At 46.9% G+C, this 144,179-nt stretch overlaps 7 protein-coding genes across 13 annotated transcripts; 3 read left to right on the forward strand and 4 right to left on the reverse strand.

Annotated features, from left to right (window-relative positions):
- Positions 1–212: 212 nt before the first annotated feature.
- On the forward strand, positions 213–11,932 carry LOC122372218 (extensin-like). The gene is made up of 2 exons (XM_043349139.1): positions 213–395; positions 9,962–11,932. Exons 1-2 carry the CDS (start codon positions 375–377, stop codon positions 11,042–11,044), a joined length of 1,104 nt encoding a protein of 367 aa, XP_043205074.1. The 5' UTR covers positions 213–374; the 3' UTR covers positions 11,045–11,932.
- Positions 11,933–13,651: 1,719 nt separating this feature from the next.
- On the reverse strand, positions 13,652–29,758 carry LOC122372212 (trimeric intracellular cation channel type 1B.1-like). 2 transcript variants are annotated; one of them, XM_043349126.1, is made up of 7 exons: positions 29,421–29,758; positions 18,166–18,322; positions 17,739–17,826; positions 17,247–17,431; positions 16,527–16,647; positions 15,739–15,952; positions 13,652–14,980 (listed from the first exon to the last, which is right to left on the reverse strand). In XM_043349126.1, the coding sequence occupies exons 1-6, from the start codon at positions 29,539–29,541 to the stop codon at positions 15,773–15,775; spliced, it is 852 nt and encodes a 283-aa protein (XP_043205061.1). In that variant the 5' UTR covers positions 29,542–29,758; the 3' UTR covers positions 13,652–14,980; positions 15,739–15,772. The 2 variants fall into 2 exon arrangements, with proteins under 2 accessions (XP_043205061.1, XP_043205062.1); XM_043349127.1 differs by having other exon boundaries at positions 13,652–14,962; positions 29,421–29,741.
- A 278-nt stretch (positions 29,759–30,036) lies between these two features.
- Positions 30,037–34,714, forward strand: LOC122372214 (mitochondrial potassium channel-like). Of its 5 annotated transcripts, none has more exons than XM_043349134.1 (5): positions 30,037–30,275; positions 32,061–32,321; positions 32,592–32,738; positions 32,921–33,271; positions 33,632–34,714. In XM_043349134.1, the coding sequence occupies exons 2-5, from the start codon at positions 32,124–32,126 to the stop codon at positions 33,968–33,970; spliced, it is 1,035 nt and encodes a 344-aa protein (XP_043205069.1). In that variant the 5' UTR covers positions 30,037–30,275; positions 32,061–32,123; the 3' UTR covers positions 33,971–34,714. The 5 variants fall into 5 exon arrangements, with proteins under 5 accessions (XP_043205069.1, XP_043205067.1, XP_043205065.1 ...); XM_043349132.1 differs by having other exon boundaries at positions 30,051–30,230; XM_043349130.1 differs by having other exon boundaries at positions 30,052–30,280.
- Positions 34,715–37,849: 3,135 nt separating this feature from the next.
- On the reverse strand, positions 37,850–39,580 carry LOC122372216 (band 7 protein AGAP004871-like). Its single transcript, XM_043349135.1, has one exon. The coding sequence runs from the start codon at positions 39,434–39,436 to the stop codon at positions 38,516–38,518; it is 921 nt and encodes a 306-aa protein (XP_043205070.1). The 5' UTR covers positions 39,437–39,580; the 3' UTR covers positions 37,850–38,515.
- Positions 39,581–43,084: 3,504 nt separating this feature from the next.
- LOC122372213 (putative ammonium transporter 3) lies at positions 43,085–80,828 on the reverse strand. Of its 2 annotated transcripts, none has more exons than XM_043349128.1 (11): positions 68,696–68,925; positions 63,969–64,106; positions 60,079–60,266; positions 59,070–59,158; positions 51,591–51,748; positions 50,506–50,647; positions 49,733–49,908; positions 46,440–46,667; positions 46,025–46,300; positions 44,857–44,979; positions 43,085–44,298 (listed from the first exon to the last, which is right to left on the reverse strand). In XM_043349128.1, the coding sequence occupies exons 1-11, from the start codon at positions 68,736–68,738 to the stop codon at positions 44,177–44,179; spliced, it is 1,683 nt and encodes a 560-aa protein (XP_043205063.1). In that variant the 5' UTR covers positions 68,739–68,925; the 3' UTR covers positions 43,085–44,176. The 2 variants fall into 2 exon arrangements, with proteins under 2 accessions (XP_043205063.1, XP_043205064.1); XM_043349129.1 differs by lacking the exon at positions 68,696–68,925 and adding an exon at positions 80,702–80,828 and having other exon boundaries at positions 43,086–44,298.
- On the forward strand, positions 68,781–102,745 carry LOC122372217. Its single transcript, XM_043349136.1, has 4 exons — positions 68,781–68,930; positions 100,115–100,284; positions 101,082–101,195; positions 102,067–102,745. Exons 1-4 carry the CDS (start codon positions 68,781–68,783, stop codon positions 102,305–102,307), a joined length of 675 nt encoding a protein of 224 aa, XP_043205071.1. The 3' UTR covers positions 102,308–102,745.
- Positions 102,746–116,016: 13,271 nt separating this feature from the next.
- On the reverse strand, positions 116,017–123,981 carry LOC122372219. Its single transcript, XM_043349140.1, has 2 exons — positions 122,800–123,981; positions 116,017–116,139 (listed from the first exon to the last, which is right to left on the reverse strand). The coding sequence occupies exons 1-2, from the start codon at positions 123,979–123,981 to the stop codon at positions 116,017–116,019; spliced, it is 1,305 nt and encodes a 434-aa protein (XP_043205075.1).
- Positions 123,982–144,179: the final 20,198 nt, after the last annotated feature.

Here is a 144,179-nt window from a genome sequence, read left to right on the forward strand (position 1 = left end):
ATCAACAACAACAACAAGCCGTCACCCCAGCTCTCCGGAACCACGGCCGCTGGCGGTGCGCCCACTGACGCGTCCTGCAGGTGCAGCGGCAGGACCAGGTGGCCGCCCTGTCCTCCGCCGAGGCTCTCACGCCCCGACCCGCCGCGGATGCCCCGCCACGCTCCACTGACTTCACCAGAGAAAGTCACTACAGGTGAGTGGGGTAGGTGTCGGAGAGGGCCCGGCGCACCACAGAGCAGTCAGTGGTGCCGGCGACTGGGGAGGAGTCAGACTGACAGGTCACGGGTTGGCGCGCGAGGTGCGATACTCACGAACTAGAGCGTCCCGCCTCGCTCCCGCACAGCACACGGCCGACCCCGAGGCGCGCAGCGGGCATGCCGTCCATGCTTCTCACGGTGAGAATACCACGCAAAACCATATATAACTATATCTCTATATACAGATATACGGTTATATCTCTGCATACGAAATACAATACCTCATAAAAAGGTGGTTATCCTCAAATGCTATTCTGTAACTATATTCCATTACACGAAAATTGTATGCCCAATACATACAATTTTCGTGTAATGGAGAGGCGCGTGTCCTACAAGGAAAAGTTATTTCGCTGCTCGCCTTATAAGGTAGTTGAAATCATTATTGACTCCTTATCACATAGCTACTGCCGGTCTATGACAATGTCACTGTAACTGTAATTTTGAGGAAAGTTGTCGATAACGGTGCTGATCAGAGCATACATATGTGAGGATTTTCCTTCTTCCTATTGGGTGCTATATTCTGATGTGAATTATGGCCTATGATGTAATTATTTTCATATTGGTGGCACCTTGCGTCTACAATTACCTTAGTGCACGTGAGTTGTTAGGCGGATAAACAATTAAACACACACTGCAGCAGACACATCTGCAGATCCAGAGAGGTGGTCAACAGGTCAGATGACTTCTCAAGCTCCGCTGAGCTATTGAGCCATATGCGCCTTCGGGGGGGGGGGCAGATTCTGCCCCCCCGCCTGTCTAACTTCCTAACGGATGGTCATAGAAAGACGGGGAAAACAGTAATGGAAAACTCTCAACAAGACATCTATATTATGATTTATAAGTTGTCCGTGCGACTGTCATGCCTTATGTGTCTTATTGCGCCTGAAAGGCGCCGCGTATCGGCGTGAAATTTGGCATGCCAAATCTGTGGGCGTGGGCGGCCTTTGTATTAAAATTTGGGCGTGATCGGACCAGGGGTGCGCCGTCAGCACGCGCTCGCGTGCGCCATAGGGTTAACACGGGAAACGGTCAAATCGAAGATCGGGCGAAAACCGGCCTGCGGCGCCCACTTCCCGGGCCCAAAACTCGGCGACAGATTGCCGTAGCGAGGTGGGGTTGCCACCACTGTATAGAGGAGAGATGGGCCTAGCGTATTGACATGGTTTCATAGCATAGCACGCGCCACGTGCAAGACAGCACCCCCGGTTGTGAAAAAATGACCGATTTCGTGCATTGTGACGGGAAAATCGATGCCGCTGGAAAACGGCTTGACGGAATTAAATCGGTGTTGTATCATTTTGCAGACAAATGTATGTGTAATCAGAGAATAGCAAACAAAAACTGATGATCCGTACCATTTCCTAAATAATGAAAAATTAATTCGAAAATTTGATTCGCGCGGAGCGCGACGTCCTTTACAACACCAAAACGTACTGAAAACGCTGATCAATCGCTATGAAACCTACATATTCGGAAAGAGCATTCTTTTCTGACCAATATCCACCCAAAATATTATCGAAAAGTCAATAAACTTTTGTGAAAATGACTCAAACAGACGACCGTGTTTCGTTAACGTTACGGGTATTTTTCGACGAAATCGGTGGCTTTGGCAGGCAGGCATTCAACCACTGACAACAAACGGTACCGGAAGGCACCTCTCGCCAGGGAAATTCGCCAGTAAATAAAATAAATTTATTCTTGCAATAACTCAGCCGCTACCGGGCCGATTGTGCTGAATTTTGGGACTGTCAACGGGCACATATCGAACGACAAATTACCATATGTAGGGTGCTAAATGCTAATGCACGTGCACACCTGGAAAGGAGCAGTTTCCTATCTCAAGAACGGCTGGGCCAATTTCTCTCAAACTTGGTACACACTACAGAAACTGTAAAATCACTTAAATACCATACAGTTATCGCCCAAACATGGCCATCTAGTAGGTATATAATTTTGGATCAAAATGTGATCCAATCGTAATAATCAGTTACGATTGGTATACAATTGTACACTATCTTGGTAGTGCTGTCAGTATCAGATCATTGGGAGATCCAAGGCAAGCACCAACAAAAAACTGTATGAAAATAAGAATAAAATGTGAAAAGAGTTTCCAGCGAGTAGGGTCAACAGAGATTGACTCGCGGACGACTCACTCCCTTTTTTTGCTATAAACGATTAAGTACCTATCTAAATGCTCGTTGTTCTCTTTTTTTGATACGAGACAGATCGTACATATACTTAGAAGGCACATGTAACGACGTAGTACTACCTGAGACCATTATCGGTGCGGGTACCAGTCAGCGGTCGGTCCTTTCCGCGATGGGTTTCGTGTCGGACGTCACGGCCAGTAGCTCCGGGTCGGTACCTGTCGCCTGCCAGTGCCGAGGCCACCGGTCCGGCAGCAGCGAGGTCGCGCGCCGCGCCGCCCGTGGCTGCTCCCTATACCCCTGCACTGCGCCAGGCGGGTACAACTGACAACGTGCAACGAGCACTAACCAGAACACAGTAGCTTGGACCCAGCAAAAAGCTGGCTGCACATGTTTGCAAGGTTTGGGTAGCGTTTTGTGAAGAGAACTGAGAAGTAATCAGCCCGAGGCCCCTTCATAGATGCCTAAAGGCTCATTGACGGTCTCGTTGCATTTTAATCGCAAGTGTTCTAATGGGTAGTTTCTATATGTTCTCCACGTTATCATGCATTATGCATGCCTATACATACGAGGTGCTATCAAAAAGTTCCAGGACTCTGCTGTTTTCGTTCGAACGGGGTGACGGGTGGCTAACTGCACATAGGGATATGGACTAGCATTCATTGGGACGTGTCGGTGCAAGTTTCGAAGCGCTATGATTATTCAGTCGTGTGCAACGCGTATTTGAGTGACACCCTCCGGACGCCGTCCTGCGATGGAGACGATGGACCTGAAAATCGAGCAGAGATCGAACATCAAATTTTGTGTGAAGCTTGGAAAAACAGCGGCTGAGACAAAAATCCAACTTTCGTCACCTGTGATCAGCCTTGACATCATGTGGATCTTCCTGAACACGTTGAAGCAGATCTTCACAAACCTCAACACGTTCCTGCCTCTGATCCGCAGTCAAAAGCCTTCGGACGAATTTGGCGACGATGCGTCGCATGTTCAGATAAGAGGTCAAGATGATCTGAGAGGATCAAAATAAGATTCTGGCGATGTCAGCCACCTCTTCGATAGTTATCCGACGATTCTGACGCACAATTCGTTTGATTTCTTCAACATTTTCAGACGTTACAGATGTTGAGGGTCGTCCTTGTCTGTCATCGTCCTCCAGTGAGGTTCTGCCATTTCTAAACATTGCATGCCACTCATAGCACCTTGTTTTGCTTAGGGCATCGTCACCGTACATCTGTCTTCACAAAATAAGTGCCTCAGCCGCTGTTCTTTCCAAGTTTCACACAAAATTCGATGTTCGATCTCTGCTCGATTTTCAGGTCCATCGTCTCCATCGCAGGACGGCGTCCGGAGGTTGTCACTCAAACACGCGTTGCACAGGACTGAATAATCGTAGCGCTTCGAAACTTGCACCGACACGTCCCAATGAATGCTAGTCCATATCCCTATGTGCAGGTAGCCACCCGTCACCCCGTTCGAACGAAAACAGCAGAGTCCTGGAACTTTTTGATAGCACCTCGTATAATATCTATCAAACATGGAATCATATGTGGTAATTCACATATTTTGACTGATTCATAGGTTATTGTTACCTAGCTTTTGCCTTACATGGCGATAGGCTGACTGCCTTAACCCGCGCCCCACTGGGGGGGGGGGGCTATTCATAGCCCCCCCTCCCGTTTTTCTGCAATAAGGTAAGGTGCCTAATTAGCGACCCCCTTAATTTGAACCGTCATTGCTCACGCTCTGTGGGTGCCACTGTATTACTGGCTTGATTTTCGGATAGACCGTTCATTTTTCTATTAAAATATAGCCATTTTCTGCCCCAATATTCACTAACTTATTTGTAGTGAGCATTTTGGCAAACCATTGCAAAAACGCTAATAGGGAACTCTTCCCGATTAGCGACCGGGGAGGGTCGCTAATAAGTCTATGGGTTTCCCCATATTAAAAATGGCAAAAAATGCGACGCCTGAAAAGATGAAATATGATTTCAAAAAGGTAACCCATACGCAAAGCACTCAATCACTCGAACAGGAACGTTTATCCAACACATTTACGGAAGTAAAAACTGATCACGTGATGCACCGAAAGGCGAAAAGAAGGCGGAAACCCAAATTTTGCGGGCTATCTCGTATGATATTCGAGGTCCGCGCTGAATTCGGCACCCCTGCAGTCGGTGACGACATTTGGCATCCCCTGCCACACATTGCAAGCCTCAGCAACACCTCATGTTCATTTCTCTCTTTTCCCCTTTCTTTCCCTTCTTGAGCTATTTGCGACCATGTCAGGCGCAAATAGGAAATATGAGCTGCGACACATTTTTAGCCGCCATGCTGTGCACAGTTGAGCGATTCACTATCGGAAAACGGCAATCAATTGAAGAAGGAACTTCGATTCAGAATAAAAAAGGTGCATCATCCTAATGTGCATCGCTTTTCATCAGAGAGGGCCCAAACACACACGTTTTGGATAAGAAACTCGTCATTTTTATTTAAACTCACCTGAAACGTCCCACCAGAAACATCGACGACCGGAAAATAATTTAATTTGATAACCAAGGTATGGCTGACCTTTTGACGATATTTTTACCCCGTTTTCTCCTGCCAGTTTTTCTGTAGGGAGGTAGGTCGCAAATCGGAAAGGGTCGCTAATTAGGCACCTTACCCTAACTTCTAAACCGCTTGACGTATCGCCGCCAAACCTTCAATACCTTCGGCTGCATCAATGTAACACCTTGTGTAAAAATTTGAACCTCGTATCTGTCATAGATCGGCCGTAAATGACGTCAGAGTGACGTCATTTACGGCCGATTTCGACGCAAAACATTGAACCACGGGAATCGCTCCCAAGAGCTCAGTTTTTGAGCTAGATCCAATTTCTTTGCATGAGAGGACTCAGAATGGACTGGGCTATGAAACTGCCACCTCAAATTTTCAAAAAATTTAAAATTTCGAAAATTATATATACTAAAATTTAAAATTTGCATTTTTATCTTTTTGAACATATTTGGTGGAGTGTTGTGCTGAGCATTGTTTGATGATTGTGACCCTGAAGAAGTCCCATGGACGAAATATAGGTATTTTTCAAAGAATTTTGCATTTCATTTACCATTTGGAACTTAATATGAGCAAAGGCTATTATATCTCAATGATAACTATTTTTATCTTTTTTTTTAAAAACACTTTTTGACTTTTCGAAAAAACGGAATATGTATGATAGAACACATGCTTATGACTTACTCTAGCAAGTTTCAGCAAGATATCTTCAAAAATGGCCAAGTTATACGCATCACCTATAGCAAAAATTTCACAATTTCAAATTTTTCAAATCATTTTTTTTTCTGTACGAATTTGACATTGTACACCAATATAAATAGCACCATCGTGTTCCTGAGCTCAAACTGCATCCGATAGACATGTTTTCTGTTGAAAAATTTCAACTCTGAAATTTGACCTTTTTTGACCTGAAAGTGACCTGACCTCAGCTATATTCAGATGAAAATGACCTCAAATGACACATGCGACACCGAATTCGAAATCTATGGCCTAAATGGACCATAAAACATATGTCACGTGACCGACTTAGATTTCCGTGACCTATGATGACCTGACCCTAACCTGAAAATCAAAGTACAAATTTCGTACCCTCAGGATATCTAAAGCATCTTTTTACGAGTGTGTAAACCAAAAATCAGCTTGATCTGACTTGTAAGACGGCAGCCAGAGCCAAAAAGTGAATAAGCCAAATATCGATAATGTTTACTTTGACCTGACCTGTGACGTCATCGTTGACCTCGAGGTCAATGAAATTAGGTTTCGCTCGACAGTTTTTCCGGGACTATCAGATGCCGTTTGAATTTTGACGATCGGCCCAGTAGTTTCGGAGTTAGGAGGGGAGGGGGCTATGAATAGCCCCCCCCCCCCCCCCCAGTGGGGCGTGTTATACACAGAACCCCAGTGGGGCGCGGGTTAAGAACGAAGAGCACCCCAACAGGAGCCTCCAACTCCTCTGGGATGTTAAGGCTTAAGCAGGCACACAGGAAGCCCAGACTTAAATGGTGCCTCTACTGCAAATGATTGCATAAAATCCAGCATGCCATGTTTACGTGATAGCGGAAATACCTACTACTCCCTTTTACTTTCTGAAGTTTATGTGATGCTAGCCACACGAAGTAATTACATGCGTTTTGTGAAGGGTTGTGTAATGTGTAAGTTGAAAAAAAGTTTCACTGCTTATCTGGCAGTGTACATTCGCCATTCGTCAGTTCATAGCCCCTACTTTCCCGTGTGCCCGCCTTCATAACGAGCCCGTTCGGTTTCACCGCTGCTGGGGCGGGGCGGGCCGGGGCGGGCCGCGACCCCTCCCTGTCGGCCCGTCTCGCTCCAGTGGGCTCCAGAGGCCCCGAGCCGGCGACGGGACCAACCCGGGCACCTGCAGGTGTAACTCCAGCGACTGTAACTCATCGAACACTGCCTCACGGTGCACCAAACGAGCTCTGATGAGACAGACGTGAGCCTCTGAACAGCGAGAGCGACACTGAGAGAAACGCGACAGGAAGGATTGAGACATGCTGGATTGCCAACAGTCGAAAAGATTGACGTAATGAAATATATGAATGGTCAACGTTTTGGGAAGCATACCTGTGCATCATAGAGTGTATTTATATACAAACGAGAGTTCAATAAGGCTGTTTTTACGAGCAGCCATTATGAACATTTATTTCAAATACCTATAACTTCCGGGTATAGAGTGTCAAATTTCCACACATTTCCTACAGTTTTCCGAGTGAGAATAAACGATCGAATCTGTCTGCTTAAGACGTTTAAACGACTTTGATGTTATAACCAATCGACTGAATTTGTAACTTTACCGTCTTGGGAACTCATATAAACTACATAGCTAAACACTTGACTTTTTTAATTTGTAGGGCAGTGCGCAATTTTTTTAATAAGCAGAAACCACATATTTCTAACCAAATATAAGGAAAAGGAAAATTAGTTAATGATTGGATAGTGTCTTACTGTTGCGTTCATTGTTCAATACCTATGTCCTTTGCATGACCTGTTTCATCATAAACATTAAAAACGAACCTTATGTAGACAGGCGCCTCTATACAGCCGGCGATATTGTTCATGCAATTTCGTGTGGACGTATGGGAGTCTATGTAAGTAAGCCACGAATTGACTTCGTGGTTTTGCATGTCATTGCTATACAATTGAACGTCAAAATCAAAATAAGAAATAGAAAGACGGCATAAAACGACTCGAGCGTCACTTCAAATTCCAAAACACCTGCAAAACACAAAGCTGACGCTATTTCCTTTGCATATTTAGAAGTAAGTTCTAGGTACCTGTACCTGGTTGTCATTTCTCAGAAAATGAAATGTTTATGTTATGAAAATACCAAGCGCTTTTAAAGGATGGTACTGCGGCGCGGACCATTGCTTAAGTGCCCACCCCTCGCCGTTTCACCGCTGATTGGGTTGGACCTTCACAAAAATAGGAGCGAGCGCCCGCCATGTTTCCCATCTATTACGCGCCAGGGACGTGAGGGTACATGACGCACGTCCGTCTCACTTAAAAAAAAAAACAGCAACCTATTCTGCTCGATCACCCTTGCCAGAAGGGTGCGCTCCGGCCTTTCAACATTACGAAAAGTGGGGACATTTGCGCTAGCGCTGTCAGCACCGTGAGCATTCTAAACAACAAATGCAGTAATCCCACCAATCAGTGTAAGTAAGTCAATACTTGCCGCTCATTGGCTGATAAGCCAGTGACGATTTTAGGGGCCAGAGCGTTAGAGGTAACCAACGGCAGCACGGGCTGTTCAGTTTAGGACTTGATTTTGATATTATTTAGGCAAGTCTGATAAAAACTCGGATCGTTTATGAAAGCTGCAATTCATTTTTGTACTGGTCCGACAAGTCTTTGTTTTTTTTTGCAATAATTCGTTGAAAAATGAGTTATTATATGCGTACCTGAGTTTGCTTGGCCCCCAGAGTCACGGTTACTAAATTCATTTTTGTCCCCACTTTATCGTCGGGAGAGTTCTATCTGGTTTACATAGCCTTGATCCTTGCTGAAACGATGCTGCGCCACAGGTCATTCACGTTGCTTTGGGGACTCGTTTTTTACGATATATACCAGTTCAGGAAGCCCATGGGTCTCGGCTAAGGTCTAGACTAGAACGTCTCTCAGCTCACTATCGCAATGATGTTCCGGGCAATCCCCAAAAAGTCTGGGTGACACCAGCTCCCTCGGCCGAGAGAGACTATCTGTCAGGTCTTACGTAATCAACTCTCCTGGTATTATGGTTCAAAATTCCAAAGAAAGTAAAGTTTAATAGTTGCATTATAAAGTTCATCTTAGCACGCGAAATCTTATCTTATGTGTCCAGCGGTATGAAATGTGCGTAAGTTCAAAGTGACGGTTAACTTAGCTCATACCTATTGCATCATTCGGATGTTCGCATGCATTGCGCTCGTTGATGCATCGATATCCAAATTGATGGCTGTGCTGATATTACATCAGATTCTAATCACCCTAGTGAAACATCTCATCAGAAGTTAACCCGGCAGTTGCTGGGGTATTTCGCCACCCACCGTTTGCTGGGGGGGGGGGGGGCGTTAAACGCCCCCAGCCGATAACTCGAGAACCAATAGGCGCAGCGAAACGCACGAGGCGGCAAACGAAAGAGCGCGACGAGACGCTTCAGATGAGTACTTTAAAGTTGAATTTTGAGGTCACAGGTCGGGTCAAGGTCAGGTCAAACACCTGAAATCGGGCTTTCAGTAGCATGGACTTCAGGACTTCGCAATGGGCGCCTCTCGCCATAAACTCTGTCAAAACGGTGCACAATCCATCTTATAAGGCCTACAAGAGTGTCAGCTCCATGCAAGGGTCAGTCAAGCATAGGTCAGGGTCAAGGTCAGGTCAACCGGGCAGGCACATATCCCCGAAAATAAAAACTGATATTCGCAGCCTGTGACACATGTTTTATGGGTAATTTGGGGCGTAGAACACGATGGTGACATTCATTTTATCATATGTGTACGTGTTTGGCTAAAAAAGTTCAATTTAAGAAATTCATGTATCATGGTCCTGAAGTAGTCACGAGATATTGCCAAGATTCAGTTCAAGATTTTGGAAAATGCGGAACGATAATCAATAATCGAAGATAGCCATTTGATTCTTCATGGTATTGGCAGTCTAATGGCGTTTACGGCATGTCGATATGTCTATTCTGTGATTTTATATGATTTTTTTGAACATATGCCGTTTTTGGTCGAAAACTCAGAAATCATGACGTCACTAAAACCTCGATATCTCAAAAATTTTCCGACCGATTTTTTTGAAACTTTAACACAATAAACTTCAATCAATTCCCTACAGGTACCCAAAATTTGGCGCGCCTGCGGCGCGCCGTTTTTATGCTATGGCCCGGCGAAAAAAGTGGGGGCGTTTAACGCCCCCCCAGCAACTCGCGGGTTAAGGTGAATGCAGTTGTGTGATGCAATGCGTCAATATACCAACACCATGTCCTTCCTTGTTTCACCAGGTGGTTGTGATGGCGGCGGTGGCCGTCGCCGCCCTCTCCGCTGGTGAGCCGGTCGGTCCCGCCACCCGCGGGTCCCGGGTGACCCCGCGCCGGGCCCGGCTGCTCAGACCGGCGGCGGCGCTGCGCCGGCAGGATGTGGCCGACCTGGACGGCCTGGTGGAGAAGAGCCACCTGTTCACGGCCGACCCGGAGGCGGCCAGCGCCGGCCGGCTGTACCGCCAGCTCGCGCGCTACCCGTCCGAGCCCGACACCCAGACACAGACGGAGGCCGAGCTGACCACCGACGAGCTGCTCATCGACGACGGCGACTTCGGCCGGCGGCTGGAGCCCGACGAGCAGAGCCCCGTCCTGCCGGCGTACCCGCCGTACTCCCACGGGCCGCTGGCCGTACCCGTGGAGCCGTACCGCAGCCCAGAGTACGGCCCCGTGTCCGGAGAGGCGCGTCAGAGCGCGGCGGCCGAGGATGTCACGAGCACTACCGCGGCACCGGCCGAGAGGCCTGCTGCCGTCACTGAGACCGCTGAGCCGACTGAGGTGCCGCTGCAGGGGGCCGAACCGCCCCCCGCCCCCCGGGAGGAGGTCACTGACCGACCCCAGCCGGCCGGCTACACTCAGCGGGGACCGGCACCCCGGCGGCCCTACCTACCCCGTCCCCGCGCCCCGGCCCGCCCGGTCACAGCGCACCGGCCGCCGCTCAAGGTGGCCGCTCCATCCCTCTACAAACCGGGAGCCGTGGTAGCCGCTAAACCACCGACCAGCTTTTACGAGGAGCGCCTGAACGAGGTGTCCTCATTTCCCCTGTGGACCCCGTATGCACCACTATGGGCGCCATACCCGACGCGCCCTCACCCCCCGACGTTCGAATCAGGACACCACGAAGCCCAGCATCGGCCCGCCTCGCCCGAATACCGGCATTACTCCGGACTGCGCCAAGCGAAAAAGGCGAGCGGGTTCGAGCGCCCGCGCCCCAGCCCGCACCGCTACTCCCCCGTCAGAGCTGACGTCTCCTTCGGGGCGCGCACCGGCGACCACGGGGCCTTCGAGTGGTTCTCCGACCACCCGGTCGGCACATCGTATCACTGAATGGATTGTCTGAGGAATGCTGCCTTCTGTTTAAGAAAGGCCTTTTGTCCACCGCATCACTCAGTGGACAGCTGTTTGCGGTATCTATGAGCGAGCGCTGCCGCCCTTTGGCGTCGAGAACGGCGAATGGCCGAAGTCTGAGACCGACAGTTTGAAGTTTATCTAAACGATCAGCTGTAAACATCCTAATCGAGTATAGGAGCCGGCCAGAACATTTGAAAGGCTGCAAATGTTGATATGACGCGTCTAACATTTTAGAGTAACATAAAATGTTCTCAACATGCCACGAGTTTATGCCCATATAGGTAAGCACAGGTTCAGGATAAGAGCATATCCTCCAGCCCTTTCAAGCCTTCTACTCCCTACGAAACGAATCATTGTTACCTATAAGCTGAAAAATATGCGCTTTTTGTTAAAGATAGCATGTAGTGTAGGTACTTGATAAACAAGGATAACTTAACTAGTGTATAGCGGTACGTCTTGGCCATAAAGTGGGCATGCTTCAGTGTGAACATGTGCAAAGCCAGGGGACATCAGGTAACCACAAGAGCGACATAGTCGTTATGCTATGAAGCGGTGCTGGTTGATCAACATATCAATATCGCTGAGGTGAAACTGAGACGCGGAACGTGCCTATCATGTTGGCACATGGGCGTTACGAGACATGCATATTGGATCATTTTGTATTCAGTTCCAAGACGAGGATAAGGGAAGCAGGTATGAATGGTCGTAAGTTCGTAACCAATGTATAGTTCGTACATGTCGATTGTCGATTGATTTTAAAAGGAGCAATCAAGTTCTGTACAACATTCCCGCTGTAGCAATTACCGTGTCTCACCAGCTGGTACTTTGCACTCATTTGTTCTCCAATATACGTTATATAAAGCTGAATATGATGTCTGAATTGAGCGAAATGCCCTGTGCAGCGCGAATCGCCCGCCAGCGGCCTGGGTGCTGCTACCTCAGCAATCCATCGGCCGAGGACCACATATCGCTGCATCGCCTGACCGCCGGCGATTTTTACCGGGCGGGGTATGGCGAATCGCAAACACACGCGATACTCGCTCAGAATTTCCCCAGAACGACTGGCGCGATGCCCGACACTGTAGATAGCGGAAAACGACTTGTAAACCGACAGCGCCCCAGCGCGTCCCCCCATTCCTCATTTCACACACTCCTGGGCAGATGGGGCTCATGGGACTTCACCTGTGTCAACAACAACTCCCGGAGCTGAATGACGCAATTAACGGCCGCTCCACGTGCAGTACGGCGCCACATTTGAGCAGTGTGCGCCGTTGTTGGCACAGACGACTGGCAGAGCGGACCGGGCTGAGATTAGTAAAATTACCTTACAGCAGACGGCGCGCCGCGGCAAACTAACATCGCACCAGGGTCGACGGCGACACCAGAGAAAGTGCGATACCGCGCCGCCCTCAGCTGCGTCAGAGACATGGTTATAGCAGGATGGAAATTTGGGCTAATCAAACAGTGGAGGATGCGTAGCTGGCATACATGGCACGGCGTCAGCCTAGATACCCGCCGGTTTACACTTTCACCATGGAAACTTCTATTGGGCCTGGTGGAGTCTATTGGATTGGTTTGCATACGGGTCTTTGAGCGCCATGTTGCGATCACATTTCACCACGAAAATAGTTCAGCTTGTCAAGGATTACTCCTGGTGAAAAGTACTACAACCTTAAGCCGGATACCTTCAGATTCGGCTATCTGCCGCGCATCTATCGACCAGTTCGATTTTTCAACCGACGCAAGGAATCGTTACAAAACACAGCACTGGCTTCTTGGAAAAGGCTACACGGTGGTTACCATGCAAAGGACAATACAGGTACACCATCCGTGACCAATGACATCCGTGATCATATTTATCCAACGGTGCATTCGTGCAGCTATTTAAAAGGTGGGAAGCGCTACCTCTGCTTAGATAGGAGCATCGCTCAAGAGTCAAGAGCGTTTAAAATAGCAGTATACTTGTCGTCTGCACACGTATGTACAAAAGTCAGTACCACACGATATTCTATTGTTTGGATCTTGCATGATTAAGACTGAAATCGGCACGGTTATTATTACTCCGGAGCTGTCTACTCTTTAGTACTTTCTCATTCAGAAAAAGCAGCGCTTTACTGACATATGTAACGTGGTACAATTATGCCTGGAAAATAAGGCGAATTTTAAACTTCCAGTACAGTTAACAAGCAAAACCGTTTCCGAACGCAATGGCATTGGCGGCAGCCACGTGTCAGACGGAAAAACGCCGATAAAATATTTTATATAAAGCTCCATTCGTAATTTTCAAACTGTTACTGAGATCCACGGTTCCGATTTCAAAGCTACACTTTAGGCGGGTAGGGGCAGATAGTATGATCTGGTGAACCGACATCAGTAACCTGGCTGAAGGCGAGGTTTATATGCTGCACTTGGGTGATAATAGGCTGTGACACAATGCCACAGGTCAACCGAGATCGCAGTTCTCGCGGGTCAGAACTCACAGTCGCTTGCAATCACTAATTCCCGACGCGTCCATCCCTTCCACCCATAATTAATGTCCGCATTGTCTCTGTTTGTGTCCAGAGACTCCAACACACACAAGGGTGACCCGTCAGAGCATCTATTGCACTCAGGCGCACAGAACGATGGCGACATCTACACCGTTCCTGAGCGGGGCGGGACGAAACAGAGGACGCCACAAGGCTGAGTCAGAGCGACGGGACGGGGCCGTGCTCCTCTTGTCTTTCAGTACAAACGATCGGGTTGCATACACGAAGCAGACAAAACACACGGGGAGCCTGAACACCACACAGATAATCTCGGACCGAGTCAGCCAGAATCAAACACGCGAGGATGGCAAGGCGACGGCCAAGCTCGTTCGAAGCTCTTGATCGTTACATCGTCACGTCAAATTGGATCACCCAATGTTCATAAAACACCACAAATCACAGGAGCCGTAAAATCACACCTTCATGCCATAAAACTTAACAATGCGGAGGGGTGGGACAGATTATCAGTCTAAAAATGATCACCAAAGTCGGCGTGGGGGAGCGGGAGGGACTAAGCGCGAGGGATGGCAAGGGCGGCGGCTAGGACGCATGGAGAAGGGGCTGGTGTAAAAAGACCAAAAGCAAATTACGCAACAACGAAAACATGTCATACATCGAAACAGGGCATTGTTAAAAACGCATTTACCTGGCATTCTTATGCCAGACTTGTCGACTGGTAAAAGCCCATGCAGTTGCATTTGCGACATATGAATGTTTTCGTCATTGCGTAAAGTGTCTTCGTTGACTGCTTGCGATTTGGGTTCCCACACCAATGGCTGCTGTTCTGCAGTATTACTGAGAAAAACAGCCGGAGGGAGAGAGAAGGATGGGAACCGGTCGGACGGGGCGCGGTGTCAGGACAGCTGCCAGTCGATGGTTCGGACAATCAGCTGAGACTCGAGCCAGCGGCCGGCCGAGCGTCGACACCGTCGGCCACGAGTCCACCCATCCGACCGGCCGAGTTACCGCCAGCCACCAGCACACACACCGGTCGGAGTCCAGCCATCCGACCGGCCGAGTTACCGCCAGCCACCAGCACACACACCGGTCGGAGTCCACCCATCCGACCGGCCGAGTTACCGCCAGCCACCAGCACACACACCGGTCGAAGTCCACCCATCCGACCGGCCGAGTTACCGCCAGCCACCAGCACACACACCGGTCGGAGTCCAGCCATCCGACCGGCCGAGTTACCGCCAGCCACCAGCACACACACCGGTCGGAGTCCAGCCATCCGACCGGCCGAGTTACCGCCAGCCACCAGCACACACACCGGTCGGAGTCCAGCCAGCGAGCCGGGAGTCCGGGTGGATTCCGCCGTACGTGTTCTGATCGTTCTCAGAGCGACAGAGATTGTAACTAGAAGCTGAAACCAACAGAACACCTGAAACAACAGAGCCGCCGCTATGGCCTCAAGAACGAGATGACTGCTGGCCCCGACCAGAAAGAAACAATATTGAGTGGTTATAGATTAGATTAAAAGAAGCTTAAGCCAAGCCGTCATACAGATAGAATTGAATATGGGATAATTCATCCTGTCGTAAGTATGTACCTAACTAAATCGCTACACAAGCATCTCGACAAGTGATGCCTTGCAACTGAATGGTATGTGAGCCAAGCCCACTCATATCGGCTCAGTCGACCAACATCGAAGCTATCTATGAATGCCACTTGCTCAATGGCGAACTGTTCAGAAGTCTCGGTCGTTATCAGCTAGTTTCTGGGCAGACGATATTCTATCGACAGGCGCAGCACTGTGCACTGTGCAGCAGCCATCTTTGATCAAATCGGAAATTCCGATGACACCGCACTACGGAACCGTATCAGTGGTAAGCGGCACAAGGTGCTATAAATGGTACACGGTACAACCCAAACCGTGGCACCACTGCACTGTGAGCGCAGCGGGACGCTGCACTGTCTCGAACCGATACGGATCCATGGCGATTGTTAGCGCAAGACTCTCCATGACAGCCCCAAGACACCCCATACCCCACACATAACTCCCAGTAGCTCTCCCAAGCATCCCCTATCCCCAGCCAACCCATATCCAAATCCATTTCCAGCCCCCTCCCCAGTCGGCACCGGCCCGCTCGCCGCAGCGCCACCCGTCGGCTGTGGGCTGTGCAGTACGTAGGTACTCACCGCTGTCGAGTGCGGCCGGCGGCTCTCAGCCGGCTCAGTCCTTCTTTTTGGCGGCCTCCGGCTTGGCGTCGGCTCGCGCCTGGTCGCCGGCGGGTGCCTTTCCTCCGGAGACGGCGCGCTGCAGGGAGTCCCAGACGCCGCCCAGGAACACGGCGCAGAAGAGGTTCTCGAACGGCACGAACGGATCGTGGATGCCCAGCAGCATCGAGGACAGCTGGCGGCACAGGAGGGGGCGGGTCAGTGGCGCATGGGGGGACACTGGGAACGTGAGTGGTCGGTCACCGGTCAGATCGCGGTGCGGGTCATTATGTCATCAATCAGAGTGTAGGCCATTAGGCGATTGATCAGGCCACACTATAGGTCATCAGGTCATTGAGCTGACAATGTGACGAGTCGTCAAACCCTCAAGTCAGGCCACAGGCGGGCGAACCAGTTACCGATAAGGCCGTGCAATATATGAACGAAATCACGTTCGATTGGAACAGACATATCACATGCAACGGCAGCGCAGTGGGGCAGTCACTCCGCCTGAGCATACGCCCTCGGGGCGGCATTTTCAGATATAATAGATATTTTGGAACATTGTGATCAGGTATGCAGGCGATTTTAAATTGACGCAAAGCAAACACCAATACGTGACACGGTCGCTTAGATGCAGGATAGAGATTCTGACGGATGATACCCATCTCCGCTGCTCCAACTAGAAGATACACATTTTGATGGATACAAATACTCGTAAGACCATGGTGCAGTCAATGATGAATGTCCGTGTCGCCCCCCATACAGACCTTGAAGTAGACGAAGAAGATGGTGATTCCGAAGTAGACCAGCGCATGCGGGGCAGAGATGATGTCCGTCTTCTTATCAAGCACGAAGATAATGGCCGCCGCAATCGAGGCTTTGGTCGGGCTGTAAGGCGAGAACAAATATTTGATATCTCACACAGTCAGTCGGAATAAATCCAGCGGCGCACCCCACGTATCGGTATCGCGGTATCGCGGGCGCACTCCCACGGCGGAGCTGCTCATAGCTGAGTTACATGGGACTCGGGACCGCGCGCCGGCCGGGTGGGGCGGACGTAGACCCAGGACCTGAATCGCGGCTGGGTGGGGCGGGCACAACAGACCCAGACCAGGCCCACCACACCAGTGAAAGCGACCAACACTGGAGAGTGGACCAGTGGAGCAAACCCAAACCCAGATCGGCTGGGTGAGGCAGGCATGGCCCAGACTCGCCACTCGTCTGCAGTTTAACAAACCCAGACGGGCTGGGTAGCGCGGACACAGACCTGCCGTCCGCGGCGAACTACCGATACGACCAACACTGACGATAAACACTACCGTCAGAGAGCAGCACAGACCAACTTTGTATATGGCTGCAACTGGCACCGACCGTAAGGTTGCAGACTACCTAAAGGCCACAGGCACCAAACCGTTAGCGGGCGGCCACATGTCGGTCAATGGGCGATCAATGCAAGTTTACCAGAAGGCCAACGATCCGATACTCACAAGCTGGGTCCCATGATGTCGATGGCAGTGGGGGTCCAAACGCCGCGGAACAGGCGCTCCATGATCTTGACGAAGCCGCTGCCGTTGCCCTTGACGGTGCCGACCAGCACCATAATGAGGTAGCCCGTGGGGAACAGCTTGGCCGCGTGGGTGACGCCGTCGTGCACCTTCTTACACCGGTACACCTGTCAAAGGGGGCGGATGTAATATCCTTGGGGTGGGGGTGGGGTGACACTGGTGCCCATAAGGCCTTTGGTGCTCCTGCTTAGAGGAGGAGGTAGGCAATACTGCACACCTGTACATACATCTGTTATCGGGGGAAAGGAAGTAAAACGATTGGGTTGTGTGTACAGTGGAAAGAGATGTGGCAACTGGTTTGGCCAATACAATAGCGTTGAAGGAGCGTCACATAGTGATGAACCACCGTTGCTGATTGACGCATATTTTTCACTAGCAATTCATTCGCAACCGCTTCTCTCATCTCGTTCTCACCTCTTTCATAGCGGAGAGAACGACCTTGAAAGGCAGAAACTTGACGACCTTGTAACCGATGTCAAACGGAGAATAAAATATCACGTACCTGAAACAGAAACGCAAAAACATTACCGATTCTCTGAGCCATGCTTGACCGACGGTTAAGCTTTATTTAGATGCATTTATCCATGGCGATGTGGTGGTACGCAATCTGTGAAGTCTAGATGAGTACCAGTTGCCATTGCCAGCTCGTCTTATGTAACTGTGCCAAAATCACTATCGGGTCGCGACACCACCAGAGCTATTGGTTCCGCCTCGCCCCAGCAACAACCGACGCGGCGTCCCGGCCAGTAGACACCCCCAGAGTTACGAGCCCCGCGCCACCCCGCCCGCGGGTCAGCCGACGATGCACCCCGCCCCGCCCCGTCCGCCCCACCGCACTGACCAGACGGCCGTGGCTAGCAGCAGCTGGTTGTTGTTCTTCACGGCGCCCAGCACCGGCTCGCCCAGCAGGAAGTTGGCCAGCAGACCGCCGGCGAATATGGAGAACATGGAGGAGAACCAGGTGGCCAGCGGGTGTTTCCGCGAGAACGCCAGCGCCCCTGTGGGTCGAACAGAGATGATACTGAGCTGAGGTCACGGCTCGTACTACACGGGAGGAGCTGCAGGGACAGGCACCAGGCCTCCGCCTATGAATACCTGCCGTAAATTAATCAGTTGCATGATGCATCAATAGTGGATTGGTTTCGTCTCACGACTTCATCAGCGCGAAAGAATGTGATAAATGTTACGTTTTGCAAGTGCTAATGAACTATAGAGGCATCTTTAGCTTAGTGATCATGGACAGCACATTTGTGAATTAGCAAGATGAAACACTTTAACACTCGGCGATCCGGAAAGCGGTATCCGACAACCCAACACATTTTTCCCAAAATCGGATTTACTTCAAACACGTTACTCAGTAGTTTAACCCGCGCCGGGCGGAGGGGTTTTTGAACACCCCCTGCGGTTTTTCGCAGATACCTCAAATTCGGCGGCGCTCCCGCCGCCGTTTTTGGCATAACTGCTCATGCATCTTTCCCGCACATGTTGTGGAAATTTCAGACCAGGTCACTCAAGGTCAGGTCACCTAGAACTCACTCCAGAACGTTAGAATCCTTATTATAGCTGCACCGACCGACGGCCTAGACATTTTGAAAACGGCCTAGTCAGTTTTCAAACGGTCTGGCGAAGTGCAACAGACTCTGAAGATCACTTAATTAATGGATCCAGGTCGGTCGATGACCAGTACGTATCCATGAACGCTTGCGCATTGTGCTAAATGAATCGTCTACGTCGAACATTTTCTTACCGTGCAGCTGCTCGGCCCGGCAATTTTCCCGACAATATTACTAACCAGTATAACGCCTTTCGGGGCGACTAACGGAGCGAGCGAGAGGGTGGGCCTTGCACGTGCGAAATTGCGAGGGGGTACCTCCAACTGACTTGTGCACGGCACCCTACTAACCGGTCCCTAACGATGTGCCAAATTTGAGCACAATCGGCCCAGCCGTTCTCGAGATCTGGAAGCGGCACCCTGCACGTGCGCACGTGCAAAATGGGTCCCAACTGACTTGTGCACGGCACCCTACTAACTGGTCCCTAACCGTGTACCAAATTTGAGCGCTATCGGTCCAGCCGTTCTCGAGATCTGGAAACGACCCCTGCACGTGCGCACGTGCAGCAGCACCCCAACTCTGGCATATGAATATGCAGTGCCTAGTGGGTGCCTACCTACATGCCAACTTTCAGCACAATCGGCCAAGTAGTTACCGAGATATTGCAACAATTACAAAACTGACACCTCTTCGTTTTGCACGTGGCACGTGCATAAGGGGTCACCCACATGCATCGGGAATAGTCCAATACTTGGTAGAAGGAATGAAGCTACCCTACAAAAATTACCGCGTGTAAATCGGTCAAGTGGTTGCTGAGATATAAGCCTCGCAAAAGCGTCCGCACGGCCGGCCGGCCGGCCGGCCGCTCATACTCAGAAATTTCCGTTATTCTACGTAAGACTCCGCTCGCTTCGCTCGCTCCGTAATAATACAAGTTTTCGAGCCGCCTGTTTACGGCCATCCAGTTGATGGAGCCTGGTGAAGCCACTACTGGTGAAGCCTGGTGAAGCGTATCACTACACTGTGCAAGACTCACTGATTATTTTGCGGAACAGCATAAAACGCAGGAGCGCAGAATGGACATTAGAGTTGACATTAGAGTCCTCACCGCGCCCGGTCGACCGCCGGCGCGGTGGCGTACGCCGGCAATACTTGACCATTGCGGTGGAAGGCCAAACTTTGAAGTCAGTGAAGTCAGTGGCCGGGTCGACCAGGCGCTATACGGGCCGGACTCAGTTCTGCTAATCTATTCCTGACCAAGCTTTCATGGTGCCATGTAATGTCATGATACGGTCGTGCTTCAACAAACTTAACATTGTCCAGCTAACTTCATGCAGACCAGATTGTTTTCAAAGTGCCTAGACCGTTTGCGAACGGCCTGGTGTCTCAAAAGTTGTCATACGGCCTAGACGGTTTCCAAACGGCCTGAAAGTTCAGGCGGTTTGCATACAGCCTGGAATTTCAGCCCGTATTCAAAGTTCAAACGGCCTGACTTTTCAGTCCGTTTGCATACTGACTGGGCTGAGCATACTGATTTAGGCCGTTTGCAAACGGCCTGAATCGGACCAGGCCGTTTGCAAACGGACTGAGTTTTCATACAGCCTGTAACATATACAAAATGTAGATATATCTCGGAATTTCGATATCGGTGACCTAAAGTCAGGTTAATTTTGCGACCTTTCCGTTAGGTATAAGTCAATGGGAGAAAATTGAAAGGCGCTTTTTTGGACGAACGTCATTCCAAACACTCTCAAACATCGTGTCACCGGTAAATTGGACAAGCTGAATCGAAAAATGGCACCCGTGACCCCTCCTTATGTCTCTGAGGTCATCAGGTCATGGAAGGTCCCCAGGAGTTTTTTTTTTACAATAACTTTTGATAGAGACGTACTAGAGCGATGAAAACACCTCAGATGTGTTCCGCTCGACGATACGGATCGACTGATATGCATAGGTGGGCAAGTCCGTTAAATCGCTAATCCTTTAATTAACGGAACTAAATTTTGGGTTAACGATTAACGGACTCGCTAATTTTTTCCACGTGTAACGGACCGTTTTAGTTCCGTTACTCTTCGACTCCGTAATCGTTAAAATTTAGTCCGTTAATCCATTAATCGTTACTTTTATTTCGAAGCAAAAAGTTTACTGTAAAGTTACTGGTGTGCATGAAACCTTCATGCGGCGAAGTTTTTCCTTTCTGGATCTGGCAGCATTTTATTTATTTCAGTTGTGGCCAAATACCAACTATTACACCACTGAACTCTATAATGTGGAATGCGCATCGGCCGCCAAATGGTGTCCAACGGTGCCGCCATGTTGCGCAGACCAGAGGCCTGTTTCACTAAAAACTTGCGATTACAAGTGTTTGAACTTTACAATTCATAAGTATTTTTGCAAACTATGTAAAATCGGGTTTCACTAAACTTCATCACCAGCGGCACCTCCGATAAAAAAAATTGGTAAATAAACTTGTAAACAATAAAATTGTTTTTAATCAAGAACTTTAACATGTTATGGATATTGCTTCTTTTTATCAAACTATGTCTAGTTTTCATGTCAGAAATTGCAGGAATAAATTAAAAATAATGATGCTGTTTCTGAGTGGTATAAATGATAGTTCACAATATCTTATTATTGAAACAAAATAACACGTAAAACATTTGACAGCAGAAGACTGTTGAATGCAATTATGGCGCGCGAATGACAAAACATGACGATATTTATTTATTGCTCGTAGCTGGTTCGTAGGGAATGTGCTAAGTGAAAAAGAGCATATAATGACTCAGCATATCATATTTGTTTTAAATAATTGATTGCTTTGCATCATTGCACAAAAAGTATCAAAATTCCGAACGTCAGGACCACTGGAATTTCAGGTTTGTAATTACGATGTTTTCTTTCAAGTTTCTGGTCTTCGTGAAACAGAAAGTTTGCGATTCCCGTGTTTTCTAGCAAACTTTTTCTTGTAAAAAAGTTTGCAAATTTTAAACTCAAAATTCATGCCCGAAGGTTTCGTGAAATCCAAATTTCAAATGTTGGTAATTATTTCTTGTAAACTCAAGTTTTTTCTTTGTAATTACACACTTTATTTGTTAGTGAAACAGGCCTCAGAAAGCGGCCGCCGCCTGTGCTGGGGAATAGGGAATTCGGGACCTCGATTTACGTTTGCGGTCGCTGCATCCGTTACGCTCAAGCTATGTGGACACGCAACCCGGCATCTTACGCAGAATTGAGTGGAGAACAAGATGAAATCCTAAAAAATCATCAGATATAAGGAACTAATACGTTAAACCCTTATAAGTCAATGGGGAAATATGAAAATTGCTATTTTGGCGCCGAGAATGATCTGAAACTATCTCAAGCATATAAAATCATGATTTCATGCACTCTTTGCAAGGTTCTATGCTTCATATTTGCATTGTTGCCCTTGCGTGACGTCATTTGTGACGTCACAAGGGTCACAAGTTTTCTTCAATAACTCCCGATCAAATTGAGCTAGCGAGTCGGGAAAGCCACCAATGGACTCAGGAAGACTTGCCCAATCGAATGATATGCGACATGACCTCTTTCGACCAACTTCGTGACCCGGGGGTGCTGACCTGACCTTGACCTGAGGTCAACACCCTAAGTTGACCTGACCCGAGCAAAAAGTATATCACTCGATGCGCCTGAGCTAGCTGAACACGATGATGCCAAAATCGCGGCTCTACGGCCATTTTTGGCGAAGTTATTTACCAAAAACCGAACCCGTGCCTTAGATCACTTGACCTGACCTCAGAGGTCACCGGTTGACCTGAGACCCTTACAGCGGGTTCCTACCAGTCACTCTGCATTATACTTTGCCGCATACTACCACTTTACCGCTTAATTCTAGTTTAATTAGCGGTGCATTAGCGAGGTGGGTTCAATCAACCCCCTCGGCCGGGGCAAATGTAGGTCCGGCGAGTGAATTTGAGGAATTCTGAAGATAAGATCGTGTTCCCCACTCAATTCTGCGTAAGATGCCGGGTTCCGTATCTACGTAACTTGAGCGTAACGGATACGGCGGCCGCGAACGTAAATCGAGGTCCCGAATTCCCTATTCCTCAACACAGGAGGCAGCCGGTTTCTGGTCTGCGCAATATGGCCGCCACCGTTAGACACTACGGCCAATAGGGTTGAAGCGGCAGTGCTCCCTTGTGTATTACACCGACCTTGATAATAGTGCAGGCATTACAAAAGCGAAGAACACGTGCGCGGTTTGCATTGCTATTACGTGACCGCGCTACGACAAGTGAGTGGCGCCTAGCCGTTAGCGTAGGTTGGTCGAGTTGTCCTCAGAAAAATGCACAAGCATTTTCATATTATTATGATATTACCGTGTAAAATGTTAACGATTAACGGACTAAAGTAACTTCCGTTACTTATGTTGTGAATTAACGGATTATCGTTTAACAGAACTAACTTTTTAGTTAACGGATTAACGATTAACGAAACTAACTTTTTGATTAACGATGCCCACCTATGCTGATATGCAACTGACCTTTCCCGGTCAGGTCATGACCTTGACCTGGTGTAAAATTTTCAAAGTGATCTTTCAAGGTTAAAGTATAGTTCATTCGACGCGTCTCGACGAGAGGAACACGATGCTGGCAAAATAAATGACGTCACTTCCTTGAGTCAAAAGTTATACAGAAAACGTTTTGAATAAAAACGGTTATTTTTGGAGTTTTTGCTCTCTGGAGGCTAAACCGTTGACCTGAGGTCAAATCTGAGGACATGCTGGCGAAAAACGTTAAAAGAGCTATCGAATGCGCTTTTCTGCGGCGCTATAGCTCTATCGGTTCCCGAGTTAGTAGTTGGAAGTTTCTAAAGTTGTTGAAATGGACAAAATTTGACCTTTGATGACCTCTAGCCAGTGGCGGATCCAGGGGGGGCAGCATTTGCCCCCCCAAACGGCATAATTTTAACATTACGCCTATGGACGATGCATGGAAAGAATCGATAAATTGTTATGGTTTGCCCCCCCCCCCCCAAAAAAAAACTGAGCTGGATCCGCCTCTGCCTCTGGCGACCTGACCTTTGACCTGACCTATAAATAACCGAAGTACTTGGGTCATTATTTTTGACGCTCTTTTGAATACCGCTTACCTCGTGTCGCTACGTCAACGTGGCTCGGGAGCCGAGTTAGGGGGGGGGGGGTCAGACACCCCCGGCCCGGCGCTGAAGTCGCAGAGCACCGGCCCGGCGCGGGTTAAAGAAAGTTTTTTTGTAGAGGCTACTCAAAGCAAACTAGGCTACTCATAGCAAAAAATGAACCACATAAACCAAAGCAAGCTGATTGAACATAGCAACTTTTGCTTCGTATGGCATGCATCGACGCCGCACTAATAGCAAAAATAACACCGTGATAACGAAGCTCGTAATTTTTGTATATGAGCTGTGATTGCTGTGTGTGATAAGGGCCACTTGGACGAGCCGGTCTAGGTGGCGAGGACACAGGAATGGTAGACAAGGTTGGTCACGTCAAACACAATGGCGAGGAGAGACAATTGTATCTACACGAGGACAACGTTCGGTAGTGGGCCTACTTTCCTTGCAAAATCCTTGTTTGGTATTGGCCATCGTCATTAATATGCGTCATAGTGGATCACATCGAACCGTGGAGGCCAAAAATAGCATCATAGGTATCAAAACCGATGTCCTACTGCCTTTTCCTCACAACACAAATTAGAGGGACTATCCCACCTTTAACATGGGGTTTGAGTTGAGATAGACAAGTTTGCGGCGAGGTTCAGAAACCACTATCTATCTAGGTTGCAACCCCCGCAGCTTCTTGGTGTTGAAAAAATTCGTTCCCTTCATTTGAAAATGGGCCTTGTGCAAGGCCCTATCTTCAACATGGAGCGACCGTTAGTGTGACGTCACTCGTTTAGTCATTCTGATTTAAAGGGACTATCCCACCTTTAACATGGGGTTTGAGTTGAGATAGCCAAGTTTGCGGCGAGGTTCAGAAACCACTATCTATCTAGGTTGCAACCCCCGCGGCCTCTTGGTGTTGAAGAAATTCGTTCCCTTCATTTGAAAATGGGCCTTGTGCAAGGCCCTATCTTCAACATGGAGCGACCGTTAGTGTGACGTCACCTCGTTTAGTCATTCTGATTTAAATGGGTTTGTTCGTTGAAAAATCGCTTAAAACTTGGTCTGAACTTTGTTGTGGTGCCTACGCCCTACAGAGTAAAAAGAATCAGCTTTATGACAGTAATGTGGCCTGGGGAAGGAGGTAATTTTGGGCTGTGACGTCACATATTTGAAAGTTTGTGTTTGGAATATGGGAAGCCTAAGATGTTTAATGAAAAATAAATGCCAGAACCATGTTCCTGGTCATCCAATCTATAAAGTTGGGCACAATTTAACTGGTTTTAACAACATTTTAGAAGGTGGGATAGTCCCTTTAAATGGGTTTGTTCGTTGAAAAATCGCTTAAAACTTGGTCTGAACTTTGTTGTGGTGCCTACAGAGTAAAAAGAATCAGCTTTATGACAGTAATGTGGCCTGGGGAAGGAGGTTATTTTGGGCTGTGACGTCACATATTTGAAAGTTTGTGTTTGGAATATGGGAAGCCTAAGATGTTTAATGAAAAATAAATGCCAGAACCGTGTTCCTGGTCATCCAATCTATAAAGTCGGGCACAATTTAACTGGTTTTAACAACATTTTAGAAGGTGGGATAGTCCCTTTAACGCATGGTTTTGTTATTCTAGACCCCAAAAGGCTACTGGTCGATTTTCACAATTTCAACGGCATCACTTGACATATTTGTGGAGCTAAAAGCTTTATCAGTGACCTATGAATCACCGCTGGTGTTACAGGTCAGACAAAAAAAAAATATTTGATGCGACTTGCGAGTCACACAGCGAAAAGCGTTACAGTTACGAGGTCAGGCTACAAAGTTATTGTCACAAAAAGCACTGCGTCAAGGTAAGGACTATAAAGGTCGTGATTCGTGAATATGTCACCGTAGGTAAATTGTGAAACCTTACTTTCAAGATTGACCATTTACGGCATTAAGAGATAAGCCAAAAAGACACAATTCTTGCAGTCATGCGCCGTTGTTTCAATCAGACGGCCCGAAGTTAAGCACGCCATCAGCCAATAAACGCACTAAAGGAGTCTCAGATTTTAAATTCAGACAGTGACAGGCAATTGCTTCAGAAATCAGAACTTGAAACATTTTGAAATGTCATTATTCGTATGGATGATTAATGATAAGGTACTAATCAATGCTACGAAAAAAAACCTGCGGCATTTGTCATTGCCTTATATAGTGCAAACGGTACATAACTTCTAGAGTTTTTCTTTACGAATAAATAGTCAGAATTTTGACATGTTATTGTGTACCTGAGCGCCATTGCAGTTTGTGCGGATTGACAGGGACAGTCGAATTAGGAACATAGCCTAGACCCGAACCCGTGGGAGCATCTCCTGGTGTCCGAGACGACGAAGCTGATCGATTAAAAAAAAACAGAGCAAACGGCACGACCAGACCCCTGTTGGCAGGTCAAACCTGACCGGTCACCGTGGCTCGTCCAGCGTGGCGTAATTCCGCGACATGGGTCTCGTTTCATAAAGCGAGTCCGTAACTGCATGTGAAGCGATAAATTTATTTCCCCTTCTCTCTTCTGTTCTTGCTTGCAAGATAAATAATTTCAACGATTGAAACTAACGTCATTGCTTCACATGCACTTGCAATACAAGACCAAAAACCGCCGTAAGTTACGGACTCGCTTTATGAAACGAGGTCATGGTCACGACTGCGTAAGTGCGTCTGTGAAATGGCCCCAGCGAACCGTGATTTCAGTCACGAAGTCGTGTCGCAAACGGACCACGGCAGTCGGCTGCCCGGATAGATTGAGTCAAACCAAGTGAAACCATTACCCCGGGCACCGCACCGCCCTACGTGCTGCACCAGCCAACTATAGCATTTACTCGTAGATGGGTGGGAGCTCTCAGCCGAAACAAGTGATAAAAACGAAACTCTTGAGCGTACTTACCTATGTGTGCATGCATGAATATATGTAATGATGTAAGATAACCTAAGTAGTTTGTATGCGGTCATCAGAGCAATCGGTTCCAATGAACTCAAGCCACGCATAGAATTGTGAATAGGTATACAGTGGAAATGCAGCAGGTGGGTCTCCTTGAGCCATATGGTATATGAACATAATTTTACGCCATTTCGTACCGCATAAAAATACCGAAACCTTAGGATTGACGCAAAAACGTCACGTCGCTGAAACATGAAAGCTACGACGTTCCAGCACAAACAAACGGTTTCAAGAAACAACAAGCAAAATAGGGTCTGTCGACATGTTCTGAACGTTTGGTAAGCGTGTTCGAGGAATGCTAGACGTTTAGACGTCTCAAAAGGTCAGAAAATATCGATTCTCCAAATTACGGCAACCAACAGCAAACAGTAGGGCATCTGGGAAAGGTCGGCGCCCTGGATCCATCGGGGAACGGCCAGATGGGCGCGGCTCCCGCCAGCCGGGGGTTTGGCCGGGCTCAGGGGCGGCGGTGTCGGCCCGGCGCCCGTGCAGCGTCCGAACGGCCACCGACCGTCCGCTGCCGTCGGCTATATTTGCCACCGCCGCCGCCGGCGGTATTCTTGGCTCGGCCCGGCCGTATACCGGTGCCGGTGCCGACGCGACGGCCGCGACGGGGGCGACGCCAGCCGACCGCAGGGAAGCGGGAAGCGCGGCCCGCCCCCACACTGAGAGCGGGTCACCCTCACCAGCGCCGGCCGACATTGACATCGGACGTCAGCGCACCGCAAACGGCCGACGGTCACTCGATACTGGATAGTGGATCAATGTGATACGATAACCTCCACGGCCTACCCAATCACCAACCGACAATAACCAACAACGTCCCAAAATAACGCGACAGTCCCCGACACCTGAAACAGGCCTATTGACTGCAGATTGTTTGATCATACGGTCCATTCGAGTAAAATTGTTTACTTTGTACATTTATTAAATAACAAGTAAAAACGTATTCATCCAGTTCGGATCGTAGGGCGCCGCCGCCGGCTGTCACCTGTCAAGCCCCGAGCCGCATGAACGACTGTACCGACGACGTGCCACGTGTCGAGACTCGGGAGTCAGGAGAGGGCAAGGGAGAGAGAAAGGGGTATATAGTGACGATCTGACGCCGGAGCAGGGCCGCCGACTTCTCCACAGGACACTCGACCGGCCCCGGTGGTCGGGCTGGATTCACCTGTGTATCTACCTAGTACCTTTATATATCATTCACCGTATCAGTAGCTAGGGACCGTTCCGTGCTTCTATCCTCAGGATACTGAAATCCTTCTCCTCCACGCCGCAACCCCCCTCCGGACTGGACAGGCAACTTTATCTCAAGCGGGCTGCTCCCTTGGAGCGGCACCGCTGCTCCTGAGGGAGCGCACCCCGTCCCGTAGCCGGGTGCAGTAAGTGCCTTGGGGCTGGGTGGCCTGTCCTCTGGACGGGCTCAGCCCCGGCGACTCACTAGGGTGCCTGCCCAGACCAATGTCTCCCCCTAATTCCTATCATCCTTCCGGCTCTGCAATGGTCTTGTCAGACCGAAAGGGCCTAACCCAACAAAACAAACAAACAAACAAAGTAGCTAGGGATTTGTCCATGGTCGGATATGAGGGGACCAGGTTCGGCCGACTACCCATGGCGAATCGTGACCCGGGTTGGGATGAGACCCCATACAGGTACAGTGGAGGCATGGGAAACAGGCGGTTACTGGGTCAGAAGGGACACATCGAATGGGATAGGCTTCATGCTTCAGAGTCACGCTTTTTGACAATGTAATGGGAAAAGCGCTTTTCGTACTTCCAGTCGAGCCTTCTCGGTAGCCAGCCAAAAACATGTTCCCGGAATAGCGCACTAGGGCCACTTTTCGGGTCTCCAAATCACACGACACATAGGTACTTACAGTCCATAGCAGAAGTAATGTGCGGCTTCAGTCATAGGTATGTTCTGCTTCTGAAGCTTGGGAATGATTAGCCAGACTTTGAACATGTAGCTTACATGTATCTTGCAGTTTGAACTTTATCTATTGATGTGTTCTTTCGATCACTCCGCATTAAAAAATCGACAGTCAAAGCCATCCGTTGAGGTCAAGATTGGTAAAACCGCACATTACTTTAGCGGTGGGCTCTACAAACACCTTTTCAGCCAGGGGACTTTTCAGGATCGTTTCGGGATAGTCGCACACCGTCAGGTCAGGGGCTCAGCCTCACAACTTCAGCTATCAGCAGAATTCACAAATCGGACGAGAGGAGAGCCCTATTTTATATTTATGAAAGCATGCATCAGTGGTACCTTTAGTCTTCTCTTGGCTTGCTTCCTCAGCACCCCAGGCTGAGGCTGAGGAAAACCCAACTCAAAGGCTGTAACCGGCAGACCGGCGGGCGGCGGCGGCCACCGTGACCGTGATTGAAGACTGATCCAAACCTAGTTGTCCTCAGCCCTGACACCCTGCCCTGACGTGGCATCGACTGTCAATCGACTCACCTGATCCAATGTCTTCCCTGACATAGAAGCAGGTGATTGCACAGTGTGCAATGTCGAAATACGGGAACGGGTTAAGCTTGGTAACTTGATTCGCAAGATCTAGGAACGCCTCTGGATCCATCTTCAGAGGGATGAGATGTGTGATTGCAAATCAAAAGAGTAACGCAGAAAACGGTCCCAGCGAAGTAAAACACTCTTATGGCAAATGGTAAGCTTGGAAAGGAAACGCCAGTGCGGCCTGAGCGCAAACACACACACACAACACCATACACACTCAACCACCACGACGACCCGACGACGACTGCGAATTTCCAAGGCCACACAACAGTACCAAACGCAAAGGACGCAAAGTAGGGTAGACGAACTACATGGAAGATTCCATTCACAAGGTATTTTCTTACGACTTAATGTAATGTTGTTAGCTTACTTTTTCAATTTTTTTGTTTATTTTTTTGCAATCAATACTTAGGAAAATACACAAGGCATAAAGAAGTTTATTTTTGATTACTACTTTTGTTTGTAACAAATATTCAAATTATCTTGTTTAAACGTCATCAAAATTGAATAAAACAAAGCACCGAGATCAGAGATATTTTTAGCCAAAAATGACGCACCTGAGACGTACCGTTTTCGTGCCATTTTTCCACTGAACTCTCATTTTTCCTTTGCATTTGCATTATGCATTATTCCAAGTCTTTATAGCTCTCATTATTCGCTAATTTACGGTGTACGTGCCCTAACCCAAAACAACAACAGCTATTTGCGTTGTAGATATTTTCTCCATGAAATGCAAGAATTTTGTTTTGCCAGGTGTGGTTGCTTGCTTTGAACAAAGATTCCAAGACACAAGATCTTGTAAGGTCTAGTATTCTTATTCTGATTCAGCTAAGATGTGCTGGAAAGACATAAGACTAAGGCAACACATTGACATTATTGATGTTATAATGGCATTGTGATTGTGCTGCAAAATATTTCATTTTCAGGCGAGAGAAAAATAAGATGCATACAGTCACTCCTCATCCTGTCATCAGAGCTTAAATCTGCCATCTTTTACCTCATCACACCATTATCAGGATTCAGGGCTGTCTAATATATGTTTATTTTTAATTGTCAAAAGGTCTGTTTCAGTTGTTGCTTCAACCACTCCAACTTCCTCTTATCTTAGCCGGTCCCATAGCTCAGTTGGTTAGAGCGTTGGACTCCGCGTGGTGAGAGCACGCGTTCCCGTTTATGACTATCCGGGTTCGAAGCGTGACGGGCGCTTGACATTTATGGGCCTCCTGACAGGTATGGTTGCGGTTGGTGGCAGGCCGTACTTAGCCAGGCGAAGTCAGCGAGGGGACCGGCCGTGCACGGCTTTGTGCGCACGTTAAACTTTGGACTCTAAATTCTGCCATAGAATCGGAATTGCGCGATTGCAGGGTAGAGGGCAGGGTGATCGCAACAAGCTTTGCTTGGTGGTGGCTCTGTCCTTGTGAATCCTTCCCATCATAAGGTTTGGACTAAATTAAAAAAAAATCTTCTAAGTTCTAACCACCTCTTGTTTAAAAATTGTTCCAATCACTCATCAAAACTCCTCTTCCTCTAAGCTCATCCTTATTTCACATCTCGCCATCACTTATCTCTTCCTCCCACCTTTCTCATTGTAATTCCTGAATGAAAGTTAATTTTTGGATGAAGCTCTGGTGTAGACATTATTGGTGCATGTAAACCTATGAGTTTATTTATAAGTACCTATTGGGTTGGGCAGCATGTAAATAATTGTAGCCATTGAGAAGATTGAAGTATTTTAAAATAGGTATTTCTAGCATGTATGCAAGGTTTTTTTAAAGCTAAGCTTGTCTCAAAATTATGATTGGTGCACCATGAATCATCAACTGTTACAACTGGCAAACAGCTGATTTCTTCACAGAAATGTTTTCATGGCTGCTCTTAAACAGCTTTCCTTGAAGCTCATCTAATGTCAATGGATATTTTTTAGGTTAACCATGGGAACAGACTCAAAGGCTAATTTTATCAACAGCAAAATTGCTGGCTGGGGACCTTTGTCTGAGGTGAAAAGTCACCCCTGAATTCCATGAGACATTCCACAAATAACCACTGATGTAAAATAGTAACAGCCAGCCCAACTCATATGCTTCTACATAATTCATTGATTATTTTTTCTGGTTCATGAAACCTCTTTGAAACTGAAACCTCTTTGAAGCTTTAGAAAATAGAAATGTGACAGCCTGAATTTTATCGGTTGTTAAAACTTGCCACAGGAAATAATCGAGCAAAATTTAATTAGCCTTTCAGGTCAATGTCTTCATCAGAGTTGTGCTTGTGCAATGAGCATGAGATGTACTTAAATATTCAGGTAATCGTTTTTACTTGGGTCTATTTTTTAATTAAAGCCATTTGGCATGAAAGGGAAAATTAAATACCTTAAAAATGTACCTTATTTAGGTCAGCTTGGGGTCATCAGAGAGGTCACTTAGCAGTCATAGAGGTCATATGGGAGGTCATAGAGGTCATGTGGTGTTATAAGTGTTCAACATGTCATTACACAATGCACATTTTATTCGCTAACCAGGTAGGTTCTTTTGGACATTGTAATAAGGGGTGCCATTCCTATTGTTCTTGTATTCTCATTTTCAGACTAAGTTGTGTGGAATGGCAAGAAGTTGAACATAATTTCAAAGAAGATATTTTCAGTAGAAGATGATTACAAGCACCCTCGCAAGATATGCATGCAGCAATCTTCAGAAGGGGGTTACGTTATGCAAAGCACATTCCAGGCTGAGCTCAAGCTCAGTCCATGTGGAAGGCCTCAAGGACAAATTTGGGTCACTAATGAAGTCATACGAACAGTACATTGGAATCGCAGAAGTAACTGCTGCTCAGAATAGAGTCATTGAGGTATGTGCTATTCCAAAGCTTTAAAAGGAGAACTTGAGCAAAAGTTTTTACTATAAAGTGCATTTGAAAGAAATAATGTTGTAGGTAAAAGAAGCATTTAATTGACTGAAAGGCTTCATTTTTGTAGAGTTATTATGTATTTTGAGTTAACCAGTTGATGTGTTGATGGTTGTCACCTTGTCACGTTTCATATGCGACTCTATTTTGCTCAATGAACTCAGGGTTATCACTTTTTTGTGCATAATATCATAATCATTTTATATATTTCAGGCAGAAGAATTGTTTCTCAGGGCTCAGGCACAGAGAAGAGAGCACCAGATTCACATGAATCACATTCAAGCAAAACTCAAAGATCTACATGCTGAAATAGCTAAAACAAGCAGAGGAGAGGATCGATATTTGGCCCTTGTCACTGAGGTTTGTTGTAACAACTGTCATTCAGTTTGTTCAATATGAAGTTAAGTACCAGATGCTAAGAAACTACCTATGGATTATTTCCTTTATCACATTGTCTCATGATGAACTGCAAACAATTCAAAGGAGTGAAATATGCAACCGTGGTATGTATTAGATCGCTCAACTTGTGACTCTGGTTGCAGGAGCACCGGGTTCTCCGCGAGGAGAGCCGTCTGAGCAGCGAGTACAAGCTGCTGGAGAAGGCTGAACAGGAGCTGTTCTCGGCCCTCTCCAACGCAGTGCGCACCTCCCACGAGAAGGAGCGCGCGCAGGCCGAGAAAACCAAATACTGGTCCATCATCGGATCGGCAATCGGCGCCTTTATCGGCATCGTCGGCACGTCCATTAACAACTGGCTGCGCATGCGCGAACTGCGCAGCATAGCTTCCTCGTCGGCCGAGGTGCCCGTCAAACTGCAGGAGGATGTGGCTGTGCTGACCTCGTCGGTGGAACACCAGCAGAACGAGGTCAAAAAGGCGATGCATTCCATCGAGGTAAGCGGCTGATCGTGAATTACATTGGGATAGACTTTGACGATGCTCGTTCTGAACGCGCTTCCTGTTCAGAGCGTTACAATTATTTTATGACGTGATTCTCAAACATGTTATTCGTAAACATCTGTTTTGTTTGTCGTCATTGCCCTGATGTGGCTGTCACTCTCTCGATGTTCTGAATGCTGTTCTCGCTGCGGTTCAGAGTCGTTGTTACCCTCCCCGCCGCCCCCTGGCTCCCTCTGACCGTCCGTCCCCGCCGCCCCTGGCTCCCGCTGACCGTCCCTCCCCGCCGCCCCCTGGCTCCTGCTGACCGTCCGTCCCCGCCGCCCCTGGCTCCCGCTGACCGTCCCTCCCCGCCAGGCGCTGTTCAGCTCTCTGCCGCTGTCGGCCATCAGTCACGGCGCGGACGGCAGCGCCGGCAGGCTGCCGCTGCAGCTCGGCGAGCGGTTCGCCGCCGAGGTGTCTGCCCAGCTGGAGCGGCTGGAGCAGCAGCAGGCCGGCCTGCGGCGCGAGCTGACCGCCGGCTGGCAGCAGGCGGCCGCCGGCGGCGCCGACTCCGAGTCGGTCCAGCTGCTGCTCATGGAGCACGAGCGGCGCGTCGAGCGGCGGCTCATGCACGCCTCGGCCGCGCTGGCCACCGTCGGCGTGGTGTGTGGCGCCGCGCTGGCCGTGGCCGTCTCGCGCGCCTTCGGAGGTTAGTGTGACGACTCAGGGTGATGTGGCCCCTGCGGCGTCTGACCAGGGCTGAAAGGTGACTGTTCGACTGATCAGGGTGGGCAGGTGGTGAACATGACTGATCTCTCATAAGTCATCTCAGCCTGTAGACACCCCTGTTATTGGTTGGGCAATTAAGTCAGTGTCGATTCCTGTGGCTTGGTTGAGCGCAGGTTTTAGTCCGATCACGCTTACAAGCTCCAGGAATTAGGAGTGGCATTGAACGCCACATATGTAATGCTAATGTGACTGTGTCCATGAGGGTCAGGTATATTTGCTTCTGGTGTTGTGAGATGTGCAGAATTGGCGTTCGCTCAGCTGTGATTTTGTTGTACTGATTTCCAGTGTCCTCAGCTATCACTGACGCACCAGTTGACAAATGAGAATCAGTATTTGGTCTCAAAGAGTCATTGCGATCCATTGTTGAGGCAGGCGGGGTAATGAAAACGGTACTGTTTTCGGGAATGGTCATGTTTCTCTCGTTTTATGAAGTTATACGCTGCCTTTATCCCTCATAGCTTCTTGAAGTATGGCAGTGGCTTGCAATGCAAGTCAAGTAGAGAGTGCGGTGGTATACAGGTGATGCATTCTACAAATATGCATATGTCAAGCAGTGGTTCTTAAACACCGTTTATTTTTTGTTTGTGGTCTTAACCCATTTGTCTGACTAAAACAGGCTCCCTTCATCTGTCAAGGCCCTGACGACAATACATGACTTGCTATACATCATATGAAAGTCAGTTGCTTTGCTCATGATACTTCTCGGTATCTGAGCTAAAGAAGCATGCAGAGATAGATAATTTTCATCCCATTATTTTCGGGACAGAACACCCCGCAGGTCCTAGTCACCAGTCTCCTGTCATTGTGTGGTCCGTGTGGAGCCTGGCGTGGGCAGACATACAGATGTCGCTGTGGCGCCTTCAGGTGCCAGAACGTGTAGGTGGCGTACCCTCAAAATCACCTGATGACTCTTCCATTTCACGAGGTCATCGGTACCGTCGCAGTTTTGTTACATAAGGAATTCGAGGAAAGATTGCGCTGGATAAGGGTTTGTTAGCAGCACAATCAAAGTTTGAAACTCGAACCTATTTAGGTCACACAGAAACAACCCGAGGCGTACGGATTGGTGGCAGTGACCACTTCGTACAAGCTGCGTTTGAAGGTACAATGTTTGAAATATGTTTGGTGATGATCTCGGTCGTAGGATAATTAAAACCGCAGCCATTTGTGGATGCAAAACTAGTTAATTTGGCCAGTTGTCTAAACGTGTAATGACCTGATCTTGAAATTTCTACACGAAATGCAAAAACGATGCGCGGTAACCGATCCATGTCACGGATTACCATAAACATGGAAAGCAACATCAGTAGGCGTTACCTCCCCACTCTCCTCTACCAGGCCGGCAAAGATGAACCAGCACAAAAGTACAGACGCTCGTCATTGATGTGGACTTTTATTTGTTTAAAACAACACAGGACCATATGTCTTCGCTGAGCAACATCAGGTCACGTTATTCAACATATAGGACCGTGCAATGTACCTACATTGTAGACATACCTACACACAGGGCATATTTTAACATACTGACTGCGTCCCATTTTGGGACGCAGCCCCCTGCCTTTGGGACGTAGCCCTCGCGAAATTTGGACCACTGCGTCCCACACTGAAATGCCACGGTTTCAGCCGAAAAGTGCGAGCAAAAATAAGTAACATGACTCGGTCTTTTACTGTGTAAAAGATGTTGGCTTTCCGATCGCTTTGTGCCCTGATTTACTATGTACCTAAGCACATACATGCCCTCTCCAGTCCTTGTGCCCTGCCCTACCCTTGGTCATACACCTTATTATGTTCTTCCCTACTATACCCCTAGGATATGTGCCCTGCCCAGTGCCCTGTCCTTAGGTCTTGTACCTTGCCCTGCCCTTTCTTCAGGCCCTGTGCCCTGCTCTGCATTCAGGCCCTGTGCCCCGCTCTGCCCTGCCCTCAAACACGATACTTTATATATTCTGCCTGGAAATTTGATGCGCTGCCTTCCCGTCTTTTGGCCCCGTGCCCTGCCCTACCCTAGTTTGGGGCCCCTGCCCTTCTCTGCCCTCAAGCCTTGTGACACGTCCTGCCATCAGACCCCGTGCCGCTGCCTTGTCTTCAGGTACTGTGCCCTGCCCTGCCATCAGGCCTTGTGCCTTCCCATGTCCTCATGCCCCGGCCCCGCGCCCTTCCTCAAGCCTGATGCCTTGCCTTGCCTCAGGCCCTGTCCTGTCATATTCTGCTTCCAGGCCTCATGTGCATTGCCCTGCCCTTAGACCCTGTGCCCTATTCTGCCATTAAGCCTTATGCGTTGTATCGCCCTCAGGCCCGTGCCCTGCCTCGCCCTAAGTTGCTGTGCTCTGCCCTGTCGTCAGGCCTTGTGCCGTCCCATGCCATCAGACCCTGTGTCCTACTCTGCCCTCAAGCCCTGTATTCTGCATTGCCCTAAGGTCTCGTGTCCCATGCCCGCTCTCAGGCGCTGTGCCCTGCCCTGCTATCAGACCCTGTGGTGTCTCCCGCCCTCAGGTCCCGTGCCATTTCCCGTCCTCATGCCCCGTGCCCTTACCTGTCCTCAGAACCCGTGCTGGCCCGAAGGTATGACAAGACGTGGGCGGTGTTTTGGGCCTTGTGCCATACCTGCGTCTTATGTCTTGCTCTTCCTTTAGGTACTATTCTTGCCCTGCTTTAAGATCCTGCGTGTTGCCCTGCCATCAGGTGTGTTGATCATCAGGTGTTCTAAGGCCCTGTGTCTTGCACTACTCTCCGGCCTTGTGTAATGATAGCCTCAGACCCGCGCCTTGCCTTGCCCTCGGACCCTGCATCCTACCCAGCCCTCAAGTATCCGTCTTATCTTAGCTTCATGGCCTGTGCCTGCCCTGTCCTTAGGGCTCAGACTCTGTGTCCTGCCCTTCCCTAAAGTCCTGTTTAGAGATGTCAAGTTGGAGCCCGCAGGCCCGGAGCCTGGCCCAAAATCCGGCCCTACAGGGCTTTTGCATGCACAGTGGATTGTATCATTGTTTTGAGGTACCTCATCGAAACGCATCGACTGATATGCGACATGATTTATCTTGGTCACGAAATGACCTGTGAGGTCAAGTTCTGACCTTGATATTTCGAGGTAAAAATGAGAAAAGAACGATCGTGCAAACGAAAATTCTCTACCTTTTTTAGTTCAAAAGCTTTTCATGAAACCTATATTGACAAAAATTGTAATTTTACCCGTTTTTGGCTATGGAGCCTTAACCGTTGATCTGAACTCAATTCTGACGAAATATTGACGAAAGAGCTGTTCAAGATATATCGATTGCTTTTCTACTATCGATTGCGCCCTCCTAGCTATCATAGTTTTTAAGATACCGGCACGTTTTCCGAAAAAAATATCGCATCATTGCGAAGTTTGACATTTGATGGCATACGGTCAGATCATGGGGCCGTCATGGCGGTCTGGCCATAGGAGAATATAGAGGGGGTCACAGGGCCATGCTCCCCCCCCCCCCAAAGCGCCCGGAAATGGCACAAAATCGACACATTTCTGGGCATAATAATTAAACAAAGGAACTTCCATTGGGAAAAGTTTGGGTTATATTACATGATAGGCAGTAAGGAAGCGAAATCCGAAGCATCCAAAGCATCCGTTCATCCAAAGCATTAATCTATGATGGATTTTTTATGTAGCTTTAAAATCCGATGATTTCTTGTCACAACTTATAGGTGGGTACTGTTTGACCTTACGTCATCTAATTATTTCTAACACATAGTATCTTCAATGCAAATTGGCAATGTTTCACACGTCAACCTCTATTTTGAATCGATTGATAAGGGTGAAAAACGCATGAAGAGACGTATGTATCACATTTTAATCATGTGCATATTCATTTTTATTCTCTAAGCATAGGTACAATTTGGTGCGTCAAGGAAGGTCAAACACGCCCAACGCCGTTCAGGAAAACGAGTGACTAACAATAATGTAAATGTCATATAAATCGCCGGTCCGCCCTTTGAATGCGGATAAAGAACGCACTACGACTGGGCGAATTTCGAGACTGGCCAAAAGCAATCACAGCCCGCTTCCAATATCCCGTTTGCAGTGCCCCTCCACCAGCACAGTACACAATGTATCTGTACATTATCTTACTTGCATTATATACTATTTCGCTTGCAATGTGCCCTTTCCGATCAAAGCGTGTGCCCTATGCCACCTTTGGGACGCAGTGAAAAATCCTTAAAATATGCCCTGCCTACACAGCACATTGTTACTGATGTAAGCGATTCGCATAATCGAGATTGACATTATCTTCAAGAAACAGAGGAATTAGAGGCAGTATTCAAGTGTGACTATCACACATACCGTCACAAACAGTGTTGCCGAGTCCGGATAGACGCTTCAGCAGCTAACCGCGCCATGGCAGAGCCGTGGTGGCGAGGAAGCACAGTGACATCCCCGGCTCCTACCCAGCCGTCAACATTTGTGGACTGTACTCTCCATCTACCTCTCGAAGCCAACTAGCTGGAGCGGTTCAGCATCGGGCCAATGATGTCCATCGGTAGCGGGAACACGATCGTCGAGTTCTTCTCGGCAGAGATGGTGTTGAGCGTCTGCAGGTAGCGCAGCTGGAGCGCGCACGGGCTGTCGGCCATCACGTCTGCAGCCTCCTTCAGCGCGCGCGACGCCCGGTTCTCTCCCTCGGCGGCGATCACCTTGGCCTTGGCCTCGCGGGCCGCCTCGGCCTCGGCGGCCATGGCGCGCTGCAGCTGCATCGGCAGGCGCACGTCCTTGATCTCGACCCGCTCCACCTTGACGCCCCACGGGTCGGTGGCCTCGTCCAGGGTCTCCTGCATGTGGGTGGACACCTCCTCGCGCTGAGACAGGATCTCCGCCAGGGTGCGCGTGCCCAGAGCATTCCTCAGCGTGGTGGCGGCCAGCAGCCGCGTGTTGCGCGCGAAGTCCTCGACATTGGCGACGGCCACGGCCGGGCTCGAGACGCGGTAGTAGACGACGGCGTCGACAGCGACCGTGACCGAGTCCTTGGTGAGAATCTCCTGCGGCGGCACGTCAAACGAGACGCTGCGCAGGTCCACCTTCATGTACGTGTCGATGCAGGGCAGCACGAAGAACCAGCCGGGCCCGACGGCGCCGCCGCCGCCGCGCAGCCGGCCCAGACGGAAGATGACTGCCCGCTCGTACTCGGTGACGATCTTGATGCAGGTCCAGATGGTGATGGGTGAAGTGATGATGAAGAGGAGATAGGAGAGCGCGATCAGCAGAACTGAGAAACAGTCGAGCGAGGCCTCGCTGCTCTCTGCCCCGATCACGACATCGTAGCGCTGCTGCTGCTGCTGCTGTGGCCGCCGGGTCGAGTCGTGCGAGGAGCCCATCCCGCCCTCCAGCATCGGGTTGTCGTACTCGGCTCCCTTGGCGGCCATGGCTGCGCACTGCCGCGTCACCACTGCGACTGATGGCCGGCGTCCGCAGCGCGCCTTTATCTTCCGTCCGCTATCGGGCCGACCGGGTCACCGCCCACCCCCGCCTCCTCGGGCGGCACCGACCGATCGGAGGGACACCCACGCAGCGGTGCGAGGCCAGTGACGGTGTGTGCGCACTCATGGCTCGCATGTGACGCCGTCCCCACTATCCGCTCAAGTGGGCCCGTTCGCTGAAGTGCTGCCGCCCTCGATACTCGTGTAGACTGTTTAAGCTTAGAACGCCGGCACGGCCTTCTGTAGATCATGAGTTACTTACTAGCTGATTTTTTTTCTTAGAACGTCAGTTAGGAAAATTTGCCTTCAGTGACCTCAAGTAACTTGACTTTTGAGCTCACCTTAAATAAGCCAAGTACTTTCTTCGTTAATGATGATCTTTCGAACGCCGCTCACCGTTTGTCGCTACGTCACCCAGGGGCCGAGCTAGGAGGCGGAGGGCGTGAAGCCGTGAAGCGCCCCCTCTCGTCTCGATGTTGCAATGTTGCAGCTGGTGTTACGCTCAGACCACCCTGGCGCCCGCTAGCTAAACATAAATGTAAAATTCTGGTATCCACCGGCGTTTACCAATCCACTTTCCGTAAAATGAACTCCCACTGTCTCGCATAATGATATTGGGGCTTATTGAAAGCAAAAGATGACGGCACATATTCCCTCTCGCTGGGAGAAGAGCAACGCAAAAGCACTATGGACGATTCCGTAAACACTGTTACAGGGGCTTCTAAAGTACGAATGTCACCTAAGTCGTCACGCGTCTCCAATGCCATGGTTTCCACTGCGCCCTCAGGAAGTGATTTGTAAATATGTGCACGGGAAAATAGTTCGGCCGTTGGCCTTCAGAACGATATGAGTGCCGTTATAACGCTGAGCTCAAACAATCAACTCAGCGATTGCGGCTGGCTCGTACCGTGCCGCTGTGGCTTGGTGGCCTGTCCACGGGATGGTGCCCGATGTTTCCCGTCCCGTCTCCCTTTGTCCGTCTCCCACCGCCGTTGCAGCTAGGACTTCTTTCCTGAACTCTCATCGGTTCTCCGTACACAACCTCGCGGCCGCCTTCCGTCCTCCGCAAGTCCCGTCTTTATTCATTCCGGGTCAGTAGCGGCGGAACACCTTCAATCAAAGGGGGGCACTACCATAGGTGGAGAATTGTGACCAGCTGGGGGTGCTCGGGCGCAGCAAATCCGCCGCCGCCTAGCGGTGACCTTGACCCGCGCCGCCCGGCCGCGGCTCCAAAGCCAAGCCGGCGTGGCCGGCGTGGAATTGGGAGAGCTCGAGCACCCCCAGTCCAGCACAATTCTCCACCCGTGGGCACTACCGACTTTTGGTCCCATTCTTTCCATGCAACGCCCATAGGCTAATGTTAAAATGCCAAAATCAAAGGGGGGCACGATGCCCCGGTGCCCTCCCTGTTCCGCCGCCTATGTTCCGGGTGCGTAATGAGTTAACAGATGATCAAAAGCATGCCTCGTCAGTCACGTAACTTTGAACGAACTCTCGTCCCTGATATCTCTGAACATCCCTGAACTCTCATCGCCTATAATTGCGAGTGCAGCAGAGCTTGGAGCAGACAAGATTGTGTTCCCTGAGATGAGACGCCTTGCTGATAATAGTTGTAGCCGTGAAGTGGGTATGTGTGTACTGTGTAGTGTGCACTTTCCATTAGTCACATGAAGTCGGCACAAGTCTAACGATAAGACCGTTATCGGTACCGTCAGAGCTTTACCTCCGTCACAAATATAGGACGTCATCAGTTGTGTACCTACGTCAAGCGACGGACGCATGCAATTTTAAGTGTCGACGGGCCTTGGCTTGGCTTGGCGTCCCGAAAACTCTTCTTGGCCCAAAATGTGCACGCGTGACGTGTCTCTGCGACGCATCCACGCATCTCTGCGAGGTAGCGTGAAGCGTAAAGCGAGTCGGTGTATATGCTTTTAGAGTGCATAAATGTATACTTACCTAGCGCTAAAGTTATCGCTTAACCCGCGCCCCGTAGGGGGGGGGGGGGGGCAAAACGCGCCCCTGTCCTTTTCCCTCGATATCTCCTAAACGGCTGCACATATCGCCACCAAACTTTCAGGACCCCTCCGGGCATCAATTTTACACATTGTGACCAAAAAATTACCATAGGCTATGATAGGTTGGCCACAAATGACGTCAGAATGACGTCATGTTCTGCCATTTTAAAAGAGCTTCGCGAGAAGAGCTGTCAGGCCTACAGCTTTGACAATACAAAAAAAGATCAAGACACAAAAGGTGTAGAATTGACAGGATTACAAAACTGCCATCTCGGATTTTTGAAAATTTTGAATTTTGTCCCCCAAAAATCAAAAAAGTAATTTTTTGGATATATTAGCAAAAAATCCAAAAAGTTTTTGAGTTTCAAAAAACCGGAATATATATGATATGATAGTAGGTACCTACCGTCTTCTATTTACATACCAAATTTCAGATTGATATCTTTTTTTTGGCCAAGTTATAGCGAAAAAAAAAAACTGTTGAAAAATGATGACGTCAAATTTTCAAACTCAATTTTTGGCAATTCTAGACCTCGTAGCGCAAAACAAAGAACACCATTAGACTCCCCGTGACGAGCTGCATCGAATCGATACCCATTTTATACAAAAATATCAACTTTATTTGACCTAATTTGACCTGACCTTGAGCTGACCTTCACCAGAACGTAACCTAAGCTGGCCCCAAAGGCTGCCTGACCCACATAATCGCATTTGTCATGTAAAATGGACGCGGAACATGCATCACACGACAATTTCTTATTGTGACTCCCAGTGACCTGATCTCTGTGACCTGACCTGGTATCACTTCAGTGACCTCAGCTAGCAAAGTATGTGTTTTTGGCGAACAATGTACCATCGATTATTTTCAATAACTTACCAATTTACTCGATGTCACAACACATTCCTTGAAATGCCTGTGGACGGTGAAAATCCGACCTTTGACCAGACCTGTGACGTCATCGGTTTGACCTAGGTCAATGAAATTTGGTCACAAGGTAGTTCCCCGCTGGGGCTATCGAACGCTGTTTGAATTTCGAAAATCGGCCGGTAAATTTCCGAGATCTTAGGGGGGGGGGCCAAAACGCCCCCCCCCCCCTACGGGTGGTACGGTCCGCCAATAGCCCTACGGGGCGCGGGTTAATGTGGGACGCCCTTAAATTAAATTACAGAAAGAATAGCAAGCACACAGCTGCAGTACCTACAATTTGCACAACCTTACCAAAGAGCTGTTGGTTGTTGTCATGCACAAGCAAACAGTCCGCGCAAGTATTCGCACGTGCAGTGGAACCTAACTGCGGCCCATATGTCATTGAGTCACTGGGTGAGTGGCCGTCGAGAGCACTACATATTTCAGCCCAATCGGTCCAGTAACTGCCGAGTTATTTTATTGTAGTGAAACAAATTAGACAAAACTTATTTTGTTCATTGTGCAATGGAGATTTGACATGCCTATCACGTAACGTGGCGGTCACCCAGAGGCCAGAGGCCAAGATACCCACATCATAAGTACATCCTTAAAAATAATGAATAATAAAAAATAAAATGTAGCTATGTAAGCGGTAGGACTGGGAGTTTCATTGTCCAGCATAAGAGACCGCTAGTAAATTGGACACGATATTCAAACTGGGGTTAGGTAGGTACTTAATGGCTTTATTTATCGAAAATCAAAATAAAGCAAATATCATACGACATGTCACTTGTTAGCCAACTCCTTGAATGCATCTCATCATATCAAAACCAATAAATTATTGAAAGATCTTCACTGAAAAAAAAAAAAATAGTGGCCGATATGTCGACAGTGTGTATCGTGTTGTCGTCACCTTCATCATTTGTCCAATGACGGGTTGACGACACTGAGTACACACTGACAGCAATATGGTGTGAGTGTGACGGTATGTACAATGAAGGAAATGCAGTAAACAGCCTGCATACCACACCTGCACAGCGCACATTATACAATCCATACTCAGTCCTATCTATTGCAACTCATGTAATAGGTACGCAGTACGCACCTAAACATGCAAATATAATCTTGCAACATCTAAACCTAAGGTGACTCCTTAAGTCTAAAGGTGCAACTCCAGCTCAATGCTTCTGGACTTCTGAGACAGACCTGGATCCGACGTGCCATTACAGACATTGTTGATTCACAACCAGATGACAAACGGGCAATAAATGATAACAATTGTCTAGCTTGAGATACGGGCTGTTGAACTTGAGGTCATTCACCAACGAAGCTGATCGCCTGTTACGTTACATAATGTTTCGCCATTGTGCGCACAATTGTACGGTTCATATATTCTCAGTCCCTATAAATGAAACAAATTACAGGGAATGGAAAAGAGAGAGAGAGAGAGAGAGAGAGAGAGAGAGAGAGAGAGAGAGAGAGAGAGGGAGAGAGAGGGAAAGAGAGAGAGAGAGAGACAGACAGACAGACAGACAGACAGACAGACAGACAGACAGACAGACAGACAGACAGACAGACAGACAGACAGACAGACAGACAGACAGACAGACAGACAGACAGACAGACAGACAGACAAGACAGACAAGGAGACAGGGAGAGAGACAGAGAGTCAGACTGACAGAGACACACGGACAATGGACATGTTAAAAGCGTTGGATCACCACATTTATTACATTCCACATTTGATTGCAGCTGTCTTTAAAACTATGGTTGCATGCCATCCAAGTGTTCGTCAAAGTTGATCCAAGCGACTGCACTGCTCTTCTTAGGCCGCTCTTTCGAAGCTTTCGGCGATGTTTCGTTGATCAGCTCCTTCGTTGGCAAACCTGTGAGAGCAGGAAGCGTTTTTACGTTTTTAGAACACGCATTTGAAATAGCAGACGTACAGGTCTCGCGGGTTTTAGCGGTAGGTTTTGCACCTAGAAAATTTAGTGTACTTCAGGCTATATCTTCGTCGTCTTAAGCTTTGAAGATGCGATCGACTTGTTGGGTAACAAGCCGGCCATGATCGTGTAAAATGGCTTCATCGTAGATCGATTAGTTTCTGAGATATAACCGGAAATGTAAAAGTGGAAAACCTACCGCTTAATCTCGCGAGACCTGTACATACGTAAATTCGGATAATAATCCGAAGTTTTCATTGTGAAGAAGTGATAAAGGGTTAAAGATAGAAGTCATCCAGGGCATGAATCTATGATAATTTCATTTATTTTTATGGACTATTTTATTTGAACAGTTTTGTTATTTAAAAATAATAGCCGGCCAAATAGTTGGTACCCACCGTCTAAGTCATCTATGCTAACCAATGACCAGCATGTAGCATGTGATGAGAATATTCGGGTGATGTAAACTGAAAACTCTGTCTCTCACGCTCGGTCTCTCACCTGCCGAACTGTCTCGAGCTCCGTACGCGCTGCGGGGTGCCGGCGTAATGGGCGTCACCTCAACCACCGACCGCTGGCTCTGCGACAGCCGCTGGCGCAGCTTCTTCAGCATTGACATGTGACCTGTCACACGGTGACCCACCACAGGTCAGGCGATGGAAACTAAACCACGGAACACAACTAACATGGTGCTGCCAGGAACGATAGCCCCGACACCCTTCGTACGCTGGCAGATTCAGGCATCACAACGCATATATTTAGGTAGATATTTTCGCAAGATTTATTGTTATGAGTGCGTAGATTAGATCATTAGTGAAATGCTTTATCTCCTCATTTACGACGTTCCATAAACGGTTAATGGGCTCTTGGAGTACGCTATCGGCATTCCCAATGAGCTCTGACGCGCTGTCGATCTGGCGATAAACTCTGTGAAACCCCGGGGAAATAAGGCGTCTACGAGTCCCACCGTTCATCACCGGCATCGATTCCATGAGGGTCAAACGACATTGATTTGTAAAAATATCGCCCAGAGGACTCCACGCTCCCGTTACGTGATACTAATGGGCCGTTCGTATGGCGGGTCGCATCGATCACAGAAATCACTCGCCAGTTACGTCGGCACTTGGATGACTGAAGTATTTTATGGTCAGTCGTATCCAAGCCACATTAGGCTCGTCTAATTCGATATTCGAATGAGCATGAATCTTACGGGTATGCGTAAGTATGTATGTACGTCGTGGTCAATAGAAAACTGAGACATCGCTGCTGCCCATAGTGGGGATAATGCGTGTCCGAACTATGATACCGTGCTATTGGGGGCAATGCATCAAAAATGGCGATGGCACTGGAGACGTCTACCCCTTATTATTTACGTTATCGACTGGATCGCCGACTGCACCATATTCGGATTCGGAACAAGACAGTCGTGGAAATGCTTCACTCAGGATATCGCCAGCATGCTCAACACCAGGGATCTAAATCGCATTCGCTTGGGATTCTAGACAACTGTTTGATCCAGCCCCTAAGAAGTTATCAAAGAATGGTTAACTTGTCTGGGAATCAGCTAGTCGTCTGTGGAAGCCTCTTGCGATCAGCCACCGGTATATCTGTGGGTCACCTATCGATATATATCCGGGTCAGCCTCTGCTATTTTTGCGGTTGAACCTACCGAGGTTGGAGCCGACCTCTGGCGGCAGCTCGGTGACCAGCTTGGGGTCGATCTGCGAGTGGCGGCGCAGCGCCGACACGGTGCGCGACAGGCCCAGGCCCTGGTGCCGGATACCGTGCTCCACCAGATCGGCGCCCAGCAGCTCCTCGTGCGCGCTCATCCGGATCGGCTTCACCTTGTTGATGAGGAAGAGCAGGATGAACGTGACGACCGCCGACCAGATGATGATGCAGACGCAGCATAGTGTCTGGACACCGAGCAGGTGCCACCCACCGCCTGCAAACAGCAGCGGTAGACTTAGTGGCAGAGAGATCAGAGAAAGGAGACTTTTGGCAATTGAAACACACGTCTCATGGACTTCTGTTTGATAAAAGAATCTTAACTGCAGAGGAAATCCCGTCCGCGTCGCCCGCACCTTTGAAGAGTCCGGCGCGTCCGTTGGTGATCTTCTCGAGGCTGTCGGCGTCGACGAACAGGCCGATTGCGAGCACTCCCCAGAGGCCGCCGACGCCGTGCACCGAGACGGCGCCCACCGGGTCGTCAATCTTCAGCCGGTCCACCAGCGGCATAGTGACGACGGCCAGCATGCCGCCCACGATGCCGACCACCACCGCCTCCCAGGTGTGGTACAGCGCGCAGCCCGCTGCCGGACGGGGACCGAGGGCGGTGTGAGAGCGAACAGGGGGAAATGTGGCTGCTAAAATGATCATCATAGTTCAACAGGACACTTTTTTTTCAATCAATCAATCACATGTATTTGAACATCCAGACGCATGTATGAATTAGTACAAAAGCACTTACGTGCTTAAGTCGAGGTACATCATTCACCCTGGTCCATGAGAACTTACAACAAACACCCCACATCACATATCACTTTTCCGTGGCTTTCCTACCTTTAACAAATCATATTTCTTTACAGTATCTCATATTTAAGACTCAAAGCGCTTGGTTTCCCTGATATACTTTTGTACCGAAGCAGCCACAGCCACACACAGGCTACTGTTTTTTCCAGGACCATGAAGTATAATAGTTAATTTATCTTTTGAGTTAAGCGTATGGTAATTATTTATTAAATGTCTTAACGATGCTTCAAGCTCTTCCCTTTTTTGTGCGTACTGCGGACAAGACAAGAAATAATGGTGTACTGATTCTGTGAGGGAATTGCATTTGCAATATGGTGAATCTACCAAAGATGAATTTATTTGAAACAAATGAGAGTTTAAGCTGGACATACCAAGCCTGAGGCGAGTGTGCAAAATGTTATCCCCCTTAGTTCCCAAGCTATAACACGCGCACTGCAGGGGGGGGTTGTTTTCAACCCCCCCCCCCTGTGGTTTTTCGCAAATCGCGAGAAAACGGCGGCGCGTAGCGCCGCCAAATTTTGCATACCTGTTCTCCCAACTTTTGCACACCTTGAGTAAAAATTTTGACCCCAGGTGACCTATGGTCAGGTCACCAGGTCAGGTCAAGTGACCCTACCTCGAAACGTAAATTTCGAAGTTTGCAATCCCACCAAGCCCACAGTTGTTGAGATATGATCTTGAAACCCACAGGAAATAGTAAAGTCATCACGAGCTACAACTTGTTTATCTCGGAATTTTTATATCGATGACCTAAGGTCAGGTCATTTTTGCGACCGGCCCATTATAAGTCAATGGGAGAAATTTCAACTTACTCTGAATGCCATCCTATGACTTCAATACGCTCAGGATCATAGTATTACAGGTCCCTGTTGGTGATTTCACCGAAACATATCACTTATGACCTTTGGAAGGTGATCTCCAGGTCATCTTAGGTCACCTGACGTCACCAGCGGTTTTTCTTCAATAACTTGAGATTGAATAGAGATAGAGACTCCGTTCGACGTTTATCGTGTTTTTCTCGTCAATGCGGATCGAATGATATGCAACATGACCTATTTCGGTCAGGTCATGACCTTGACCTGAGGTCAAATTTTCAACTTGACCTTTCGAGGTCATATTATATATCATTCGATGCGCCTTGACGAGCTAAGAACGATGGCGTTCGAATCGATCCTCTGTCTTGTGTGCAAGACAAGTTATTCAAGAAAAACTACCGCGAAATTCCTGTTGTGAAAATCGTAACATTTTGTCTTCGGTGACCTCTGGTGACCTCGTTTTTGACCTGACCCAAAAATGATCTTTGTATTTCTTGTAGATCTCATCTCAACCTATCCAACGCCGTTTACCGCTTGTCGCTACGTTGCGCCGTTTTCGAGATCTCAGGGGGGGTTGTTTTCAACCCCCCCCCCCCCCTGCAGTTCGTGTTCGGCTCAGACCCGCTGCAGTGCGCGTGATAATAAAACAAAGGTTTCGCTACCCCATACATCTTCTCTAAGGTTTGTTTAAATTCAATAGCATTTCTGATTGATTTGGTTTGTTCTGATAGTCGATTCCATCTTTTAATGGTCGAAGGAAAAAATGAGTTTTTGAAGGAAGATAAGCGATTGAATGGTGCACTTATGCTTCGAGAGTTCCTGAGGTCACGCTGAGTTTGTTCGTATCTTGTGCCGGGGATAACGTCTAATAGATAGCGGGGCGCATGGTGCTTGATTTTGTGAAATAGTTTAAGCGTGCTTATTTCTCTTCTTGTATGCAATGTTGTAAGTCCTAATTCTACTAGCAGTGATTTTGTTGGTGTCCTTCGAAAAGCTCCGGTTATGAGCCTTGCTGCTCTGTTTTGAACCCTTTCTAAGTTTAAAGAGTCTCTAAAGGTAAGGGAGTCATGAAAGACTGCATCTCCATAATCAAGTAGGGGTCGTACATATGTTAAATAGATTTGTTTTAGAACGCGTCGAGGAATAAATTTCGCCACGGGGTACAATGGAGCTAGTGCAGCATTTGCTCTTCTTACTATCTCTTTTGTATGCAGATGAAATTTGAGGTCAGTGGTTATATTTAAGCCAAGGTGTTTGTGATTAGCTACTGTGGGGATCGGACTACGTCCAAAGGTAAGGGAGGGTGGGCTAAGTGTGCGTTTATTAGTGAATGTTTGCTGTGTAGTTTTTGACGAGTTAAATGTGATTGCCCATTTCTCTCCAAAGTGTTCTATTTTTGCAATGTCTTGTTGAATTGATCGTTCTGCTTCTGACGAGCCGTGTAAATGAGACTTCAACAAAATGGTGTCATCAGCAAAGAAGAGTAGCTCATTTTCGGTTACACCATCTAGGTCATTAAGATACACTAATGCCAGAAGTGGTCCTAAAACCGATCCTTGAGGGCATCCTGCGTTAATTGTTTGCGTTCTCGACATGCAATTATCCACACGCACACTATGCGTCCTGTTGTGCAGGTATGATCTTAACCAGCTTAATAGCTTTCCGTTCATTCCACAATGTACCTTACATTTTGCTAATAGCCCTTCATGCCAAATGGTATCAAAATATCGGGATATATCTAGGTAAATGATTGTAAAATCACGTTCGTTGTCTAGAGAAGAGTACAGCTTGTGAATCAAGTAAACAAGCTGAGTGTATGTCCCGTGATAATGTCGGTATCCACTTTGCCTTTCTGTTAAGAGACTGTTGCTTAGAAGATGTTCATATAGTCTATTATATACAAGTTTCTCGAATATTTTTGACATGCCTGCAAAATTGATGTCGCCGTGTGGATTCGAACCATCTACCTCCATATCACCATTCCGTTACTCTAACCACTGCGCCGCGGCTGATCTGCGCGTTCAACTGACCTGTGACGGCCACCAGGCCTCCGAGCACGCTGTTGATGAGGTCGCCGATCATCAGCTTCTTGGTGGTGATGAGGCTGAAGGCACAGCCAAACAGACCGCCGCCCAGTGAAGCGTTGATGGTGGTGACGGCAGAGCGGGCGGCGTACTTCCACTTGTGGCCGCGCACGCCGAACGTGCTGACGAAGGACGGGAAATGAGATAGCAGAACAGATATAAAGACAGACGGTGAGCAGGACAGACGGACACACGTACAGTCCCAAAAGGACAGACAGACAGACAGACAGACGAATAAACGGACAGAAAAACAGACGGACAGAGGCTCATGGAACGTCCAGCAAGACAGATGTCAGTCAGACGGACAACACATGGCCACACAAGAAAGCCCATCAAGACAAAACCTAAGTTCAATGACTACACGGCGCTCCTAGAATAACGTCAAAGTTATGCAACAGCATTATAACCAGTCTACTAAACAATATTCTCTTTAAGACTGCCTCCGTAAGGCTTGCACTACCGACTTGCGAGAAACGGGCAAATATTTAACCGGCCTGGTCCAGGGAAATTCGGCCGTGGCGAGGCGTGAAATTACTTTCGCGACGTCATTAAAGCTTAACAGATTCTGGTCAGATGTGGTCGCGGCAATGCGGCGAATGCAGCGCAGTTTGCTTAGCGGCTTTGTGTGACAGCTGGAGGGGAGCGCTAAATGGAGCTGCAGTGCCGCCCCCGGCAGACGGGCGGCGGCTCCCACCGGCCAGCCCCAGCGAGTCCGTTACCTGCCGCAGTTGAAGCCCAGCCAACCCCACCAGAGCATGAACATGCCGAGCATGGCGTTGGTTGGGCTGCCCATAGGGAACGGCTCGTGCCCGTGGTCGTATCGGCCCAGCCGCGGACCCACCATGATGCATGCCACCAGACCTGCGGGAGGAGTCGGGGCCGGGTCACACAGGGCACACAGGGTCACACAAGGGCACTGGGGTGACGTAATACAGACTGGATGCGACGGTTCACGAAGACGAGGAGCGTCGGCATAACAGGAACTAGTGGCGCCGACGTAGCGGTAACTGCAGAAACTGACAACAGGAACTGGGGATGGCATCACCCAGGAATTGGAAGTGTCACGTCTCAGGGAAACTGGAAAATCCGTCATATACCAGTCATACATAGCTGGAAGAGGTAGATGTGTGAATTACAGCAGTGTCAAATGTTTGTCATACATAAGGTGCTTCTGCTAAATACTATTGTAATTGGTGCATGCAAACTGCATTTGCATACATCATAAAAACAAGCGTGCAACATTTCATCATCAGGATTCAAGAACTATCATCAACAAGTAGTATCATCGAAAAATGCCTATCATTCCAAACATCATAAAAGCCTTTTGGATCGTTCTTCCATCATTATTTCAATCTTTTTGTCATAAATAAATTTAGCTCGAATGTTTGAATTGACGGATTGACAGAGCCGGAGCCCACGCTAAGCAGAGCTTGTTGCGCAGACCCCGACCCCTTCCGTCCGATCACGCAATCGGGTAACGGGAGAATATATAACTAGATACCAAAGTTTAGCGTGCCCTTCAAAGCCGGACACGGCCTGTCCCACTCTACTGACTTCAACTGGCTGCAGCTGCTCTCACCCTCCCACAGACCGCAGACAATCCCCGTCAGGAGTCTCAAATATCGAGCGCCGGAACGACTCGAACCCGGGCTCTCACCACCGGGAGTCCAACGCTCTACCAACTGAGCTACGGGACAGGCTTATTAATTCAATCTTATGTAGGCAGTATCAACTCTGCGGATCTCACTCCAAAACCTAATCTCGGATCCGCCGCGTCGTTGTGTCTGGGATGGCGGGCCCTCACCTGAGACGCCGCCCACCAGGTGCACCCCGGCCGAGCCGGCGATGTCGATGGCGCCCATCTTGTAGAGGAAGCCGTGCTCTCCCCACAGCCAGCCGGCCGGGATGCAGTACACCACCGTGTTGATGAACGAGAACATGCAGTAGGCCATGAAATTGAACCTGCCGCAGCCGTTATAGGTACGGTTAGGCAACTATAACGCCTAACATATTCAGAGATATTATAATATTCAGAGATATTAGCCGTTTTTACGACGGGCTATCCGGCGAATGTATACCTGATTTGACCAAATAGTCTGCACCAAATTTCTTTTACAGCAAATATCTTCATTTTATGATTTTTTTTTCAGTGTTTTAATCGATGATGCTCTCTGATAATATGACAAGGCAGGCATATAAGCAATTAATTAGTGCAACCCTAGCTGATAGCTGCTAAGAGACACACTGAACCTGATTTGACCAAATCTGCACCTAGTCTGTTCCAGATGTGCACCAAATGTGTACCAGATGGCCGTCGTGAAAACGGCTAATGACATTCGTTACTATTGTTTATTTTTTTTTAAACATCCACGGGCATGGGCACCCATTGATGGACGTAGTCCAATATACCTACATATTACACACATACATGCACGCATACACACACATACACGGATGGAACATATCAAGCAGACCTAGATTCGTTAGAAGTATGAGGAAATGCTACAGTTCACATCTCCCCGTTCTATCTAAGGTGCACATGGCTGCCTCGAGCGGACATACGCTGCTAATCGTTTCTTATACTGTAGCTGGCTATGTTGCCACACATCGACGTCACGGTTTGCGTCCAGAAACATATTGCTGAGCATTGGTATGCGATTGAACAGGCTCTTTTTGACGGTGTTTACCCTAGCGTAAGACACGTGAAAAGTGCTCCAGCTGCGAAGCAGCCGAGTGGTATAGCATTCGTTATAACATTCGTAAGTATTCGTTTAATCTTCTATTCATATTCCACCATATTTACTAGTTATTTAGTAGATGGTGTTAAGATGTCCTTTTAAAAATTATAATTCGGAGTAACAGCTGTAGCAATAAGCTTCGTTAAATCATCTGGGATAATTTACGCCACTATAATTATCTTTGACCTCAACAAGACACAGTACCGTCATATATATCTACACCTATGTATTTTTTTTACGCATAAATGCCATTTCCAGAGAAACTACATAAGTAATTGAAGCATGTGTAAATAAGCGGACTTTGAAACACACATACTAATGTAAATATCTTCCTTTTGAGACTTTTACGGGTTTTTATGTGTGGGCCCGATGAGAATGTTTCGTGTAGGTTGGGATTTTAGGCTTACGTACTCTACTTTTCTTCCGATTGTGCATGCGTGATACTTAAGTAACTGTGTTTTAACTTAACAGAAATAACCACGGCGAATTTAATCACAGAATATTCTGAGGCGCACCGAATGCCGCTACCACTCCTGACCCTGTCCAATAACGAAATAAAATGCGTCTCAATGTCCCTACACACTTATCACATTAGAATCGCTTGTTTCCCGACCTAAAGTGCTCACTTTTCTGAATTGCCAACACTTGTCACAACTAACGACTCTGCCATGTAGTAAGAATTGGGAGCACTTTTGCTAAAATATGCGTGCTCTGTCAATAGGGGAAGGTGGGGTAAGACGGCCCAGCGGGGCAAGACGGACCACCAGCCCTCCCGGCTGAACCGCTGCTGGTATCTACTGCTTTATGCACTCACTATGTTTGTTTTCCTTCGTAACAATGGCCACCTTGAGCTCATGCTGCTAGGATGCATAGCTTTTGAGTTATTGAGAAAAATGTTGTTTTTCGTCAAACCGATCTAATATAAGAGGTCTACGGGTGATTCAATTACGGCGCCTTTCTGGCATGATTAGTTTCTATTTTGCACTTAACTGTGTAGAACAAAGTTATAAACTTAGTTATAGTCAGGGGCGTCGCCACGGATTTTTGAGTGGGGGGGTCGGGTTTCCGGTCTTCGTCTTGAAACCCATTTTAGTGATGGGGTGTTTTTAGCGTTTTTAGCCACACTCCCGGTTTTTTCGTGTGCCCGGAGAAAAACCTCGGCGCCGCGCCGCGAAAGCAGCGGTATATCTTATTGTACATCATTTTTGCATCGTGCATAAAAATCAAGCAGAGGTCACCTGAGGTCAGGTCACAATGTCATGTCAAGTTCAGTTTTAATGCCTCTTAAAACTGCAATCTTGTCATTCCTATAGATTATCTCCTGACTCGTATAAGTCTGAAATTTGGTGTAATGAATGGGATTATAAGTGCCAACAGTTCATGAATCTGGGATTTTACATCTGAGAAGCGAAGTCAGGTCAAATAGGTATGTGACCTCACCAATCATGATAAGATATGGGAAAAAGCACGATGCCCTCTGCTTTGAAAGAATATGCTTAAAAACGCTAGATACTTTTGTAGCCATGGCACCTTGTTCATTTTAGTGATAAGGTGCAGCTAATGACCAGTGGTGACTGAAATGGTCAGTCATTAGGTCATCAAAAAAGGTCTCTATAACACATTTTCGACAACAACTTTTGATGGAGACGTTGTAGAGCGATGACAGCACCTGGAGTGTGTTCAGCTCAGTAACACAGATCGATCCATATGCAGCAGGTTCTTTTCCGGTCAGGTCATGACCTTTACCTGATGTTAAGTTTTCTATTCAAGTTTTTAAGTTCAAATTGTAAGCCATGCGACGTGTTTCGACGAAATAAAGACGATGGTGATAACATGAATATCATGCACATTCACTGAATCATAGGTTGTTACAGAACAAATGTTTCGGCAAAATCCGTCAGTTTAGCTGTTTGGACTCTATGGTACACAAGCCATAGACCCGAAGTCATATCTGAGGCGAAGTTGGCGAAAGAGCTTTAAAAAGCTATCGAATACGCTTTCTGTGTTGCTGTAGCTCTTATTCGTATTTTGCGGGTCGCTAAGGTAAAACGTTTACCAACGTAACGCATAAGGCATGCTTTCGGCCCCTGATCGAGGTAGAGTTTCGCGGAAGAGCGAAAATGCTGCCCGTGATGAGAGAAAGCCGATGATGCCCAATTTCAAGGTCTTGGCCGGGTCATCTTAGGTCAACGCCCAAAAGTAGGAAAAATCTGGCCGCCTGCTAGAACTTAGTGAGCCGTAGCTGTTATCGGGGTCCCGAGTACGAGTTCGATGTTAGTCTTGAACAAAGATGATGACTCCATGCATTTTGGGTAGATCGGGTCGGGTCAGGTCAGGTCGACCATCAGGCTTCCAGCCGGCCATCTAGAGTGGGTGACTGACAACCACCAACGATAGCTTCGTAACATGTTACATAACCATCATTTATCAAAACTACTTCAAACGGTTCAAACGGGCGCTCAACTCGAAATCAGCCCCAAAAACCACACTTGTATGTGGAAGCAAATAAAACTCAAAAAAGTTAACCAAGGTCATCCATATTCGAATCATGGGGCCAATTTTGTTTTTAGAATAGGTGTAAAATTCATTAACTCGAGGTCACTGGAAGTTTCGTTGCAATATACCTACTCCTTTTTGCGCGTCTTATTAGGAAAGCCCCAGAGGGATCCACCATCTGACCCCATTTCCCCTATGCAGGCAGGTCCGAGGGTAGCACGGCTGAGGCTAGCCAGGTAGGGGAGATCCGTGTAAGACGCCCAGGGTCGGTAAGAGGCAGGGTATGGTAAGAGGCCCCATCGCTTTTTTTTACCAAACCAATAATGTTATTTATTTTTTAATGTTCTTGTAAAGCAGAAGCCCTCTTGAAACAACAACTCACGAAACCTGAGGTATCAGGTGCGTCGCAGCGACTTTTGGTAAGCCTGTTTCTGTTTTTGCCCCTTTACTTGCCAGATATATGCATCTTTATCACCCTTATATATCTGAAAAAACAATGGCTATCAAATGCAATCTTATCTCATCGAAATTTGTCACATGTTAGCTTCAGAATAGACCATGTTCTGGTGCGCTGCAAATGTCTCATAAACCATAAAGATTGTGACGTTAAAACACTGCATTTTTTTAAGAGGCCCTCCCTTCGAGGATGATAAAACGCCCCCCCCCCATTAAAAACGCCCCCGATGCTAAAATGCCTGCACCTGCGGCAGGCGTGGCATTCTTTTTTCAAGGAGTTTGTTTTTGTTTCTTTTTTCTGTTTCTTTTCTTAGAGGTAATAGGTACAATTTTCGTTGGTCATCAGCGTTTGGTTGTGCTAGTTTTCGCATTGTTCGAGCGCTTTGGAAGTGTTATTGGTTTCGGTAACACCGTATGTGCTTAGCTTTTCGAAATAAAAGGCCTTGCAGCTGTGTTCGCAAAGCGTCTTTTACAAGTCGACTTGACTTGTAAAACACCCGAGGGGGGGGCGTCTTACCATACCCATAGTGTAAGAGGCCCTTTTGCAACTTTTTCCAAAATGTTAAAGTTTACGGTTTGTGTACCCCCTAGATTCATTTTGAATGCAAATATGTATGGGAAAATGATGCATGCTCACAGCGCATGCACACGTTAGCTCTTAAATATTATCAGTTGTCTAAAAATAGCAACTGAGCTTAAGGGGGGGGGGGCCTCCTGCACCACTCTCTCCTACATACCTCGTAGCTACTGATACGTCATCCGACGAATCGACTGCAACCATTATTTTGACAATCAGACTAACGCTTGGGTCAGTTTTGACGCGCTCGCTCATTTGAGGGATTAAAAGGGACTAAAATCATATTGTCATACTGATGTTCTAGCCCACAGCTTATTGACCTATAAGCAATAGGGACTAGGGAGCTCTTGAAGCGATTCTGAATCTGACGTTGTATTTGTTGATGTTGCTGACGCCAACTTCCCTGACATGATAGCTAAAAAAGCATACTCAGCATCGCCAAAAGTGGGGGGGTCGACCCCCCGGTTCTGACGAGTGGGGGGTCGCGACCCCCCTGACCCCCCCGTCGGCGACGCCCCTGGTTATAGTCACACTTTAGGAAAGGCAAGGTTTTGCAATGTTGGGCTATTTGACATATACGTCATGATAATGACAGAATTTAGATTTGGGGCAAGACGGACCACTGTGTTCCATCTTACCCTGTGGTGGTCCATTATACCCTGCATATGGAAAGTTCTTTCCCAAAACATTGACACAAGCTTAAAGGTAGTGTGCCAGCTTTCTTGGACCGTATGGAGTTAATGGCCCAGATAAGGAGAACCGGATTTTTAGAACTTATCCATACCTTCAAAACTCATGGAAACGTCTTAAATTCTTCAAATTTTGAGTACCCCAGTGCGAAATTCGCCCCGACGGGTTGTCGGTCGTACCCCAACCACATTTCACACCACTATGAACAATAAATGCACACACTGAAATCGCTATTACCGATATGCTCATCCAATCAAGTTTCGATAAACCCGTTCATCATCAGCTCCTGCGGTTTCGAACACGCCTGTTAGTTGGCTTCTGATGCTCGTCGAGGTCGGAATTTCCAAATACGCGTGGTGCGTCGGGCCGCGCGCTCTGACTTCGGCCAAGAAAAATGCGTCAGCTGATCATTGTCATTTCTGCCACTTGCGTGTGGTGAAATGGGGTCATAACTTATAAGACGGCTTTTTCATATCAATTATTTTACATAAAATCATATTTCAAACCATAAATAATGTTCGACAGCCAAATAAAAGAAACAATACCAATACGGGCTTACAGTTTAAGGCTCGACATTGTGTTGTCTACGATTAGACAGCTGATAACTCATTCCCGTACGTCGTATGGTCGTAACACTATAATGACCTTTGCTTATTGTCACAAGTGCGCCGCATTCGCGATTGTTGCCCGACGCCTGTTTGCATGTGAGCCCACTACAGTTGTTATACATATCTAAAAACCGATAAACTTTTAGGCGAAAAAGGCACTATTCCAGGCCCATTTTTGATTTTTTTTTGCGATATTAGGTAAAAACAGAAGCTTCTTATCCTAGGAAAAATAAAATGGGAAATCTTTCAAAGGTGGCACACTACCTTTAAGTAAGCAAATTTTTCAGGAAGGAGTCTTTGTTGCATGTGAGCCATGCATGCAAGTGTTCAGTTAGCATGCATTCATGCCAAACGACAATCAACACACATGTTCCCAGCTTTTAGCTGCACTTCCAACACACATGAGTAAAGAATAAAGGCTCATTTTGTTATTTTACCATTCTGGTTACTTTTTCTTACAAGAGTACAGAGCAGAAGTGTAACACACATGAACGGATAGCAGGCACTGCTGGGTGGTCCGTCTTACCCCACGTTTTTTCTTGTTTGAGTTTTTGACATGTCCCTCTTTAAGAGCATCCACCACCTAGATGTCTTTAATTTGAAATTTAGTCTTTACACATATCAACAGAGGAAGGATTGAGCATTCCGAAGATTATAAATAATATGAATTACGAGAGCAGTGTAGCAAGATATGCGGCCTCAAACCTTAGCTGGTCCGTCTTACCCCACCTTCCCCTACTAGACGCCAAAATGTAATGTGATAGCCGTAGGCCACACAGCTCACTACCTGTTGACAGGGATTGGTGCACTGTACCAAACCGTTCGCTAAAAATAAACCATCCACACAGTTCTCTTTCACATGCCGGACAGACGAGAAAATAAGGTCTTGAAACTAAGGTCTCTTTTTTTTTTGCTCGAGTTTTACAGAAGAAACCGTCAGTATCTGCTGTTTCTCAGAGAGGGTTAACAGCATTAGAAATATCAAAAACCGTTGTACGAGTTTTACATCAGAAACCATCAATATCAGCTGTTTTTAGATAGGGTTAACAGCAGTAAAGATATCAAAACCCGTTTTAGGTGAGGGTTAGCACTTAGCAGTAAGCACAGTAGTCTGATGTCCGTCAAAGACAATGTTAATTCAATGGTTATATTGATATAACATGAAAATCAACTTTTGTTATTCAGGCTGATTACGGAGCGAGCGAAGCGAGCGTAGTCTTTCCTTAGATTCGGAAATTTCTGAGTATGAGCGGCAGGCCGGGGCCGGCCGGCCGTGGTCACGCTTTTGCGAGGCTTATATCTCAGCAACCACTTGACCGATTTACACGCGGTAATTTTTGTAGGGTAGCTTCATTCCTTCTACCAAGTATTGGACTATTCCTGATGCATGTGGGTGACCCCTTATGCACGTGCCACGTGCAAAACGAAGAGGTGTCCGTTTTGTAATTGTTGCAATATCTCGGTAACTACTTGGCCGATTGCGCTGAAAGTTGGCATGTAGGTAGGCACCCACTAGGCACTGCATATCAGCAGTACCCTCTCGCAATTTCGCACGTGCAAGGCTCACCCTCTCGCTCGCTCCGTTAGTCGCCCCAAAAGGCGTTATAGGTACTGGTTAAATAATTCAGACTTTACACGGTAAAAGTTAAGCGTACCGTGACTGAGTTACAAATGGTGCGGGGATGGACATCGCTGTATTTTGTGATTTAGGCACGAACCTCTCCGCGATGGCACCGGAAACGATGGTCGTCGCTGTCGTAGCAAAAGACAGTTGGAAAATGTATGTCGCGAACAGTGGTCCCATGTCCTGCAACATAGGACATGAGGTAAAAGGTTGACAAAGCTATTGCTAACAATATTCCACAAACCTCAGATGAGGTCAGCAAATGCTTTGTGGCTTGTAAGCTAAAAAGCTTGTGGATATTCGATTGATAGCAGCATAGGCGGCGGAACGGAGAGGGCGCCGGGGCACCGTGCCCCCTTTGATTTCGACATTTTAAAGGGACTATCCCACCTTCTAAAATGTTGTTAAAACCAGTTAAATTGTGCCCGACTTTATAGATTGGATGACCAGGAACACGGTTCTGGCATTTATTTTTCATTAAACATCTTAGGCTTCCCATATTCCAAACACAAACTTTCAAATATGTGACGTCACAGCCCAAAATTACCTCCTTCCCCAGGCCACATTACTGTCATAAAGCTGATTCTTTTTACTCTGTAGGCACCACAACAAAGTTCAGACCAAGTTTTAAGCGATTTTTCAACGAACAAACCCATTTAAATCAGATTGACTAAACGAGGTGACGTCACACTAACGGTCGCTCCATGTTGAAGATAGGGCCTTGTACAAGGCCCATTTTCAAATGAAGGGAACGAATTTCTTCAACACCAAGAGGCTGCGGGGGTTGCAACCTAGATAGATAGTGGTTTCTGAACCTCGCCGCAAACTTGGCTATCTCAACTCAAACCCCATGTTAAAGGTGGGATAGTCCCTTTAACATTAGCCCCATGGGCGTTGCATGGGAAGAATGGGACCAAAAGTCTGCAGTGCCCCCCCCCCCCTAATTGAAGGTGTTCCGCCGCCACTGGATAGCAGACGAATGCACACAATGAACTGGAAGAATTAGGGGATGTATGCCGTGAATGTTCGTTGAGTGTGTGTAACATTTGAGAAGTCCACTAAAATCCGAAGCAGCGACAGAAAGAATAAATAACACTACTAACTTGTTCCGGAGCTGAGACGGCGAAGTCGCCGGCGGCGAAGAAGATGTTGGAGTAGGCGGTGCCGAAGCTGAGCCCGTAGCCGAACACCCAGTAGGAGAGGCCGCCCAGGATCACGTCCACCGCGTTCTTCACCATGATGTTTACCTCGTTCTTGAGCGAGACGCAGCCGGACTCGAGCAGGCCAAACCCTGCACGGGGTAGGCGCAGTGGGTCAGTCCAGCAGCCGAGCTTTGCGCGACCGGCCTGAGCTATGTTGTATCCGTGCGGTTTATGAATGTATTGAACGGCGCTGAGTGCCAGGACATAATAAAAAACAGCCGAAGAGCTTCGAACACAGTCATGCGATAGCCGTATGAATTGCAAGCCTGTTGAATTGAAAGGAACCAGCACGATCCACGATACCAATAGTCGACACGAATGCCGGAAATTAAAGGTTAACCCGCGCCCGGCTGGGGGTCCTGGATTTCCACGCCCTGCTGGGGGGGGGGGGAGGTGTTTGAACACCCCCCCCCTTGTAACTCGGCTCCTGGGCCACGTAGCGATACGCGGAAGGCGGCGTTCGAAAGAGCGTCAAAAATAATGACGAAATCACTTCGGTCAATTTTTTGGTCAGGTCAAAGGTCAGGTCACCAGAGGTCATTGAAGGCAAAATTTCGCCGATTTCCAGGTCGAATGTCGAAAATTTCCAAGAAGCCAACGCATAACTCGAGAACCAATAGAGCTACAGCGCCGCGGAAAAGCGCATTCGATAGCCCTATTAAAGCCCTTTCTGAGTAATTCTCTCAGATTTGACCTAACGTCAACGGTTTTGCCTGCAGGGGGCAAAAATTGCAAAAATAGCCGATTTTTTCGGAAACAGTTTTTCTGCAATAACTTTTGACCCAAGCCTTGTACGAGCTTACTTGTACCGGCATTGTGTTCCTCTCGTCAAGACGCATCGAAAGAACTATAACTTGACCTTGAAAGGTCAACTTGAAAATTTGACCTGAGGTCAAGGTCATGACCTGACCGGAAAGGGTCATGTTGCATATCAGTCGATCCGTATCGTCGAGCTGAACACATCTAAGGCGTTTTCATCGCTCTAGCATGCCTCTATCAAAAGTTATTTGCGAAAAACCGTTAGATACCATTCGTGACCTAAGATGACCTCAGGGCATAAACAAGGGTCACGGACACCATTTTCATGTTCAGTGTGTCTAAACCACTTGTAATTCGGTGTTTGGGAGTGATTATAATGTCTTTTGTCCAAAAGAGGCGCATTTCAATTTTATCCCATTGACTTATACCCAGCCAGCAATTCACTTGGGCTGAACTGTGGCAAACGTCGGGCAGCTTAGGCTTAGCTTGGGTTTGCCCACTTTGATCAAAACCAATGTATTTTTTACTAGGGCTGAGCTTGGGCATGCCGCAGCTATGCCCACGTGCGGATAGCAGTAGCTCAGCCCGACATCTGCCCACGCATCCAAAACAGGCTTAACTTGGGCGGAGCGCGGGCTGATCAAGCTGGCTGTGTCCTTCGGCTAACTGGAGTAAAGCCGGAGCTTAGCCATACTTGTTCGGCTGTTCGCGCATGCGCAGTTCTGCGCCAATCATGTGCAGCGTTTGTGACAGTCTGCGCGCTGTGCGACGAAACGACACACCGGTGTTGGGGCATTTGGTGGTTGATGTTTGGGCGCGTGTGACAGCGCGAAGAAGGGATAGTGCTCATTACTCTTATCAAGTGAACTGGCATGGAGTTTGGTAGGTAATTGTATTGAATGGTGCGCTTGATCGTATGTAAACGTCATTATTTTGACTGAGTTTCACGCCATCAAACATGAAGCTGAATAGCTGTTCAGCCTGGCGACTTATACCCTCGCTCAGAAAAGCCGCATTCCGTGCCTTTATGTATATCTTTGTGAAATACCAGCACTTTTGAACCAGGAAAATGAAATACAAAGCACAAATATTTATCTACTTATCACCGAGCGCGCTCATTCTCTGTCCGCGTTGAAAAATTCGAATGAACATTTTATACGGATCAATGAGAAGTGCTGTTACAGTATTAATGCAACAATAAGTTATTTTTCAAGCAAACATGCAATGTAAATTAAACCAATTGATCTCTTTTTCAGGTACGTACCATTAGAGCAAATTGTTCCAAAAAATGGAATAGTTATACAAACCAGGACCGGGTGGACGCCGCTGTCGCCCTCGCCAAGTGGTTTAGCGGAAACTGCCTGCTTATAATTAATTAGGTATACCTACATATACGGAAACTGCGCCGAAAGCTGGCCGACCACCTACTGCAGATGTGTGTGTGTGTGTGGAGGAGCCAGACGCCTCCAAAGCTCCCATTCACCAGAGTGAAGTTCTTTATAAACGATTGTTTGCTAATTGCTTTATGTCTTATGAGCGATTACTTGCTGTCCTATACTTTATGCTTTCGGTTAAGTGTTCAACCAAATATTATGAACGCCGAACGGGGAGGAAGGCTAGCGGGTCTTGTGATTGATTTATAGTTTTGATGGCGCTTTTTCATGACTCATGCCATATTATTGCTGCAGTTTGCAGTCCACTGTTTCATGTATTTGTGTTTCATTTGACGTGTCTGTAGTCGTTTGAAATAAACATTCAATCAAAGTCAACCACTACTTTCCTTTCGCAATGCTCGATGACCGGTTAACAGAGCATATGAGTGACCGTAGCAATTTTAAATATGCATTAAAACCACACAACCTGCTGAAAGTGCATTGGCTGCTCCTTGCTACTTGATCCAGTGTGAAGCAAAAGCAAGATGAAGTCAAGTCGAGACTTGAGAAAACAGGAGCCGTCACTCGAGCCGAACCCGAGCAAAGCCACAGCAGTTTGCAATGTATAAACCCCATTCACTTCTATGGCTTAAGTCGGGATAGACAGGGCACACAGAGTGGGCTTGCCGGAGTTCAGCCCGCTCGGGCCCAGAGTAATTTCCATTATGTAAATGGATTCACTGCTCGGGCTTAAATCGGGCTAACGCCAATCGTCGCTCAACTAGGGCTAAACTACGGCTGCCCGGAGCTCGCAGAGTGGGCATACCTCCGGCAGAGCATGGGCTTTAGTCGGCGTTTCTGTGTCATACGCCGACTTTAGCCCAAGCCCTAGCCGACTTTAGCCCGACTAAAAATCTCGGGCAATCCGCACTTGAGCCTGCTTGGGCCCGGAGCAAAATTGCTGGCTGGGTAATGGGGAGGTTGCAAAATTGACCTGACCTTAGGTCATCGATATCAAAATTCTGAGATATACATTTTGTACATGCTATTGCTCTTAGCAATCGCTGAAAGTTTCAAAGCGATCGGTCACTCGATGTAGCTATGACAGACATTGAAACTTTTTATGAGGTGAGGTCACTTCAAGTGACCTGGTGACCTGACCTTGAATGACCTTGGTCTGAAATTTTCACAACATGTGTAGAATTGATGTACGATAAGGTGTACCAAAAACGGCGGCGCTCCGCGCCGCCGTTTTTGAGATATTCGCGAAAAACCACAAGGGGGGGGTGTTCAAACACCCCCCCCCCCCAGCAGGGCGCGGGTAATAGACAATTCTGTCGCAGCCCTTGTATCGGTTCGTTCCGTCAGCACCAGGGGATGGCGACAGAATTGCACTGAACGCAGACTGACACCAGGCTGCGCGAGCCGGTCTCATCACCCGTTGTCGCCTCAAGATATGGTGCACTGCAGACATAATTGCAACGAAATCGGTTTTCATAACATGCTTGTACCGCAACGTCATTACCTCAGGCACGCCACGTATGCATAAGTATCAGTGCTTGAACAACGCAATGTGGCACACGTAATCTAAGCACGTACACTGCAACTGCATACACGTATGTAAAATGTGGGTATTCAGGACTCAGATCCGTCGCCCACCTGACTGCATGGTGAAGATGATGAAGGAGGCCGTCATGATCCAGGTGGCGTCGTCCCAGCTCATGTCGGCCCGATCCTCCGGTAGAGGCGCCGCCGTGCTGTTGGTCATGTTGTCCATGTCGTAGCCCGTTACCACCTCTGCAAAAACCGCAATAATAACCACCATAAGCTTCTGATGGTTATCGAATTTATCGCGTGCCGACCCCGTGTTATGAAGCAGGGCACTTAAGAGTCGTTTTGAAGCATCTGTATAAGTATGTTTTTTTTTTCTCGAATGAAAACTAGTCAGTGTATTTATTTAGGCCCTACAAAAGGCTCAATGAAAGAGATGCCAAAATATGAAAATTATCAGCTAGCAAATATAACTAAGCGCATATAAATTGAATTGAATTAACATAGATAAAACTTGTCGTAATCTAAAACGACGCAGTTGAAGTCAACCTTATATATCATAATGGCACTTTTATCGAGTTCTTGAATTACTATCACACGAGGCTGTCTGTACATTATTCAAACGATTTCTTTTGACAGACGAAAAAACATAGGGATAACATCAGGCTAGTTACGAATATGCAAATAAATGATCTCACTCTTTGAACTTGATCATATTTTTAGCTTTGCCGTGAATCGTAAATATTTTAAAGTTGATAGTGTCTTTTCCCTATGATAGTTCAAGAAAGTTGTTTTTGTATTTACTTTTTTGCTCTATTGGCTGGCGCCTGGCGCCTGCTTGCTCTCGGCATTTTAATCAAGCGTGTCTACTGTCGTCTCTGCATAAATCTACATATTCGCTAGCATCTGTGGATATTTAGAAATGCTCACACGGAAAAAAAAACATTTAAGAAAACTTTCAAATTAACCCGCGCCTCTCTGGGGTCTGCGTATAACGCACCTTACTGGGGGGAGGGGGGGGGGGGGCTCTTCATAGCCCCCTCCTAACTCCGAAACTACTGGGCCGATCGTCAAAATTCAAACGGCGTCTGATAGTCCCGGAAAAAACTGTCGAACGAAACCTAATTTCATTGACCTCGAGTTCACCGATGACGTCACAGGTCAGCTCAAAGAAAAATTATTAGCATTTTGGCTTGTTCACATTTTGGGGTCTGGCCGCCGTCTTACAAGTCAGATCAGGCTCATTTTTGGTTTACACACTCGTGAACAGATGCTTTAGATACCCTGAGGGTACCAAACTTGTACTTTGATTTTCATGTCAGGGTCAGGTCATCACAGGTCACGGAAATATTATATCATGCGTCGGTCACGTGACACATGTTTTATCGTCCATTTAGGCCATTATATCGAATTCGTTTGTGTCATCCGAGGTCATTTTGAGTCGAATTTAGCTTAGGTCAGTTCACTTTCAGGCAAAAAAGGTCAAATTTTGAAACTAAATTTTTCAAAAAAAGGTGTCTATTGGATGCAGTTTGAGCTCAGGAACACGATTGTGCTATTTATATTGGTGTCCGATGTCAAATACGTACTAAAAATTGATTTGAAAAATTAATAATTGTGATTTTTTGCAATAATGCGTATAACTTTGCCATTTTTGAAGATATTTAGCTAAAACTTGCTAGAGTAAGTCATAAGCATGCGTTCTATCACATGTATCCTGGTTGTTTTCGAAAAGTCAAAAACTTTTTGAAAAAATATAAAAATATAAATTTTGAATTTTATTATATTTTTTTTTTCAAAATTTTCAAAAAATTTGAAAATCCGAGACAATAGTTTGATAGCGCAGTCTCTTCTGAGCCCTCTCATGCCAAACAATTGGGTCTAGCTTAAAAACTGAGCTCTTGGGAGCGATTGCAGTGGTTCAATGTTTTGCGTCGAAATCGGCCGAACATGACGTCACTCTGACGTCATTTCCAGCTGACCTATGGTAGCTACGAAGTTCATATTTTGACACAAGGTGTCAAATTAATGCAGCCGAAGGTACTGAAAGTTTGGCGTCGATACATCAAGCGGTTTGGAAGTTATTGCAGAAAAACGGGAGGGGGGCTATGAATAGCCCCCCCAGTGGGGCGCGGGTTAAGTGATCTCGAAAATACTTCATATTCTGAAATACTTATTTGAATTCTTTCTTCGAGGCTTTCTTGTAACATCTTTATATGCACTCGTAGTAGATGTACTCGTAGTAGACCTACCAACAATGCTTTTCGATTTTTAACGAGAGATTCGTGAGACTGTTAGAAAATTCAACCAAAACCTCGAGAAAAATCGAAGTGACCGGCACCAAGCGCTTTTCCCGGCAGTGAGATCAGCCGAAACCTTATGCTCATTTTGCGCCTTCATCAGAATATGAGAACAAGTTGTCGACACACGAAAAAACTGATACGATAAGTCGATGATACCCAATTTTAAGGTCCTAGGTTATTGGCTGACCTTCCAGGTCAGGTCAATGACCCAAAAGTCGGGAAAATCGGGACCCGTTAGAAAGCCGTAAAGTGTGGCTGCTATGGGGTTTTTCGGGGCGCTGATCACGAAAATCGTGTTAGTTTTGATCACAGATGATGTCTTTAAGCATTTAGACCAGGTCGGGTCAGGTCAGGTCAACCAGTAGGGGTCGTGACGGGTATTCGTAGTACGTGTCAACCGCCTCTGACAGCTTCGTAACATGTTACAAAGGCACCAAAACTACTTCGTTAACCCGCGCCCGGCTGGGGGTCCTGGATTTCCACGCCCTGCTGGGGGGGGGGGGTGTTTGAACACCCCCCCCCCCTTCTAACTCGGCTCCTGGGCCACGTAGCGATACGCGGAAGGCGGCGTTCGAAAGAGCGTCAAAAATAATGAGGAAATCACTTCGGTCAATTTTTTGGTCAGGTCAAAGGTCAGGTCACCAGAGGTCATTGAAGGCAAAATTTCGCCGATTTCCAGGTCGAATGTCGACAATTTCCAAGAAGCCAACGCATAACTCGGGAACCAATAGAGCTACAGCGCCGCGGAAAAGCGCATTCGATAGCCCTATTAACGCCCTTTCTGAGTAATTTTCTCAGATTTGACCTAACTTCAACGGTTTTGCCTGCAGGGGGCAAAAACTGCAAAAATAACCGATTTTTTCGGAAACAGTTTTTCTGCAATAACTTTTGACCCAAGCCTTGTACGAGCTTACTTTTACCGGCATCGTGTTCCTCTCGTCAAGACGCATCGAATGAACTATAACTTGACCTTGAAAGGTCAACTTGAAAATTTGACCTCAGGTCAAGGTCATGACCTGACCGGAAAGGGTCATGTTGCATATCAGTCGATCCGTATCGTCGAGCTGAACACATCTAAGGCATTTTCATCGCTCTAGCATGCCTCTATCAAAAGTTATTTGCGAAAAACTGTTAGATACCATTCGTGACCTAAGATGACCTCAGGGCATAAACAGGGGTCACGGACACCATTTTCGTGTTCAGTGTGTCTAAACCACTTGTAATTCAGTGTTTGGGAGTGTTTATAATGTCTTTCGTCCAAAAGAGGCGCATTTCAATATTCTCCCATTGACTTATAATGGGGAGGTCGCAAAATTGACCTGACCTTAGGTCATCGATATCAAAATTCTGAGATATACATTTTATACATGCTATTGCTCTTAGCAATCGCTGAAAGTTTCAAAGCGATCGGTCACTCGGTGTAGCTATGACAGACATTGAAACTTTTTATGAGGTGAGGTCACTTCAAGTGACCTGGTGACCTGACCTTGAATGACCTTGGTCTGAAATTTTCACAACATGTGTAGAATTGATGTATGATAAGGTGTACCAAAAACGGCGGCGCTCCGCGCCGCCGTTTTTGAGATATTCGCGAAAAACCACAAGGGGGGGTGTTCAAACACCCCCCCCCCAGCAGGGCGCGGGTTAATGTTCAAATGGTTTCTAAATTCGAATTCAGCTTCAAAAACTAGCCTAGCAACACGTGAAACTCGAAAAAGTGAACCGAGGTCACCAAAGGTCAATGACCTGACCTGAACTTCAGGTGACCTTGACACCTACCCTATTGTATGGGAGCAACACCAAATCACATGTTTGAACGTTTGAAACCACGAAAAACTTGCACACGCGCGGCTAATGCGAACCGACATACGCCGAATCGCGATTCCAGCCAAACATGGCCTAGAGAAATAGGTCACAGGTCAAAGGTCACTTGGGTCAGGGTCATGAAATTCTCAGAATAGGTGTAAAATTGATCAACTCGAGGGTACGTACTGAAAGTTTTGTCGCGATCAGCCGCTTATTGCGCGAGTTATTCGCGAAAAACCATGGGGGGGGGTTCATTCGACCCCCCTAAACATGCAAGGGCCTGTCATACAGGAAAATCACAGAGGTAGGGTTCATGGGGACTGGTATGGTTAGGCCCGATCACATATCTTATTAGGTCTGATGACATACTGTCTTAGAACCTTGAGTCTGAAAGTTACGATAACGATGAAAATACCAGTAGGTACCTACGGCTGCTTATGTATGTGCTGATGTAACATAAAATGGCTTACTATGTATCAAGTGTTCACATCATGCTCCGTATTGAATATCTGATACAAATTATTAAAAGCACCACCAATCATTTCTTAATTAGCTTGCAATATACATTAAAGTTACACGCTCTGCGTCTCTATCCTATCTCTGGAAACTCAACTAACTGAGCAGACGAGATCTTTTACAGGTACATAGGTGCAAATTTATACAATTGACTTTCAGCTTCACAGCATTCATCATGGCCGTCTTTAGCTGTGGTCAACTCGGACATACCTGCTGTGAGCGAAGGGCGAGGATGAAAGCTCGTTCGGGGCATGACGACCACCCGCTGCTCTGAACTGAGGTGTCCGATCGACTGATGACACCTCCAGGGGGCTATTTAGCCCTGCCTGGCCTCCCCAGGGCCAGCCGGCGCTCCCTGACCGCCCGACCCGACCGCTCGCGGTACCGCGCGCTGCCGACGCGGCCTACACCTGCTGCGCGTCTCCGCGGTCATCCCAGCCACCGGGTGAGTCGGCAGCGCGCCACACCGGTCAATATGTGCACATTGCCGCGCAGGGGTCCGGGGACAGGGCAGGGTGGGAGGCCTGAGCGTGACTGAGAGCCCAAACGCAGCTGCAGGCTGATGGTCTTTAGCTATATTTATCATCGAGCCCACCCTTCTCGGAGCTTGTCAAAATAGAAACGAAGAGCTGGATGGATGACTTTGTTAAACGGAAGGAAGCAAACAATAAAAAAGAAATAGTATGCGCAGCGCAACGCTAAACAGTTTTACAGCTGCCGGCTCAACTAACCACAAAGCGCAATCACCAAGAGTAACGAGGAAACGAGGTATTCACTAATAGATCAAGACACGAACCACTGAGGAGTAAAGCCACTCCCACCGACAGCTCTCTGCGTGATCGCCAGTCGCTTTGTTGGACACGCAAGCAATGTCCTTGCAATTCTCATTTATTTATTTATTTTATTGTTTTTAGATGTACTTACATATTACAATGCTACTTCTGAACGTACATTTAGCCTCGCATTCCTGATTCCGATGCATCGAAAATGATCAGTACCTCTTTGCAGATATCATTCAACCCGTGCGCCACTGGTCTTATGGATTTCGATTTTCGACGCCCTGCCTGTTGCGAAGAGGCTGAACACTACCGTTTTAACTCGGTTCATGGGCCACGTATTACCTCGCTTCACAGACCCGTTTGACGCTAAGGCCCAAACGGTAGGCAGAGTTAGAAATGACGTCCAAAGCCATGAGAAGATTGAACTATGAATTTTTATGCCAAGGGTCAGGTCGCAAGAGGCAAACAAAGGACAAGCTTCGCCTATTTCGACAAATCGACGCATAAATCTAGGACGAATAAAGCTAAGGTCAAGCTCCACGGGAGACTTAACCCGCGCCCCGCTGGGCTATTCAGCCATACGCCATACAGCCATACATACCATACATACAGCCACACAGGGGGCAGATTCTGCCCCTCCCCTGTCTAACTTCCGAACCGATGGTCGTAGAAAGACGGGGAAAACGGCAATCGAAAGCTCTAAACAAGGCGGATCTAAAGAGTCCAAATTTTTTGCTTAAGTAGGTCAGAGGTCAGGTCAAGGTCAGGTCAAGGGTACAAAATGCAAGTTTCTACAGTATCGGCCTTGCACCGTAGTTGCCGAAGAATGGACTGAGACTGATTGCCCAAAACGTGTTATTAGACTACCAAGACAATATTCGTTGCACACAATGTCATTCAAAGGTCAAGGTCAGGTCAGGTCACCAAAAACAAAATATAGAAAAGGGCATGTGCGACACATGTTTTATGGGTCATTTTACTCATATAATTCAATAGGCACACTCAATAAGTGATATGAACCACCTCTGGATGAATTTAAGGTCGAGGTCAGGTCAAGGTCAGGTCAAGTGAGGTCAAATTTTGAAGTTTGTTGTTAAGGCCTAAAAAGGTGTTTATCTGATGCAGTTTTTCACGGCAAATCGAATGGTGCTATTTCTGTTTCCGTACGAGGTCTATAACTACAAAAAATCATTTTTCAAAAATTTTGTGTGTCGTGACGTCATAAAATTTTGAATAACTCCCACATTTTTGAACCGATTCTTCTAAAAATTGGTATGTAGGTGCAGATAGACCACGTCTCTGACATATGTACCGTTTTTTTCGATACACTCAAAATTTTGGATTTTATAATTATTTTCCCCAAAAAGTTAGTTTTTTTAAAGAAAAAAATTGGCCTTAATCCAAAATTTTCAAAAACCGAGATTGCCATTTGATAGACAAAGTGAATCACGTATAACTTTTTTTTGTTACGTCTTGATCCCTATAAAAATGAAGATGTTAGCGGCGTTTGAAATTTTGCCGTTTTTGAGGCGAAAATGGCGAACACGACGTCACTAAAACATCAATTTCTCAACAATTTTCCGACGGATTTCGCTCAAATTTTCAGGGAACGTGTCAAATTGATGTATAATAAGGTACTAAAAGTTGTGACGTCGTTGGCGTAACGCGTTTAGAAGTAATTGGCGAAAAACGGGAGGGGGGCAGATTCTGCCCCCCCCCCCCCAGCGGGGCGCGGGTTAACCCTCGCTCATATAGGGCGGGGGGTCGAACGGACTTCCCTCGTTTTTTTTTCAGATAACTCGCGCAAAAGCGACCGATCGCGACGAAACTTTCAGTACCCTCGAGCTCATCAATTCCACAATTACCCTGGCTGTTTTATGACCCTGAAGCTTTGACCTGTGACCTGTTTCTCGAGGCCATGTCAGGCCGGAATCGCGAAACGGTGTATGTCAGTGCACACTATCCGTGCGATTCCAGTCTTTTTGTGGTTGTAAATGTTTCAACATGTGAATGCTGTTTGTCCTATATGCATGATGCTGGGTGTCAAGCTCACGCGCAAGCCAGGTCAGTACCTATCATTGACGCTAGGTGACCTTTTCCAGTTTTGCATGCTTAACCCTCGCCCGCACATGGGGGGGGGGGGGGGTTGCCACCCCTCCCCCCAGGTAGTCTTTCTGCTCTGCACTCGACATTTTTAGAGCTAGAAGGCTGATTTTTCGTATAGCTGCTCCTCTATCCTTTCTTGATGTCCACTTAAACTTTCAAGTTTCTGTGAGTTTTGGTTTCGGAGATATGGCCTTGTTTTCAGGTCATGTCATGACCCAAATGGCCAATTCTCAACATCTTGCGTTTGCTATGGGCCTTGTGAGCTTTTAACGCCCTGATTTCGGCCTTTTTTTGCCAGTCTTACCTAGCTCCCACCTATCATGGGACATGTTGTTCGACGATGTACAGGTGTCAAGGTCAGGGTCAAGGTCAAACTAGGTCATCTAAGATAATTGCGTTTAAGGCAAGCTGAATTTACTTTTTGTGAATTTTTTTTCATGATTGCATTTTTGGTAAAAGCTTCTCAGATCATGATTTCATGTAATATGGACACATAAACAATCGGTGCACACATCAGTATACACACAGACACACACAGACATACAAACACATATAATTGACCTTGACCTAACTTGACCTGAAATGACCTCAGCAGCAAAAACCTGGTCGGGTAGTGTGACAAAGAGGTTCTAGCTGGCCTGGCACCAGAAAACGGCATCGTCATCGGTATATGATAAGCAGCGCACTTCATATCCAACGGTGACCCAAAACAGCAACATGTTTTAGTTTGACCTGACCTGGAAGGTCAATGACTGACCTGAGAAGGTAAAACTGGGTATCGTTGGATTCATCTCTTCCCAAAGAATCTTTTTGGTTCTTACCCCTAAGCTCTATCTCCAACAGGAACGAAATGGCGCGGGGGGGGGGGTGGCAACCACCACCCCCATGTGCGTTCTAGGATGGAAAAATGGCATGTGCGGGCGAGGGTTAATTCTAGAGTAGTTTTGGAGGTGATTTCGAACTTAGCACCCATTTGAACAGTTGAAAGGTAGTTTTGGTGTCCATGTAACATGTTAGAAAGCACTCAGTGGTGATTGGTTGACACCCATGATGGATAGCCGGCAGGAAGCCTACTGGTTGAGCTGACCTGATCTGACCCAAGCTACCCGAAATGCATGAACACATCATCTGTGATCAAAACTAACATGAAATTCGTAATAGGAAAAATGCGGTTAAAACCCTATTAGTGGCAGGCTCCTGGCTACCCCTATTAGTGGCAGGGGGGGGGGGGCTGTTTACGACCCCCTCCCCTTGATATCTCGAGATCTAAAGGGCCGATTTTCAAAATTCAAACGGCATTCGATTTCGCTCAACGTGGTCTACATTTCTAAAAAATAAAAATTAAAAAATGTCAATAGGGGGTAGAGGGGGGTAAAAACGGGCAAATTGCAGATACATTTTATAAGACTGTTTATCACGGCCAGGTTTCTGAACCAATCTTAACGCAACTTTTGCCGATCGATAGAGAATGAACCAGGAATTCACATGGATCCTAAAAATATGCATTTTCAAAAATCATAGGCGGATACAGATCATTGAGATTGGGGGTACACAAAAAGTATAGTAAATTAGGTTTTTGTTGGTACTGTTTCTAAAAAGGGTGGTAATGGTCTTGTTATGTTACAATTTTCTTATGAGAGAACGACTACAATTGTATTGGTCATGCATAGGCGGTGTCAGGGCACCTATGTTGGGAGGTAAAACATAACCCCCCCCCCCTTTTTGGACGCCTGGATCCGCCTATTATAGCAAAAACGTGTCAAAAGAGGATGCACAATAACTTTGTATATGTTATCACATGATACCTTTCATTCACTGTTCGTAAAACTGGTGCATACAGTTATAATACATCAGCATCGTGATCTTCGCCCAAATGACTCGCTTCACGAATACGACCCCCCAATTCCCAGTGCTCTGGAGCCGCCCCTGGTAAAGTTATGAACTTGAAATTTTGAGGGACTGTGCCCAATTTAGTTTTAGGAAAAGTCAGAAAATTTCAGCATCGTAGCTTCAGCGGTTTCGGAGATATTCCCGAAAAACCTGAGGGGTGGATAAAAACAACCCCCCTGCCACTAATAGGGTTAAAACCCCAAAATCTCGCTTTACGAACTTCTAGCAGGTCCCGATTTTCAGATTTTAGGGTCATTGACCTAACCTGGAAGGTCAACCAATGACATGGAACATTAAAATTTAAATGGCTGAGTTGGTCCTACGGATCCCTAACCCTCTATACGTTAGACGCTGTAAAAGGCGAATGTAGGCGAGGGTTGTAAGGAAACGGATTAGCGTGATCATTTAATCTTGATATTATATCTTTTACATTACCAATGGACACGGGTCTTCATGGAGGATGCATGGAGATCTCAGCAATGATAACAAAATTGGTAACTTATTCATGGCGGCCATCATGAGCTATGACTGACGTGTCTGAGCGCTGTGACCTGCACCTGTTCTCAGATGGCCGGCGAGTCCCGAGAATCCCCCATTAGAGAAACGCCGCTGTGACAGCGCCGTCCAGTATTTACCTTTAGAGCTCTCGGTGACTGAGGCCTATCACCGTCAGTTGTGGAGACGCTAATGGAACTGGTCATTACTTATCAAATAACTGAGTCATCATCGAGTGAAGAGGTACAAATTTCTACCAATGCTAATAAATGTTTATGAAAGATGCCATGAAAGACATTCCCGCTTAGGCTTTTCTTTCCATCTATCCTGAATTACTTTCCTTCATATTTCAAAACATGGTTTTCAAAGCACATAACCTCACTACATAGTTCATACATGTTGTTCTGTGTATTGAGCTAGAGGTGAAACATTTAGGGACAACATGCAACTCTCCGAACGGCATGCATGCAAAATGCAAATACCTCAGGTCAGGGAAGGTTTAACATCCAACAGTTCTGTGTGCCGCACGTATACCTCCCAAATGCAGGCTAAACAAGTTACGTTTTACATCATCTGCGGGATGGACGGAGGCGGTGGTCCTGGGGCTCGGAGGGAAAATGATTTTTTTTTTAATTTTGCATCCCGGTTGGCTATGCCAGACGGTCGTTGGTTTCAGGTGAAGATAGTCAGCCGGCTCAGTGGAAAACGATGGGTGGGACATGGTCATTGGTCGGTGTCCCGAAAAGCTAGCTTTCATGAATTATCCGGCTCCCGCCTCGCGAAATATGTATTCCGGCTCCGGTTACGAATAATTGCTCAGCACCGGCAGCCCTAAACAAATCTGCTGTTTCACGCTAAACAGCTCTGCCTCCAGAAGCCCTCATACATCTTACAATTCAGCCCGAACTACGAGGAAAGGAAGAAACTACGACATGTTGGCGAAGAAGATAATTTCCGTCAATAGAGCCCACATATAACCCATATTTAGCCCGCAGATTCATCTCAACTGCGAGACTTCCCGGATGAGCGTGAAACTCGCACGACACAGATCTCTTGGGGTAAGAAATATGTGCCCTCAACCATTCGGCGGCACTCTCATCAGTTTGAACCAGAGGGTTAACAAACGACGGGACTTGCGCAGCAGATTGTGGCTCACTCAGCAGAGTCAGAGTGCTGAGCATGACACTAAACGACTTTCACACCATCATTTTAAACCATTAAAGGGACCCTCCCACCTTCAAAAAAGTTAATGAATTGGCATGAAAGTGATGTCGCTCGGTTCAGAAAGAGCAAAAACGAATACCTACCAAATTTCATCGAAAAATATTCACCGGTTTTCAAGATATTAGACTTTTACTTTTGTTTACTTTTTGGGATCTCCGCTGTTCCTAGCGACTTTATTTGAAAGTGCGGCATTTGTTGCGCGCAAAGCAGCGCATATTTACGTCTGGACAACGAGTTGCGTTGGAGAGTCCGGAAATAGTGGCGATTTCAGGACCGCAAGAATGGACCGTCATTGGAATGATTCTTTTTGAAACCGTGCACTGTTTTCGGCCGGAATTTATTAGTTACTACAAAATATTTTGTAATTACGTTTCCACCAAGAATGAATGCCATCAGGGCTAATTTTTTACTACTTTTGCATTTTGTCAAGAAGCATATAGTGCTGTTATATTGCAGTTTTTGCGCGTTTGTTACAAAATATGAAGCGAATAAGCGTCAGTGTTATTCATCAGTGCCAAACTTGAGGGGGAGATATGCTAATTGCTTTTGCCCATCCACTAGAAGTTATGATTAAATATTTTGCTTTGTGTATTCCAAAAGGAGAGGGAACTATTTTATTTGTGCCTTCATGTCAGAATTGAAGGTGGATCATTAAATTTTCAAGGCAGCTTACAAACAAGCATTTGGTCTTTCTCGTATATAAGCAGTGGCTAAGAAGAAAAGGTCGATCAATCCTGAAGTTCAGTCATCGTACCTCAACTTGGCAGCAAGATCCCCAAGGACAGAGGTTATATTGTAAACCTGTCCTGTAAATCAAAGCATTTTTGTGCCTGCAAAGGCTTAAGCTATTTGTGGTGTGTTCGGAGTGAGGCTATATGGCCGTTTTTGTTGTATGTTTATGTGGAGATTGAATATAACTGTGACCCTTTGCTTGTTTGTATACTTACTATGGTCAAACAGGGAACAGCACATTCACATAACATACTCACCTAGCACCTAACCCATAGCTGTACCCTGCAAGATCTGTACTTGTTCATGTCTCGAGCATTAACAAAGCACTAAAGTAGCTAAGTAATCATTTCCCACATTTTCTGAGCATCTTACATGACATACAGCAGTGCAGAGCAGAGAGCAGAGCAGCTTCAGAGAAGAAACACTTTAAATGCACAGACTCACACCAGCCACCCAATGAGCCAGTTCCTCAGTTGACGGTTTCCCTGGATGCAGCTTGGCAAGGTGAGCTAACTATAGGCAAGCTGAAGGTTAGCAGGTAAGATTGAGTTAGGGTGAGTACCTACCTTTAACTGGGTGCTACTGCTATGCAGGTCTTGGGTAGGCTGCAAATATGTGTGACGATTGAGGTTAGGTCAGCTGTCAGGTCAGGTTATTCAGCTATGCCTAATGCTCAGGTCACATTTTTATGGACACTTTGCAAATTAAAAAAACTAGCATAACCTAATCTAAGCTAACCCGATTAAACCTACACAACTGCCGACTATAGGAACTAAGCACCTACCTACTTGTGCCTACATCTCATACCATGTCAAAACTCAAAGTAGAGTTCCTTGGTGGAAGATTACCCTCAGTACTTTTTATCCCAGCCCTGTGAAGAAAACTAATGCTTCTAAGCTCTGAGTCACTGCCGGCCATCCACAGGAAGAAACGCTGAGACTGAGAGCTTTGCCATTGTATATTGGACCAACAATCATGAATCACTATCATGAATGACTATGAACACATCATATGATCACATCGTTGCATGGATTGTCACATAGACAATTTTATAACAATCCTTTTTTCAAGAAATACAGTAATGATTAACATCAAAATCAACATAAAGTGGATTTAGTGATCCAAGCTTTCTCCTCCAGTTGCAGTAGCAATGGAATGATTGCATGTTTCATTTGCCAGACACTGAGTACCTGTCCCTGATGCACATTACAATCTGCATAGCATCTAAGCATAGTAAAGCTGCCAAAGTCCATTCATTCTAGATTTTTAACTTGATAGTTAGCACTAATTTATCTTGCTGTTGTAAGTTATCATTCAATATTCATACCAATACATCAATATGCGCTCATCAATCAACATTTTCTAGAATGATCCTGCTCAGCGTGCTCTTCAGTATTGCTCCAAGATCTGCAATATTATAGCTTGTTTTCGGCCAATAAGCTCTTTTAATTTTAATTTTTTGCTGTTATATGAGCCCGATCAACTTGCTTTTATCAACCAAAATTTCATAACTTCAAGTTCAACTTGATTGATATTGCTCAGGAGTCAGGACCTCTGTCAGCCTCCTGGATACTTCGGATTGTTTTCAGTCACATGCTTCTTAAATATGATATAAGTCAATATAAGGGATTCAAAACATCCAACAAAACGACGTACAAGAGTACGGAAACCACCAGATAAACTTAAAAAGCGCCTTGGAACAGAGCTAAGTGGTGCTCCATTTGTTTGTTTACAGTGATTGTAGTGCTGATATATTTTAAGGACTCTGAAGGTCGGCTTATAAAAAATGAAACGTTTTTACAAAAATTGTAAGGCAAGTAATATTTATCTGAAAGAACTAAAATATTCAAAAGCCAAACACTATGAAATACATGAATCGGAACGAAAAAGTAACCCAAAAATCCAACCTAATCACCGGCTCCTAAAACTGCAACAAAATCAACACTTTTCCCCGCAACTCGTTGTCCAGACGTAAATATGCCAAAGCAGCATATACCACCGCGTGCTACAAAACGTTTTAGTCAAACATTTAACGGACGTTCGAAAGCCTGATGACGTCATCAGATTCCCGTAATGGTTAAGAGATAGGGACCACGCTGGTCCCACCCTGCAAGTAAAGGGAAGAAATTTCTTGAACACCATAAAGCTGCGGGGGTTGCGACCAGGATAAATGGTGGTTTCTGAGCCTGGCCGCAAACTTGGCTATCTCAACTCAAAACTAATGTTAAGGTGGGAGGGTCCCTTTAAAGGGACCCTCCCACCTTCAAAAAAGTTAATGAATTGGCATGAAAGTGATGTCGCTCGGTTCAGAAAGAGCGAAAACGAGTGTCTACCAAATTTCACCGAAAAATATTCACCGGTTTTCGAGATATTATACTTTTACTTTTGTTTACTTTTTGGGATCTCCCCTGTTTCTAGCGACTTTATTTAGAAGCAATAATTTGGCAGCCTTGAAGTGCGGCAGACGTTGCGCGCAAAGCAGCGTATACCACCACGTGTTAACGATGGTTTAAGTCTAAGATTTAAAAATCATTAGATCTCCGCTGACGTCACAAATTCTAAGGGGGCATTCCAATGCATTAGCCCCTTAGAATCCAAAAACTACAAGTTTGAAATTCCATATCTCCGAATTAAAGCATTTTTTGATGTTGTGACTGTGAGTGCCCAAACCGGTATTTGCAGGCCATGGCCACCAATTTGGCTATCTCAACTCAAAACTAATGTTAAGGTGGGATGGTCACTTTAAGATCAAGCGTTGACCTGAGGTCATTTAGGTCACTTCGGAAAATTTATACAACAACTTTTGGATGTACGGGTAGGAATAATTGTGATGTAAAACATGCACAACTTTGATTGCCTATGTATGCATAGACTATATTTATTACCAATACAAAATCGAGATCAATAAAAAAAATGCGGGCTGAAGGCCATGAAAGAGCAGCTAATGAAGGTTACACTTGAAAATATCTAAGGCTGCCCCGGTCTCCCCTACTCTTGCAGCATTTTATTGGTCAAATAGCGTTCTAAAGTTGCCCTATATTCATCGTCTGCTGCGTGCATATATAGTAGGTATACATTAGTGATTTCACTTACAGAAAATCGGAATACCGATACCAAACCAAATATCAACCAAAAACGTGAGGAAATACCGAAACCGAACCGACCTAGGAACATGAGGCAAATACCAAATTTATACCAATTTATCAGCCTCTTATATATAAGTGAGGGTTCATAATACCAACAAAATACCAAATATAGGATGATTGAAATACCAAATGCCAAGTTGTATCGGTTTGGTATCGATATACCAAAATGTTGGTATCCGACCCTCGCCCCGTTGGGGGGGGGGCATGTTGGCCCCCCCTGTGGTTTTTACTGAATAGCAAGAAAACGGCGGCGCGTAGCGCCGCCAAATTTTTAGTACCTTCCCGGGCATCAATTTGACACCTTAACACCAAATTTCAAGTCTTAGGTCACCTTAGGTCAGGAGTTATTGAGGTCAAATTGAGGTCATGTTCGAGCAAAAATGAGCAAAAAACATGCAATCTTGAAACGCTCACCAAATCTACAGTTATCAAGTAATTTCAAAGTTATTTATATGGTCTAGTAGACAAAAAGCGGCGCTACAAAACTGCTATCTCGGATTTTCAAAATTTTGGGTTTTTGACACAAAAAAAATAAAAAAAATGGATTTTTTTTAAAGAAAAACTAAAAAAAAATCAAAAAAATTTCCGAATTTCGAAAAAAAACCGGAATATATGTGATAGTACCTGTGCTCTTCTATATGCATACCAAATTTCAGATCGATATCTCGTTTTTTGGCCAAGTTATAGCGAAAAAACTGTTCAAAAATGATGACGTCAAATTTTTGAACTCAATTTTTAGCGATTCTAGACCACGTATGGCAAAACAAAGACCACCATTGAGCTCCTCGTGACGAGTTGCATCGATTCGATACCCATTTTATGCAAAAATATCAACTTTGAAATTTGACCTAATTTGACCTGACCTTGACCTGACCTTGACCTGACCTTGACCTGACCTTGACCTGACCTTGACCTGACCTTGACCTGACCTTGACCTGACCTTGACCAAAACGTGACCTAAGCTGGCCCCAAAGGCTGCCTGACCCACATAATCGCATTTGTCATGTAAAATGGACCATAAAACATGTATCACACGAAACTTTCATATTGTGACCCCCCAGTGACCTGACCTCTGTGACCTGACCTGGTATCAGTGACCTCAAATAGCAAAATATGTGTTTGAAGAACATTTCCCCATCGATGATTTTCAATGAAATGCATTTTACTCGATTGTACAACGCATTTCTTGAAATGCCTGTAAACGGTGAAAATTGGACCTTTGACCTGACCTGTGACGTCATCGGTTTGACCTAGGTCAATAAAATTGGGTCACAAGGTAGTTCCCCGATAAGGCTATCCAACACCGTTTGCCGCTTGTCGCTAGGTTGCGTGGTTCTCGAGATCTTAGGGGGGGGGGGCAAAATGGCCCCCCAACCGGGCGCGTTGCTCGGCAGAGCCCAACGGGGCGCGGGTTAACATCTCTAGTAGGTATACATAGACCTTATTCTGGTCTCAGCTCAGTAACAAAACAAGTGACAACTCGGATCGACTTGGAACTCACACAAGACAGAACTCATGGAGTAAAGAATATTGTGGTACAAACCATTCGGCCGCGCTCCCAGCATGGAACTTGACCTATATACGAGTAGAGGTCAGCAGATGTCACGCGGTCCCAGATTTACCTACCTACATATCCAGTTGTAGCCCAGCCAGCAAAGCTAGGGTGCTACTGCTAGACTTGTCATCAAGTGACTGGTGATGACCTACAATAAGTAGAGTTAGAGTTAGTGCCTTCTAAGAGGTCCACCTGTTTCCGCATCGTCAGATGCTCTCCCGCCCTGGCTGACTCATGTGATTCAGTGACAAATCGACAACCAACAGCGCCAACGGCAGGCAGCACTCACCCATGACCACGTCGACGAGGCTGGCCTCTTGCTCCATGGCTCTGAGCGTCCCCTCCTCGCTGCTGGCTGCTCGGGCAGGTCAGTCGCCCGTGTGGCCTCCTACGCTGCGGCCGTCCCCGGCACAAGTGGCCGGGGTCAGCGGCGCGACCCCGCCCCGCCCCGACCCCGCCGCCCCCTCCCCCCTTCTCCCCGCTCCACCCATCATCATCGGGGCGTGCATGATTTACCTGCAGTGGGCCCGGGGGCGCCGTGACCGGCGGCGGCCCCGTGCATAAGGCATCTGGACGAAATGGCGACCATCGACCAGAGATCGACGGGTGTGAATCGTCACCCGTCAAAAGCGATTGACCTGAGGGCTGTCGTCCTAACTGCTGCTACTCAAAGCAAGGTCGTAACATTGGCTCCCTTACGGGTCACTGCGAGCGGCGAGCTGCTGGTATCTCGTCATGCTGAAGTTTTGTTTGTACGAAATAGCTATCGTTTATTCACATCCTTTGCCCTAGTACCAGGATACCGCGCCTTATACATTGCATCATTTGCTTTTTTGCAGTTATCTTTTACAATTTGACGCTGCCGGAGACATTATGCCGAACACAGCTGGAGTATTTTCGTGTTTCCCGGCCAATCAGGAATGGTGTGAATCGGAGCCATTTCGTGTAACTAGTAGCTGCTACTTGGCAATCGAGGCCGCCCAAGCGACAAGGATGGGCAGTGCGCACAAGGCCTCTGTGGGTCATTAGGGTAAAAGTGCTTGAGAACTGGCGGTCCAGTTTAGAGCTGCGCTAAACGAGCAGAGGGCCAATCAAGAATGCACTGCTGAAGGCCTAAAACGTGAATAAGAGCTGATTACTCGATTTCAGAGTTCGGTGAATAGCCGGCTGTGTTCGATTCTGTCACGTAACCAATTCACGCGTATTACAGATGCATGGGTCGTGAATGGTCCGGTGAATTTTCTGGAAGGTCGGACGTGCTCCGATCGACAGGGCGGGGGACGGTCGGGCATGCGAGCCTGTTGACCGGCTCTGGACCGTGCGGCGGGCATTAAAGCCGCATGGCCGGTGTCACGCACCGTCGCTGAGCGCGCACGGCCACGGCCGCTCCTTCACTGCCGATAGCCATTATTCAGCCGCCCCCAATGGCCTCAGCGAGACAGGGAGAGGGAGGGACGGCCACGCTCTGACCTGGTGGACACACTATGCGCTATCATCACCCTACGGTGTGCTCTACTCGCCTGAAAGACGCAGAGGTCGTCACAGTGGTCGCCAGGAGCTGGAAACTGGGGATCGATAGATATCTATCCGACAGCACTGTGTTCTCAAGTCTCTAAGTACAGCGAAATGGTCGACACTCTACCGAACAGATGGCGGCTCAAACAGTGTCCGTTCGACCGAACTGACTGATTATCACCCGCGCGGGCTTGGCCTGGCTGCACAAGGGGCACACTCACATTGGTCAGTGGACATGGGATTCAATCATGCCGGGCGTGATCAATATAATTCCCTAATGCCTTTGTATTGTAGGTATGTACCATCAAGCCTGACCGAGGAAGGGCCTGCTATAGTTTGAAAATCACCGAACCAATTGACCTGGGGAATGGACGAGGATTTCAATTGTTTCGGTGACTCAAATTTAGCAGGCCCTTCCTCGGTCAGGCTTGATGGATCCACCGTCACTTTGCGCGGTACTTTTAAGAGAGACTGTACAGTGTACAGTTAACTATAACTGATGATGTTCCATCTCTTACAGGCAATTAGTTGGTGGTATGGTAGGCTGTGCCGCATCACATGTGTTAAATGACAACTTGTTACTGTGACCCCACGCAAAGATGACACGCCTATTTGCGTGATTAACGGCACCACCAAGCCTTACTGTCTAAAGCTCTTTTGTGAAGGGTGGAACATCATTCTGTACGGTCACGATGCGTGCGTGACATATTGAACACGTGTGGAATATATTCACTTTACAGCTGGGCTGTGGGTCAATGGGTTTTCCCGATAACTCAGATTTCGACTCCGACTCCGGGCATAACTGTCAACTCCGACTGACTCTCGCTTCAACTCCGACTCCCCAGCCCTGGCAGATCTGCGGAGTCGGTGTATTATTGGCGACCCGACTCCGTTTCCGATTTCGACTCCGACTCGGCAGCCCTACTTTACAGTGTGCTGTATTCATTGTCTTGTCGAATGCACAAAAGTGTTGGCCTGAAAGCATGATGGCATCTGCATTCTGCACTTCTTGCAGAACGTTCAGCATTGCTCCTTTCTACTGCAAATCTGTCAAGAAGCGGGGACTCGCAGCTCGAAGTCAGTCTATTCTACCCCGGCAAATTTCAAAACTTGCGAGGTCGATAATGCTGGCCCGCACCCTGCTTCTGGATTCGCATACCCTACTGAGGGGAATGTCTGAATACCCCCGTCAAATTCCGCCCCTGAACCAAGTAGCGACACATGCGAGCATGCACAGTAAATGCGGCGTTCGAAAGGAACTGTACGTCTTATAGAAATGGCTGCTGCTTATATTACCGAACCACTATCCAAGCTCTTAATACCCAACCCAGTGGAAAAAGGCGACAGTGAAGCCAATTTTCAAAGGGAGGGGTTCTCCGTCTGAAGTTGTATCGTATTTGTCAATTACCCTACTTATACCGTGCCTACCAAAGATCTAAAAAAACAAAACAACAACTGATGTTTGCTCTGATATGCGACCACATATAGCACCTCGGACCTCAGTCATTTTTGGGCCAGGTCGAAAGTCAGATCACAAGAGTCGTCGTTATAAAAGGTCAAATTCAGTCGATTTCGTCACTTTTTTAAAAATCGGACTCTTAACTGAATTGGACATACAAAACTGTGAAAACGATTTTTATAGTTTTTAAGAAGCCCTTTCGCTGGCGTGTCCTCAATTTTGACCTTTAACCCGCGCGGGGCTGGGGGGTAAATTTTACCCCCCTCGCGAATTTTTGCAATATCTCAAAAACGGCGACACGCAGCGCCGCCAAACTTTTAGTACCTTTTCTTATATCAATTTGACACGTTCTCTGAAAATTTGAGCGAAATCCGTCGGAAATTTGTTGAGAAATTGACGTTTTAGCGACGTCATGTTCGCCATTTTCGCCTCAAAAACGGCAAAATTTCAAACGCCGCTAACATCTTCATTTTTAAAGGAATCAAGACGTAACAAAAATATTATACGCAATTCTACTTTGTCTATCAAATGGCCATCTCGGTGTTTTGAAAATTTTGGATTTTGGCCCAATTTTTTTTTCTAAAAAAACTGACTTTTTGGGAAAAATAATTATAAAATCCAAAATTTTGGGTGTATTGAAAAACCCGGATTATATGTCAGAGAAGTGGTCTATGTGCACCTACATACCAAGTTTGAGAAGAATCGGTTCAAAAATGTGGGAGTTATTCAAAATTTCATGACGTCACGACACACAAATTTTTTTGAAATTATGATTTTTTTGGGAAGTTCTAGACCTTGTACGGAAACCAAAATAGCACCATTCGACTCGCCGTGAAAAACTGCATCAGATAGACACCTTTTTAGGCCTTAACAACCAACTTCAAAATTTGACCTCCCTTGACTTGACCTTGACCTGACCTCGACCTGAAATTCATCCAGAGGTGGTCCATATCTTTTATTGAGTGTGCCTATTGAATTCTATGCGTAAAATGACCCATAAAACATGTGCCGCACATGCCCTTTCCTATATTTTGTTTTTGGTACCTGACCTGACCTGACCTTGACTTTGACCTCTGATATTGCATGCAACGAATATTGTCTTGGTAGCCTAAGAACACGTTTTGGGCAATCAGTCTCAGTCCATGACTCCATTCTTCGGCAACTACGGTGCAAGGCCGATACTGTAGGAACGTGCAATTTGTACCCTTGACCTGACCTTGACCTTGACCTCAAACTTTAAATGACGTACATGTGTTTAGTTGTTCGTGATGAGATCTTTCGATTGGCGTTTGAATTTTCCAAATCGGACCATTAGTTCGGGAGATAACGGGGAGGGGGGGGGTAAAATTTACCCCCCCCCCAGCCCCGCGCGTTCGGCTGGAGACCCCAGCCCCGCGCGGGTTAATAGCCGTTTTCACGATGGCAATCTGTTACGCATTTGGTACGTGCATAATCATATGAAGGTAATTATTGAAAAAGAGAGTTGGTGCACGCTTGGCCAAATTTGGTGGATTTGTCAAATAGCCCGTCGTGAAAACGGCTACTTTCAATGTTTAAGACTCCGATCGGAAAGCGGAGTGGCTTAAAGCGTAATTTTTGCAGACTTTAACTTTTTTCTGTAATAGCTTTCAACACAGTCTTGTCCCGGTATCGTGCTCTTTTCGTCGGATTGCGTCGATTTTTTTTTATTGGATTTTGCAATCTCAGTTAAAAAAGTGGCTCATTCAATGCACCACTGAATCACTGACTACTGAATCTCAAGCTCAAGTCTGTAGTTGAGTTAAGCATCGGGATGCCTGATGGCGCCCTCTGGCCTAGGATTACGTAACACCCAATGCATCAGGGCCCTAGGTTTCACGGCCGCTGCCAGCAGCAGCATACGTGTCAAATTGGGTTTCCATGGAGACATCAACAAACTCGCATCTCCAACACTACCACAAAGTATGACGTCAGCTCGTGAAATGCACTGGCAGCGCGCTGGCAGCGTCGGTGAGACAGGACCCTGGTCTGCGATTGCATCAGTGTCCTCTGGCGACGGGGAATGCGTACTAGAGGTTCGCTTACCAGCCTACGTCGAGGTCGGGCGACGCTGTCGTAGTCAGATCTGCTAGGATCCGGACACTCTAAATAGTTCAATATCCTGGAATTATTTTTTGTTTGCTGTTTGCAGGTCAGCCCACTACAGTTGTTATACATATCGAAAAACCGATAAACTTTTAGGCGAAAAAAAACTATTTTAGGTCCATTTTTGATTTTTTTTTGCGATATTAGGTAAAACAGAAGCTTCTTATCCTAGGAAAAATAAAATGGGAAATCATTGGAAGGTGGCACACTACCTTTAAAAAATGAAGATGTTAGCGGCGTTTGAAATTTTTCCGTTTTTGAGGCGAAAATGGCGAACATGACGTCACTAAAACGTCAATTTCTCAAAAAGTTTCAGACGAATTTCGCTCAAATTTTCAGAGAACGTGTCAAATTGATGTATGATAAGGTACTAAAAGTTTGACGTCGTTGGCGTAACGCGTTTAGAAGCTATTGACGAAAAACGGGAGGGGGGCAGATTCTGCCCCCCCCCCCCCCAGCGGGGCGCGGGTTAAAGCATGTGCATGATGCTCATGTAGCACAAGGTTTTCTTTTTCTAAGGAGGTGAACATAGGTAGCCCATGTTACCGCGGACCGTTAGTGTGAGTGTTGTGAGAAACCAAGAACCGTAAGTTGGAGACAGAGAAACACTAAACAGCATGTTTGGTGCCCATCGTGTCCAAATTCCCAGTCGGGGATGCAGCGCCGTAAAAGTGTCCACTTCTCACAGCACGAGAGAGAAGTGCACTGTGAAGTGCACTCAGAACTGCACTGTGCGAGGTGCAAAAATGGCGGCCGGCATTCAACTCCTCGGGGAATTCTGGGTGCAATGGGACCCGTAATAGTCGGTAGGCATATCAATCGTCAGTTAGACTGAACTGTGCGATTTTACATGTAATGAAACAGTATAAACCGGTGTATTGTGTTCGACTTTATGACAAATCACATTGGAGGCACCACTGTGGTGAGTTTGAAAACTCATTGACCAGTCACCGGCCCTCCCTCTGTATGGGGTCTTACAGCACAGAGCTGGCATCCACGGGCATCCGCGGGTTTGTGCTGGATATGAATTGATCAACCACAATTGCAGACCACCTACCCAATACGTACATACTTGAGTGCAAATCTGCTACCTCTGGTGCACACTCCGTTAGAAATGAAAGCTTACATATTTGTTTCCCATCCAACTGCACCGACTCTTTTTAAATTAAGAGATGCTTCTCAAATGGCTGCTTCAACATAATAGTGCGGTGATGTACCATCGGAATGATCATTTACCTGGGCATGGGAGGCGTAAGTACGACAAATTGACACCGACTTGCATTGATGTTGGAAATGCAAGCACTTCATGCAGTGGAGGTCGTGTCTGGGGGAAAAGAGTCGATATCGATATCGACATCGATTCTGTCTATCATTACCCCTAAAAGCCAATTTTTATCATCTAATTATCAAGAAAACCAATGCTTCGTTGCACCCGATGAAATGTTATAGAAGAACTGGTCATCTATGCTTCGATTCATTATGCCTACAATGGTTTGGCATGCCACTTACAGCGGCGCAACAACGACACGATACGTTCACACTTAGTTACTTTATGTAATAATCTTTCATGATCAGAGCTGAATACATGAGCTATTCATTTTCGCGTGTTGCAAATCCATAGGTCACATCTGAATTGAATCTTCTAGAAGCTGGTATAAATCTTGGTGTGTAGTTAATTGCCAGTGCCGTCGGCAGTCTGTCGACTGGCCGCCATCGAGAGGCGGCGCGGCCGGCCGGTCTCAGAGCTGCAGAGGTGGTCCCGGGCCGGGCGCGGCTGGCGCAGCTCGGCACGAGTCGGCGGCCCGAGCTCAGCGGACGAGAAGCTCGGTATAGAGCTGGTCAGCTGGCTGCTGCAGATCAGCATGGGTGAGCAGCTCAACCGACTCCAAATAACCACGGCCGACCCTGCGCGGTATTATATACATTTGACCGACCGTACATACCAGCATCAACAGTTGATACCCAAAGATCGACCCTCGTCGTGCTGTCCCCCAGGCCCCCGCTTTCCCCTAGTGAGACTTGGCTGAGTGTTGACCCCCGGCTGGCTGATCATAATTGACCAGGGCAGTAAATTCCAGGTACTATTCGTGATTAGCATTCAGTTTGACCATAGCTATAGACGCTATGTATTCAAATGGGATCACTGACCGCAATATTCACAATGATAAGCTTTTGACATTTTCCCCATGATGGCTTCTTCTATTTAACTGGCTACATTGGAATTGTTTAGTCACATAACAAGCCATTCCAAGGATGCCACTCACATTTCTTGACTCTAATAAGGGCAGATTCACCGTGATGGAAAATGGGGACAGAACGTTGCTCTTAGTGTAGTGGTTGTCCTGTACGACTGTTTTTGTGTCATCGCGTATGATTGTGTACTCAAGTTGTGCCTCTGCGCATTGTTGACGTGTGGTGGTTTATGAGTAGAGCAGACCATTTTCAGCGGGTCTGGCAGTTCTGACGTCAGCTGGCTTAGTGTCTTCACTTACGTCTCGCTCCATTAGTGATTGCCCGCCAGTACTCACCTTCACCCGTACCCTGCATGGTGGGTCGCAGCCAACTTCGCCGTTGGGGAAGGGGGTATCCGGCCACACCCTCGATTATCTAAAAAAAAAACTACGAAAGCTAGAAAGATGCGGGAAGAACAATCGATAGCTTTCCAAAGGTTCTTTCAAACGTAAACAGGCGAATGACGCTCAAACGTTTGCTCAGGCGAATGATTAGGTCAATAGAGGTCATGTTGCTAAATTTTTCCGCATTTTTCCGATTTTGGCAGTTTTTCGCTAAACGGCGCAGGACTGGTAAACCAAAAGAGCTAAGACGCGCGGCGTTGCGGAGGGGGCATCGCCTTCGCTAATTCTTCCAAAGCTACGCGTGCAGTGATCAAGATATATGATACCAAAAGCTCTGTAATTTTGTGTAATGCTTTTCAATTGTCAGTGCAGTAAGACAACTAAGACCAGTCTTCATAAGAAAACAACTATTCGAAAACAATAAGCGGCTTTCACCTGTCTGGATGAGTCGCTTTGGGTGCCACTGCACCCCTGTTATATCAGATATGTGGTCGGAGCCAAGTTGCAGTGTTTGGCCAGAAGTCAGAACGCTTATCTCAGTGGCACACCGATTGGGTACGGATCGACTGGCGGTAAGGCAAAAGACTATTTACTTTACAACATTTATAAAAAAAAACACTATGCATTTGTTTAGTTTATGTACTTTTGCTTTGGTTGTGTCGGTTGTTTCAATGAAACTGTTTGAAACGGTCAAATGAGACCATTTCAGGCTATTGGATGAGAGAATGATAGAAGGACATTGGAAAATGGCATTGTTTTGAGCTACACTGATCAGACTTCGGATGGTGACACGAAGCGGCCGAAACCATCCCGTTGTAAAGTACCGTAGCCCGGTGAGACGGACCACCCAGCTCCAGGGAATGATCACTGGCTCTGGAGGGACGTGCTCGCATTGAAACTAACTTCCACGGCTGCCTGGGTGGGGCCCCGAGAAGGAAGTATTTAGTTTGGAATGTCCTCCACTGCTGATCTGGCCTGCTGTTTGATGGAGTCGGGCGGCCGGAGCGGCCGTTACCCAGGTCACCGTCCGACGGCGACTCGATGCGCCGTCGGAGCTGGAGCGGGGCTCGCAAGTCTGCACCGATCGCCCATCCGTCTCTGGGCCGAGTTATTACCGGTCCCGACCGGCGCCGCAGCGATGGATGTGCGCGCGTTAGTGAGGAAATAAGCACCAAAGGAGCGGCCAGCTCAGCTCACGCCCGAAAACAGTTAATTCAACATACGAGCTGCTAAATGGCAAACATGCTAGCATCTACGTAGTTTACGAATATAGTCGCTAAACGGGCATCTACTAGAGATACGTCATTTCTTATCTTTACGCTCTATAACCTTGGTATGATTTATGAAAGTCATCATTGTTTTAGTCTTTAAATAATTGCACTGTCGTGTAGTGAAAATGGATATCAAGAAATAAGACGTTCATCTGAGCTTTATTTTCACGTAAAGCGCTTACAGAGGGAACAGCATCATCCGTATAAAAGAATGTTATTTGCACAATTATATGCATTATGCAGTTGTTATACGTAATATTTTACACGCAGCCTTTATAAAAAAAGAAAAATCAAGTATGGAAATTATATATGCTCCCTCGGGAGCATATATTATTCCCTCGGGAGCAAATGAAAACATAATTTCAACATAGCTCTTAACAACACAAAACATCAGGTATGTATCCGAAGATGTGCCATCAGGACGCAGCCTGCAAAATGCACCGCGGGAGAGGCCACTTCTGTCGGTGTTTGCTCGGAGATGGTCTGGTAAAAACGCCCTGGACCGCAGTGCCGTCCGTGCGTGGGAAGGCGCTGCCGTGGGTCGCACCGCACGCCCTGGGAACTGACGCCCGGCTCAAGGCTCGCGTGAAAGTGCACGGCAGGCTGCTAAACCAATCACCGGAGAAACATAAAGAAATGCGTGATAAATTAGTGATGCACGTCGGTATCCAATACAGCACGCTGTTTGGAGAGCGGAGGCTGACCTCGAGCTGCACGTTTGGACGCTTGATGAATGTCTTAGACACTTAACGTTTGAGATATATTGCAAGCGGTATACTGTAATAATTTTATAGCTAAATTGATGCTTTCTCAGAAACAACTGTTTCGTGCGACTGTAGATATTGCACCGTGCGGAGAAAAAAAGGTTCCCTGTAGCGGGTAGCCTTTGACACGAATAATTTTTGTTGCGTTCTTCCGTTGTTATCGGACTTGACGGAGACGACAAATTACCGCGAATGTCGATAAATTGCAGGTAAATTTAGAACGATTTTAGGAATGTAGATCTCAGCTACCTCTTTAGTTACTAACACCCGAATTTGCTTCGCCGTGGAGCCACATCTTCAAGCTGCACCAAAACAAGTCGCCGACCTGGGCACAGGAGAGTTTCACCACCACCCACCACATCATGGGAGTCTGTGACCGCGAGCTGTGCCGGTGAATGTAGAGGATGTCAACCGTGGGAGCGCGCCGGGGTTGCAGACGGTCCACCGGACCCCACTGCACCCGGTCGACCTTCCACTGGGCCGGGTCTGCAGCCCCTCCCCGGCCCAGGGGTGACCGTATTGCCCTGGTGCGTCCTCCCGGTCAGGACGGTCAGTTGGTCAGCGGGCTCCCCGGCGCGCGCATCGGCCGGAGATGGCTCCTCTAAGAGCACGTGAGTAGAAGTGCATCATCATAAGAAAGGTTCTCGTTCCTTAGTAAGCTTCTCGCCGTCTCAATGGCCACTGACCCCGCGTGGAGAGCGACTCACCCAAAGCGGCGCACTCGGGCTGCTAGGAGACCACTGAGTTTGTCGGTGTGGACACGGGAGTGGATCGGCTCCCGTCCCTCTGATCAGAGACCAGGTGTTCCGAAGCCGCTGAGGTGGTCTGGCTAGACCGAGCCGCTCCCGTAAGCGGGACCACCGTGCCAGGTAGCACTCTGGCGGGTCCGCTCAGGATCGGGCGCGATTAGTTCTCTGAAAGGATTGAATGGGCTCACGGCCTGCATGATGGATCCGGCTCGATGAACTTGTGCCGAGTATTGTGCAAGGCTAATGATAGACCAGCTCCGTTTTAACGTCCGACGGAGTGGCACGGGCTCAGCATCGCCGCAGAGCTCTTTTGGGAAACACGAGACAAGATAACAGCATCAGATAACCTTTGTGGTCTGAAATTATAAGTTGTAGTTAAATTTCAGCGTAAATCGCCATTGCAGTTGATTAAATCCGACTTAATCAATCTGATAATATAAAGAGCCAATTGCAAACCGCTGCACGCGAGGAATCTTGTTGGTAGGCTACATGCTCGTTGGCAGATGACATGCTAATCTACGGATTATTCTTGGCCCATTTTTCTACTTCTTGGTAAATATCATAAGTGGGGCATTCCAGGACGATTCAACAGCTCATGGGTGCAAATTAACACCCGACCCCCTCAGATTTTCTTCAAAATTGCTGTATAGGGTTATTCTGTGCCCAGAAGCCGAATCTGAGATTTTTAGACCTGTAGGAGCAACGGTTTTTGAGTTATAACATTGGGAAATTTTGGGAAGTTAAAAAACATCATTGTATTTTAGTAGCTATATCTAATCGAAAACTTTTTTAAACTATAAAAATTATACATATTTGAACTCGCCACATCACAAGCTTTCAGATGGTATGCGAAATTTTTCAAAATTTTGAATTTTGAATTTTCAAAAAATTGTTCAAAAATTTCTTTCAAATTTTTCAAAGTGTGGCCAGTTAAATAAAATTTATTTTTTGGCTTTTATTAATGCTTAGGGTATTGGGAAACTATATTGTGAAAATTGGAGATAGATATTTTTTATAAATATTTTATTTTATTTTTTTACTTTCTCCATGTAAATATACCATTTTGCTTTGATATGGTGCCGACGGTGCTATCTCGGGAACGGATGATCGTAGCGCGCCGGACGAGGCGGCAATGGAAAGATCTCAACAAGATGGATCTAGACATTGTCCGAATGTCGTTCTTAAAGGTCACGGGTCAGGTCAAGGTCAGGTCACGAAAGGTCATGATGAATAAAAAGGGATAATGTGCATGCGACACATGTTTTATGGGTTATTTTCCAATTCAAAGTCAATGGTGATGGGCACAGGGCATTTGACGATTCGGGACAAAAACAGGTCAGTTCAGGTCAGGTCACGGTCAGGTCAACCAATCCCTTGTTCAACGAAGGAAATACAACACACATTTTGGTGACCAGCTCGTTGAAATGTATTGGGCACACATATCACCAACAATACAGAGCACAGACAGCCACCATACAGACACACGGCAGGGGTGCTAGCAAGTCTACGCGGGCTCACTTTCGTCTTTTCGGTGCCCTACTGCGGTGCACTTTCACCAGCCGGCCTGGTCCTCCTGACAACTTTGAGACTCGCAGTGTCTCGTGGTTGACCGGAATAAAGCAGTGCAGACTCTGCGTGCCTTTCACTGCCACCGCTTTGCTGAAACGCTCCTTGAGGTGTTCTGCAGCTTTTTCGACTTCGACCCTCGACACGAATACAAAGTTCACTGTAGTCTCGAATTTGTCACTTAAAAATTCAAACATTTCGGTCGCGTTTGTGATTTGCTCCCTTGTGGGCCTTCGTAGACTCTCGAGAGCGGTCGCTCTCTTCACGGTGCCTCCCACGCCGTCACATGCGCCTTTCCCGTGCGAGGTGTCAAAAAATTGCCAGTCGCAGTCTAGCCCAAAGTCACTTTTGTGAGCGCAGATATTTGAAAAGTTGAAGCGGTTTTTGTACTGTGCTGCTGAGCCGTCTGAAAAGTATCTGATTTTAGTCAAAGACGGAATTGTTTCCTTCAGTCGTGGAATCAGAGCCTTTTGGAATGTTGGGTGGAATTAAATGAGGTACGGCATCAACATAATGTCATCAAACATCCCAGACTCTTAACCCGCGCCCCGTAGCGGGGAGGCCGAAACGGCCCCCCCCTGTCCTTTTCGGTCGATATCTCCTAAACGGCTGGAGATATCGCCACCAAACTTTCAGGACCCCTCCGGGCATTAATTTTACACATTGTGACCAAAAATTTTTCCAGAGGCTATGATAGGTTAGCCACAAATGACGTCAGAGTGACGTCATGTTCTGTCATTTTCGACCGAAAAAAGACTTTCGCGAGAAGACCTGTCAGGACTACAGCTTTGAAGATACAGAAAAATGATCAAGACATAAAAGGTGTAGAATTGACAGGGCTACACGTTAGGCGGCACGGGCGGACATCGATAGCAGCGCCTCTATCGGTCACTAGGGAAAGCTGGGCTGTAGGCGACGATATACCGGCCGAGTTGTCACACGTTGAATAGGTTTATAGCCATCCGTCTTGTGAAAAAGTTGAACTTTTGCCTTTAATAATTCTACAGGCAATTTTAGAAGTGTCTTCACATGGATTACAAAACCGTTTAGATTATTGTATTCACTTCAAGCCTTCCCTATTGTTCTTGATGATGCGGGAACTATTTCTAATTAGTGTTTCTCTAGCTTAGTAAAAGAACATACTGTGCAAACGATGAAAAAAGCATAAATGGAAGATTTTAAATGCAATTTTCTCTAACAATTAATGGTAAATTCTCTACATATCAAGGAAAAGGTGCATGCTATTTGATAATTTAAAGTTCTTGGGGCCAGCTGTTTTCTTCGTTTCTTACGTCGCCCCAATGGCCGCGAATACACTTGTGATAACGCCTATCGAAAACTGCTATCTCGAATTTTTGAAATTTTTTGAGTTTTGACCCCCGAAAATCAAAAAAACTTTTTTTTTGGATATATTCGCCAAAAAATCCAAAAAGTTTTTTGAGTTTCGAAAAAACCGGAATATATGTGATAGTGCCTACCGTCTTCTATCTACATACCAAATTTCAGATCGATACCTCGTTTTTTAGCCAAGTTATAGCGAAAAAACTGTTCAAAAATGATGACGTCAAATTTTCAAACTCAATTTTTGGCAATTCTAGAACTCGTAGAGCAAAACGAAGACCACCATTAGACTCCCCGTGACGAGCTGCATCGAATCGATACCCATTTTATGCAAAATATCAACTTTGAAATTTGACCTAATTTGACCTGACCTTGACCTGACCTCCACCAAAACGTGACCTAGGCTGGCCCCAAAGGCTGCCTAACCCACATAATCGCATTTGTCATGTAAAATGGACCATAAAACATGTATCACACGACACATTCATATTGTGACCCCCGGTGACCTGACCTCACTGTGACCTGACCTGGTATCAGTGACCTCAGGTAGCAAAGTATGTGTTTGACGAACAATGTACCATCGATGGTTTTCAATAAATTACCAATTTACTCGCTTTCACAGCACATTTCTTGAATTGCCTGTGAACGGTGAAAATCTGACCTTTGACCTGACCTGTGACGTCATCGGTTTGACCTAGGTCAATGAAATTTGGTCACAAGGTAGTTCCCGGGTGGGGCTATCGAACACCGTTTGAATTTTGAAAATCGGCCGGTAACTTTCCGAGATCTTAGGGGGGGGGGGGGGCGAAACGGCCCTCCCCCCCCTACGGGTGGTAGGGTCCGCCGGTAGCCCTACGGGGCGCGGGTTAAAGGTAGTGTGCCACCTTTGAAAGATTTCCCATTTTATTTTTCCTAGGATAAGAAGCTTCTGTTTTTACCTAATATCGCAAAAAAAAAATCAAAAATGGGCCTGGAATAGTGCCTTTTTCGCCTAAAAGTTTTTCGGTTTTTAGATATGTATAACAACTGTAGTGGGCTCACCTGCAAACAGGCGTCGGGCAACAATCGCGAATGCGGCGCACTTGTGACAATAAGCAAAGGTCATTATAGTGTTACGACCATACGACGTACGGGAATGAGTTATCAGCTGTCTAATCGTAGACAACACAATGTCGAGCCTTAAACTGTAAGCCCGTATTGGTATTGTTTCTTTTATTTGGCTGTCGAACATTATTTATGGTTTGAAATATGATTTTATGTAAAATATTTGATATGAAAAAGCCGTCTTATAAGTTATGACCCCATTTCACCACACGCAAGTGGCAGAAATGACAATGATCAGCTGACGCACTTTTCTTGGCCGAAGTCAGAGCGCGCGGCCCGACGCACCACGCGTATTTGGAAATTCCGACCTCGACGAGCATCAGAAGCCACCTAACAGGCGTGTTCGAAACCGCAGGAGATGATGATGAACGGGTTTATCGAAACTTGATTGGATGAGCATATCGGTAATAGCGATTTCAGTCTGTGCATTTATTGTTCATAGTGGTGTGAAATGTGGTTGGGGTACGACCGACAACCCGTCGGGGCGAATTTCGCACTGGGGTACTCAAAATTTGATGAATTTAAGACGTTTCCATGAGTTTTGAAGGTATGGATAAGTTCTAAAAATCCGGTTCTCCTTATCTGGGCCATTAACTCCATACGGTCCAAGAAAGCTGGCACACTACCTTTAATAACGAAAACAGTATGGACACTTTTTCTTACTAGGTCGAAGTGGCATCTCTCCGAGAAGGTGAAGGACTTCGCTCGTTTCTTGCCTCGCGACTTCACTTTCGAGTGATGAGCTCCTTTGAGTGGCAGGATCATTGTCGCTTGGAAGACTTGGTGACCTTTGCTGGCTGCTCGAAGGGATCGGCGATGACCGTTCTCTTGGCGGTAGACATTTTGGATCTTTAAGCAGTCGTTTCCGGCAAGAAAACGCATAAAAATGCACCAGTTCCTACCCTGTCGTCATTCACTTCACTCACTAGTCTTGCGGATACTCTCTGAACTCCTTTCAGCACTCGATTCGGATGATGACAATCAAACGGATCCTGGCAGTAATTTCTTGCTGCACGTGGTGACATTTCCAAGCACGAACGGTTCACACGCACTGTCGCATGCGGTGACTTTCGGAAGACTGGAGTCCCCATCCCGCAACTGGCCCGCGCAGCTGTGACCAGCGACCAACGTCACCCTATGCGTTTATGGCACCCGATGATTTTATTGTGCTGTTTTGACTGCATGGACCGGCGCGTCGTCTGTCACCGCGCCAAGGCTCATTCGAGCGAGCCGAGCTCGCAGAGACTGGTCTGTCACAGGCGCAGATGATATAGCGATAGGTTTCGGGATGGGCCAAATGGAAATTTGGAAACGGAGACAAATGTAAAAATTATTCATTTCATTTCACTCATTACTCTAGTATAGCCATATATCATACAATTTTATTAGGTAGGTATTTTAATGCCGACATAGAAACAGCAACTTTACACATTGACCTCGGCATTGGCCTAATCTGACCTGATTTGGTTCCGAATGGTCAAATGCCCATCACCATTGACTTGGAATCGGAAAATAACCCATAAAACATGTGTCGCATGTCCCTAATCCCTGTTTATTCATCATGACCTTTCGTGACCTGATTTTGACCTTGACCTCACCTTGTGATTGCATATTTACTGGCACCGCCTTTATAAATATGTTGGACGCATGCTGTGCGATTTTCACATCGCTTCATCATTATGAATGTGCCTCAGGAGCAGCCGGGGAATGAGAACCTGGAATTTTGGTCTTTGACCTGACCTTGACCTGACCCGTGACCTTTAAGAACAACATTCGGACAATGTCTAGATCCATCTCGTTGAGATCTTTCCATTGCCGCCTCGTCCGGCGCGCTACGATCATCCGTTCCCGAGATAGCACCGTCGGCACCATATCAAAGCAAAATGGTATATTTACATGGAGAAAGTAAAAAAATAAAATAAAATATTTATAAAAAATACCTATCTCCAATTTTCACAATATAGTTTCCCAATACCCTAAGCATTAATAAAAGCTAAAAAAATAATTTTTATTTAACTGGCCACACTTTGAAAAATTTGAAATAAATTTTTGAACTATTTTCGGAAAATTAAAAAATTCAAAATTTTGAAAATTTTTGCAAACCATCAGAAAGCTTGTGATGTGGCGAGTTCAAATATGTATAATTTTTATAGTTTAATAAAAGTTTTCGAAGAGATATAGCTACTAAAATACAATTATGTTTTTTAACTTTCCAAAATTTCCCAATGCTATAACTCAAAAACTGTTGCTTCTACGGGTCTGACAATTTCAGATTCGGCTTCTGGGCACAGAATAACCCTGTACAGCAATTTAGAAGCAAATCTGAGGGGGTCGGGTGTTATGCACCTGTTGAATCGTCCTGGAATGCCCCAAGTGTAACTTAGCTGACCCATAAATATTTTGAATATTGATATCATAAATTATATGATCGTGTATTGTTAGGATCTCTATTATGCCTGAGCATACGCTTCATATCGAATTATTGAAGTATTTACTTGGGCAGTGTTTACATAAACAGATTGTACAGCTCAATCCAAGGCTATAGAACTCCATCAAGTGAACCGATGCATAATTATTAATTGAACTTCCAGACATAGATGACAGCAGACGATTTGACGAGAGAATAGCATGGTTGGAACGAGTAAGCAGCCTTTTTTGTAGGTCGACATGGATTGTTGCATATACTCGTACTGTTACACATACATAATTGTCACAGTCGCACCTCTTACTGGGCCAATCGCGTCAGAAGGCAACAAGATGTTTCTCCAGCCCTCATCATCTCAGACAGGGAACGGGTCACATCATTGCTTTGTCCTCCGGCACATGACATTATTTGAGCACTGGTAAATAGCTTGAGGAATAAAACGGTCGCTCTACACAGAAAATTAGTTTGACAAATGAATTACAATTCATAGCGCGAGGCAAAATAACGATGCAATTTGCCCATAAAATTCGGGAAAATGTTTTAAGCATGTCTAATTAATGCTCAAATTAAACAACAGGATGGGTCGAATAATTACCTTTCACTCACTACATTGTCCTTTTTCATTGCTTCACAGCAGTTCTCCTCCTGCTGCTGGCCACCGCAGGAGGCGGCCAGGGCTCACCGGAGGAGGCTAACACGTCCACGGCACCAGGCGCTGCCGGAGACGGCGGCTCGCTCCCTGAGATCGAGGCCTCTGAAAAGCTCGGGTACCTGCCTGTGCCGTCCGCGGACCATGATGCGGTACCTGCCGGTGTTGAGAGAAAAGAGGAGGGAGCAGAGTCTGCATCAGGCGGTAACCAGCATCGGAGAAAGATAATGAGAAAACGGATGCGTGTCGTTGGCCATGTCTCGGCAGCAGAAAAAGAAGATAACGATGAAGTTCAAACTGTCGAGACCCTGACACCAGATAATACGAAAGCCAACACTAAGGCCAGGCAGAGAGCAGTAACAGCAAGTGCTTCAGACGGTAAAAAGATTAAATCATCTCTCCAAGGCCCTGTCAGGAGGCGAGTGATCAAGAGAACTAAGAACGCGCCAAGCTCGTCTTCCCAGTCCAAACGCCCAGCCGGCGCCTCATCAAGAAGCCGACAGATCATTAGAAGGCGGGGACCTAGTCTCAGTTCCAAAGACAAATCTTCAGCTATCACTTCAACCACGGCACCTAATGGCTCCTCCCCCAACAGTTCCAAAACGCCAATCAAAAGACGTAGGATAGTAGGCGGAAGGAAAGATCACTCGGCAGCTGCTCACCCAACTTCATCCCCTTCACAAAAGCGGCGAGGTAGGCGTCCGCTGGGAAGTGTTTCAGCATTGGTGGCCTCCTCACCGGAAGTGCCCTCTGTGCAGCCGCTGCTCGTACGGCCTCGCGTTGCACGTGCTGATGGATCCACTGGCGCATCGTCAGTTATCCCCCTTAAGCGAAAAGTAATTCGTCGACGAGGGCGTGTCTTGAGCGATGCCGATTCTCGGACTGGTAGTTCCGGTAGCAAGCAGAACAATGGTGCAGCCGCAGCTTCCCCAACAGTTATCCGAAGACGCGTTCGTGTTAGAAACCCGGACAAATCGTCCACACCTGGTATTTCTAGGAAAGTTGTGACCAGCTCGTCAACAGGGGGCCCTCCTTCCCCCAGAACGAACGGTAAAGCGAGAGGAAAGGCTCGCAGACGACCGACAGAAGAGGCAACAACACTAGTGGACTTCAGCTCGGATGGTGCTTCACCTGTCAGGCCCCTGGACGTTAGACCCCGTATAGCTCGCGCTCGCGGTGCAAGCGGTGGTCCCGGAGGAATTAATACTATCGGCTCTTCGTCCGACAAGTCTCCATTCCGGCAGGTCACTCGAAGAAGGGTTATCAAGCGTCGCGGAGGCCAGAAGGCTGTCAAGGTCGTTACGCCAATTACCTCCCGCAAAATCACCTCTGCAACTGTCGCCCCCGATCCAGCAGAGACTTCCACTGAGTTCCAACAGCCTACCACCACGACACCATTCGAGGTATCATCTACTACAGATGCGCCCCTGCCGTCAGCTAGCGCTACGCCATCACCATCGCCAGATACCAAGCCTGCGTCACTGCAGACCGCTGCCACCTCGGAGAGTCCCGCAGTTACCGCAGAGGCTCAGCCAGAAGATAGCATCACTTCTTGGCCAGCTGTTGCAGTAGCCACACTCCAGCCAGCTACCAAGGAAAGGAATCGCAACGGCCGAGGACGAAGACCAGCAAAGATTACTCGTAAAGTAATCCGAAAAAGGCTGCCATCTGTAATTGCAGATAAGGCCGTTACCATTCCGTCCATAACAAAGGTTTCTCCCGATGCGTTTGCTGTGTTCAGAAAGGAGCCAAAAGTTGTGGCCAGTACGCAAAAGCCTTTTGGAGTCGCTGAGCGCACAACAGACGATAATCTTCCTCGCGACGATTTGCAAAGAACGGTTGAGGCGCCTGCAGCGTCCCCCAGGAAGCCAAAGCCAGGTAGCGAGCCAGATACAGTCTCACAGCAGCCAAGTGCTGAAGTTCCAAGTGCAGCAGTACAAGATATCCTCGCTCCAGGCTTCTCTCGCATCCAAGCTATTCAGCCAAGTCCGGAGCAAATTCGAGGGCGACGATATCAAGCCATCAGCCGCCAATCCTCTCCTTCACCCACCACTTCGACGCCCTCTCCTGTCACTCCCAGTCGCGACGCGTTCCGCCCTGAGCTACGCACGAGGAAAACTGCCACGAAATCATACATCCCCCGTCCTCCACCGTCGCAGGTCGACAAATCGAACCGGCAGTCTTCGGGGCAGCACCTGCAGCCAGCGACCAACAGCTTCCAGCAGCCCCTGGAAGGCGGTGCTGGCTCGGACACCGTCGGCGACCTCCAGAGCACCCTCCCGGCAGGAGGAGGGACCGTCGTGGGCGACCGGTCCGTCACCCAGTTCAGGTCAGTGCCCGAACTAATTTTAACACATTTATGCACACAGATATTGCACTACTCGCTGCGTGTTCGCTACATTTTTTAAGCGGCATTGGCTTGGTGATCACATTCCAAGAAGTTAGCATCCAATTAGCATCTCAAGTCCCACCAATAAGCGGAACTACCCGAGGGCGGGGAACGTGCCACACTGACGACGCCTACTATATAATCGTCCGCTATAGGTCGATCTAGTTACGTCACCGTGCCCTTCCCCGGTACGTCCGCCGGTGATCAAATAACACTCGAGGGGGGGGGGGCTGCGTGTCAACCGACGACACCCGCTCGCCACGCTTCTTGGAATCGGCTTGCGACATTGGCTCGGCAGGTTCATCGTAGGACACCACTTCAAACATAGCATCCGCTAGGGTAAGTTTAGGTGTAGTGCAGTCCCAAACGGACCTGCGATAAACCATTTTGTTCTGTATAATTATGTGTATTGACAGTTATTGATGTTTTATCTTAGGTGTATGAAATATTCAAAGATAAATGCCATAGAGATGTGCAATAGTTTGCCAGGTTATTTTAAAATAGGCATGAATTCTCAAGAGGAAATACGAGGAACGATTGTTGGCTCCCTGAGCTAGTAGCATAGCAGCCTGCAAAGTTCCACTGAATTGATTGATGGTTATTCAGCCCTCACTTCACTAGTACAGCAAAGCTCTTGCGGTTGAACACACGGCAGCTACGGGTATTACGTCAGCTAATGCTCTACGCACCCTTTTGGCCAGTTTCTCTGACATGATCTCGTGTTTGCGGTGTTGCAGCTGTGACGGCCGGCCGTACGGCTACTACGCCGACATGGAGACTGGCTGTCAGGTGTTCCACATCTGCACCCCGGTTCTGCAGACCAACGGAGCCCAGCAGATGCTCAAACACAGGTGAGCGGCACCCATAAATACACTGAGGTCGATACTCGGGCACTGGTGAACAGCACTCTAACAATGGTGGGAAACACTTACGTGACTGGAGATCCATGCTCAGAGGCACAGGCGAGAAGCACTCAAATGCATGAGGCTGATGCTCAGACACAGGATGTCCGTTGACAAGGATCAGAGATGATCGATGCACTCAAAAGGTGAGATAAAGAAAAAAAGGTGGGCTCCATCAAACCCAAGTGGGAGGATGGCCTGAACAAACCGAGCCGCCTCCAAACACTCATGTCTAAACCGTTATAACACAGTTGTAGCACAGTTGAGCGACCTTCAAACACGGGAGAACCGTGGATAGGCGTGGAGTTGAGAACATAAGCGGCTTTGGTCCTTGACTAAAATTAGCGGCTGTGTCTTCTTATCGGTTCTTGTACGATTCTTATTCGTATATTAATGAGTTGTCAAGTGTATTTGTCTCTAGCCCTAGTGTTATGCGTTTGAAACTGGCACAACAAATGCTTCACAAAACATTGATGGCATAGTGCATATAATTCTGTCATAGCAGTGGCGGATCCAGGGGGGGGGGGGGCAAAATGGGCATTCCCCCCCAAGCGGCATAATTTTAACATTACGCCTATGGACGATGCATGGAAAGAATCGAAAAATTGTTATGGTTTGCCCCCCCCCCCCCCCACAAAAAAACTCTGAGCTGGATCCGCCTCTGTGTCATAGTGTAACAAATAGAGTTACCAGATTGCCATTAAACCCCGTTTCGATGTTAAACCTAGTAGCTATTCGTTCACGGCAGGCGGTCATACCATCGAGCACCGCCCGAGTCGGCCACGCTCAGTCTAATCGGCTTGTCTTTCCCTACCAACAGCTTTTTCTGCAACAACGGCACGGTGTTCGACCAGCGAACTCTGAGCTGCCGCGTCACGCCGGCCGCCATGCCCTGCGACCAGTCGGAGCAGCACTACGCCTCTGTGGACTTCTTCACGAGCTACAACTACTTCGACCGGCTGAGACAGGACCAGGAGCAGCGTGACCGGCAGACTGGTCAGCAGCAGCAGCGGCTAGACACACTGCAGGACCTGGAGCGTCTGGAGGCGCAGCTGGCTTGAACCGAACCGCTGTGCATTTGACCTGACTTTGTCTATTGGAAGGGGGCATTGGCGCGCTGTTGTATCGTCCGTAGACGACTGCTGACAGATCGGAATGATCGTGGATAGTGAATAAGCGATACTTTGACAGCTTCCTCACGCCATGTAAGTGTTGAGCTTATGCTGTCACTGTCAATTCAAACGACGCATTTAAAGAATAGAAAACTTGCTAAGTGTTTTATCAAGGAAAGCACTTGAGTCTAGCCATCCTGCTTCGCGAGAAGGTTTTTAGATTATCGCTTTGAATACGTTAGCTTGCTGCGTTCAATATGTCAAGTACACGTCCGCATGTATCCTTGGCTCCACGATGTCATTTCCTGAGAAAATATGTGAGATATAGCGCTGATTGCGGTATCAATGTCGCATTCAGCATGGCGAGAATACACAGCAACCATGTTCCGTGACTGTATCGCAGACGTGGAATCCGGGCGACGGCAGTGGTCCGATCGTAGCACATCGATACAAGATGAGCCGGACAATTCCACGTTCACATACATTTTCACCCGGGCCATTGGCTGGTGGTGACAACTGACAAGCGACAGACATTCGAAGTGAAAAAGAATACTAAAGCGTAGGCACAATACACATCAAGCATCTTTTGTGTGGACTGGAACGTTCGTATAGTCTGTCTAGTCCATCTAACCCCACAAACGACGACTGTTCTGTGTGCACCAACCTTCCAATTTTTAAGAGAATCGGCTAAAAATATTGGATTTATTCAAATTCATTTGACGTCAAGATGAAGACGCATCAAATGTTTTTTTTTTTTTTTTGAAGTACTGGTTCTAGTATGGGACAAAAAATGCACCATTCGATTCGTCGTGAAAAGCTGTATCAGATGAATACCTTTTAGGTCTTAACAATCAACTTCAAAATTTGAACTCTCTTGACCTGACCTTGACATGAAATTTATCTAAATGTGGTCATTATCACTGAGTGTGTCCCTTTGAGCTCTGTGAAGAAAATAACATACAAAACATGTGCCGCACATGCCCTTTTCAATAACTCGTTTTTGGTGACCTGACCTTGACCTTGACATTTGAGCAGCATTTTATGCGGCTATCTTGCCTTGATAGCCTAAAAACACATTTTATAATTTTAGTTCGAACCTTCTGATTGGAAGGATTCACATGGACAGAGCCCCCGTTAAGCGAAGCTTGTTGCGTTGACCCTGCCCTCCCCTCCGATCGCACGATTCCGGTCCTATGGCAGAATTAAGAGTCCAAAGTTTAACATGCGCACATAGCCGCGCACGGCCGGTCCCCTTACTGACTTCGCCTGGATGTGGCCACTGGCCTGCCACTAACCGCAACCATACCAGTCAGGAGGCCCATAAACGTCAAGCGCCCGTCGCGCTTCGAACCCGGACTGTTGCAGCCGGGAACGCGTGGTCCCACCACGCGGAGTCCAACGCTCTACCGTCTGAGCTACGGGATGTTTAGGATTATCATTCTTAGTTCATTCTTCGCCCAGTGCACTCCGATGCCGATAATATAGAAACTTGCATTTTGTACCTTGGACCTGCCCTTGACCTGACCTCTGACCTACTAAGGCAAAAATGGCTCCAAATAAAATTACAATTACACCGTCTGCTCTAACAGCTTAAATGTGTCAGCATGATTACATGTTTATCCATCACCTTCTTTGCATACTCCTGACCACAGAGAGCGCCCCATATGACACGGCATAAGCATGTCTTTAACCCGCGACCGCCTGGGGGGGGGTCGGATCCGACCCCCCTCCGTTTTTCTTGAATAACTCATGAGCCGCTTACGCTATCTACTTGAAACTTGGCATACCTTCTTCCCCATCAATTTGACGTCTCCTGTGCAATTTTAAAGAAAAAATTTCCATTTTTTTTTTAGATAAATCGATTTTAGTGATGTAACTAAATGGCGTTTTCAGTCAAAAAAATGGTAAATGTTTAAAAAATCGCCAAAAATCGAGGTTTTAAGCAAATTGCAAATTAAGGACATGAATAGATGCAGCTCAACGAGTTATTTAAAATGGCTATCTCGGATTTTCCATAAAATGTGTTTTTTACCCTTAAAAATTCAAAAAACTATATTTTTTGGAAAACAGCTAATAAAATCCAAAATTTTGGGAATTTCCAAAAAACCGGAATACATGTTATAGAGCTCTATCAGAACATTAGATGTCCCAAATTTCAACTTTCTATCTTGATTTTTGACCCCCAAATTGTAAAAAATAGCTCCAACATGCATATGGCATGGTGACGTCATAAGCATTTTCGTGAATCAGAGGCACTTCTGAACAGTGCATGTGAAAACAAATGGCACCACTAGATTCCTGGGACAAAGTTCGTCTAGAAAAGTGCATTTTTATGTCAAAAATAAAAAGTTGAAAAATTGACTGTTTTTCTTGGCCCTCGTTTAGTTATGTATGGTATAAACGATTTTTTATGCTTTCAATGCACACTTAGCACCAGCACAGTGACTTGGGGTCACATATAACCATTACCATCGGATTCGGCGTCAAAAATAAACCATAAAACATGTGTCGCACGCCCATGTAGCAGAAAGTGAAAACCATGACCTTTCGTGACCTGACCTGACCTTGACCCGTACTTAGTATGACCCCTATACGCACATGGTACCTTCACTAGGCCTTTGAGGTCATTTTTGGTGAGTTTCGAGCAGCAGCTATCGATTCCGCTGTCCGTAAGCCTAATCATGCAAAACCCCTGAATTTGACCTTTGACCTGACCTTGACCCGAAAGTTGACCTCATTCTTAAAATCTTAAGAGTGCTTTGGGAAGGTCTCGTAGAGACCTTTCGAACGCCGCCTCGCGGGGCTCGATACGACCATTGGTTCTCGAGATAACAGGGGGGGGGGGGTCGGATCCGACCCCCCCAGGCTGTCGTGGGTACGGAAATAGCCCAGGCGGTGCCGGGTTAATGTGGAATTATAAATCTTTCGGAAAAACGAGCACGTGCGCCGTTGCGAGAAGCAGTGACTGCAAACCTAAGCAAGAACGGAGTTAAAGCGCCTGAATCACTTTCGTCGCCTTCCCCGTTTTTCTACGGCCATCGATTTGGAAGTTAAACGGGGGGATGCGGCAGAATTCCCTCCCCCCTCCCCAGCAGGGCGCGGGTGATTTTAAGCCACATACATTCGTTCAAAGACATCATCATCGACAATATATAGGCACTATATAAGCAGCTAGTACAGCTCATGCTGAAAATGACTGAGAATGAGTCATGGACCTAATTTGTCCAAATCGTACCAAATGTGACCCAGATAACCGCATTGAAAACGGCTCAATTGAGTGACGACCATCGTCGGCTCGGCAGCTCTATGGTCGACAGACTCCCAGACAGCAGAGACAGCGACATCGTGAGGCAGCGAGTTTATGCCATAGGCAGTCTACATGGCGTACTTCATAGATGGCACTACTTGTAACATTAGGTTTCTGTAACCGCATGTGGATGGTATGTGAAGCTTTCCTGTTTTGCCCCCGGAAAATATGGGAATGATATTTTCATCAGCCGTCAGTGGTAGGGTAATGGATGTGCTGGATTTCTTTTATGTGTAATGAAAAAGGTAAAACATGTAGACTTCATTCAATTCAAGGCTGACACTATGTAGGACCAGAGATGACCGTTTTTTTTTATCCAAAAATACCTAACCCTATAGGCCGTATTGGTGTGTTGCCAGACGTTAACGTAACGGGGTTGAGGGTCCGTGGCATTGGACCCCCAGCCGTTCGGCCCCTGATCGAGCCAAAGCTTCGCGAAAAAAGAGCGTGCTGCCCGTAGCCGAAAGGAGGCCGATGATACCCAATTGGAAATTCCTGCAGATCATTGTTTCACCATCCGGTCAGGGCAATGACCCAAAAGTCGGAAATTTGGGACATTTCATATCAGTTTTCATCCAAGATGATGTATGTATGCTTTTGAGGTAGGTGGGGTCAGGTCAGGCCAGGTCAACACTCAACAGCAGGCGTAGGTGTCATAGGTGTCAACCACCGCTGACAGCTTTTTAACCCACTCATGACTGGGGTACCTTCCATAACGTGAGTGACTGAGGGGGGAGGGTCTTCAGAGCCCCCCCCCCTATCTCTGAAACTACTGGGCCGAGCGTCACAATTCAAACGGCGTCTGATAGCCCTGGAACACTGTCGAATGAAACCTGATTTCATTAACCTCGAGGTCACCAATGACGTCACAGGTCAGGTTAAAGTAAAAACTATCAGCATTTTGGTTTGTTCACAACTTAGGCTCAGGCCGCCGGCTAACAAGTCCGATCAGGCTCATTTTTGGTTTACGCTCTTCTTGATATATGACTTAGATACTCTGAGGGTACCAAACTTGCACTTCGAACTTTTCAGGCCAAGGCCACGTCATCCTAGGTCAAAAATGGTCAAAATTTGAAAATGATTTTTTTTTTTCAAGACAACAGTGTCTATCAGATGCCTAGTTTGAGCTCAGGAACACGATGTAGCCATTTAAATTACTGCACGAAGTCAAAAACGTAATGAAAAAATGAATTTAACCCTCGCCGGACCTATTGGTTTTCTACATACGCGCCGGCCGAGGGGGGGGGGGGCGGGTACGACCCCCCCCCTCGCCGTTTCGCCCCTGGTGGAGCTAGCGCGCCGCGGAAAAAACGAGCGTGTGCGCCGTTACGAGACGCAGAGATTGGTACCCGATTTTAAGGTCCTAGGTCAACCGGTGACCTCTGAGGTCAGGTCAAGTGCCCCAGGGTACGGTTCAGTTTTTGGTGAATAACTTCGCAAAAAACGGCCGCAGAGCCGCGATTTTGGCAGCATCGTGTTCGCCTCGCTCAGGCGCGTCGAATGATATACTTTTTGTTCGGGTCAGGTCAACTTAGGGTGTTGACCTCAGGTCAAGGTCAGGTCAGCACCCCCAGGTCACGAAGTTGGTCGAAAGAGGTCATGTCGCATATCATTCGATTCGGCAGGTCTTCCTGAGTCCATTGGTGGCTTTCTCGACTCGCTAGCTCAATTTGATCGGGAGTTATTGACGAAAAACTAATATGACCTTGATGACGTCATAAATGACGTCACGGAAGGTCAACATTGCAAAAGTGACGCATCTAACCTTGCAAGGAGTGCATCAAATCACGATTCTGTGTGCTTGAGATAGTTGGAGATCGTTCCCGGCGCCAGAATAGCAGTTTGAATTTTTCCCCATTGACTTATAATGGTGAGGTCACGAAAAATGACCTGACCTCATATGACCTTTAGGAAAAATCCGAGATATACAAGTTGTGAGACTCATAATGGATACTAGATCCTGCAAGTTTCATTTCCCTGTGACATCTCCTCTGGCAGTGAGGGCGTTGCGAAGTTGCGACATCTGAAGACCGTGCAGAGGTTCACTTATGACGTCATAGGTCAGTGACCTGACCTGACCCAAAAATGCGGTTGGTGTCAAAAGATGCGGCTTGGATCAAAGGTCAGGTATGCCAAGTTTCAGCTCTCTATCGCCAGCGTGTTCGGAGCTATCGCGAAAAAACCCTATGGGGGGGGGGGCAGCACCCGCCCCCCCCCCCCCTCGGCCGGCGAGGGTTAAATAAAAAATATTTTTGTTTCAAATTTTGAATGCAATGCGTATAACTCAGCCATTTTTGAAGATATTAGGCTACAACTTTCTATAGTAGTTCATCGGTGGATGTACTATCCTTATAAATAGGTATTCCGGTTTTTCAAAAAGTCAAAAAGTTACTGAAAAATAAAAAAAAACATTCTCGCCCGCACATGGGGGGGTTGCCACCCCCCAGGTAGTTGTTCTGCTCTGCACTAAACATTTTTAAAGCTAGATGCCTGATGTTTCGTACAGGTGCTTCTATATTCTTTCTCAGCGTCCACTGAAAATTTCAAATTTCTGTGGCTTTTGATTTCGGAGACATGACCTTGTTTTTTTCAGGCCATGTCATGACCCAAATGACCAGAAATATAAAGCTTCTGGTAACCATAACTACCGCATGCCTAATGAAATATGGATGCCAACTTTCCTTTTGAATAATTGATCGAGCTCAAAATCTGCCAGTAAGAGGCCACAAGAATAATGGGTATTCATGATCAATAAATAATGCCACGATTATGTGCGAAAATCTTGCTGCTCAATCCGCGCCCCGCTGGGGGGGGGGGGGGCTATTCATAGCCCCCCTCTCGTTTTTCTACAATAACTTCCAAACTGCTTGACGTATCGACGCCAAACTTTCAGTACCTTCGGCTGCATCAATTTGACACCTTGTATCGAAACATAAACTTCGTAGCTACCATAGGTCGGCCGGAAATGACGTCAGGGTGACGTCATATTCGGCCGATTTCGACGTAAAACATTGAACCACGGCAATCGCTCCCAAGAGCTCAGTATTTAAGCTAAATCCAATTTAGTTGCATGAGAGGACTCAGAATAGACTGCGCTATCAAACTGCTCTTGCGGATTTTCAAGGTTTTGAAAATTTTGAAAAGTATATATAATAAAACTAAAAATTTATACTTTTATCTTTTTTTCATTTTTTTTTGATTTTCGAAAAAAATCGGAATATGTGTGATAGAATATATTTATATACTTATGACATACTCTAGCAAGTTTTAGCCAAATATCTTAAAAATGGCCAAGTTATTCGCATTATAGCAGAAAATCACAATTATAAATTTCTCCAATCAATTTTTTAGTACGTATTTGACATCGTACATCAATATAAATAGCACCATCGTGTTCCTGAGCTGAAACTGCATCAGGTAGACACCTTTTTTTTTTGTTGAAAATTTAATTTCTTTAACACGCGCAGTGGAAGGGGGGGGGCGGATTTCGCCCACCCCTCCTGTTTTTCGCCAATAACTCGCGCCGCAAGCATAATATCAATGTGAAATTTTGGCTACCTGTCTAGAATTGAATTGCGGATCTTCTCGTGCAAGAAGTAAGAAAATCGGTTCACAACTTTTCTAGTAATAGCGGTGTAAAGTCAAACATCCTGCCGCCGCCGCGGCGCGGCGGCGCGGCGGCCGGCGCTAGCCGTTACGCGCCGCCTGAATTGTAGACTGTGCCGGGGCGGGACGGTTCCGTCTTTACATCGCGCTCCTTACCGCTGATTATATTAGATTCGCGTCAAATTCGGTGAGAAGACTGAGAAATGTACAGGCAATCATATCGTCAAAAAAATTTGAAAATCGGCCCGTAATAACTTGAGTTATGAGTGTGTAAACACAAAATTGTGATTGCCGCGTTTCCCGCGTCGGCCGATGCCGCTTCAGCCGGCGACATCTTACCCTTAGCAGGCTTCTAACTGCCATATTTGTTGTTGGATTATCTAGAAATTCACCATACATACTCACAAATGTTTGCTCTTTCGTATAGTGAAGGATTTAAAAAAATCGGCCGGTAACTTTTTGAGTTATCGGCGTGTAAACGCAAAAAAGTCGCTAATATGGCCGATTTGACCACATTTGACCTCATTTGACCTAGAAGATATTGACCTAGGGTCATGAAATTCACACACAACAGAGTTCCCCATGGCCCCCACCTACCCTCCAAATTTCGTCTTTCTAGCTCCAGTGGGAGCTGAGATCTTAGGGGGGGGGGGCGACATCCGCCCCCCTTCCACTGGGCGTAGTACTCGCAACCCTTCCACTGCGCGTGTTAATTTGACGTTTTTTGACCTGAAAGTCGCCTGACCTAAGCTGAATTCGCCTCAAAATGACTTCGAATGAGACAAACAACATCGAATTCGAAATCTATGGCCTAAATGGACCATATAACATGTGTCTTGTGACCGACGCGTGATAAAATATTTACGTGATCTGTGATGACCTGACCCTGACCCGAAAATCTAAGTACAAGTTTGGTACCCTCCGGGTATCTAAAGCATCTGCTCACGAGTGTGTAAACCAAAAATGAGCCTGATCGGACTTGGACGGCGGCCAGAGCCCAAAATGTGAACAAGCCAGGCATCGATAATTTGTACATTGACCTGACCTGTGACGTCATCGGTGACCTCGAGGTCAATGAAATTAGGTTTCTTTCATCAGTTTTTCCGGGACCATCAGACGCGTTTGAATTTTGACGATCGGCCCAGTGGTTTCGGAGTTAGGAGGGGGGCTATGAAGAGCCCCCCCCCCCCCCCGTATAGGTCGCGTTATACGCAGACCCCAGTGGGGCGCGAGTTAAACTGTAAAGAGTCGCACAAATATCATTCAACCCCAGAAAGCATTGTTTGCTGATTAGAGCAGATATTACTACGAAATATAGGACGGAGTAATAGTGCACTGGTTGTGCTTAGCCACCTGACCACAGTCCACAAGTCATCCCATACTACGTAACTAAGAAACCGCAGTGGTCGCCGGGCACCATGAGAGTGGTCGCTAGGGTGCCCGACACTAGCAAACTCCTTACCCCTTGGGTGGTCCTAGACTGGCCGCCGATGTCACGGCTGCGCCGTGATGTTCCTGAGCAGACACACCATGAAATTACAATTACACCGTCTGCTCTAACAGCTTAAATGTGTCAGCATGATTACATGTTTATCCATCACCTTCTTCGCCTACTTCTGACCACAGAGAGCGCCCCATATTTATGACACGGCATAAGCATGTCTTTAATGCGGAATTATAAGACGGATCGCAGTGCTCTGAAAATCGCATGTTGCAAACTGAGAAAAGGATAACAAGGCGGCTTTACCCATCTCTGAAACAAGGAGAGGGGTGTTTATTTCCTGATGCTTGTGAAAAAATACGCGATACGAAATTTCATTAACAGTCGCCAGACCCATCGGTTTCCCAGTTCTCAGGGAGAAGGAGGCGGACCGCGTAACCCCTTCACCGTTTGACCATGAGCTAGAATCTTGCGGGAAAACGAGCACGTGCGCCGTTGCAAGAAGCAGTGACTATGTAGTACCAGATTTCAATATTTCAGATCAACCGGTGACCCCTGAGGTCAGGTCAAAAACTCATGGAATGGGTTCAGTTTGTTTTGATGACTAACATCGCCAAAAATGGACGCACGGAGATGCAATATGGACACCATCGTGTTTGCCGTGCTCAGGCGCGTCGAATTACTTTTGTATTCGGGTGAGGTCAACTTAGGGTGTTGAGCTCAGGTCAAGGTCAGGTCAAAGTCATCCAAAGTATGAATCTGGTCAAAGGAGGTCATATCCCATACCGTTCGATTCAAAAGGCCTTCCTGAGTTCATTAGTGGCTTTCCGGCTCGCTAGCCCACTTTCATCGGGGTAATTGATGAAAATTCTGATGACCTTAGTGACGTCATTATGACGTTACGCAAGGTCAGCAATACCACAATCAAGCGTTTGACCATACAATGATGGTATGAAATCACGATTCCATGTGCATACTTTTGAATTGATATTCTTATCTCTTTTCCGGTGACAAAATAGCAGTTTTAATGATTTATACCCTTATCATGGTAACGTGACCGACCTGACCTAACTTAAAAATGCAGCTAATGTCTCGAAATCCGGGTTGAAAAATAGGTTACGTTAACGTATGCCAGCCCTCAGCTCTTTATCACCACCATGTTTGGAGCACTCGCGCGAAAAAGGCTGTCAAGGGATGATACTCGCTCCTGGCCCCTTCTTGGCTGGAGAGGTTTTAAACACAAACAAATAAGCCCATGAATAAGTGAAGTGTTTCTTTATTCTAACACTTAACCCTCGCCGTCCGAGGGGGGGGGGCGGGTGCCGCCCCCCCATAGGGTTTTTTCGCGATAGCTCCGAACACGCTGGCGATAGAGAGCTGAAACTTGGCATACCTGACCTTTGATTCAAGCCGGATCTTTTGACACCAACCGCATTTTTGGGTCAGGTCAGGTCACTGACCTATGACGTCATAAATGAACCTCTGCACGGTCTTCAGATGTCGCAACTTCGCAACGCCCTCACTGCAGTGCCAGAGGAGATGTCACAGGGAAATGAAACTTGCAGGATCTAGTATCCATTATGAGTCTCACAACTTGTATATCTCGGATTTTTCCTTAAGGTCATATGAGGTCAGGTCATTTTCATGACCTCACCATTATAAGTCAATGGGGAAAAATTCAAACTGCTATTCTGGCGCCGGGAACGATCTCCCACTATCTCAATCACACAGAATCGTGATTTGATGCACTTCTTGCAAGGTTAGATGCGTCACTTTTGCAATGTTGACCTTGCGTGACGTCATTTATGACGTCATCAAGGTCATATTAGTTTTTCGTCAATAACTCTTGATCAAATTGAGCTAGCGAGTCGGGGAAGCCACCAATGGACTCGGGAAGACCTGCCGAATCGAATGATATGCGACATAACCCCTTTCAACCAACTTCGTGACCTTAGGGTGCTGACCTGACCTTGACCTGAGGTCAATACCCTAAGTTGACCTGACCCGAACAAAAAGTATATCATTCGACGCGCCTGAGCGAGGCGAACACGATGCTGCCAAAATCGCGGCTCTGCGGCCGTTTTTTGCGAAGTTATTTACCAAAAACTGAACCGTACCTTGGGACACTTGACCTGACCTCAGAGGTCACCGGTTGACCTAGGACCTTAAAATCGGGTACCAATCTCTGCGTCTCGTAACGGCGCACACGCTCGTTTTTTCCGCGACGCGCTAGCTCCACCAGGGGCGAAACGGCGAGGGGGGGGGTCGTACCCGCCCCACCCCCCTCGGCCGGCGCGTATGTAAAAAACCAATAGGTCCGGCGAGGGTTAACTTATCTAACACCTCACTAACACCTCACTTGCTAAGATGTTCCAAAAATTATGACTTATTGCTCGAACTAGTCCTGTGTTCTGCGAGCAGCCATCATTATTGCGTCTTCATGCGGTATTTTCACTTTTCAGTCGAGTGGATTATACCGCTAGGTACCTTTTCGGTATTCCTTTAAGGCAGCATGTGTTGCTGTTTAGTCTTATTGACGGCTAACAAAAAAAAAAAGAGTACTTTATTAACACGACACAGATACGCTTGTGAGAACTTAACCCTCGCCGGCCGAGGGGGGGGGGGCGGGTGCCGCCCCCCCCCATAGGGTTTTTTCGCGATAGCTCCGAACACGCTGGCGATAGAGAGCTGAAACTTGGCATACCTGACCTTTGATCCAAGCCGCATCTTTTGACACCAACCGCATTTTTGGGTCAGGTCAGGTCACTGACCTATGACGTCATAAGTGAACCTCTGCACGGTCTTCAGATGTCGCAACTTCGCAACGCCCTCACTGCCAGAGGAGATGTCACAGGGAAATGAAACTTGCAGGATCTAGTATCCATTATGAGTCCCACAACTTGTATATCTCGGATTTTTCCTAAAGGTCATATGAGGTCAGGTCATTTTCGTGACCTCACCATTATAAGTCAATGGGGAAAAATGAAAACTGCTATTCTGGCGCCGGGAACGATCTCCAACTATCTCAAGCACACAGAATCGTGATTTGATGCACTCCTTGCAAGGTTAGATGCGTCACTTTTGCAATGTTGACCTTGCGTGACGTCATTTATGACGTCATCAAGGTCATATTAGTTTTTCGTCAATAACTCTTGATCAAATTGAGCTAGCGAGTCGGGAAAGCCACCAATGGACTCAGGAAGACCTGCCGAATCGAATGATATGCAACATGACCCATTTCGACCAACTTCGTGACCTGGGGGTGCTGACCTGACCTTGACCTGAGGTCAACACCCCAAATTGACCTGACCCGGACAAAAAGTATATCATTCGACGCGCCTGAGCGAGACGAACACGATGCTGCCAAAATCGGCGCTCTGCGGCCGTTTTTTGCGAAGTTATTCACCAAAAACTGAACCGTACCTTGGGGCACTTGACCTGACCTCAGAGGTCACCGGTTGACCTAGGACCTTAAAATCGGGTACCAATCTCTGCGTCTCGTAACGGCGCACACGCTCGTTTTTTCCGCGACGCGCTAGCTCCACCAGGGGCGAAACGGCGAGGGGGGGGGGGGTCGTACCCGCCCCCCCCCCCTCGGCCGGCGCGTATGTAGAAAACCAATAGGTCCGGCGAGGGTTAACAAAAGCTTAAGTGCGTGTTACCGCATTCGCTCAGTGAAGCTTGTGCTACTAACAATACCTACAGTACAACAGACAAATGTGGGCTACAATCGTAAAACCTATGTTGCCGGCCGTTAGCTGTCCATAACGGTATTGCCAAGATCTGATAAAGCACAACATGGAATGCCGTATGGCAGCTTACATCGATTAATGGTAATTTTTAGGTCGTGCACCGTCCTTGGTTGACAATCCTTTACGCGCCCATATCCATTATCCAGGGAAGCCAACGATGAGCAGTTCTTCGCTCCGCAAATAGTGATCCCGAGCTGCTCCTAAGCTCTTCACCGTCAATGCATGATTGCGTTAGTTCATCATTGACTGATGACTGATGACTGATGACTGGTGCAAAAAGTCCGCTTCGCCTGAATGTCGGCTGCTCTGCCTCTTCAGGCTCGCTGCAATAGCGGCGATGGCGCTCTTTTCACGGCACCACCAGGCACTCTCAGGTGAACTGGACTTTATACTCGGCCTTTGCTCGGCGGCGACCGGCTGCTATGTCATTTTGTGCTTTCAGCCGGGATCAGAGAGGTGGCTGGTTGGTGGCCAGCACTGGTCGGCCAGGAAAGCGCGTATCGGGGCTGGCAATGGAAGCAGTAGCGAGACCGCGTCCCAAGCACCGTCGTAGGGTTGAAAGGAGGAGGACATTTATCCCGATAGTATGCCAACGTTATGATATCGTAGCATTTGTTTTGGCCGTGTAGAGGCTCACGTCCCGATGACGTAAGCGATCGGTGAGATGATTTGACCTTAAAACACAGTTGATGTTCTAAGATCCTATTTGAATCGAATGTATGGTATGCTATCTTTACCTTTACCTTTACCTCTGAAGCGTTCTGCGCAATCGCGAAAAATAATCAAGGCTGCCCACGCCAACCACCCCACTCTCAGTCAGGAAAGGTTAACGGATCGGTTAACGGAAAGGTGACGGATCGGCCCAAGTTTATTTTCCAATACTGCACGAGGCGGACAGTAATACCGAACAGACAGAATATATACACTGAATCCAATATAGATATTGAACATTTCTGACGCGTGTTTGCAAAGGGAGCTTCTACAAACGGTTGCGTGAGCCGATGCTGTTTGACATTCCAAGATTGGATAGTTGACTGAACGGTGAAACCTACTCAGTTCAAATGTTCTGGTTAAAGTACCTAGCCTACCTACGTCTATAACCTTTCGTAATAATGATGGCTGAGCCCTAGCAAGAAATAAATGCGCCTTCGTGTACCGCGCTGCACAACATTTGATCAGAAATAAACTAACTAAACGAGCCGGCCAGTGTGCCTTGGGGCACGAGACATGGTCTTGTGTATATGTTACGTAGATCTCTCTCTCTCTCTCCCCCTCTCTCTCTCTCTCTCTCTCTCTCTCTCTCTCTCTCTCTCTCTCTCTCTCTCTCTCTCTCTCTCTAATCAAGTCAACCTAGCAGAGTGTAGAACACATTCTTTACTGAATATCATAAACGCCAGGGAATAATTACATAATAACCAAATATCCGATAGCACAGCGTTCTTTGGTTGCAAGTTTCTTCACACCGGTCGTTCGTCTTGCGTTGGCGATGATCTAACGCAAATTCTCGATGGAGTTCCGTTGTCTCCGGCGGTGCTCTCGTCACCGTTCGGTGTCACGTCACCGGCCCGACCTGCAGTGGGCGACTGTCTCTGAGCCAGGCGGCCTCTGTCGAGGGCCGGCCGGCCTTTCCGACATCCCAGTGGCGGCCGGCCGCCGTCGCCGATTTTGGCGATGCCTGTCACGTGATTTGTCAATCAGCGGTCACGGCTTTCGCCATGGGGCCGGCACGAGCGCGGCGCGGCGCCGGCCGGTGTCCGGCCCAGAGTGGCCATAAGTTGGGGCGCCGCTGGCGGACGCACTCCTGCTCGTGAGCTCACGCATGCCGATGGCGGTACGATACGGCCGGTCACGGCCAGCAGTCTGACAGAGCCGTTCCTCAATCGGTTACGGCAATCTGTCGACGAGTATCCGGGATGGTGATGGATTCGGTCCCGCGCCGCGAGCTGTGCGGGGTTCGGGTCGGTCCATTCACAGAGACGGAGTCTCGCGAGGCTCCATCACGTCACCCGTATAGAGTGCCGCGGTGCGAGGGCGGCCCAAGAGCGGCCGGCCTGCCGGACTGGCCGCGCGGCCGGCGCGATCTCGGACTGGGGCAGCGGTGTATCAGAGACCCGTTCCTTCCGTGCCGGTTCAGAGGGTGCAACGCCACCGAGAGGCGATGTGTGCTGCTCTCAAAGACACCAGAATGACGGGCTAATGGACTACGGCAGTCTACGCCGGTCAGAGACAAGGCGCATAAAACATCAACCCGGAGATGTCGCTTCGAAGATGTCATATTTATCATGCAGGGCGGCAAAATGACACGAGGAAAGTGTGACTCGAAAGAGCATCTCTCTCTCTCTCTCTCTCTCTCTCTCTCTCTCTCTCTCTCTCTCTCTCTCTCTCTCTCTCTCTCTCTCTCTCTCTCTTTCTCTCCCTCCCTCCCCTCCCCCCCCCCCCCCTCTCTCTCTCTCTCTCTCTCTCTCTCTCTCTCTCTCTCTCTCCTTATTCTCCTTTCCAAAAACTATGTTTTATTGGTATGGCCCATGTGTTCGCTAATTATGAAATCTGTACACAATCCTAATGCATGCATAACTAGACATACATACCGTATCATGTTATCGCTATTCAAGGCAAGTATGATCTAACCGTGTTACCAAACTGATTTCACTTTTAAAGGCAGACACAGCCATTAGCCAATGCCTTTGATATGTGGGCTCCACTTCAATTAGTGTTCAAATACGAGGGGGTGAATAGTCTCTGGGACTGTTAAAAGATGATGGGCGAACGCTGGCGGGGTTTGACCGCAGTAAAGATGTGTGCATCCAGTAGCAGCTGTGTACACTTGCGAGACTAAAAAGATATTTGCTCACGGTAAGCGATTTGGCAAATTGTCGCTCGTCATTCTTGTCCGAGTCCGCAATGGCTATAGAGAGGGTAACTACCGATCGCGTCTGGTGTTTGCACGGTATACGAAATGTAGGTACCGCGCTCTCGGGGAGATACCGGCTACCGACAAGCCTCTAAGGAGAAATGATGCGTTAATTGACGCGTCTTGCATGAAAGTAGATGCTGCCGCAATCGCTCTTACAGCATAGAACAACTTTTTTGTTATGAGCTTACTTGAAAGCTTCGACCTTGGGAAGCGAACATGCTTACGACTTACGAGTACCTATCTTGGCTCGCACCATCGAAAAAGGAAATAATGCTGATGTCTTATTTTCTTTTTCACACTTTTATAATTACATTGAAAATATATGAAACAGTGATGCCTATCGTAACGTGAATGCGCATTTGTTAAAACTTCTGCAATTGCAAGGTTATGGGGACACATACAATTAGGTTTTGAAATTAAGCGCAACCCGAGTGCATACAAACGTCGCAAGGCGTTAAAGGACTTCTTAACGTTTATGCCTTGCTTTAATAAAAATAAGATTATAAATCCAAGTAAAAAGTATGAGTAATGCTTTGATATAAATTAATGCGTAGCAAAGCAAAGAAAAAACATATTGCTTCAAAAGATGGGGTCGGTGCCTTCGTAGTCGTGACAAATGGAATAAATTTAGGGACGTACGCACCTCAGAACGAGCCGGGGAGCAAGTGCAGGGTGCTGACGAAGGAATCCTGTCTGCAGTGCCATCTGCTCAGCCCTTCCCACCGAACCGGTCAGGGAGAGAATGAATTTTAATGGTGGCTAATGAGCATACATAGCGGTCGTAGCGGTGCGTAGTTTTACCTTTCACCAGGTGTTCGAGGCAGCTGCGATATTCATGATATTAGGATAACGGGTGTCACAGGGTATTTTGGTAGATGTCGGTCACAAGCGTGCGAAATGTCGTGTGCTAATGACAACTGATATAGATGGCCTCAGCATTTCTGCGCTCACATCTGGAGTTCAAATGTTATCACCATCTACATTTATCCGCAGCACTCAAATATGATGCGATACAATCGCTAGTTTCGTTTCAAAAGTGAATATTTGCGCTTGCAGACGGGTAAAAACACTGGGTTAACTAGAGGATCAGGAAAATTAGGAAAATTATTTATTCCGGTATGTTTTTACTTTTTACCTACGCAAAATACGGAGAAGGGTCATCTATTTGTAGCTGACTTTTACTCAATCGTAAACGACTGCCAGCAATATGAATTTCGAGACTTCAATGAATGCATCATAGCAGGTGCCAATTGCAAGTGGGATTGGTCACGCCCTGCACCTTCAAAACCAGGGCTTCAAGGGTATATCACAAGGGGTTTTATATTTTCTTTACTTCCTGATGATCCCGTGCGAATAGAAGCAGAGTGTGCGGTGCCAACAGTCGGGCAAACATGTGGCACACAGGTTAACCCGCGCACCGACAACTTCTGCGCCAACTTCGTACCGACGGGGGGGGGGGGCGGATGACCGCCCCCCTGAGATCTCGAGAACGAAGCAAGATAGCGACAAGCGGTAAACGGCATCGGATACGCACGGTCAAGGTCTACAATTTTTACTAAGGTCATTTTCAGGTCAGGTCAAAGATGACGTCACAGGGGTCGAAAAAGTCAAAATGGCGGCGCAAGATATGGAGAGAGTTTTTCTCGAATAACATTCGACCTAGTCAAGATAGAAACAAACTAAGGGCACCATCGAGATCCTCTCGGCAATCCGCATCGAATGATATATGAGTTTACCTCGAAAGGTCAAGGTCAAAGGTTGACCTCAGGTCACGTGACCTCGAGGTCATCATGTATATCATTCGATGCGTCTTGACGAGCTGAACACAATGAGACCATCCGCGTGGCTGTATCTTGTTCCTGCACGGAGTTATTGGCAAACAAAACTTTGGTGATCTTTGATGACGTCACATGACCTTACAGCTGCCCAACAGCAAATCTGACCTCAAGGTAGTGAAGGTTGATCGTATATGAAGTCATGTATGGTATATGGGGCCATTCCGACCCGTTTTAGTGGTAAAAACAGGGAGTTGATTTTTCCCCCATTGACTTATTTATAATGTGGAGGTCGCGAAATTGACCTGACCTTAGGTCACCGATATCAAAATTCCGAGATATACAAATTGTAGCTACTAATGACCTCATAACATCCTGCGACTTTCAAAGGCCTCCGACATCTACTGTAGCTCTGGCACGGTGACAAAGTTGCAAAAAGTGACTTGAGGTTGGGTCATTCAAAGTGACCTGATGACCTGACCTTTAAAGTTAGGAGGTTCAAACTTGCTTTCAAACTTGTAATTTTACACAAACATGTGTAAAATTGATGAGGGAATAGTCGCACCAAGTTTCGCGGCGCTACGCGCCACGGTTTTCCCGCTATTCGCGAAAAACCTCAGGGGGGGGCGGATATCCGCCCCCCCCCCGTCAGTGGGCGTGTTAATCATGTGCCCTAGTCTGCTGTGAGTGGTCAGTGCTGATTGGTCTCGGTGTCTGACTTTGCTCTGATGTACACATAGCTTTTATTACCACTTCACCCATATGTTTTTCTAACGCTCAACTTTTTAAACTTTAAACATAACTGTTCAGTGATCAACAACATATGTATACAGGGTGTCCCAGAATTACCCGGACATTGTTAATTAGCGTATAAAATAAGGCAAACATGATTGCGCTTTTTTCTTTTTATCGTCCTATATAGTCAACTAGGGTGGCTGTGAAATAGCACATGCAGTAGATACGCTTGTTACAAGATCAGCCGACAATGATTGAAAATGCCAGCCATTGATGGTCTCAGTTGTTTTACGGCTCTCCCGAAACTGGGTGAAGGCCTGTTTTCTTTGACCTGTTGCCGGAGGATAATACGATCATATAAGATAAACTTAACATCAAAGTGTTCCCAGGTCATAAGGCATTATCCCCCAAAACAAAAATTGCTGCCATACACCACTTTTGCCGCGTTTTTTACATCTGAAGTGGAGAAGCTCCATGTCTGAACATGGCGGGACCTTTGGCTTCCAACAGATTTGGTTTCCAAAACAAACACGTTCATGGCCATTTGGTTTACGGCATCCAGTTTTTTGTACTGGTAGAATATTACCGCAGTAGCACTCTGTCCTAACGGCTGTCGTTGGGCCATCATATCAAGCCGAATGAGTGCACGGTGGCTCAAAATGTCTCACAATTTGATTTTCGACGGGTGCCTGGCCGTCTCTGCTGTTAGGGCGTTGTAGCCATCTGACGTTCACACACGCCTTTTTCGGGCGGTTCAAATGACAGAATACCTTCGTTAGACCACAAAGTGTGCTTCAATATAATTTTTTGTTGTATATGTTATATTTTTGGCATGAATTGTAATGATTTTCGCTGCTTTTCCCGTAGTTTTCGCATATTTTTCAGACGAGGGACCCCAAATTCCAAAATTTTGCGAAGATAGTGGTGGAAAGTAGACTGATGTTCTTTAGATAATCCTGATCTATCGTTTAGCTAGTTTTTAGCTAGATCAGTGACGTTTGTTGTCCATGACAAGCAACCACCCGTTTGACAACTGGTGCATGGCCCTTTTTGGCCGAGCCCAAGCTTGTCAATCAGGTTTATCTCTTGCTCTCTCTGGCTTCGTTAGCTGATATAATTGCGCTTTGCTCAATCATAACTGCTTGCAGATGAGCTGCTGAAGCTCTCCAGCAAAAACCATGCCGAAAGTCCGTTTACAAAGTTGAAAACAGGAGTTGATTCACCATGGTTGCCTATTAGTGGCTTAAGCTGAAAACGGAAAAGGACTACTCTTACTTGACTCTGGATAATACTTGACTCGAGTCGTTACCGGTCACCAAAAGCACACAGTCCCCAAGCTCGATAGCTAAGGGATATCTTATAAAAGTATGATGCTTGTATATCATTAGAATTGAGCGCAATCGTACTTTTAGCCAGAAAATAAATGTCCGGGTAATTCTGGGACACCCTGTATGGTTATTCGTTACCTTTACGAGCATATGAATAAATGATAAGTTTTTGAAGCAAGATTTACATCATAGTGTAGCACATCAGCAACTGTACTTACTTTGCTTGAATGGTGTCACACAACAGCATATCACATTGTGCAGTTATTATAAATATATTTTGCGTTATGGAATGTGACGTATACATTTCATAGGCCCGGCAGTCGGCACAGCCCTACCAATGACATCGCTCACCGCTGACCTCATGCGAGCCATCCATTCCATATGTCAGCATGGATTTACGAGGCACCGATTGTAATGCAGACGCATGGATGAGAGGCGGATGCAGTCGTCATGCTGCTTCGCTGGTAAATCCACACACATTCCGGGAAAACATACTCTGAGCAGAGGCTATGAATGATTCATTGTTGCACTTTGCATGTTATTTCAGGTCTTGTGTTGTTATAACTGATGTCAATTACAGAAAATCGGGATATCGATACCAAACCAAATACCAGCATATAGTTTTTCTGAATGCTTGAGACGAGGTGTTAGTATCACTGATGTTAGTTGTCGGACTTTCGTCCCCGTCTTGAGTTGAGATGTTAGTTTCACAACGTTTCGGCCAGTTACTTCTCCGGCCGTCGTCAGGTGTTCTTTGGCCCTTAGAAGGACCTGGATGTTGGTGGCGTTGCGCCGTACGCGTCATACCGTGCGAAAGCTCCTGTAGTCAGCGGGAATCGAACTCGGGTTTCCCCGGTGATAGTCCACGGTTCTAACCACTCCACTATCGAGGCAGACATCGTTATGGAGCTGGAAACTTGGTGTCATTTATCCCCCAGATGTTTTTGTGATTTCCTTAGTAGTGGGAGCCATATTGGGCTGATGTCAACGCTTGGCTTGCTGATGGGGTTGCTAGCCAGCGCCATGTGTGCGGCTTCCTTGATTTTTCTGATTTTCCAGTGTGGCTCCTTGTCGATGATGGTGGTATCATCCCAAGCAGGTCTGTGATCTCCTTCAGACCATGCATGCTCCGCCACACCGGATTTCAGTGTTTCGCCCCGGATGGTGGCCTTCCTGTGTTCTTCGAGCCTGACCGCCAGTGGGCGGCCAGTCTCGCCCTTGTATGACCTGCCGCAGCTGCACGGGATGTCGTATATGCAGTTCTTTGTTTTCTCCTTGGTGGTTGGTGGTCTGACCTTTGTGAGTGACCTGCGGAGGGTGGTGGTACTTCTGAACACCGTCCTGATGTTGTATGCTCCGCAGATTCGCCTTAGCTTCTCTGACAGTCCTCTGTTGTGTGGGAGGGATACTGTCGCGATGGGCTTATCCCTTGGTTGCTGTTGGGATGCTTCCTTGGGTTTGTGTTTCATGAAGCTCGTTGGGTATCCGTTTCTCCTGAAGGTGCTGGTAAGGCGTGACATTTCCATCTTTCTGGCTGCTTCGTCTCCACAGATGTTGGTGGCTCGGGTCTGCAGGCATCTTACGATACCTTTCTTGACTGTGTCTGGGTGGTGTGACTTGAAGTTGAGGTAGCGGTCGGTCGCTGTTGGTTTGCGGTAGACCGATGTTCTGAATGTTTCCTCAGATTTCTCCACTTGGACGTCAAGGAATGGTAGTTTGTTGTCGACTTCTGTTTCCATTGTGAATTGGATGGAGGGTCGGAGGCTGTTGAGGTGGTCTAGGAACGGTGTTATGTCCTCGCGATGGTCCCACAGGACGAATGTGTCGTCGACATATCGCAGCCACAGGGATGGTTTCAGTGGTGCTGTTTGTAAGGCCAGTTCCTCGAAGTGTTCCATGTAGATGTTGGCGATCACCGGTGACAGGGGTGATCCCATGGCCATTACTTCAGTTTGTTGGTAGTAGTCATCGCCCAGTTGGAAGGCGGTGGTGGTGACACAGAATGTCAGGAGTTCCATGATGTCATCAGTCGGGATTGTCGTTCTTTCGGGCAGTGTATCGTCGCTCTCCAGTCTTGTCCTCACTATGCTCAGAGCTTCGGTAGTGGGCACATTGGTGAACAGACTCACCACATCGAAGCTTACCATTTGCATGTTCGGCGAAGGTCGCATGGCCTGAACCAGTGAGACGAAGTGGGCTGAGTTCTTGACATATGTAGGTGTTTTGCCACTGAGTGGGTTGATGATCTTGACGAGGAACTGGCTCAGAGGATGGCAGGCTGAGCCACGGCAGCTTACTATTGGTCTTAGCGGTACATTGGTCTTGTGTACCTTTGACAGCCCGTACATGTGTGGAAGTTTGCTGTGATGTTGGCTCAGCTTTCTGTACTGGGCGTCCGTGAGTTGTTCCCTGTCCTTGTTCTTCTTAAGGAGCTTTGTTAGTTTGCGTTCACAGGCCGGGGTTGGGTCTTTCTTCAGTTTGGTGTACGATCCATCTGTCACAATGCTGTTCATCTTGTGGTCGTATTCCTTCTTGTCCATGACAACGGTGGTGTTTCCTTTGTCTGCTGGAAGTATGATGATGCTGCCGTCTTGTTTGAGGTTGTTGATTGCTGCCAGTTCCTCTTTGGTGGTATTGGCCTTTGGCGGTTTGGCCCTTTCCAATGCATGCCTGACTTTCCAGCGTAGTTCTTCTGCATGTTCTCTGTTAATGTGGGATGTTGCTTCCTCGATTGGGGCCACGAAGTCTAGCCTCCGACCCTCCATCCAATTCACAATGGAAACAGAAGTCGACAACAAACTACCATTCCGTGACGTCCAAGTGGAGAAATCTGAGGAAACATTCAGAACATCGGTCTACCGCAAACCAACAGCGACCGACCGCTACCTCGGGCACATTGGTGAACAGACTCACCACATCGAAGCTTACCATTTGCATGTTCGGCGAAGGTCGCATGGCCTGAACCAGTGAGACGAAGTGGGCTGAGTTCTTGACATATGTAGGTGTTTTGCCACTCAGTGGGTTGATGATCTTGACGAGGAACTGGCTCAGAGGATGGCAGGCTGAGCCACGGCAGCTTACTATTGGTCTTAGCGGTACATTGGTCTTGTGTACCTTTGGCAGCCCGCTAAGACCAATAGTAAGCTGCCGTGGCTCAGCCTGCCATCCTCTGAGCCAGTTCCTCGTCAAGATCATCAACCCACTGAGTGTCAAAACACCTACATATGTCAAGAACTCAGCCCACTTCGTCTCACTGGTTCAGGCCATGCGACCTTCGCCGAACATGCAAATGGTAAGCTTCGATGCGGTGAGTCTGTTCACCAATGTGCCCACTACCGAAGCTCTGAGCATAGTGAGGACAAGACTGGAGAGCGACGATACACTGCCCGAAAGAACGACAATCCCGACTGATGACATCATGGAACTCCTGACATTCTGTGTCACCACCACCGCCTTCCAACTGGGCGATGACTACTACCAACAAACTGAAGGAATGGCCATGGGATCACCCCTGTCACCGGTGATCGCCAACATCTACATGGAACACTTCGAGGAACTGGCCTTACAAACAGCACCACTGAAACCATCCCTGTGGCTGCGATATGTCGACGACACATTCGTCCTGTGGGACCATCGCGAGGACATAACACCGTTCCTAGACCACCTCAACAGCCTCCGACCCTCCATCCAATTCACAATGGAAACAGAAGTCGACAACAAACTACCATTCCTTGACGTCCAAGTGGAGAAATCTGAGGAAACATTCAGAACATCGGTCTACCGCAAACCAACAGCGACCGACCGCTACCTCAACTTCAAGTCACACCACCCAGACACAGTCAAGAAAGGTATCGTAAGATGCCTGCAGACCCGAGCCACCAACATCTGTGGAGACGAAGCAGCCAGAAAGATGGAAATGTCACGCCTTACCAGCACCTTCAGGAGAAACGGATACCCAACGAGCTTCATGAAACACAAACCCAAGGAAGCATCCCAACAACAACCAAGGGATAAGCCCATCGCGACAGTATCCCTCCCATACAACAGAGGACTGTCAGAGAAGCTAAGGCGAATCTGCGGAGCATACAACATCAGGACGGTGTTCAGAAGTACCACCACCCTCCGCAGGTCACTCACAAAGGTCAGACCACCAACCACCAAGGAGAAAACAAAGAACTGCATATACGACATCCCGTGCAGCTGCGGCAGGTCATACAAGGGCGAGACTGGCCGCCCACTGGCGGTCAGGCTCGAAGAACACAGGAAGGCCACCATCCGGGGCGAAACACTGAAATCCGGTGTGGCGGAGCATGCATGGTCTGAAGGAGATCACAGACCTGCTTGGGATGATACCACCATCATCGACAAGGAGCCACACTGGAAAATCAGAAAAATCAAGGAAGCCGCACACATGGCGCTGGCTAGCAACCCCATCAGCAAGCCAAGCGTTGACATCAGCCCAATATGGCTCCCACTACTAAGGAAATCACAAAAACATCTGGGGGATAAATGACACCAAGTTTCCAGCTCCATAACGATGTCTGCTTCGATAGTGGAGTGGTTAGAACCGTGGACTATCACCGGGAAAACCCGAGTTCGATTCCCGCTGACTACAGGAGCTTTCGAACGGTATGACGCGTACGGCGCAACGCCACCAACATCCAGGTCCTTCTAAGGGCCAAAGAACACCTGACGACGGCCGGAGAAGTAACTGGCCGAAACGTTGTAAAACTAACATCTCAACTCAAGACGGGGACGAAAGTCCGACAACTAACATCAGTGACAAATACCAGCAATTCAAAATGCCAATCGAAAATACCGAAACCGAACCAACTTGAGAATGCCAGGTAAATATTAGCTTTTTACCAAATTCGCAGCCCCTTATACCTCAGTGAGATTTCATAATACCAACACAATGCCAAAAATATTAGGATTAAAATAACAAATAACAAAAAAGTTGGTATTGGTTTGGTATCGATACACCAATAAGTCTGTACCAGTATAGCGCCTTTTGGGGCGACTAACGGAGCGAGCGAGGGGGTGAGTCTTGCACGTGCGAAATTTCGAGGGGGTACCTCCAACTGACTTTAGCACGGCACCCTACTGACCGGTTTCTAGCGATGTGCCAAATTTTAGCACAATCGGCCCAGCCGTTCTCGAGATCTGGGAGCGGCACCCTGCACGTGCGCACGTGCAACATGGGTCCCAACTGACTTGTGCACGGCACCCTACTAACTGGTCCCTAACCGTGTACCAAATTTGAGCGCAATCGGTCGAGCCGTTCTCGAGATCTGGAAACGACCCCTGCACGTGCGCACGTGCAGCAGCACCCCAACTCTGGCACATGGATATGCAGTGCCTAGTGGGTGCCTACCTATATGCCAAATTTCAGCGCAATCGGCCAAGTAGTTACCGAGATATTGCAACAATTACAAAACTGACACCTCTTCGCTTTGCACGTGGCACGTGCATAAGGGGTCACCCAAATGCATCGGAAATAGTCCATTACTTGGTAGAAGGAATGAAGCTACCCTACAAAAATTACCGCATGTAAATCGGTCAAGTGGTTGCTGAGATATAAGCCTCGCAAAAGCGTCCGCACGGCCGGCCGCTCATACGTGGCTCATACTCAGAAATTTCCGTTAATCTAAGGAAAGACTACGCTCGCTTCGCTCGCTCCGTAATCAATTGACATCTCTAATTGTACTATTCAAGGTGAGATAGCAATAAAATTTCTTCCAGCGCTGGAAAATTGATATAACTTGACCCGCGACCGCCTGGGGGGGGGGTCGGATCCGACCCCCCCCTCCGTTTTTCTTGAATAACTCATGAACCACTTTCGCTATCTACTTGAAACTTGGCATACCTTCTCCCCCATCAATTTGACGTCTCCTGTGCAATTTTAAGAAAAAATTTCCAAAAAATTTTGAGATATAATCGATTTTAGTGATGTAACTACATGGCGTTTTTAGTCAAAAAGTGGTAAATGTTTAAAAAATCTCCAAAAATCAGGGTTTACAGCAAATTGCAAATTAAGGACATGATGAAAAGACGCAGCTCAACGAGTTCTTTAAAATGGCTATCTCGGATTTTCCATAAAATGCGTTTTTCACCCCTAAAAATTCAAAAAACTACATTTTTTGGAAAACAGCTAATAAAATCCAAAATTTTGGGAATTTCCAAAAAACCGGAATATATGTTGTAGAGCTCTATTAGAACATTTGATGCCTCAAATTTCAACTTTCTATCTTGATTTTTGACCCCCAAATTGTAAAAAAATAGCTCCAACATGCATAGGGCATGGTGACGTCATAAGCATTTTCGTGAATTAGAGGCACTTCTGAACATCGCATGTGGAAACAAATGGCACCACTAGATTCCTGGGACAAAGCTCGTCTAGAAAAGTGTATTTTTATGTCAAAAATAAAAAGTTGAAAAATTGACTTTTTTCTTTTTATTATGCTTTCAATGCACACTTATGCTTTATGCTTTCAATGCACACTTATCACCAGCACAGTGACTTGGGGTCAAATATAACCATTACCATCGGATTCGGCGTGAAAAATAAGCCATAAAACATGTGTCGCACGCCCATGTAGCAGAAATTGAAAACCGTGACTTTTCGTGACCTGACCTGACCTTGACCCGTACTTAGTATGACCCCTATACGCACATGGTACCTTCACTTGGCCTTTGAGGTCATTTTTGGTGAGTTTCGAGCAGCAGCTATCGATTCCGCTGTCCGTAAGCCTAATCATGCAAAACCCCTGAATTTGACCTTTGACCTGACCTTGACCCGAAAGTTGACCTCAATCTTAAAATCTTAAGAGTTCTTGCCGCCTCGCGGGGCTCGATACGACCATTGGTTCTCGAGATAACGGGGGGGGGTCGGATCCGACCCCCCCAGGCTGTCGTGGGTACGGAAATAGCCCAGGCGGTGCCGGGTTAAGTAAATGGAAGATAAACACAATTCATATGCAATTCTGTCAGTCTTTCTTTTTAAAATGTTCCCGACAAAAAATGTTTTGTCCGATTTCATACAATCATGGATATGTACTAGACTAGGCCATCATTTCCTTAGAGGAATCATGCCATTTACAAGAGTATAAAACAGTCATCATTGCAATTTGAAGACCTGACAGCATATACGGAAAGGAAATATTTCTTTGGATAAGTGCTTGTAAAGAAAACTATTTTAACAGATCGTACTTACCCGAGACATGAATTAAATTGTGATTATAATTTGGTCAAGAATAAGAAAAGATGCCCTGCTGATTGGATTTGAAGAATGAGTGATTGCACCATTTCTGCTGAGGGCACCATTTCTGCTGAGGGCACCATTTCTGCTGATATGTAGACATGTTCACGTTTGTTCTTTTCTATGTTTCATCAGGCTGACTTATTCCGTACATTTTAAGCACTATGAGTCAGCCTTCCCGGTAAGCCGTTAGTGCGACCAACAGATGATAAAATTGGTCTGTCGGGAACATTTTCCGCGTATTTTCTGTCGTGATGGCTTCCCGGCTCATCCGGGCCCGAAGTCGGTACGGAGAACGGCCCTGCTGACGACCCCCATAGACACACAATGGGGCCGTGATTCAAACCCCAGTCGGCCAGCTCAGCTCGCTTCCCGTCAGAGAACAATGACCGCTTTGACGGCGCCTCTCAATGTTTGAAGGACTGACAGGTAGAGAACGGGCTGGTGGGATGCTGAAGCAGGTCACGCTGGGGCAAGCTATGGTGAGTAGGGCCACATGAACGCTGAGACGGACCGCGAGGGCGCAGTGCCATGTTTTGTTTTCGCTCGTTAGGTGATGCAAATGAGAAGGATAGGATTGAAGGCACATGTTCACCTGTGCTTCTCGATAGCATTGCAGTTGCAACTTGCCAGGTGATGCTTGAAAAAAAAAATGGAAGAAAAGAGTGGCCAAAAAGTAGGTATCTGTTAAACCGATTGAAAGAATATCGCCATCGATCCGCTCTTTATTTCCATTTAATAGCCTTGATGGAGTAGTTAGTACACACCATGGAACCAGGGAACCAGGCCTACGAAGTAGTGATGCCAGTCGCAGATAATTTGGGAACCGATGCCAAACCAAAAACCAACTGAAACCAACTGACACCGTAAACCCTTTGGCTCCGCAGCTTTGCATGACAGCGAACAGAAGCAAGCGGAATTCGTTGTTTGCGGTGTTGAGTATGATCATTTCCCCAGCGTCCGTTGCACGTCATTTTTCGGTTTGTATCCGTTTCCTATGCAGGCAAAGGTAAGAGGGCAATCCGCCATCGGTTCCGCTTCCTTTACCGTAGGTACGTAACGTCAGATGTTCCAGAGAATTCAGCGCACGCCGCGTTAGCCCACGCACGGGAAATTTCACCTCGGCTCGGCTAACTGGCTTGGCTCCTCCTTCATATCCCAGTCAGAAAATGAATTTGCCGCTAATCACAACGGATACGGATCTCCCAGAGTGGTTTAATCGCAGACCAGATACCTACCACAGCATCTCGTAACGCAAATGAACCAGCTAATCAGCCGGCAGTATCATGCAATGGAAATCTTCCAATAAAGCCTGGTTGCGCCTGATTACAAACGTGAGTTTCCCTTTACGGTAATCGTCTTCTGACAATATATCCTGGCCAATGAGCATATGATAATCAAGTTTGGATGTTTGCACACATCAACAGAAATGTGCATCCTAGCAACAAACATTCAATAATCATTCACTGCGTGCTTTAATCGTCGGCAGGCAGAGGTTAGACGCTTGGTCTTCTTGATACAGCGTAGGGTAGGGTGGGTAATTTGAACATGTGGGACAGTTTGAACATAGTGTGAATAACACAACATTACGGAAAATCCATAAGTGGCGTGACAATAAGACCAATGCACAGTGGGGATTTTTCCGATCTAGCGCCTCTTAATTCCAAAAATCTTTTTTTGGATTTTTGTTTATTTTTTGTGTCAGTGGGGCTAAGAAATGTCTGAATTTTTCATATATGTCATTGTTTTATCTGTATGTCCACAGCAAAACTAGGAAAAATGCGCCCAAAGTTCACACTCATGCGTGATTACTCAATTGGCTTAGCAAGGCCCGAAAGTATAGCTCAATTTCATTGTCTTGTCCTGTTGGTTTTAATCTTGCAAGGTCTTAACCCTCTCCGGACCTATTGGTTTTCTACATACGCGCCGGCCGAGGGGGGGGGGGCGGGTACGACCCCCCCTCGCCGTTTCGCCCCTGGTGGAGCTAGCGCGTCGCGGAAAAAACGAGCGTGTGCGCCGTTACGAGACGCAGAGATTGGTACCCGATTTTAAGGTCCTAGGTCAACCGATGACCTCTGAGGTCAGGTCAAGTGCCCCAGGGTACGGTTCAGTTTTTGGTGAATAACTTCGCAAAAAACGGCCGCAGAGCGCCGATTTTGGCAGCATCGTGTTCGCCTCGCTCAGGCGCGTCGACTGATATACTATTTGTCCGGGTCAGGTCAACTTGGGGTGTTGACCTCAGGTCAAGGTCAGGTCAGCACCCCCAGGTCACGAAGTTGGTCGAAAGAGGTCATGTCGCATATCATTCGATTCGGCAGGCCTTCCTGAGTCCATTGGTGCCTTTCCCGACTCGCTAGCTCAAGTTGATCAAGAGTTATTGACGAAAAACTAATTTGACCTTGATGACGTCATAAATGACGTCACGCAAGGTCAACATTGCAAAAGTGACGCATCTAACCTTGCAAGGAGTGCATCAAATCACGATTCTGTGTGCTTGAGATAGTTAGAGATCGTTCCCGGCGCCAGAATAGCAGTTTGAATTTTTCCCCATTGACTTATAATGGTGAGGTCACGAAAATGACCTGACCTCATATGACCTTTAGGAAAAATCCGAGATATACAAGTTGTGGGACTCATAATGGATACTAGATCCTGCAAGTTTCATTTCCCTGTGACATCTCCTCTGGCAGTGAGGGCGTTGCGAAGTTGCGACATCTGAAGACCGTGCAGAGGTTCACTTATGACGTCATAGGTCAGTGACCTGACCTGACCCAAAAATGCGGTTGGTGTCAAAAGATCCGGCTTGGATCAAAGGTCAGGTATGCCAAGTTTCAGCTCTCTATCGCCAGCGTGTTCGGAGCTATCGCAAAAAAACCCTATGGGGGGGGGTGGCACCCGCCCCCCCCCCCCTCGGCCGGCGAGGGTTTAAGGGACCCTCCCAGTCCCACCTTCAAAAAAGTTAATGAATTGGCATGAAAGTGATGTCGCTCGGTTCAGAAAGAGCAAAAATGAATATTTACCAAATTTCATCGAAAAATATTCTCCGGTTTTCAAGATATTAGACTTTTACTTTTGTTTACTTTTTGGGATCTCCGCTGTTCCCAGCGACTTTATTTGAAAGTGCGGCATTTGTTGCGCGCAAAGCAGCATATACCACCGCGTGCTGCCAAACGTTTTAGTAAAATATTTAAAAATCGTTAGATCTCCGCTGACGTCACAAATTCTAAGGGGGCATACCAATGCATTAGCCCCTTAGAATCCGAAAACTGCAAGTTTGAAATTCCATATCTCCGAATTAAAGCATTTTTCGATGTTGTGAATGCCCAAACCGGTATTTTCAGGCCATGGCCACCAATTTGGCTATCTCAACTCAAAACTAATGTTAAGGTGGGAGGGTCCCTTTAAAGTTGCATATCTTCTGAAAGGCACATTTATTAGGAATGGAATGGCAAACAGAAAGTATGCCACAACCTTACTAAGGTCACAAAAATGCCATTTACAAAAACCCTTACAGACACCTTATTGAAGGAATGGTATTCTAAATAAATGTAGAAAATTAACAATGTTCTCCACACTTATCCACTCCGAAATATATCCTATCGAATTCGCCACTTTCTCCTGCACAAGACAACGCCTAGTTTGGCTGCCGAAACTTGCCTGAACACGGAATATTCACATTAGAGTATCTTATCACCCCACTCGAGGAGCGCTAGGGCAAACAGCACGATATACATAGGTATGTTCCGGACATAGGCGAATAATTTTACTTCGTGATTTATATGATGCATATTTTCTGAGACACATTCATTAGGAATAGGATGACAAGCGTAAATTATACATACCGTAACCTTATTAACCATCGCACTTGTGGGGAGGGGGAGGGGGAAGGGGTCGGATAAAACCCCATGGTTTTCCGCAAATTACTCGCGCAAAAAACGACCGATCGCGACGAAACTTTCTGTGCCCTCGAGATCATGAATTTTACATCTAACCTGAAAATTTCATGACTCTGACCCAACTGACCTTTGACCTTTGGCATATTTCTCGAGACCATGTTTGGCCGGAATCGCGATTCGGCGTATGCCAGCTCACATTATCCGCGGTTTCCAGTCTATTTGTGGTTTTAAACGTTCAAATATGTGAAATGATGTTGGTGCCATGCATTATGGTGGATGTCAAGGTCACGTGAAGGTCAAGTCAGGGTCATTGACCTTTTGATGACCTTGGTTCACTTTTTCGAGTTTTACTTGTTTCAAGGGTAGTTTTTGGTGCTGATTTCGAATTTAGCAGCCACTTGAATACTTACGAAGTACTAGTACTAGTTCTGGTGCCTTCGTACCATGTTACGAAGCTATCAGTAGTAGGTGACACCTACTATGGATGGCCGGCAGGACGCCTACTGGTTGATCTAACCTGACCTGACCCGGCCTGGCCTAAATGCATAAAGACATCGTCTGTGATCAAAACTAACATGAAATTCGTGATCAGCACCCCAATATACCCCGTAGCACCCTAACTTTGCGAAGTTTCAAGAGGTCTCGATTTCCCAACTTTAGTTGGGTCATTAAACTGACTTGGAAAGTCAACTAATGACCTTGGACTTTGAAATTGGATATATTCGGCCTCATTTCGTCATAGGCAGCACGCTTGATTTTTCCGCGAAGCTCTAGCTTGATCAGGGGCCAAACGGCTGAGCCGGGGGTCCAATTGAACCCCCTATACTATGTTGATTATGCACATTTACAGGTAAAATTCTCACTAGGACACACCAGCCACCATCTGTGCACAATCTGGCTACAATTCTACCTATGGTTTGCCCTCTACGAATAAAGACGTGCTAGATCGGAAAAATCCCCACTGTGCAATGTGATAAATTATCGTAACTAAAAGGGCTAGCATATGAACGGAGTTTAACCCGCGCCCCGGTGGCGGTCTCAGCCAACTTCGCCCTAGTGGGGGGGGGGGGGCATATGTTACCACCCACCTCTAACTCAAAAAATAAGAGGGAAGGCTCTGTCCTGGTTTTGAAGTTACCCTTGCGTAGGGTTTTAACGACCTAGTTATCCTTTCTGTGACCCCTTGTACGTAAGGCAGAACAACAAGCGGCTTTTCCTCTCGCTGTTCCCCTGTTGGCCTACTCCTTTCTCTGGTCATCTTCCTACGCGTAGCCCGTATGAAACTTTTTGAATAGTTGTTCACTTTTAAAGCTCTTTGTATGCGTTTTGTTTCTTCGGCTTTATCGCTCTCGAGACGCGGTACAAAGCAGTCGATAGCTCTCAATGCGTACGTTTGAAAGTATTTGGTCATTTTTCACCTTAGAGCAATATTGGGGTCACCAGAGGTCCTCAAAGGTCAAAATTTGCCAATTGTCATTATATTTTTCAGAAAGCATGCCGCTATCTCAGGAGCTATGGTAGCTGGAAAAACGCATGGAAGAGCAATCGATAGCTTTTGAACTCTTCTTTTGAAAAGGTCATTATCAATATTGACCTCAGGTCAACGGTTTAGCCTCCAGAGGGCAGAAACTCCAAAAATACATGTTTTTACGAAAAATGTTTTTCGACAATAACTTTCGACTACATAAAGCCACGACATTTCTATTGTCAGAATCGTGTTCCCCTCGCCGAGACGCGTCGAATGAACTATAATTTGACCTTGAAAGGTCAACTTGAAAATTTGACCTCAGGTCAAGGTCATGACCTGACCGGAAAAGGTCATGTTGCATATCAGTCGATGCGTCTTAACAAGACAAACACAATGAGACCATCCCCAGCGTTCTATCTCTTTCCAATCGCGAGTTATTGGCAAAAAACTGTTTGTAGCCTCAAATGACCTCAGATGACCTTTCTAGAGGCTATCAGCAAAAATGACACCTTGGTCATCACGAGTGGACTAAATCATTGTGATTCTGAAATATTTGGACTGTTCCTATGCGTACACACGGATCTAGAGGCATTTTCATTTTTCTCCATTGACTTGTAATGGAAAGGTCACGCCACTGACCTGACCTTAGGTCACGGATATAAAAAATCCGAGATATACAAATTGTAGGCGGTCATAACAGCATGCAATCCACCAAGTTTCAAACCTTTCTGACAAACACTGCAGGCTGGACATGATTGCAAACTTTTTTTAGGCTTGGTCAGTTAACTTGACCTGGTGACCTCACCTGACATGCCCTGGGGTCAAAAATTTCACACATTGTCCAAAATTGATGTACCAAAGCTACCCCAGGCGGCGCGGCGCTACGCGCCGCGGTTTTTTATTCACACGCAAAAAACGCGACAGGGTGGTAACATACGAGGGGCGTTCAAAAAGTTCTCGGCCCGACCATGAAGGAGCAGAGATACGACGTCGACTCATTAGACCAAAAATGTTCATTTAGTCAAATAACCAGCGGTAAGACAAAAATATTTCGCGCAGCGCTTCGCGAGAGGCCCCTGAGTCTCCATAGCCAAGTGGGTTTTGGACGCATCTGGCACGTCCAAGACGGCTGCTTTTGTCTCCTTGCTGTCAGCGAAGTTGCCACTGCTAAGCAATTTCCTTATGTTGGAGAAGAGGTGGCAACCTGAGGGTGCAAGGTACGAAGAAAAAAGTGGCTGTGACAACAACTCGAAGCCACAGCTCACTGCTTCGCTGATCGTCACCCTGCTCATGTGTGCTGGTGCGTGGTCCTGGATCAGGCGCACACTTTTAGTCAGCTTCCCTAGTCTCTCCTTGATATCTGCTGCTCGCTACTGTTATCGAAGGGAGGTGTAGCTTTCATCATTAATTGTGCGCCCCTGTTTTAGAAAGTTAACGAGCAGAGCCCCGCCATCATCCAAAAATGCAACCACTGTCACCTTGCCGTCTGACTTTAACACGTCGCACACATTTGGTGGCCTTTACTCAGTGTGCTTCCACTTGTGCAACTCGGTCACGCCCTGAGGGTCAATGTGTGACACCCACGATCCCTCCACGGTAACAAGTAGTTCAATGAACTCTTTTGGATCTTCGATATAGGGGCCAAAATTTTCGCGTTACGCCTCCTTTCGAGTTTGCCTTTCCTCTGGAGTCAGCAAACGGGGATGCATCTTGCAGAGATCTTAAACATATTAATATGCTGTTGAAGAATGGCTTTGAGGAACCTGATAGACACCTCCGCTTCTGCTGCGTTGTTCCAGACCAGAACATTTGTCATTTTTCACAAAGAAGTGCTTATTTTTCATATTTTCTTGAGTCAATGCTGTTGATGGCTGGCCACTGCGGGGGTGGCTATTAATGATCTGTTGACCAAAATTGAACAGAGATGCCCACTTTTTGACGCTACTGTAAGAAAGACAAACCTCAACATCTGTTGGCACTAGCTTTTCGTGAATAACGTTTGGTGTATTTTTCTGCAATACATGCACCAAATCACTGTTCTATTCTGGGCGTCACCCATTCTGACCGGGAATAGCAAACTATGTTACGATTAATTAGCAGCCTGAACCAATCACAGGGCCCAGATTGGTTAATGGCTACGTAAGTGGACATCCCAATAACACATCATTGAACACACCGCGTTGCAGGCCGAAATTCCAACTCCTTCATGGTTGGGCCGAGAACTTTTTGAACGCCCCTCGTATGCCCCCCCCCCACCCCCACTGCACTTGAGCGAAGGTTAAAGTTTCAGGGAATAAAGATGTTGACGCACAATGTAAAAAATCAATTTTGCAAAGAAAACGCTTAACCCGCGCCCCGAAGGGGGGGGGCCGAAACGGCCCCCCTGTCCTTTTCCGTCGATATCTCTTAAACGGCTGGAGATATCGCCACCAAACTTTCAGAACCCCTCCGGGCATCAATTTTACACATTGTGACCAAAAATTTTTCCAGAGGCTATGATAGGTTGGCCACAAATGACGTCAGAATGACGTCATGTTCTGCCATTTTCGACCGAAAAAAGACCTTCGCGAGAAGAGCTGTCAGGCCTACAGCTTTGAAGATACAGAAAAATGATTAAAATATAAAAGGTGTAGAATTGACAGGGCTACAAAACTGCTATCTCGGATTTTTGAAATTTTTGAGTTTTGACCCCCAAAAATCAAAAATGCAAATTTTTGGATATATTAGCCAAAAAATCCAAAAAGTTTTTTGAGTTTCGAAAAAACCGGGAAACATGTGACAGTACCTACCGTCTTATATCTACATACCAAATTTCAGATCGATATCTCGTTTTTTGGCCAAGTTATAGCGAAAAAACTGTTCAAAAATGATGACGTCAAATTTTCAAACTCAATTTTTGGCAATTCTAGACCACGTAGGGCAGAACGAAGACCACCATTGGACTCCCCGTAACGAGCTGCATCGAATCAATACCCATTTTATGCAAAAATATCAACTTTGAAATTTGACCTAATATGACCTGACCTTGACCTGACCTTCACCAAAACGTGACCTAAGCTGGCCCCAAAGGCTGCCTGACCCACAAAATCGCATTTGTCATGTAAAATGGACCGTAAAACATGTATCACACGACACTTTCATATTGTGACCCCCAGTGACCTGACCTCTGTGACCTGACCTGGTATCAGTGACCTCAGATAGCGAAGTATGTGTTTGACGAACAATGTACCATCGATGGTTTTCAATAACTTACCAATTTACTCGATTTCACAACACATTTCTTGAAATGCCTGTGAACGGTGAAAATCTGACCTTTGACCTGACCTGTGACGTCATCGGTTTGACCTAGGTCAATGAAATTTGGTCACAAGGTAGTTCCCGGGTGGGGCTATCGAACACCGTTTGAATTTTGAAAATCGGCCGGTAGGTTTCCGAGATCTTAGGGGGGGGGGCCGAAACGGCCCCCCTACGGGTGGTAGGGTCCGCCGGTAGCCCTACGGGGCGCGGGTTAACAACACGTCATTGCAACTTCATTGCAGCGCAAAATCTTGCATTGCTAGCTCCTAATACGCAACGACTTTTGTTGTAAAATGACTTAATTAGTGCCTTCAATCCAAGAAATTTGCTTTTGAACCCTGTTTTAAAAATGGCAAAATAACTTTTAGCGTGGGGTTATTTGAACATACAGGGTGTCCGGATAGTTCTGGCGCTTTTCAACATTTTCTGAAACAAATGCCATTGGTTCATAGATACTAATCAATGGATCAAAACAATGACCAGGGACACCAAGCCACATGCTTCCGCTACGTGCTCATTCAATGTAACCACCGTCGGCGCCGACGACGGCCTCGACGTAGGGGAGGAAGCGCCTGCGGGTTTTGACGATGCGGGGCATTTCCAGGTCCTCCCATGCTGTCATGATGCGAGTCTTCAGCGACTCCAGGTTGGGGTGAGAAATGGCCTAGATCCTGTTCTACAAAACGCGTAGCACGCCTTAGTCGAGCGGGTCAGGTTAGGAGAATAAGGCGGCCTAATCTCATTTCGCCACGGTGATCTGGCCCGGCAAGCTCCTCTGTCAGTTTAGCTTGAATGGCAGCGGCGTTGTTGGAGGGTGCTCTGTGCTGTTGAAATGCGAAGTGACCTTTAGGGCATGTCGTCTTGACCCTCGGGTTGATGTGGCTGTCCAGGAACCCCTCGTGGGCCAGCCTGTTATTCATTTATTCGACATTGACGAAGATGATGGGACATTTTTGTCCATCAGACCCCCGCACTTTCTTCGATTGCCGCGCTGAAATGCTGCTCCGTTCCCATATCGCGTTCGAAACGGTCTGAGGATATTTTCTAAGGAATTCCCGAGTCGAAATAAACCTTTACCTGCTAAACCATTCATCGAAAAACGCCGCATCGCGCTGCAACTCGCGCCTCGTTCAAGTCGCACCCGGCCGCCGCGCGCAGGCATTCAGCGACAAGGCGCATCTTCGCCCATCTACCCAACTGAAAACGATTTCAAGGTCATATTTACACGACCCCTGGCTGAGCAATCAACGAGGGGTCATGTCAGTGATGATTGGCTGAATGTCCAATAATCACAGCGCGCGTTACACGGCGTCCAAAAGAAGCGCCAGGACTTTCCGGACACCCTGTATAGTGAGAGAATTTCAATGAAGACAGGGCTAGCTCCGAAAAAAACAGCACTCCCAGTTCTTTTTGCCAATATTTCGACCCAAAGCAGTAGCAGATAAGTGATGCCAGTTTTAGAAAATTTACGTCTAATATCCGTCTAATGTCCAGCATTTTCGTTGATTTTCCGTCCAAAAATGTTAAAGTCAACTATTTGTCCAAATATTTCCGAAAATTATGCAGCTATCAACACTCAAAACGGTCATTTATATTGCTTATCATGTAATTTTACCAGCCGAAAAGCTGGTATATATTATTTCATTATATTGAGAGCTTAACAAGCTTTCGGCCATTTGCCAATCAATGCTACGCACGATTACTTGATAAAAATGCTTAAGTGTGACAGGTCATCGTCCAATGCTGTCCAGACCACTACATATACCTTTGTGCAATCAATTCCGAATTGGACATTATAAAGAATCGAAACTCCGAATGTCCAGGTTCCGATTGGCACCACTATAACAGATGAAGTAAGGTTTGGGAGAGTTATTATCGAACGGAGATGATAGACGTTCTGTTAATTGAAGAGGGGCGAATTCTGTCAACTGACCGGTGTGCAGCGTGGAGATATGGATACCTTGCAACTGTTATTTTTGTTGTGTTGATTTTTCAAATGAAGGCATGTTTTGTTTAGAATTGCTCTGCCTATTCGTTTATGGGTCAAACAACATTGGTGCTGGCGAGACTATCGTTTTTATGGCAGGTAAAGGCAGTATGTTCAAATTACCCCACGGTGGAGCAATTTGAACACACCGTGACTTGGTGGAGAAGTGATGCTATGCTCTTCAAGGTATGCTCGGCTCGTCAAAAAATGAGGCTTGCATGGTGAAAGCAAGTGACACATGCGCTACTGAAACAGTTTTTCTTCATCCAGGGTTGAGCTGGAATTTGGTACAACGGAGAAGACGTAAAAATATGTTCAAATTACCCCACACTACCCTACCTGGCCCCCACCCCCGAAACCCCTAAATATTGACTTAGAGTCACCAAAATTATACAGGGGATTTTCTATGGTTTCATCTACCCTGTAAATTTGGTATTTCTAAGCGTTGTGGAAGTCGATCACCAGTGGTGGGGATCGTAACCCCCCCCCCCTCCGCCGTCTGCGTCATGAAAAGACCCTGGCCTGGCGAGGGCTAAGTGCATTGGAATCGGCCAATGGTAGATTCCATCCCATAGCAATTGCAAGGAAAGATGTTTGCCATTACTTTTAGTAGGGATCTTAGCAGCATGCAAGGGCCTTGACCATCACCATTAGAAGAAATGATCCCCACCGTGCCAAGAACCTTGGCCAGTGTCATTGGAAGGAATGGCATCCATCCGCAGTGTGAAACTGCTCAACCGATTGCGGCCATATTTGGTGAGTTGATGTGTCAGTGAATCTCGTTTTTCACACACGAATTACGACATGAACACCATTGTCTGACATTTATAGCACCATGCGCAAGATAGCTTTCCTAAGAACATAAATACCACCTATCAGGGCTCGAAGCCAAAACATGCGACAGGTAATGGCGTGAAAACAGGTAGCTTTAAAAATCATCCCGCGAAATTAGCGATATCATTGTCACGATCCGGCCGAGTGCTCGGGCTGAACTACCAGGGGTATTAAATCTGAAGAGATTATTACACGGATACGATTATCAGCATAAATGTATTGAGCTGCCAGCGGGATGTCTTATTGAGGTGGTCGGCCCAGCTTAACCCGATTTAGCGTGGGCAGCCCGGCAGTGTGGCGCGTCCGTTCGAGCCCTTCCAACTGATTGGCATCGGCGCGAGCCTTTCACCACGCCGCCTCTCGTCGGCTCTGTCGGCGGCGGCGGATCGCGCCTTATCGGGCGCGGCGCGCCGCTGCGCCATCGCTGCCGCGGCCGGCGAGCCGACCGCCGCGCCGCCGGGGCCGGAGACGCTCCGCCGGCCTCCACTTCAGACGGCCTTCGAAGGTCGAGGGTCCGCTCTCGGGCAGCTTTGTCACTCTACTGTCTACTGTCAGTGTCCAATTTCATGCTATAGCTTGCATCCCACTCGTATGGGCGCTTCCCTGCAGGACTCCCGCACTGTCACCTGCTCGGGAAGGGGTTGTTTCAACCCTCGCCCGGTAAGACTCTTTTTCTTAGCGTGATTGGCAAGGAGGTGGTTTACACGAATCCTCTTAGCCCTGATGACCCTCGAACGCGATCTTGCAAGGAATGTGAGCTTTTAGGAAATGCTGCCAAAGTGTGACTCTGGCTAAATATACATTATTCAAATGTGACGAGCTTTTAGGATCTGTTGCCTATTGAATATGTGAATCGTGTGACTCGTGGTCATTTTTCAGGTTTCGGGGTCTGAATTAGGTAGAGCATTTGCTCACACAGATAGCGCCGAAGTAAAAGCAACATTGAGTTCACCACGCCAATGCACAACATGTAGGTGTGATGTGCCTAGTACTTGATCAGTTTCAACGCATTTACTGAATTTACTTTAGCTCGGCAAACACCAAAAAGGAAAAACAGCAGTTAAAATGCTTACACAAAACGAAAATTGATGCGTAAGAAGTCAACAAATTGCAACAATGGAAAAATGAAAGCGTTCTTGGGTCTACAGCTCAAAAATTTGTTCTCAAGAAGGTATGTGACTTATGAGCTTCAACTAGCTTACTAAGGCCACATCCTTGTGAGTAAGGGACGTCCTTAGTTCCAGGACCAAATTCGGTATTTATCTCGTTATCTCCGACCACAGATCATTCCAAGCGCGTCATTTCATTGACAGCTACAGTCTACCGGTTTATTCCATGAATAAAATGTGATTTGGGCATTTTTGAGTGATCTGATAGCCGTAGAAAACATGACTCCGAAATGTCGCAGGCGGATGTGGCATGTCTTATAAAAAAACGTGACAGAAAGCAAATCCAGCCCACTTCTGCACTGCATCATGACATGGCGCTAGCTCAATTGGCGGGCCTTGATGCGGTGTATTATAATTCATTGTTCCTCTGCGTGGGCGACTATGGTGACCAGGGCCACGACTGTCAGAGTAACGAGCTAAGCTGAAAAAAACATGGGTTGAGCCGCCTCTAAATCCTCAATTGCTCATGTATAACTAAGCATGATCAGAAGACTTGCGACGAGCTTCAGAAACGAGATGGGTTAAATTCCGTGTATAAAAAAACACTGGTGAAATTATGCTGTCATGAATATGGGAGATGTTTCGGCGAACGATATGAAACAACGCCGAGCTTTTATGAAGGCCCTCGCTTTTTCACAAAATGAGTGTATTCGGGGAAGTTTAAATTGCATGGCATTTATAGCATCAAAGTCACCGCAGAGGAGCCCTAAGCATGTTGAAAACATGAAGTGATTCATATTCGGTGTACACCTGCAAAGTAATGAATTAAATTCATCAAAGGCATGTTGCTCCTTTATTCATGATGTTTTCTGGGAATACAATGAAATGAGCATTGTGTAACGTGTTACCTTTTATCTTTTATTTACCATCATTTTGAAAAAAAATATCCGCTATTAAAAGTATCGAACAAGATGTCGAGACTCGAGAGCATCTTTTCCAAACTGGTCAAAGGAGAAGGAGAAAGAAAGAGGGAGAGAGACATGAGAGAGAGAGAGAGAGAGAGAGAGAGAGAGAGAGAGAGAGAGAGGGGGAGAGAGAGAGAGAGAGAGAGAGAGAGAGAGAGAGAGACAAGAGAGGAGAGAGGAGGGAAGAGAGAAGAGAGCGGGGAGAGCAAAGAGGAGAGAAAGATGTCTGTGAATAGTTGTTGCTCAGAGGCCAAACACGCAAATATAAAAGGTAATGCGGCTAATTGAGCATTTGGTACAGTCGATCCCGAGTTCAGTGCACTTGAACAATGCCTCAGGGCATATTTTAACAAATTTTTACTGCGTCCCAAAGTTGAGCAGAGGGCACGTGCTACGACTAAGGGCACAGGGCAAGGAACAGAGTGGGGCACTGAGGAGGGCAGAAAGTAGGGCACGGCAGGTTGCAGGGCATGGCACAAGACATTTTAGAGGGAAGGCCGGGTACAGGACAGGGCAGACAGCAGGGCACAGGTCAGGGAACCGGACAGGGCAGGGACGCAGTGGGTCAAATCAGCAGGGGCTACGTCCCAAGGCTAGGGGGCTGCGTCCCAAAATGGGACGCAGTAAGTGCCTTAAAATATGCCCTGCAATGCCTTGTGCTTTGTTGTATTTAGTGGCGCCCTGTATGCATTAGTGGTGCCTGTAAGGTATGTGTAGATTGTGGCAGCGGATAGAGCGGTCGTGCCTCGTGGGTTGTTGAAGCGGGGCCAAGGCCATATTGGCGTTAGTTTCGTATTGAGATATAGTTCAGTCACCCGTGTACATAAACTAAGATGCTGCCTTGTCTTTTGCTATACAGATACTGTTGACGACACAATACAAAGTTAACCCGCGCCCCACTGGGGTCTGCGTATAACACGCCCTACTGGGGGGGGGGGGGGGGCTCTTCATAGCCCCCCCCCTCCTAACTCCGAAACTACTGGGCCGATCGTCAAAATTCAAACAGCGTCTGATAGACCCGGAAAAACTGTCGAGCGGAACCTAATTTCACTAACCTCGAGGTCACCGATGACGTCACAGGTCAGGTCAAAGTAAAACTATTAGCATTTTTGCATGTTCACAATTTGGGCTCTGGCCGCCGTCTTACATTTCAGATCAGGCTCATTTTTGGTTTACACACTCGTGATCAGATGCTTTAGATACCCTGAGGGTACCAAACTTGTACTTTGATTCTCAGGTCAGGATCAGGTCAGCAAAGGTCACGAAAATATCATATCATGCGTCGGACACGTGACTTATGTTTTATGGTCCATGTAGGCCATTTATTTCGAATTTTATGTCGTTTGTGTCATTCGAGGTCATTTTGAGTTGAATTTAGCTTAGGTCAGGTCACTTTCAGGTTAAAAAAGGTCAAATTTTGAAGTTGAAATTTTTCAATATAAAAGGTGTCAATCAGATGCAGTTTGAGCTAAGAAACACGATGGTGCTAATTATATTTGTGTACGATGTCAAAGATGTACTGAAAAAAATTGATTTGAAAATTTATAATTGTGATTTTTGCAATAATGCGTATAACTTGGCCATTTTTGAAGATATTTAGCTAAAACTTGCTAGAGTAAGTCATAAGCTTATGTTCTATTACACATATTCCGGCTTTTTCGAAAAGTCAAAAATTTTTAGAAAAAGTTAAAAATATAAATTTTGAATTTTATTATACATAATTTTTGAAATTTCAAAATTTTGAAAATCCTAGATAGCAGTTTGATAACGCAGTCTATTTCCAGTCCTCTCATGCAAAGAAATTGGATCTAGCTTAAAAACTGAACTCTTGGGAGCTATTGCCGTGGTTCAATGTTTTGCGTCGAAATCGGACGAACATGACGTCACTCTGACGTCATTTCCGGCCGACCTATGGTAGCTACGAAGTTAAACTTTTGGCAAAAGGTGTCAAATTAATGCAGCCAAAAAAGTGAAAGTTTGGCGTTGATACGTCAAGCAGTTTGGAAGTTATTGCAGAAAAAAAAGAGAGGGAGGTTATGGATAGCCCAGGGAGGTTATTAATCCCCCCCCCCCCCAGTGGGGCGCGGATTAAGAAGTGAGTTGAAACTTATGCAGTGAAATATTGCACTTCTTACTGCCCTAGCAATGC

Source organism: Amphibalanus amphitrite, unplaced genomic scaffold, assembly GCF_019059575.1.
Source record: "Amphibalanus amphitrite isolate SeventyFive unplaced genomic scaffold, NRLGWU_Aamphi_draft 001331F_arrow, whole genome shotgun sequence".
Classification (NCBI taxonomy): domain Eukaryota; kingdom Metazoa; phylum Arthropoda; class Thecostraca; order Balanomorpha; family Balanidae; genus Amphibalanus; species Amphibalanus amphitrite.

Bases quoted from the DNA above. Each gene is read 5' to 3' on its own strand.
- LOC122372218 (XM_043349139.1), top strand. From the start codon at position 375: ATGCCGTCCATGCTTCTCACG. The intron at 396-9,961 runs GTGAGAATACCA...TTGTTTCACCAG, and splicing joins TGCCGTCCATGCTTCTCACG to GTGGTTGTGATGGCGGCGGT.
- LOC122372212 (XM_043349126.1), bottom strand. From the start codon at position 29,541: ATGGATCCAGAGGCGTTCCTAGATCTTGCGAATCAAGTTACCAAGCTT. The intron at 17,432-17,738 runs GTGAGAACGAGA...CCCCTTTGACAG, and splicing joins TTCTCTCCGCTATGAAAGAG to GTGTACCGGTGTAAGAAGGT. The intron at 15,953-16,526 runs GTCTGTATGGGG...CTGTGCCGCCAG, and splicing joins TCTTCTTCGTCTACTTCAAG to CTGTCCTCGATGCTGCTGGG.
- LOC122372214 (XM_043349134.1), top strand. From the start codon at position 32,124: ATGATTACAAGCACCCTCGCAAGATATGCATGCAGCAATCTTCAGAAG. The intron at 32,739-32,920 runs GTTTGTTGTAAC...CTCTGGTTGCAG, and splicing joins ATTTGGCCCTTGTCACTGAG to GAGCACCGGGTTCTCCGCGA. The intron at 33,272-33,631 runs GTAAGCGGCTGA...CCTCCCCGCCAG, and splicing joins AGGCGATGCATTCCATCGAG to GCGCTGTTCAGCTCTCTGCC.
- LOC122372216 (XM_043349135.1), bottom strand. From the start codon at position 39,436: ATGGCCGCCAAGGGAGCCGAGTACGACAACCCGATGCTGGAGGGCGGG.
- LOC122372213 (XM_043349128.1), bottom strand. From the start codon at position 68,738: ATGCCCCGAACGAGCTTTCATCCTCGCCCTTCGCTCACAGCAG. The intron at 59,159-60,078 runs GTTAGTAGTGTT...CCTATGTTGCAG, and splicing joins CCGTCTCAGCTCCGGAACAA to GACATGGGACCACTGTTCGC. The intron at 44,980-46,024 runs GTAGGTTCAACC...ACCGTGTGACAG, and splicing joins AGAGGTCGGCTCCAACCTCG to GTCACATGTCAATGCTGAAG.
- LOC122372217 (XM_043349136.1), top strand. From the start codon at position 68,781: ATGACACCTCCAGGGGGCTATTTAGCCCTGCCTGGCCTCCCCAGGGCC. The intron at 68,931-100,114 runs GTGAGTCGGCAG...CCACCGTCGCAG, and splicing joins GCGGTCATCCCAGCCACCGG to GTCGACAAATCGAACCGGCA. The intron at 101,196-102,066 runs GTGAGCGGCACC...CCCTACCAACAG, and splicing joins CAGCAGATGCTCAAACACAG to CTTTTTCTGCAACAACGGCA.
- LOC122372219 (XM_043349140.1), bottom strand. From the start codon at position 123,981: ATGGAGGGTCGGAGGCTAGACTTCGTGGCCCCAATCGAGGAAGCAACA. The intron at 116,140-122,799 runs GTAAGATGCCTG...ATCACGTGACAG, and splicing joins ACACAGTCAAGAAAGGTATC to GCATCGCCAAAATCGGCGAC.